This window comes from Amblyomma maculatum, chromosome 6 (assembly GCF_055883805.1).
Source record: "Amblyomma maculatum isolate TAMU_Amacu chromosome 6, ASM5588380v1, whole genome shotgun sequence".
NCBI classification, from domain to species: domain Eukaryota; kingdom Metazoa; phylum Arthropoda; class Arachnida; order Ixodida; family Ixodidae; genus Amblyomma; species Amblyomma maculatum.
Genome location: NC_139349.1, coordinates 49,788,703 through 49,911,480, shown reverse-complemented (window position 1 = coordinate 49,911,480; position 122,778 = coordinate 49,788,703). Strand labels below are relative to the sequence as shown.

General features: G+C 45.2%; 4 protein-coding genes across 5 annotated transcripts in view; 1 reads left to right on the top strand and 3 right to left on the bottom strand.

The window, feature by feature from the left end:
* eve (homeobox protein even-skipped) overlaps nucleotides 1-9,140 on the bottom strand; it is a 24,861-nt gene extending 15,721 nt beyond the window's left edge. Inside the window, exon 1 of the mRNA XM_084605574.1 lies at nucleotides 8,888-9,140. Coding sequence (XP_084461700.1) covers nucleotides 8,888-9,140 — 253 coding nt within the window. The remainder of the gene's footprint in view (nucleotides 1-8,887) is intronic.
* Nucleotides 9,141-59,436: 50,296 nt separating this feature from the next.
* LOC146185711 (nephronectin-like) lies at nucleotides 59,437-91,321 on the bottom strand. 2 transcript variants are annotated; one of them, XM_084606636.1, is made up of 6 exons: nucleotides 91,189-91,305; nucleotides 88,275-88,370; nucleotides 86,618-86,743; nucleotides 84,968-85,138; nucleotides 60,507-60,623; nucleotides 59,439-59,797 (listed from the first exon to the last, which is right to left on the bottom strand). In XM_084606636.1, exons 1-6 carry the CDS (start codon nucleotides 91,196-91,198, stop codon nucleotides 59,649-59,651), a joined length of 669 nt encoding a protein of 222 aa, XP_084462762.1. In that variant the 5' UTR covers nucleotides 91,199-91,305; the 3' UTR covers nucleotides 59,439-59,648. The 2 variants fall into 2 exon arrangements, with proteins under 2 accessions (XP_084462763.1, XP_084462762.1); XM_084606637.1 differs by lacking the exon at nucleotides 86,618-86,743 and having other exon boundaries at nucleotides 59,437-59,797; nucleotides 91,189-91,321.
* MetRS (methionyl-tRNA synthetase 1) lies at nucleotides 90,707-110,264 on the top strand. Its single transcript, XM_084606634.1, has 21 exons — nucleotides 90,707-90,895; nucleotides 91,448-91,538; nucleotides 91,608-91,689; nucleotides 91,784-91,921; nucleotides 92,227-92,299; nucleotides 92,397-92,512; nucleotides 94,117-94,218; nucleotides 94,295-94,401; nucleotides 95,488-95,604; nucleotides 95,704-95,907; nucleotides 96,113-96,202; nucleotides 98,477-98,663; nucleotides 99,367-99,537; nucleotides 100,409-100,622; nucleotides 101,160-101,293; nucleotides 103,183-103,394; nucleotides 105,827-105,931; nucleotides 106,431-106,608; nucleotides 106,714-106,800; nucleotides 107,075-107,179; nucleotides 110,028-110,264. Exons 1-21 carry the CDS (start codon nucleotides 90,793-90,795, stop codon nucleotides 110,190-110,192), a joined length of 2,781 nt encoding a protein of 926 aa, XP_084462760.1. The 5' UTR covers nucleotides 90,707-90,792; the 3' UTR covers nucleotides 110,193-110,264.
* LOC146185709 (uncharacterized) lies at nucleotides 110,206-121,825 on the bottom strand. The gene is made up of 10 exons (XM_084606635.1): nucleotides 121,367-121,825; nucleotides 121,194-121,295; nucleotides 121,053-121,118; nucleotides 120,703-120,926; nucleotides 119,850-120,165; nucleotides 118,426-118,587; nucleotides 116,695-116,799; nucleotides 115,669-115,846; nucleotides 115,010-115,115; nucleotides 110,206-113,669 (listed from the first exon to the last, which is right to left on the bottom strand). Exons 2-10 carry the CDS (start codon nucleotides 121,271-121,273, stop codon nucleotides 113,530-113,532), a joined length of 1,377 nt encoding a protein of 458 aa, XP_084462761.1. The 5' UTR covers nucleotides 121,274-121,295; nucleotides 121,367-121,825; the 3' UTR covers nucleotides 110,206-113,529.
* Nucleotides 121,826-122,778: the final 953 nt, after the last annotated feature.

Here is a 122,778-nt window from a genome sequence, read left to right as displayed (position 1 = left end):
TGGGTGGTTTATAAAACGAAACAAAAAACAATAATTTTAAAAATGGGGCAGGCAGAAAAAAGAGAAGACACGCCCGGAAGTATATATGGCACGAGCAATGCACACTCTGCCCGAACGACAGCAACTACACTTTCATGTTATTATTTTTGCTTTTCCGTGCCTCGAAAGTGTACGCAGTCGCTCATTTATTTCACCGCTCCTCAGACGTGTTGCGCGCTGTTTTATGTATCCACGCCCGCCTACCTGCAACGCGCGTGTACAAAGAGATGATATCATTCGAGGTCGCAGATTTATGATGGGTGACATACACGACGTTGCTGACAGCGGCGGATATTCTGATCTGGGACTGCGCGGAAAGGGGTTGGCTGCGGCCTCGTGCCTGTCGTGATTAAGGACGATGAAGCGAACGTAAATTTAGGCCCTTCAGACTGACACGCATGTGTGTACGCTCTTCAGAGAGCGTATATACACGAAGTGAATGTTGAAAGATGCGTATCACACAAGAGAGAGATTCAAGTCCTTTTCAGCGCCTGTCACACGGATCCTGGATGCTCTCTCCAGGCTTTTGTTGTTGTTCTACGGTGCACGGCCTGCTATCCGCACGTGTATGAGGCAATGAATGCGGACCGATGAACATCCGGCCATTGCAGGCGCTTTCGACTTCGACGAATTTCGAACGGCAGTATATGCACCTCTGCCGCGCAGGCGCTAAGAACCCAAAGTTAACGGCTCAAAGAGCCAGTTTTCCATTCGCAGCATGCGTTCATATGTGATAAATATAGCAAATTAGAATTCCCATACCACTTAGACGAATCAGTAAAACGTGTCAGCCGCATAACTCTCAACAAATATGTCGGTACCGGTATACCTTTTCAATGTCACGCTTATGCAAAAGAGTAAGCCTCGCGGCTAACCCTTTATTACTTCTTCCAGCATAACTTCAGGTATTGAATACGGCCAGTGTAAGGGATCGTCAGACGCGCGCGATCGTCAGTGTTATGCAATCGAGCCTGCTTGAGTCTGCCCTTCTTCTTACTGAAAAAATTCCCGGTCAATTTTATACTTTTTTTCATAGGGCCTCTTAATGCTGAATGATTCTAAAAAAACTGTTAATTGTTCGTGAAATTTAATTAAGATAGACTGGGGATGCATATTTCGCTCCCGCAGTGTTTTATACCCCAAAGGAAAAACATCTAGCACTGTTTTGCAAAGAACACATTCCTCTTGACCCAGCACTAGCATGCTTCTATAATGGAAATGTTTTCACTTTTATATAATATATGTATAGGTTAATAAAAGAAGCAAATGGCTTAAACAAAATATAAACTTAAGTAATATACCGTTCTCAAACACAACAGACTTTACATGCGGGAACATGTACTGGGGGCATAATGCGGTCTTGGGCGGGAGCATGTTCGAGTTTCAAAACTATCACGAAAGAATGTAAACCTTACGTCGTGCATTTAGCTTTCAAGGAAACAAGTTAGGTGCGGCATCCACTCCTAGAATACAAAAATAATCATAATAACAGGTTTAGGCAAAGAGTTGTGTAGCAATAGTCAGGAAAATAAAAAGAAATACGCCTACGGTAAAAAAAAAAAAAAATTCTGGCCCAATTGGTTTATAGAAATGTCGGCCACAATTTAAGAGCCGACACCATGCACTGCAAAAAGCCGAACGTGAAAAAGTAAACACGTTAAGGAGTCATTTGTCAGCGAATCCACTTATGCTGAAGCTTTATTAATTCATGAACAATTATGTATAGATTTTGTACCAGCTGTTTTCGGCGTTCGGTGGGAAATTTATGATAGTACAAATACATGGCAACGCTGTTTTGTATACACATGCACTGGTGTTATGTCCACCTGATAGAAGCTAGACGTGTTTGTGCACGCCGAATGCTTGGCAGTAAAACCTCGCTACAAGACACTTAGGGGACCCGAGAAAGCTGTCTCTTGTCCAAGGTCTCCTGTAACCAAAAATTATTCCCAACTCTCGTATGTGCGGCAATTTAGATTTCCTTATCTAAATTCTGTTCCATATCCATGTCCTGTTTTGTTGCAATATGTCAGGAACCGAGAAGGAGTGCCTCCACTAGAATGAGAAGTCAAAAAGTCCCTGTTGTTTCAGCCACTACATCACATTCCTGTGTGACTGAAACAACAGGGACATTTTTACTTCCCAGTCAAGAGGAAGTTCCTGACATAGTGCAACAAACAAAGGACACTAATATAGAACAGAATTTGGTTAAGGGAATCTGAACTGCCGCACATACGAGTTGGTAGAGTCAGCTGCGTTGCATGAGTGTACCTGGTTAATTGTGTCTCTTATAAATAGTGAAGAATGTACTTTAGGTACCTGCAAAAGTTGCCCTTAGTAACAGAGTGTCTCTTGTATGCAATGTTGTTAACATGACAAACATAGGAAAACCAACCAAACCATTTTCAAATGTTTTCCGGCCCTTGTATAACCATGTCTCTTATAACGAGGTCATATGCTCATGCATAAAAAAAAAAAAAAACTATAAAGATAGCACCAACGCCATAAGAGTCAAGGTCAATGAGGTGGATGAGATTAACTGGATTTCGAAAGGATACCTGTCTGTTTTCGGAAGTACGGAGTTTGGTGTTTGATGGAGGGAATCTTCAGTCAACGCTTCGAACATATCACTCAAGTGACACCTACACAGAAAACACAGGCTTTACAAGGTAAATAGTCCCAGACAATGATATGCACATATCGATGCACGTGCGTCAGATGAGTTTGCTCTGAGGTTAACTGAATATGAACGGAAGAGAATGCCATACACCAGATATCCTGACACCCGGCGTCGTAACTAAAGACTGACGAGTCTGTCTATATAATCAAGTCTCAAACAAACGTCATCATCAAATTATAAACCAAACAAATAAACGATCGACAGTGTCCACATCTCACAGCAACGACGCATGCCTCTCGCACGATTAAGGAATATGCAGCGCTCGCCTGTAGATGACTGAAATTTGTCTTTGGCTTCCTCGCTAGTAACACCAGACAACAAGACTAATTGTACGCATCTGTGCTTGCTATAGCGCACGGCGGCGAAGAGGGAGGCAGAGAGTGGCATACGCCGCCGCCATTTTTCGACGCTCTTGAGGAATGAGCCGCGTGTTCTCACAAATTAACCACGACAGCATCTAGTGGATTTTTATCCCGTTCCTATATGTCACTTGACAGGCACCACACCGCCGGGTACTTCCAGATCGCGGCCACGAAGTCCCGAATGTACAGGGTAGTAGGATATTGCGCAATTATTTCGAAGTGGTGGCGAAAATATCAACTCCAAATTGCTCAGCAACGATCCCGTCTCTCCATCTATATATTACAAAACTTTGTGGTGAGTTTCTGATCTGCAGTCAGCGAATTTAACATCACACTTTTGAGCTTATAGTTTGTGATACCTACTAGAAAAAACCAGCGAAAAAAGACAAAGGACGTGCGCACACACACACGCACCCACACCTCCGGGGTGGCGCAGTGGTTACTACGACGCACTGTTCACAAGGGTGCGGGATTGAATCCCGGCCTCGGAGGCCTCTTGTTGTGCTTTATACCGGCCTCGACCCCAGGTGGACGAAGTTTCCGCAGTCCTCCACTACGACGTCTGTCATAGCCTGACTCGCTTTGGGACGTTAACGCCTCCCCCCCCCCAACACACACACACACATCACTCGCCGGACTTACGACGACCGTGTGCTCGTATATATGCACGCGTCATTTTGCGTCATTTTTTTTTTTTTCCCCTAGAGATATGAACAATTTGGCCTTAAAGTAAGTTACCCTTCTGAATTTCTGGTGCATTGCAGATGAAAACTGGCCACTGCGTTTTTCATTAACACTTGAAGTGTGTGTTTTTGTCGAGAGATTCCGATTAAAATGCATTCAATGTTTATAGGTATACATGTTAAATTCTTAAGGCACTTCAGCGTAGTTTACGATGCATTTATGCTAGCGGGTTGGTAGGAAAAAAATATTTTGAGAGACTTCTTGCATTTTAACACTGCATGCATAAAAAGGCTGCGTATATAGTGCTCTATTAAACGCAACAAACATTCTCACTCTTAACTTCTTGTGAAACTTGGAACGGAAAAGGACAGTGATCCGACATTAAGCAAAGAGCATGACCCTCTGAGAGGAGCAAGTGCGACGATATCGAGAATCGGGCACTATACAGTGCATCTCGGTGCGGCTCCAGATCCGAACTTGTTTATGCCCCGCGGGACACGGGGCTATGCTTATTACAATTGAGAATTTAGAAAGTCGGTATGATGAGAACCGGTGATTAAATCATATTATTTCATTTTATCATTCATCATTATCATTATCATTCATTTTATTCAATATTCATTTTAGTACAAAGCGATACCGCAGACATGTTCATAGTCAAGGGATCAAACTATGAAGAAGAAAAATTCGGTAGAGTTTCCGGCAGCTTCCTTAATGTAACCACAAAAGATGCCTCACTTGGCTGCTGTCTGGCCCCTTGAAAGAGGACGAAATACTAAAAAGGAAAGCGTAATGGAAAGGAAAGGAAGAGCCCGAGGATACGCAGAGAACGTGCTTTATTACTACAGCTGAGACACTGCGATGACGCAGTGTTATTCCCTAATCGTGTTCGTTCTCTTATATGCATGGATTCAACCCACAGCATTCCTTCACAAGGCGCACGATCGTTAGAGAAATTGAGCTGACGGTAATGCCACGGCAAGTGAGAACTTTTTTTATATATATAGAAAACACATCGGTCCTCATAATTTTGTTTTCAACGAGGACAGATCCTAGCCTCCCCCCCCCCCCCCCCCCCCGCCTCCTTCTCTCTCTCTTAGGTCTTAGGCCTTTGTCGAGTGGCAACCACAGGGAGAAAGGAAACTATTAAAGGACTATAGGCACCTCATTTTTTGGGTTCGTGTTTTATCATTTGCAATTATGAGTATATTACTATATACACGGATCACCACTTCACATTCCCCTACTACTGCTGAATAATTTATAATCGAATGTCTTTTCTAACCTGTTTCGATTTCAAGAGCCGAGCGATGGCTGTGAAGTCACAGCCAAGTCTATAGGTCACGCGAAGGATGAAAATACAGCGATATAATCATTGCTGTATCATTTTAATTCACAACAATAATAAAGACAGCCTGCTTTAAAAACGGGAATCATTGCAAGTGAAGAATGAGCGATTATATAGCTGTTTTTTCATGCCGCGCATCAAGACATGATTGTGACGTCACAGCTATCGCTCAGATATGGAAACCGAAACTGGTGAGAAAAAAAAAATTCAGTTATAAGTTATTTAGCGGTCGCGAGAACTGCGTGCGGATCAATATACAGGAATGGCATGCACATCATTAACAAGAAGAAAATTGCCACTAAAATTTGGTGCCTATAGTCCTTTAAAGGGAAGGCAGGTATAATACCCGGTCATGTACCGAAAATAGCCTGTATCAATTCTTTAGCCCGAAGGGCATAAAAGATTGGAAAAATTTATAAAAATAAGTTAGCGCTGTCTTATCAGTTTGTCTCAGTGGAATAGCCCACATCGCGCATATATGTGGGATATATATATATATACTATGGGAAGTCAATAACTTTCGGGTATTGAGCTTTTTTGCTCTTCAGCAGCAGTAGGTGGCGAACATCGCACCATTTCATAATCGTGACCGTGCACCACAGTGTGCAGCGATGAAAACAAAACTGTCTCCCTATACTCCGTCTTTGTTCGCGTGCACTGCGTGTATTAGAGATATTGCTGCTACTTATACCCCAGCTGCAGAGAAGCCCTATACATAGGTGTAGGCGTTCTAATGCGATAGCGTATACCCTCCGCTGTGGTCGAAAAATTACGGGATGTGGCCATGACAGGTGACACGACCGGGCCCTGATTGGTCTGCGGTTGTGTGACGTCACGAGACCATGTGACATGACATCGAAAGGTGAGATGAAAATACAAAATCCCAGGATCCTTGGAAAATGAGCAAGTACCTATATATACTCCTGTAGGTGGCCTTTCCCGTAACTAGTATGCGAATGAATATGAGCGAGCTAATAGAGGCACACCTTTAGTGGTTAAGCAAGGAGATGGTAGTTTCCCATCCACAGTGTGTACAATTCGCTCAGGTCGAACCTTTTTATTCACGGATTTCTATAAGTATTAATACTTTGTACGCTCCAGCAGTCATCCGTTTTATGTTCCTTTACATCTCGACGATAAATGTCCAGTCAACAGAGCCATTCACGCCGCATCATGTGGCTGAATGGTTCGTTTATGTACAGTCAGGAACAAAAGTTTGCGGGACGTGAGTTCGTGAAAAAATATTTATATCTGTGCAGCAGGGGCAAGAATGGCGAACAAAGTGTGCTGAAGCTTGAGGGGACATGCACGCTCCATTCAGAGAAAAAAATATCACAGGAAAAACTAGCGATGTAACGAAGAAATAAATGTTTTTCCACATATCCGCATCCAGGAAGCTTTTGTCCCTGACTGAGCCTTGCTTTTTGTAATTAAGTTTTCATAAGATTTACTGCACTCATTTTTTTTATTTCGCTGAGGCGGCCGTCTTACTGATTGGTTTCGGATTGAGAAAGGAGTGAGACAAGGCTGCATACTGTCGCACTGCCTATTTAACCGATATGCTGAGTGCATCATGAGGAAGGGCGGTCTGGACAAGTCTTCAGCTGGAGTGAAGATTGCTGGAAAACGTTTCAACAACCTTAGATATGCGGATGATACCACTTTAATGGCAGAAAGTGAAGTGGAACTCAAGAGACTTATGATGCGCGTACAAGAAGAGAGTGAGAAGTTTGGGCTTAAACTGAACATTAAAAAGACAAAGATCATAGCGTCTTGCCCTATCAAGTCCTGGAGCATCGAGGGACAAGAAGTGGGAGCTGTGACAGATTTTCTCTTTTTGAGCTCCAAGATTACCCTGAAAGGAGACTGCAGCCATGAAATTAGGAGACGCCTGCTTCTGGGAAAGAGAGCCATGGCTAGCCTTGACCGCCTAGTAAAGAGCAAAGACATTAGACTGCCAACCAAGATCCGTATAACTCTTGCTATGGTCTTTTCAGTTGTGATTTATGGATGCGAGAGTTGGACTGTGAAGAAGGCTGACCGCCGAAGAATTGACGCGTTTGAATTGGGGTGCTGGCGGAGACTCTTGAGAGTTCCTTGGACGGCCAGAGGATCAAATCAGTCGATATTGCCGACCATAAACCCTGACTGCCCATTGGAGGGTCAAAATCTAAAGTTAAAGCTCAGCTACCTTGGTCATCTGATGAGAAGAGAGGAGTCGCTGGAGAAAGATTTGATGTTGGGAAAGGTTGAGGGTCACAGGAGAAGGGGTAGGCAGCGAACGCGATGGTTAGATGGCATCCTCGAGGCGCTGCAGATAAAGTTATGTGATGTTAGGAAGATAGTAAAAGACCGGAAAGTGTGGCGTGATATGATCCATAGGGTCACGAAGAGTCGGACACGACAGAACTGAACTGACGCGGCTGTGAAGCCTTCTTTGATAAATCGCTCGAAAAAGAGCGCAGGACCACTGCGCCGTACTACATATCGATGTAGGCGGGTTCGTCACGTTCTATAAGCTGGCAGTCTTTCACTGAGCGCCTCGGATGTCGTCTTCTTCATCCCCTATGAAATGTTGCCGTAAAGACATTGATCATGCCTCCTTCATGCTAATGAGAACCTATATATATATATATATATATATATATATATATATATATATATATATATATATATATATATATATATATATATATATATATATTTTACTGCATGTATTGTGCTAAATCATTGCTTATGTTTTCTTTTAATCTGTGTTCGCTGAAACAGCCAGATACTCCAAATTACCTCCTCGCCAGTGCTGTCCTGGATGCATAACCTTCATAACTAAGCCATTTCTAGTGAGCAAAATAATCCTGAAATGTGAGTTACGAAGCTACACGATTTGCTTTTCAGTCGTATATAGAGAGCAATGTGTGATGCTTCTATAACAGGTAAAGCATGCCAAGCATGTTTTTTTTTTTTTTTCACTATCGTTTAAAATGATGACGCGCCAATAAAGCCACGAGCTTCTCCTCACAGCGCCGGAGGAATGCGGAGAAGCTTGATAATGACGTCACGGACGGTAACATATCAAATTTCGACGTATTTCACCCTAATCTGAGCACACATAAAAAAAAAAAAATACTTTGCATACTATGTCTGCAAGTATCCCTTGAATCTTACAGAATCCTGAAACCTCTAAAATTTTCCCTAAACCTTTTTGGTATTCCGTTAAAACTTAAGTGCTCGTGTAGGACGGGGGGAGGGGGAGTCATGCAGAAGTTACTTTTTGCTGAGACGGTACAACAAATATAGGCATGAACTATAAAAATGCTTCGCTGCGTCTTTTTTCTTTTACAGGACATAAAACTCATCAACCAGCGAGAGCTATAGAGTTATCCACGCAGCCACGGTTTGTGCAGTTTCATGAACAGCTCCTGAAGAATGATAGCTGGACAACGCAGGCAGCGGTATTAACCTCTGTTGCTGTGTTATGAGCCGTCTATGGCAGCATTTAGTCGATCCACGTCATGCCTATAAGATACCGGCATCCCATGGCAGACTCGTATAATGTAAATTTCTATTTTAACCAAACTTCAAGACCGGTTCTTGTCGTCATTCATCGCTCGCTTAAGCACTGCCTCAGCCACTCGGTGCGTTGAATGAAAGAATGGAATGGAGCCGTAATGGAAATAATACTTTCAACATTCCAGCTACCCACCCGTCCAGAATGCACGTTAACCGTACGTTATTTCACCAGCGCTGTTCGTGCAAAGGAAACGATGAACCAACCTTTCTTGGATTTCTCTTTTGGGTCTGCGTTGAGAAGTATGCACTTGTCGGTGGCACTCTTGTAGGCACTAGACGTAGTGTCCGCGGCGCCCCTTACACCTCCTGCCTTCGCGTAACCGGAGCCGTCATTCTTGCCGTAGCCGTCAACGTAGCCGCCCGAGTGAAGCGTCGACTCATGAAGGAGTGCCTTGGAGCCGTAGCCCTTCATGGCTTCCTCGTGGTGGTGCTCCAACATTAGTCGATACGACTGCATAACGTCCTTGTGGTCCGCAGGATGAGTCCAAGGTGAGGGAAATAGAACCAATGGCCCGCGGAATCAAAACACACAGAGCACACACGCCCCCCCTCCGAGTGTGCGTATACTTCGCGAAAGAGAGAGAGCCGCCAGGCGAGGTACCCGCTGAAAACCGTTCGCTGCCTGGCTGCTCGTGAGTGGCGCGACTGACCGCGGGCACCTAGGCGGCACACTCACTCTGCGAGGCAACACGAGCTCATCAAAAAACATCAAAGACCGTCAGGCCAGCGCGCTCAGTGAGCCATGAACGAAAGGCGGTCCGCGCCGCCTCCTTCGTGCGATGCCCTGCGGGGAAGCCGAGGGAGGCGAGCGCGGAGAGGAAACACGCGCCGGCGCCATTGGTCCGTCCCGCCCCGTCGCGTCACCCGCGCGTCGGCCAATCACGACTCGAGCGCAGGCCAGCTCATGGAGGCTATCATTTTGGGCATAAGGAGGTTAAGGAGAGCCGCCGCCACCGCCTCCGTGCAGCGGGAGCCGCAAGGGCAAGAGAAGATATAACAGTGCCCGAAGCGTCGAGGAAACACAAGAGGAAAGAGACGCAGCGCCAATGCTCCCTTTGAATAGCGGGTGGGGAGGAAAATGGCCGCCGCTATTTGGCGTGTTAACTAATTGCTTTACAATCGGGAAAGGGAGATGCGCCACCCCACCCGCTCTCGGTCCCTGACTGAGCGCTCATCCGTACTCTGAGAATCATGCGGCTGCCGAAAACCTGGCGGTGCAAGGAAAAAGGCGGATGGGGGAAGTTGCCGGCAGTGCTTGTTAGGGGCGAGGCGGCGCTAATGCCTGCGTTTTATGGCGCCTCCAAGGTTTGCCTCGTCTCTTCCTCGTTATTTTTTTTCTCCCACTCTTGGTCTGCCGATGCCTCTTTGTGCAGTGTGGGCGACGCGTCTCTTCCGACCACTCTCTGCTGCCCTCTGCGGCCAACCTGCTGGTGCGAGTGCGTGTATCGGCGCCTTTGTTCTGGGCTCCCTCCTTCTATGGCGACGCTCTTCCGCTGCCGAGAACGACAAGCGGCGGCCGCTTTCATGTCGCACCAACAATGCAGACGTCAAAGCCGCAGCGCCAGCCCGCAAGGCAGCCGCAGACGACCTGCTCGTCTCCCTACAACTAGCCACTCACCCCACCAGTCTTTCCCACCCTCAGCCACCTCAAAGAGCATGCATGGGTTCCAATGGGCATCGTACTTGTAAGCAAGACACCCATTGCTTTGCAAACTGCCCGAACCATTTGTTTACTTAGCGGGCTGTGCACCGGCGCGTCATTAAAGAAAAGAGGTGATGAATTTCAATTGGTGCCATTAAACTCTGGGCCCATCATTCATACTTCTCGCCTCGTGAATTATTCATGATTAGGGCAGCGCACTTCGCAGGGGCCGTTTCCTGCGGATGCAGACATGCAGAAAATAAAATAATATTTTGTGGATGCTCCTATCGGTGACAATGCTCTGAAAATGCAGGCATTCGTACAGTACAGGTTAGGTACTATTTATTGCCTTCGCGCTAAAGTATGAAAAATGAAAAGAATATAAACCCCTCGAACGAGCTCATTGCTGCTAACTGCGTGCATTATGTTATCTTGTATTTGTGCGTGACAGTCACACGTTTCATCCTTGACTCATGAATAGTCCAATAGCCTAACCGACAGGCCTTTCGCAATCCTTACAGCGAAATTTACGTGTTGTATTATTGCTAGACAGATGTGGAATCTGTTATGCTTTAGGTAAGTGTAAGCTCTGGAGAAAATAAGGTTCGCTTTACACCTCAGCTTGTTTAATTCGAAGAGCGGCAAGCGTTTTCGTATGCAATTACCAGAAAAGAACGTTCCCTGGATGTCGTTGTAGCGTTGTACACAATGCATATACAAAACCTGAAGCTGTGTAGTGGTACCCATTTTTTTTAGTTAGCCGGCATGTTTTCAATTTATCAAACAAAATTTATTTTTATGTACAAAAAATAATGCATCTCGTGAAGGTGCCAAAGAACGGTGTCAATAACTCTAGCCTCTGTACAGTCTAATGAATCATTCAAGTTGCGAAGTAAGAGGCCAGTCTATTCTGCGGCCAATCCACTGACAATAAATGCTTTAGAATGAAATGTTTATTGTATAAGGAGAATCCGTTCATTCTAAAGCAATTAAAGGGAAACGTGAAGCCTTTTTAAGCCAAACTGTAATTTAAAATTATTTTTGCGTTATGCATGTACATACTGACATGAGCAGCACGTAAGACGACGCGCTGCAGAAGAACCATTTTCGCTGAGAATTTAAGACTATAATGTTTGTGGCAAACTACAGATAATTAAGGGAATGATTGCTCCGTGCTTTTGTTCGATGTCTTAATCCGGGCAAACATTTTCTAGCAGTAAACTGCCCATAAAGAGCCAATTCGAGGATATCAAGCTGAAATTTTGAAAAATGTTGTAATGCGTTCTACAATAACGTAGTGCGTCGCACAATTATATGCATCCCGTAGAATGCTTCTCCCAGCTAAACAACTTATTTCAGAGATCGAATTTTGACCAAAATTTAGATGGCATTTGGTCGGCAGTATATTACTGTACCAAATTTTTTCGAGGTGTCTTGTCTGATTCGATCACAAGAAGTCGGATATTCGCATTGTCTGCATCGAAGTCGAGACAAAACTAGCCGCCGCCTCTGCGATGACGGTGGTGACGCGATGTCGTTTTCTTTGTAGCGACACTGCCACACAGATTGGGCAAATTAATTTGGTACGCAAGTGGAGTTGTTTTGCGAAAGGTTTGAAGCGCTCTAAAGCATATTTACCCATGACTATCTCTAACGTTTAGTTTGACAAAAACTGCGCTTAATTTTAATGAGTTTGTTTGTTAATAGCAATAATTTCTTTTCCCCGTTTAGAAGGCGATGAGATAGCGCCGTTAACGGTGCCGCGTATCAGGGAAAGCGATTTGTTTTGCGTCGCCATCGCCGTATAGACGATGCAAAAATTTGACTTCTACTGACCAAGTCAGGCAAGCACCCCAAGGAATTCTTTATAAATAAATACGGAACACCAAATATCATCTCTTGGCGATATTTGAGCTCTACAACATCTAGCGCCACCACGAAGTTGCGCCGCGAACTTTCCCGTCGCTTCAGCTTGCGGCGGTTTGCCGGCTGCTGCGGCATGCCTTGAGGCATAGCGGCACGAAACGAGGATCGTGTGTTGTTTTGTTGATTTAATTCAGTGAACTGAAAACGTTGAGGAATATTTAGAAGATGCAGCATATTGCGCTGCAACAACCCTCGCACCGGGAATCGCAGCGTGAGAGAGGTTTTATGCGCATCACGAGCATGGACACGATGACGTAGGGTGCCTCGATACCGCGATGACGGCCAGCGCCGCGCACCCGTCCGTTCAAAATCGTCGACATCACCTGCCCTTTATCGTTTCCTAGCAAACTAAACAACTTTTTTTGTACATGATCACATATATTGCATTGTCTTGTACCTTTTCTGCTCATCCCACCCCTTATGTAATACCCCGCGAGAGGTCTTTAAGGTAATAAAATTAAATGAAATGAAAACTCGTACCACGTGACACCGCCAGTATTGCGCCGGCATGTTGGCACTTACAACCGCGGCTGGGAGGAGCAGATTGCATTCATGATTATTCGTGCGTTGGGGGATCGACAAACAGATATAACAAAACCGATTATATGTGCGAAGACGACAGTAAAACTCACGATACAATCCGACATCGTATACGCGACAGTCTTCACTTGGGCAGAACATTTCCCGAAAACGTCCATGCGTCCTGGTATGAACTTCGCGCACTTCGTATACACGCGTACAGCCCCGGTCATAATATTACGCAGCACGACTCTGCTACAAAAATTTCTGTCACGCGTTACTAAATTAATATTGATGCCTTATACATACATTTACATGCAGCTGGTGCGCTCGCAAATGCACCCAATTTATTACGCGTTCTGTAGAGGAGAGCGCATGCATACTTAAGTATGCGTTCTCCTCTACAGAACGCGTAAGAATTTTTCAAAAGCACCCGATACGTACTCCGTAATATTTCGGCCGTACATATACGTGATGAGCCTCATACAATTTCCGACTGCGCGCCAAGCAATGATTCTTAACATACGCCACAACGTGATCGATGGTTCGAAAGCCACAGAACAGCACACGCTGAGGAGTTTGCCGAACCACGTCTGCTTTTCTTATGCGCACTACACTGCCGTCTAACCACGCACCACTCGTTTCCATCACCTACCAATAGAGAGAGAAAGAGAGAAGAAATGGCAGAGCAGCCGAGCGCCGCAGAACCAAACCAGAACACAGAACCAGATCCAAACTTCGACAGGAGTTTCACGTGACATATATAGTGCTGGTGTGCCAAATTAAGTTAAAAAAAAAAACGCAAGAAAATGCGCCTTCCACCAGACGGCAATAGCAAGAAGCGGCTGTCTGTTACGTGCGTGTGCAGTACAAGACATGAACTAGCCGAAAAAAAAGTTTCTTCTAACAACGCTTGGTGCCAAGAAGCATGCATTTCAATTTCTAATTGTCACCTCTTTCAAACATCCGCTTAATTTTCGTAGCCTTCCCAGCAACACTTCTATAGCTATTGTCGCAACTGTAAATGCAACAATAAACTGTACCGTGCACCTTTCTTCGAGCGCGATTCGGAGCCACCCGAACGAGACATCATGATGACCAACAGGATGCATGCGCATTACGCGGGCCGCTTCGAAACGACGGAAAAGTTCCCCCGGGGGCTCTAAGCTGCAACCGATTGCAACCGTGTAATCAACTCTTTCTTCGACAAATAAGTGAAACTATCGGTATATCGGCGTAAGTGTAGAGACAAGTGCTTTGTCTATTTTCATCCACGGCCCGGGAACCACAGTGAATTCGGCAGAGGAACGTCAAATGTGAAAAGTAATAAGTAAGTGGTTTTATTGAATAAAATAAAATAATAATAAAGGAAGGAAAATATTTTTGCCTGCCCCGGTATCTGCTATCGAAATGAACTGAAGCACCTGAACTTGGGCGGCGGAAATAAAGGGAAAACAAGGAGACAGGTAGGAGAAATCAAAGAGGTGAGCGACAGGGAGAAAGGACAGTTTAGGGTAAAAGGTAAATGAGTATAAAAGAGGATAATCGTATTTTCTTCTGGAAATAATCAAGCCTCACGCAGCCTCAGCCAACGGGACCTTGAACTAGCTCCGCCATTCTCTCATATTCAATAAAGGTGTTTATTACTACTCGTATTAATAATTCTATTGCTATACTATATCTCAGCGGTGACGGCGGTTGACTTGACTCCATGTTCATACGGGCGCGTGCATTTTCCTCCGTTTTCTATAAGGGCTAAGGCGCTGGAATTTTTCACATCTTTACCACATACCATCGGATTTATAGATCAATATAATTTCGGACTTCCTTGTTTTACTTTTTTTTTTCAGCTCGGGTGCGTTTTCTTGCTTTCTTCAGATATAGCATGCACACTTTAAAGAAAGCATCATTTTCCTCTTCCTTCATTTTCCCCTTTCGCTTTCGTTAGTATAGCTTAGCCGAGTTAGTTGTCGGTAGGAGGCATGGGTGATTTATTTTCTTTGCGTTCTTTTGAATTTGGTGAGAACTCTAAATAAAGAAAACAAGAAAAAAAGTGTATAGCTTAGCCGGCGAATGGCATCGCTTGTGCTATTAACAACGAGTGAGAACCGGCAGCTATCAAATAGGAAAAAAATGAAGAGCAAACTGCTATAAATAGCAAAATTAGATCAATAGCGAAATGTGATCGATAACTGAAACAGGACGCGCTACTATTGAATTCATTTAAAGCAGTATAATGCCCGGCTTTTTATCCTATATGACGTAAGTTCGATTCCTTGGCAGTTGCGACGGCCGCATTTCGATGGAGGCGAAATGCAGTGCACAGGACTCGTGCATGCGCGATGTCAAGGCATGCCCCATTCTGTCGAAATTATAATCAACGGCGTCTCTCATATAAACATGTCTCTTTGGCACGTTAAAATACCATATATATTATACCATATATAAATTAAAGCGTTACACATTCCATACACTCGAAGTGATAGCGATTGCACAAGCTTCAATGTATAGATTCGATATAATTGAAATGTCATGTTACTAACTAAAACGTTCGTGTTGAGAAGTTTTGGACAATTTACGGAAATTACGCCGGTACGCTTTTGAAAAAAAAAATGCATGCATGTTCATTTATTTATCAAAAGAGAGAGAGAACTTCGCGCATTGTCAAGTATACATACTGAACTCTGCAGCAGTACCGTGTTCAAATGCTGCAGCTGTTCAAAGGGACTCGGTCGGGACCGTAGTGTGTGTAGATATATGCTGCCAATACAAATTGTTCAACAAATGGAAGAAGGAAACAGGTCATCGCGACCGTGACAAGAGGCATCTATAGTCCACATATGCGATTGTTTTGTGGATATGTCATGATGCATCCGGTTCTCCTTAAAGAGATAGAAAAGAAGATATGAGCGGAGAGACTGTAAGGGTGCAGATACTGTCCGATGACAACTTTCATGAATTGCGACTGTTCATCTAAATCAAACAGCAGGTAAAAGAAGAGTGTAAGCCTTTATAAGCCGGTGACGAAAAAAAAAAAAAAAAACGGAATAATGACAAACAAACCAGCAGTTTTTTTTTTTTTTTTTTTTTTTTTTTTTCAGACACAGGCCTTGCGTTGAAGGCCTCTGTTTTCTTGCATCACGTTGAGACGAGGACGAGGTAATTTTGAAGCGACCGAAGTTGCAAGCAAGTTTACTCACTGAAGCATGTATGCTAATGTGGAGTGATTCCCTGCAGCGACAGTTGCCTTTTAACGAAGGCTAAATTGAAAAAACATTCGTGCGCTGACGTCAGCATATACGTTAAAGATCTCCGGTGTCTTAAAATAATCAGGAGACCTCCACTGTCCTCACAGCCCATGCACGTGTCACTACTATTAATCTGCTACTAGTCTATGTGCTTTGTGCTAATATGAGCTACTAATTTTAGGCGAAAAAGATATTCGACTTGACGACCTGTCTCGGTGTACGAAGTTTGTCTGGCCGAACATTTCGCTGCTCACTGATGTATGTATAAAGTATACATACGGTGAAATTTGTCTGGTCGTGTAGCGTATCTGTAAAGTATGTATATATGCCTCCAGCGCGAAGGGGCTCCGTGGATTAATTCACCACTGGAGTTCCATCTCAAGAATTCTTTGAAATAACATCGTGCCTAATTGTAATTGTGAAGTGTGAATTAGCTTCCCGACGCGGAACATTCGCGAGACTAAATTTTGACTGCGTTCATTTCCGCGTCGTTGAAGCTTCCAGATGTGACGAGACTCTTCTGCGTTTGCTGTTTTCGAATATCACTGTCCACGATGAGCACGTACAACTGGAACGACCAGCTCTTCGGCCCCATCTTCTCACCGTCGCTGGCAACAACGCTTTCCGTAGGAAATCCTTCCGATGCCTCGGGCACCCTGCACGTCGCGCCTCCAGCTCGCGCGCAAATCACCGTGCCGCTTTGCTTTTCAACGAGGTCACCTGTATGGGGGGGGGGGGGGGGGGGGGGGGGGGTGATGGATCCGCGACGCGTCGAACAGCACGAGCCATATTCGCAGGACAGGTAGGCCATGTCTTCGTCGGGCCAGCTCAAGCATGGCTTCAGCGGCGCCACCCTGCGGCGCGGTCCGTGAAACGCTCGTTTCACAGGTCTATCCCGATGAGTCTGCTCGTTACACCTGATGGGCCGGTGACTCTTTTTCAATTCATTTTAGCTTTTTCTTGTTGCTGCTGTTTGTATGCGCATCTCTGCATGGCCGTCGAAGTGTGCGGTGTGGTCAACGCGAGAGGTCATATACCTCGACGCAGCCGCCTATCTCGCAGTCACGCGAAGCCATCTTTTTTCGTCTTCTTTCTCTTTCTCTCTTCCAAGAAAAATTTCGCGCCTGGGTATGAGAAGAAAAGGCAACGAGCGTGGCGAGTCGCGCCGTTTGAATGCTTGTTAGCGAGCGCGAGGTTTTTTCGCGCGCTCCCCTCCGAGCTGCGATGCTTGCAACGTGCCCGTGCGAAATAGCCAGGCTGCATGTTCCGCTTCTTGGTTGGATACCAGAGAAGTCGTACCACTTCTGAAGCTGTAAATCTGTGCAAAATAAAGACGAGGTATTGTCCTCACTTCTTAACAATTTGTGATCATCTGCATGGGAATCGATGCTAGCTTTACAAAATAAGCGAAAAGCAACCATGCAGCCTGGTTACTTTTGGCAAAGCCGGTACGTGTTAAACGATTCCAGGTGATCGATACTTATCTCAAGCCCACCACAGTACAGCACTATCACTCTCTCTCCTTCCACCACTTCCTTCCCACAAGACGCAATTGGGTGATCACAAAGACGATTGCTACGTCTTTCTTCTTCATAACCATGGAACCTTGTTACATAACGCGGTCGAAAGGGCCGCGACTATGTTATTGCGGGAAACTGCTCAATGCCAGCGGGAGTGCCTGCCACGATGCATTAAGGCCCGTTCACATACGACTAGCAGAGGTTTTCCGATCGTTTGATCGCAAACAAACTGCCGCAAATGGTCGCATTGGTCGAAAAGCAATATTTAAAGGCCGATCGAGTACTGTTCGATGTTACAGCCTTGCGTCACAAACCAGTAACATGCATGCAAGCATTCAGGGGCGCAGCTGCAGTGAACGGAACAGTCGAGATGGACAATTTTCGCTCCCAATCAGACCATTTCGGGAAAGTAATAAACAGGTCGTCTTTGCAAGTACAACATCGGCCGAGCTGAGCGGTTCCCATTGGTCGCATGAGACAGCCGATTGCAAGCCTTTCTCGACTCGCAAGTGTGAATAGGCCAGTTAAGAAATCCGATGTCCAGCAGGACCGCCAATGTGTATCGCCGGATCCTGCAACACGCACACTTAGCTTCCACCAAGTGGCCCCTATTATACGCACACCAAAGGAATATGCGATCTTTACTAACGCCCGCCAAAAAAATATATTTCCCTAAACGTTTCCAATACCAATTTCTAGGTTCAAATGTGTGAGCCTAAAAAAAAAATTGGACTTAGAGAAGTTCCGTTGTTGATGACAAGAGATGACCTATTCAGAATATTTAGCACCCCCCCCCCCTTTTTTTTTTTTTTTTTTAATGATAAAGATGCATGCTGAAGCCTATTCGAAACGTTATGAAGGAGGCCGCGCGCGGTTGAGACTACGAATGACCTTGCCGCAAACAAGTTCTTCCCATGACAAAAATATCTTGCTGAGTATTCGTATGGCCGGAACAAAAAGTCGCGCGCAAAGGGTTTCTCTGGGTTATAAGGATAGCAGCAACTTGTTACGCTGATGCTTTTGAGCCCGGTACAATGCTGAAGAGTGTGAATTTTTGCTGTTGTTTGACAGGAAAGTGATTCAGGATGAATTGTTTATTACTTTCGCCCACTTTCTGTCCCGCGCACTCGCCATGCAGTTTCTTCTGAACATTTTCGCGTAATGAGCGCGGACATAACATTTCAGATTGTTTTTATTAGGGGGGGTGATCATATTTCTTGTTCGAATAAATGCCGCTTATAGTTTAGGAGCCTGGGCTCGAAATGACTTCCTAGTCGTTCTCAGATATCGAGTGGAACTACGCTTTACTATCTTACTGTAGAAGAGGTCACCGGGGGAACGAATCACATTCAGGTTTTCATAACCACGAGTACCATAAGAATACAGAAATAGGCAATGGTCTTTCTTATTTAGGCTGAGGGCTGTCACCCGTTTATCATAGCCGATATCGCTCCCAAATGCGCCGCCACTTGTCGAATCACTGGCGACACCGATGACCCAGGAAGAGCACATGATGCGGGCGGTATATGTACCACATCCTTCTGGATGAAAGATGCACAGACAATCGTATTCACAGCAAGGAGCGTGACAGAAAAGGTGGCGAAGCACAACACCTGATAGTCCTTAAAATGTTTCAAAAGGCATGCATAGGCTAATTCATCGCTTCCACATCGCTGTTTTCCCCAGGAACGTTCTGCTTTGCCTGCATAGCTGGATCGCATTTTCCCACGCTCTGTCAGCAGTTCTGATTGGCTCGACAGAAACTAAAAGACGCCGACTCTGGAGCATCCTTCCTTTTCTTTTTAGCGCCTTCGACTGACGTGGTTAAACGCCGCGAGGCAAACAAACAACATGTCGGGAGAGCGATATACAATGGGACAAAGTGGAAAGGAAAAACGCTGGGATGTGGAATTGCTGCTTTGGAAACGAAAGAAGCTAGGTTAGAAAAAAAAAAAAAAAAGGGGGGGGGGGGAGGCCTAGAGGAGGAGGAGGAAGGCCTAGGCAAAGGAAAGCCGCGACCGCAACCACAGGATGGTCCCAGAAAAAAAGCGAAGCAACAAACAGCGGTGAAGGCCTATACAGATGTCTTGCATGTATAGAGCCCCGTTGCAGGCTGAACTATGCATGGACACAATACATACACAAAAAGGATAGGGACCAGACTGACCCGGCGCCCTACTCCTACTCCTGAACGCCCTTTTTTTTGTCTAAACATGCGCGCATCTTCCGGTTTTCTTTTTCTTTTTCTTTTTTTTTTCTTTTTTGTTAGTTTCCCTCGTTATCTGCGCCTGTGCGACTTGTGGCTGTCTGATCACCGTCCGGCAAACCCAAGTGAATGCCGCTAACGACGTTTGGGCTGGGGTGCTAGCGCTGGGGCTTCGCGAGGCTCGCCGTGGGCAAAGAAGAACGAAGAGAGAGAGAGGGAGAGAGAGCTTGACGGAAACGCGCTGCTCCGCGCTCCGATCGGCTTGGCGCCTTTGGACGCTAAAAACAAGCCGCCTCCGGCGGACTGGGAAAAAACGGCACGCCCCGTTCTTCGGCGTCTATACTACGCGCGTACTCTGCCTGTCACAAAGCGGGCCAGAAAAACACCAGGCCCAGTGCATGGGACGAAAAATGGGGAGAGGTTGCAACAGCGCTCTGCTAGCGCGAAATCTTCGAAATGTGGCCCGGGATGTGATCACTGGCTAAGCGAGAGTTCAAGCCAGTCCTTCATAGCCAGCAACGTAAGAACAGCAGCAACTTTCGACGGCGATGCAATGTATGAAATCATAAATTATTGTATATTCGGTATAGTTCTGTGGGAAAGTGCTGGTTGACAAAGAACCGGAGCAGAAGTCGGATTTCAAGCCCCACTGAGAGATCTCTAAATTATGACTAGATTTTCTATCGCGGGGATTAATATATGCTTTCTTTTTATAAGGCGGTGAACTCGAAGAAATCTGACCCCGTGAAATTTTTCTTCCTCTTTTACACGCATTCGGCATTTTTGTCCCGCTTTTACAATGTTCATTTACCATGCAATTACTAACTGCGCTGACACTTCAAATCTTCTGTCCTTAAATTCGATCCTGCCGTCGAAATGGCGACGGTAACGACGATGATGAAGCCTGATGATGACGATGATGAAGATGATGATCTTGCATTCGTATTGGTCAAGTCATCGCAATGCAAGTCAGAATGGGCAGGATGTTTATGACCACTTTCCCAAGCATTTCACCCCAGAAGAGCCGAGCATCAGGCCGGGGGAAACATTGAAAGCCGATGGGTATACCCGGCAACACCGGGGATCGAACCTGGTACCTCCCGAATGCGAGGCGAATGTTCTACCACAAGACCACCGCTTCGGTAATGTCGTGTACGTAATGCCATGTACATTTTGCTTGCAGCAGGAAGAGGAGGAGGTATCCATGCGCGGAATTTGGGCAGGAGCGGCGTTAACCCTGAGGTCTACTCGAGTCCTGAGTGATACTATGTGGCTTGTAATGCATTCACAGGTTTCCATACTTGCTGAAGGCAAGAAGATTTTTCGTCCTACCCTCTCCAACGGCTAGGAGTTCCACGATTATTATAGAAGTCATATTATACGGCTTAAAAGCAAACCCTCTGGGCTGTAAATTTTTGATAAAGGCTGTACATCCTAGAGAGCTGGGCCAGTAGTGCGTTTTCGGCACTCGCCAACTCAACCGTCGTTCTTATTTTAATGTTGAGGCATATTTTGAACATAATTGATTGGTATGCAATAGAAAATTGTATTAGGACAAGCACTTGTAGGGAGTTCGCGAAGTTTAAAGTGCGCCGATGCCTTGATGCCTTCGAACGTTTTCGGGAAATGTGCTGCCCAGATGAAAGCGTCGTTTACGACTGTCAGGTTCGAGGTGAGTTTTATTCACTGTCGACTCGTTTCTGCACCATATGTGTTATATTCTTTTGTTATACGCACGCATATAGTATAGTCAGCAAGGCCACGAAAAATCAGTAATGCAAGCTAGGTATAGTTATTATGTAGGCACACCTATTCTCCTAACAGCATTAACGTAAAGCAGCAAAGCCAACCTTACAAGAAACGTTAATGTGCTGCGGCGAAGCTAAGCAATATATGTGGAAAAGCCCGCTTTAGAGGTTTCTTAATGTCGGACATTGCGAAAGGATGGTACTGGATCCTCACTGTTTTAAACTACGCAACTATTCTAAAAGAAGTCGTTCTAAAACGACAACGAAGAGTAATACACACAAACGCGCTAATGATTTGACCAGTTGCGGGCTGCTCAGGACAACCGTTAACTGGCACTCTTCGTTCATAATGCGCAGAGCTGGAAGGATGGGTTTCGCTCCGTTTATGACACAAACCTGAAACAATGAAGTGATCCATACACGCTCTAGATAGATAGATGTATTTATTGAAAGGAAAAGGCAGAGAGGTTGGCCGGAATAATTCAAATCTGGCCTGCTACTCTGCACTGGGAAGGGGAAGGAGAGAAGAAAGAAGGTCATGACTCATGATGGGTGACGATGTGGGAGAAGTCATATGAAATACATATACAGACACAGTAGCTTGTTTTACAAGCGCGAATCAAGTCCGCTGGCGCACAAAAAAACGGCAAAGAGCACGCACTGCCTGGACACCCTTCCCCTTGTCCATGCCAAGCGCCCAGCAGCAGTTCCTCCGACAGAGGCCTCTTGTCTAAACGCTTCAAGGAAGCGGCTAGCACACTTCTTTCGCGCGAATACGCTGGGCACACCAATAATATATGGTCCACAGTCTCTGGGATGCCACAAGTTGAACATTCTGGAGAGTCCATCTGTCCAATTAAATGTAAGTACTTGTGCGTGTTAAAGCCATGTTTAAACGAAGTCTATGTAGTAAGCATGCTTGATGACGCGGAATATCACGCGGAACATAAAATTTTAATGTTTGATCGAGCCTTTTTAGACGAGTGTGTCGGGTGTCTGGCTGGGCCCAGTAAGCTGCAGTAGCATTATCCATACAACTGGTAAGAAGGTACGTCGTGTCACCTCTTGAAAAAGGCACAGCTGTTTGGAGGCCATTGATGAGTGCGCTTTTCGCTTCAACATCGGCCTGTTCATTCCCATGGAGCCCGTAGTGGGCAGGGATCCATTGAAACATTATCCTGTGGCCTTGCAGCTGGGAAGATGTGAGGAGCTCCATAATGTTTAGTGCCAGGGACTGATAGGCAGTGTGGCGTAAGAAGTTTTCCAAAATTTGTAATGCAGTTTTTGAGTCAGTGAATATACACCATTTTTGAGGTGGTTCCCCACATATGTATATATATAGAGGCGAATAGCTTCCCGAATGGCTACAAGTTTAGCAGCGGTTGATGTAGAGGTATGTCCCAAAAGGAAATGCAGAGTCGTTTTCTGAGTTGGTATGACCCCAGCTGCAGCGGATGCCTGTGCTGACACAGATCCATCGGTGTATACGTGAATATAATGAGGATATTCTGACCAGATGTGTGCCAGAGTAAGTTGTTTGAGTCCGCTAATTGGCACCACTGATTTCTTTAGTATTCCGGGAACACGAAGGTGCACCAAAGATTTATCCATCGTCCAAGGTGGTTGGACACGCTCTGCCAGCTAGTGTGCTCGACAGCTTTTTAAGTAAAACATCTTACACTGATATGAAGCGTCGTTAATTCTAATTTATGATGTATATTACTGGTGAAACTACCATTTTATATCATTTTTGTCTCACTAGAGGTAAGTTAACAGATTATTTATGGCTTCAGTATGATAGTGAACGAAGAACTGACCGAAAACTGCATGCATATGGATGCAGAATGAAAATAAAGAAAAAATGTGCAAGCTAGAAATATCAATAATTTAGCGCAGGAGGCGGGGGAAAAGATTCTAAATGGCCTATGGGCATTTTGTACATTTGTGGAAGCCAGAAGCTGCTGTTTTCATGTGAATACAGCTGAGTGGAGGCTTTGTATTAGTGTTGCCGATTGATTGCTGCTGTGTATAACCTTATAACTTACTCTTGTTTAAGAGCACGGATTAATTCCACGTTCCATGCTAGCCTGTGCGTAACTCTACTGACTTCTTTATTTTTAATTCAACTTCGGAGTTTGAAAAACATGCTATGAATCTTGCTGAAAATCTGAAACGATCTGAACTGAACTGAAATCTGAACTGAAAATTTCGAAACGATAAAAAAGAAATTGTCCGACCATCACTGACAAGAAAACAGAATAATGATTGCCTGTTTCGATAATGCCACCCCTACATTTTCACGAGGGTGGCCTCATGCACACCTCGCGTCGATATTGGAGGGGTTCTCAGAACAGAACCTCTGATCCCTGATCATAAGCCCTGGATGTGCGGTAGCTATGATGGATACACAGCAAACTGCCAATATCGTTGGCTACTGCCGCTCGCGCCTCCTGAATATATATATATATATATATATATATATATATATATATATATATATATATATATATATATATATATATATATATATATATATATATATATATATATATATATATATATATATATATATATATATATATATATATATATATATATATTCGAGGTGAGCGGCGACTTAAACGTAGGTCAAGTTGCAATAAAAATTAAATATATTCCTTACTGTCGTTTACACAACGCTTCTAAAAGAAGCCGTCCTCAAAGACAAAATAAGGAGCAAGCAACACAACCTCCAAGTTGGTTAATAGTTTCGGCAATTTCCTCGCTGTTAAGAAAAGGAGCTTACTAAATTTGGCTCTTGATTAAAATGCTGTAAATATAGATTTTCGCAGTTTTGCTGTTCATTCTTTATTTTGTAGTTTTGTTCCAAGACTTTACTAAAAAAAAAAAAAAAAATTGCGATAATAGGGCGGGGCTCCTATGACGTTTGAGAGCTGTGTCAAGCGATAAGCCGGCATTATCCCTAGTTCGCTATACCGGGTTTTATGCCTTCGACAACTATGTAAACTACAATTTAGATTGGGAACAGTTGTAATAATGTGCCCAGCCACGTATATATCTCTCCAACAGCAGCCTCAAAACTGTCGCATAGCGCCCCCAATCAAGAATCATGGGTACGCCACATGCCTGGACTTTACGGAAAGAGCCGCGGTTAAAGGGAAATGAAAACGGAACAGTCCTTCCTGACTGTAATTTTCTACATAATGCTTTCAAAGGAAGCTTTTCTGACACTCAAAGACTACTAAGAGACAAAACCATCTTGTTAGTTGATAATTTCCACCATTTGCAGGCTGTTAAGAAAATGCTGTTCTATATTTTCCCTTTGATTATATCACATTTAATATATATATTTTTTTAACTTTCTTGATCGTCCTTTCCTCGCTTCTTTTTTTTCGTTCCAGCCCTTGCTTCATAATTAGAAACAAGAGCAAGTACCACGGCCGCTCGATGGAAGCGCACTAGGTGCGGCCATCGAGCGGCCGTGCAAGTACTAGCGCGGAGCTTTCCTGATGCGCGCTGGTAAAAACGGATTCTACGCAAACGTAGCCAGTTGTCAACAATTTTATTTACAGTTCCAGACAGGCTAGAAATTGCGATATATAGCGCCCCCTTAATATACGTAAAACGAAAAACTCGGGTTTTTTTTAGGGCTGTCTCTCGAGGCTTGACGACGAAATTTAGATAATGTTTCGTCGCTTCCGTCGCTTATTTATACTATGCACTTACAAAGCAGTTTATTTTTGCTGCATTGCTTTTTTTTTGTTGTTGTTGTTGGTGCTTGCAAGTTGGATTTGCTGATGTATTGCCTCGCGCCTCCCCAAGTATCTATAATCCCCTACAATAATGCCTCCCAGGCGATGTAGGTATACTAAATAAATAAATAAATAAATAAATAAATAAATAAATAAATAAATAAATAAATAAATAAATAAATAAATAAATAAATAAATAAATAAATAAATAAATAAATAAATAAATAAATAAATAAATAAATAAATAAATAAAAAGGAAGCATTCTTTACTCGCGCAAGAATTTAAAGAAAAATATTTAAAATGTTCGCCCTTTCTGGACTGCAATGTATTCGACATTACTTAAGCATATCATTTTAAGCTATAGAGCAGGCCTTCTTTGAACCTTTTCTTTCTTTTTTGCTTGTCTAACCCCTGTCCCTCTTGCTCAGTTATTATGCCTTGAGCGGAATAAGTCGCGCATATCTCTCCTGACGCGCTGCATTTCTTGCGCTCCGTTAAGCGACAAAAAGCCGCGGCACGTTGTTAATTATCAAACAGCTTCATTATTGTGTTCAGCCAGGCCAGATACTTCACCAGTTGTGATGTCGAAATTACCGTAAAGCGCTCAGTTCGGGCACGAACAAATTCGGTACACCAAATTCGACGTGAAAGTTTCTGCTCATGGTCGCGGTTTTACACGCGAGTAGCGGCCGGAGCGTACAGTAAAACTGCGATACAAATTATAGATTGTTTCGTCATTGTCATCGCGGCTACATAACGCTTCCAAAGGAAGTTTCTCTAACACGCGAAACATGCAATAGAAGCCTAAGCCTCTTTTTATCTTTAAATTTACCCACTAGCGTGTTGATAAGAATAGGCGCTCATTTACGCTTTTAAGAACAGCACTTAGAACCTGCTTTCTTTAAAACGTGTGGCAAATGTTTTTCTGCTTTTTTTTTTTTTTTTGTTCTTCCGATTTACTCATACTTCGCAGTGAATGAAAAAATTAACGTAGGCTAACTCCGATGCGGTATAGAATGTTTTCTCTGCAAAAAAACGTCACGGTGACAATAACGGCGAGTACTGAGCGACCGCCAGCTGAAAATTGGCCCCAACCTTATAGGACACAAGCATCTAAGTCTGTAGCATCTCAGTCCAAGTACCGCATTCTGAAAACTTATTGCAAGGGGGACTCACAACTCAAAAAGAAATCAAAAAGAAATAACTTCACGGAACTGAAGAAATCGGGCTGCCGCTGCATTACCTGCGGTTCATTACCTGTTGTTCGGTGTAGAACCGTGCTGTTCTATATGCTATACTTGTCTTCAATTATCGACATGAACCTTCGCAGTCTTTCGAAGTCATGCCTTATGTGCGGTCAGCTAACATGGGCTACGTGTAGAAAGGCCAGTCGAAGGGCATTGCTAGCTACATGCATAGTTTTGATTGTTCTTAATGCGGCTGCGCATTTTCAGCAATTAATGAGTCAAAATATACCTTTGGAGAGTCTCACAATATATGCGGTGTCAGGGTATACCGCATACTGCTCATGGCCGCATTGGGACATCGTAGCCATTTTTGCGTGACGGAGGAGCGCTGCGTGGCAGTTGTTCCGCCATTTGTAAAATTTGAGTTGGGGGAGGGGGCAGCAACAAAGCAAAAAGGAAACCAACAGCTGAGTACTTTTAAAAAGTCCATCTCTGCGCGTTATAGGCGAAGAGTGCCTGTTAACGCGTGTCCGAGAGTCTGCATTTGGCCAAATTATTAAACTATCAAGACGTTGTAATTTTAGAAAACTTTCTTTTGAAATAGTTGTGCAGCTTAAAGCAGTGAAGATGCAGTACCATCCTTTTGCAATCTTCGATATTGACTAAACCTCTAAAACGAACTATTCGGCTTAGCTTCGCCGCAGCACATTCAGTCGCCTGTAAGGTTGGCTTTTTTACAGCACAAAAGTGTTGTCAGGTGCCTAGGGTGCCTTGATGATTTTGCCTCCAGCGAGGCACATTAGGTACGCCTACTTAATAACTGCCGCAAGGTGCAAACACGTGGCAGCAGCACTGGCGGTGTTTTTTACCAACCACATGGCGCTGGTCGTGCACGCACCTGGTTTGTGCATGGTCACCATCGTGTCCAACGCTGAACATGGACGAAAAAGGAAAGAAAGCTATAAAAGAGGTTTTCTTAAATGTAACGGATGTTGGTATTCGATTACACTGGCAAAAGATACGCCTATAGCTTAGGCGAAGCGTGATTTTTTAGAGCGCAGCTCTTTGGCGGCCGTTCCTGGGTTTCGCGTCGTCGTCGGCGTCGGCCGTGCAGGCCTCGTAACCAGCTCCGCTCCCCTTTCATCCCCCCGCTTCGGCAGCCGGAGCCACGCAGGAAGAGGGGGGAGGGGGTACACTCAGGGGCAAACAATGGGGGCACGAGCGCGTGCAGCAACCGGAAACACAAGGAAAAGAAGGGGGGGGGGGGAGGGGGTCGCCAGAGGCAGCGCTAGCAGCGACTGACTGATGCCGCTGCCGCCGCTAGCGAGTCAAGACAAGACAACGTGACTGCGTAGATTAAAGATTTATTTATAGGAAGGGAAAGGCGCGGTAACTGTCTCACTTGTTTTCTGTGGACACCGCAACCGCGCCTTAAGGGAAGGGAGTAAGGTGGGAGTGAAAGTGGAAAGAGAGAAAGAGGAGCCGTAGTGGAGGGCTACGGAGTAATTTCGACCACCTGGGGATCTTTAACGTGCGCTGACATCGCACAGCGCATGACTGCGTAGATCTGATTTATTTATAGGAAGGGAAAGGCGCGGTAACTGTCTCACTTGTTTTCTGTGGACACCGCAACCGCGCCGTAAGGGAAGAGAGGAAGGTGGGAGTGAAAGTGGAAAGAGAGTAAGAGGAGCCGTAGTGGAGGGCTACGGATAATTTCGACCACCTGGGGATCTTAACGTGCGCTGACATCGCACAGCACACGGACGCCTCTTCGTTTCGCCTCCATCGAAACGCAGCCGCCGAGGTCGGGTTCGACTGCGTAGAACACCGTCCTCGGCGGCTGCGTTTCGATGGAGGCGAAATGAAGAGGCGTCCGTGTGCTGTGCGATGTCAGCGCACGTTAAAGATCCCCAGGTACCGCCACGCAGAAAGAGGAGGAGCGGGTCCCCCCCTCTTCCTGCGTGGTGGCGAGGGTGCTCTCCGGTTGCCGAACGCCGGCTCGCTATCAGCGAATCACGGTGCTTGTCCCGATCTCACTCGATTCCATGCTTTCGCTAGCGGCGTCAGCGGCATCAGTCAGTCGCTGCTATGTGTTCGTCGCACAACGTTCCTATGGGCCCACGCCCTGCTTCCCGCAACCTCCCGATAACTTAATTGCTCTCTTCATTTCTCCGACCACAAAGCTTCTTTCACGACAGCCAAGAACTGTTAGTGGAGTGTTTCTTGAAGGAATACGCGTGAAAAATTAAAAGAAGTTGCCTGTAATTGTATGCATACGTGTCTTGCTCGAAACCTTTGCCTCAATCTATCGAAAAGGTGAAACAGTTGATGAGCTGCGCTCAAATTTCGCATTAAGTAACGTAATCATCGGTAATTTGTTTTACGTTCTCAATTCCACCGGGCGACACAGCCATGCATTCGTCTGTATTATCTTCACTGCACTGCAGCACGTCTTAACACTCAACTATTGGAAATTGGACATGAACATCAGGCGACACCAGGCGACCTGGCCGAACAATATTGCAGTATGTTATTAGATGTGTATGTACCTTATCGGAAATCATTTATTGTGTTTACCTGGGAAAATTAACGTTCTTAATCTATATTTTTTCTTCCTATGCAGAGTTGGGCGCTACGGGGCTTGAGCCATATGCGTATACGAAGACCTTCGCAAGACGTACACACGCTGTTAATCCACACTCTTCAATTGCGTAATGCATTTTCCAACAATGTCGGAGACTAGTGCTACAAAACTTGCCGCCTCGAAAGAAGCTACACATTACTTAAATTATTTTTAATCGAATTCGCTGAAAATCAAAAAAGAGGACTCTGGAAATTTCGTTCATCTGAGGTTAAAGAACCCCAGGTGGTCGAAATTTCCGGAATCCTCCACTATACAGCGTCTCTCATAGTCTCAGTCTCTTTGGGACGTTAGAACCCCACAAACCAATCAAAAAGGAACACGCAGTTAGTTTCACGTCTCTATGCCGCCAATGTAACACACATGAGGTGGCAAGTGGTGCGGGAAGATCGGAGCAACGTGGACAGTTCGTGTGGCATGGCCTTGTGGAGGCGCTATTTGTTCCAGATCAGTGGCGCCATCATTCCAAGCACCTTGCGTACTTCTGTCTGAGTGCTGTCGATGTGGGCAGCTTCAATAGCGCGCTGGCTCCATACAATCGAGAGATCTGTTATATTCCCGACTCAGCCATGGGCATTGCTTTCAATGTGACAGCATTAGAGGCCCGGGCCCGTTCACCAGAAAATGCGGCGTCGGCGTTATGAGTGGAAAATCATGAACATGGCTTTGGCATGCAGGCGCCAACTCGCCGCTAGCATAGCCGGCGACTGATATGTTTTGAGGTTGGGCCCCGTCATGCGAGCATGTGGCATGGATGATTTGGCAAGAGCGGCCAACTCGGAATTCTCACTTCATATTGGAGGTGCGGCCAGCGCTCATGTACTTTTGCGAAAGTATATATATGCGCCAGTTTATTGAAGTGCTGAAATCCCGAACATGTGCCCCGGACTGGCTAACAAGGTTGGAGTTCCTATACCCATAAACCACGCTGGCACGGATATGAAGCTTAGACGAGGTTTATATCTGTCGGGCGCAAGGTCGTCTGCTATTTTTTTTTTTAACTGACAGATTGCGCAAACTAAGAGATCAGTAGTCAAGCGAGGGAAAAATGTACCTGTAGGGGAAAGAGTATCCGCAAGAAAAACCGTCATACCCTCATACCCTCATACCCTCAAAGGCAGAGCTCAAGTGTCCTCTCAATTTTCTTGACTTGTTTGTCAGAGTAGAACGAGGCACAGAAGATGCACGTGTTCGCAATTAGAGTTAAAGTAAACAGAACAGATGTTGAGAAAGGACCTCCGTCTGATAGCCAACGTTCCGACACGCGGACTCATTTTCGTCGTGATCAGACGTTTGTCGAAACGTTGGATATAGCGGAGGTGAGGCTCCCCCTCTAGCCTTGTTCGAATTCCTTTGCGTATCTCGTACTATCACGTATGGAACAGTATGGAAATCCTACTCTTATTCGCGATATTCAGGCTCTGATGGGCGCCGACTAACGGTACCTCCCCCTCGACACTCATAACTACTTAGTTCCTACATGGTTGTGGGCGTACTGGTCGAATGAATTGAGATTGGGGGTATAGATGTTCTATAGACTTTTGTTCGTGAGAAAGCGTCGCCTGAATATAGAATACAGGGTGTTAGAGGAAGATCCACCCTCTGTCAAGAGTTCCTTCCCCGTGTCCTCTCCAATAAAAGCTCTCCTTCTAGCTACTGAAGACAAGCAGCGTGCTTTCTAAAAGCTGTCGTATTTTTTCTTCTAATTTCTCCCCCTTTTTTTCTTGTCAGTGCTTTCTGCATGTATACCCAGCCCCTCTGTTGCTTTCTTTCGTTTTTCTTGACGAGGAAGACAATCAACTCGTCGGCTCCTTTGATGTAGGGGGTCGTCCCTCTCAGGTCGTACATGAGCAGAGCTGTTTGACTTTGTGCCTCGTGTAGATGGCATGGGGGCCCAAAACAGAACCCCCGCGAGAGGACGCGTGAAGGATTCCGCGTACATAGGCCAGCGCGTAAAAAAACTGTGGGAAAACTTGTCCCTATCTTTTGAGCGCGGACATGCCCTCCGGCGATGGTTGGCTCTCGTTCAGTCAAGCCGTGTAGCTAAGTACAGTGATCTTGTGCTAGATAGTGGTCTATCGTGCCTTGTAGGCTGACTTTAGACAAGAACAAATTGCCATAGCCTCCTCTGGCATCCCCTATCGAGCAATCCACACGCGAGAGGACAGGAATTCAATTACGCAGTGCATGCATCTATCTGCCGTCGATAACGACGAGATTACATTTTTTTTTTTGCAACGCTGTTTTGTTTATATCTTGGAGCAAAAAGAAATTTGCCAACACGAGATAACGTTCAGCCTTTCACCATGCCCGTAGCTTCCCGTGTTTCGTAAGAAGTCGCGAGCAGTCGATAACGGAGGTGATTTGGCGCTTCGTTTAGGTAGGAAATGGTATGTAGAAAAAGCATAACCGATTTCAATACACTCGTGCCAGTTAATTTTTCATGTCTCGACACAGTATTAAAGAGTTCGTGGACGTTCCTTTCCCGCGCAACTAATCTCATTCTTGCTGCATGCACTATAAAAAACAACGCACGAGGGGGGGGCGGGGGGGGGGGGGGGGAACGAGTGCATACATATAACTTTTGGTTGCGAGTTGTTTGCTTTGTTGGTGTGTAAGCACGAGCTATTTGCCTGCCCGTACGACCGCTAAATAATTTTAATCAAATTTCTTTTCTCGCCTGTTTCAGTTTGAACAGCGGCGATGGCTTTAACGTCAAAATGGAGACTAGGTCACGTGAGGGATGCAAAAAGAGTTATATAAGGGCTCCTTCGCCGCTTTAATTCACCACGACGCTAAAGCCAGCCTGCTTCGAGACAGGAATCACAACATGCATGGAAGAAACGGTGATTGCATCGCATGCAGTTTTTTCTTGTCCCTCACACGACCTCCTGTTTCACGTCATAGAATTATCGTTCGGCTGTTGAAAACAAAACCGATACTGATGATAAAATAAGACTAGAAAGCGGACGATGGTCCATGTAATCTCGTATCACAAGGAGAATAAATGGAACCAAAAACGGTGTCTGTGCTTCTTTAACATGCAACTCTGATATTATGCACAGAACTGTGGTTAAGCGCAATGCGCGCGCAAAAAAAAAAATAAATAAAAAATAAATCTTGTCACATTTTTTGCAATATTCCAGTGCTCATAGAACTTAATTCGCGCTATCGTCTGGAACAGCAAAATGTGCTTGTTGAGATATGTTTCGTCTATGCACGCAAAGCGGCCTGTTCCCGGGTCGACAGCGCATCTACCAAGCGCAGTGACTGCTCCCCGTCTCCCTTATCGCATGCCATTTTCTCCGCGATGCTATATAGACGCCCTCATTCACTCACGTATCGACCGAACGTAGAGGGGAAGTGGTAAAGGGGAAGTGGCTTGCAGATGGGCTATCGGCAAGGAGAAAGTCCTTCCCACCATGTACGCCCGAACGCGTTAGCGTCTCGAGCTCAAACAGCTCATGGAAAGAGCAGTTGCGCCATCACAGAGTTGAGAGTGAGAGAGCCAATCACGCTTCGCACGGCGTTTCGTCATGGCTGCAACCCTATTAGGCCCCACCCTCCTCCTGGAGCCATTGTCTTTGACTCGCTTTTCTTGGAGAGCGAGCCCCGTTTATTAACGACCGTAGCGAAACAGCGCGCGGAGGGGCCATCCGAGGTCGAGATTATGATCTCGCAGTATGGGGAAAGCGGACGAGCCGGGACAGCGAGGTGCATTTCCCGAAACTGCGCTTCGCCATTTTGTCGGAGGACACAAATCAAAGGCCGATAAAGCTCGTTGCGATACAAGCGGGGCTGACCTCGTGCGCTGTATATATAAACGAGGCGCGCCAGTAGATCAAGGAGCCGATAAGGGTCTCACCCTCGTCCGTGTATGTGTGCGCACACGTCAAATGGCTCGAGACTAAAGAGGCCGATTTGCATGTGTCCCTGTCTCTCACGACGCAACTTCGACGAGGGTTACAAGCAAGGGCTGGCCGTGTAACTCTACACGCCGTGCGAAATGGGGCCCATCCTTTCTTCTTTGTCCGACGCGTGTGCCTCCTATATATGCGCTGTCCGGTTCCTCCGAAACCAGTGAACTTTCTGCTCGCGTGAACTAAAGAAGATTCGCGCCGGTCGTTTTCGTTGTTCTCGTGGGCACAAAGTGATCTCCGTCCATTCGAACGGGCCTCTCGCGCTTGTATAGATAGATATGACGTGCGCACGCCTCTGTTTTCCGGGCGAGCGCCGAGCCTCTGTGCAGTATATATGTATACGACTCGGAAAAAATGGCCCTGACTCTTCCCTGTCCCTGCGCTCATCTGACACATCTTTATGAGCAGGCATCGATTGTTATCAAAGGTTCATGTTTCGTTTTAACAGACGATTATTTCATTTTATTTTTCCTCCTGATCGTCGTATGTGCTTATAAAAGAGCTACGTCACTGTCTTCCGTTCCCATTTGTACCGCACGCATAACCACGCCTATAGTGTTCTGTGTTCGTGAGCACGGCATGATGCTTTATGATCGTATATATACGAAATGCGTCACTACAGGCGACTGTCTGTTGCTATAACACCGTTTGCGTCCATTTCTCTCAACAGTTCTCGTTAAGTTGGCTGCTAATCGTAAGAAATATGAGCAAACTGCATAGAAATAGTCGCAGGAACAATTCTGACGAGTTCGACCGTACAAAACACTGTAGACTGTACCAATATCTTCTGTTTTAAAACTTCGCCGTTAGGGGGGAACGCAACAATTTGATGAAGATGCTTCACCAAATCGACAGTGATAAAGGGGAAGGTATACTGCAAAATGTGCTGCTTCGCTTTGTGAAGCAGCTCTTAATGTAGTTTCTTCTGACTTGCAGTCGAATAACATTAGATTAGTTGTAGTGTGATAAGCGCATTGTGGGCGATGATAGCTTAGTTAAAATACTTTTGTTGTTGCATTGAACAAAAAAAAAAAAAAAAAAAAAAGCTCACACAGTGACGAAAACAGCTTGATTCCTGCAGAAAGCACAAATTCCAGTACAGCCCACTGTCTACAGCTAAAATTCAAGACCTTCCTCAACAGGGATACTTCCAAAGGCAAGGCAAGTTATTTGAGATTGTAAGAGTATATATAGAAACGACATGAAACAGATAGACATGAAATTGAGGAACACGTTTTAATACGCACTTTAGCATATTTCTTTTCACGGCATACATGCGTCTGCGAAATATTACAAAGATGACTTGCATAATTAATAAACACCCATTCTCGAGCAGGCTGCATTCATGCCATAAAATGCGCTGGTCTGCTCGTGCGCGCTCATCGCTGATGAGATACGCGTACAGACACACAACAACACCGTTTCGAACTGGAGTGTTCGGAAAAGTGTGTTCAAAACATACCTGCTCAATGCTAATAAAAAAAAAATTCTGAAAATTTCTTCTTACAGTTTAGCCAGCTCGAATCAGTCTCGCTGTCGGCACAATATATGCAGTGAACAAGGGAGACGCTATAGGAGCCCGTATGAAACTACAACATGAAGTTTCGGATAGAAGACCAAAAAAAAAAATCAATAAGTGTAATGAAGGTCAGTAAAAGAAGTCGACTTAACGACAGCTGAATACTATGGGGGAAACCTGTGAAAGAAAAATGGAAGAGAACAGCTCACCTCACACGATGTTAGCATTATTTTTGAGTCAAGCAGCCAACAGCTGGTTGGAGCAAAGTACGACCCGCTGGAATGAAGCAGGTAGAACTGCGGAACTTAAGTCAAATTGTTTGCCAAAACCAGAAGCACGAGCTATGTAACGTTTGTTGAACCACTGCGACGAGTGTTTGATGAATCAAATGGTTAAGCTTATCGCACTTCTCGGCATTCGCAGCTATACTTGCTGAGGAGACCAGCGCTGTGGTTCGGTCTCCACTGGCAACCAGCGTGGCGACATCCACTTGCCGAAATGCTCGTCAAGCCCAGACTTCGGGTGGCAAAGCGAGGCAGCAAACGAAGAATAAACGAGGGCCAAGACGAAGCTGCTCCTGCAACACCCTGAGCTTTGCTAGGAAAGCCAACCTATGTACGCAAGCGCCTTGGGGAGAGTCGCTAAGCTCTGCGCGGCGGCGGCAGAGAAGGAAACGGGAGAGCGAAAAAGAAAGAGCAAGGAAGAAGAAAACAGCAGGGAGGCGAAAATGGAGCGACAGCACAGGGAACGTATAAACGGCGTCAGAAGAAGGGGTGGAAGGGCGTATTCATAGCAGAAGCAGCAGCGGCGGCGCTTCGATCGAAGGTGTCTTTCTCCCCACGGTGGTTCTCCCCTATGTTGTCAGCCCGTGTAGCCGGGCCCCCCGCGCAGGCAATATGCCGTGATAGAACAGCCAATAAAGGCGGCGCTGATTCGCAGCCGAGCGCAAATTGCACCTGCTCACTGCCGCGGCCTCCGTGACGGGCGTAACGAGAGCGTAATGAGAAAGGACGCCCCGGCATTATAGGAGGACCGCCTCCCCTTTCCCTCTTGCGCTCAGCCGAAAGAGGGATCCGCTCCGAGCACCCAGGGCTTCAGCGGAGTCGATGAGAAGCCGGCAAAGCTTTGTGTGCATGCTCCGTGCGGCGTGGCAGCTAAGTGGAGCACGCGGAAAGTCTGCCCAAAACGCTCTTGGTCGGAAGGTGTCAAACAAATACTCCGATGCTTTCCCCCTCGCCTATAAGAATGCAGTTTGGGTGAGCTAAAGAAGTAGGCACTCCTCGAGTGTGTGCTCTATGTAAGAGATGTGCAATTAATAGGAGCGCAGCTCATAAGAAGAGCACGAAAACTGCGTCAGGAAATATCTGCATTCTAATTTCGTAATTTGTCTTCATGTTTTATCTGTATTTTATGGCCCATAAGCCGCGACTATAAAAATACGAACATACTGCGGTCACCTCCAACCAATTTTTATTCGCAGCTGAAGTCAAATTTTCTGGCTCTTTCCCAATGTTGATGTAAGATTCATTGCGAATGGAGAAAATTGGCTATAAAAAGTTATTTTCTTCTTTTTATTCCTGGTGATCGGAGTATCTATATAGGTCAGAAACAGATTTTGTGACCATCGCGGGGATGTGCACACAGTATATTATAGCCTGTAGTGTCCAAGATCCGTTCCAAAACTAAAACTATTTGGCATCAGTGTATCTTAACGTGCCCGTGGGCGGCGCATTGCCGCTTGCCGCTTATAAAAATGTTTTCTTCGTTGAAATGCGCTCTTTTTTAATCAGAAAGTGATTATATTGGAAACAACGGAGCAAGCAATCAGAATGCCTTTTCTCTGCTTTTTTTCTTCTTCTTTTTTTCGCCCCATAAGTTATTCTTGAAATCAGGTATGCTCAGAACTGTCACACTTCCCCATTCTAATGGTGCAGGCCAACTTCAACTTGATCATCAACGTCCCTTTTACATTTTTTTTTTTAAGACTGCGAACATATATCGACTGCATCCAGATTTTTCCGAGAAAAGTTTTTCTACTGGCTTGTGCAAAAGTTTCGTTAATGGGCCTGAAATGTTTTTGATCTCTCGTGAGAAAGCCTTAAAGTAACCTAGCAGTACAGAAAAGAAAACCATTTAAAAGCCTGCACTTAGATTAGACCCCTCTCTGTGTCCGCCGAATTCGTTTTAAGCGAGCAATAAAATAAAAGGCTGGTTCCAAATGTGGTAACGAGAGCTCGAGTTCATACAATTTTTGTATGTGCGTTAGCACAAAGTAAGCCATTGGTACACATTGTACTCTACGTAGACATTGTACAAATGTTCAATCAAGCGCCATAGCGTGTTGATGCCGGCATAGAAGAAATCTGCGTCAGATCCCACTAGTCGCAATCATGCATTTCGATATTATCCACACAGCACACTCAGAGTCATATACATGCTTTCTCGGTTAGGTTAAAGGATGCTAAAGTCGAGTGTAGTGATAGGCCTAAATGAGACACGTAAACAGCAAATTATTGCCGGTGATGAGCGTGCTTTGCCGACCAGTGACAGCTGCTTATTTTGATACAAGTCAGTAAACCCATACTTGTTTCCCTTACATGACTTCGCACCGTGTTCCCTAAAAAGTCAGAATATTTATTTATTTTCCCAGGGCACACTTTAAATGCAGAAAGCTGACAACATTACGCCCTTACACACCTGACTATGCTCCCACGAGTGCATTTACCTGCGATTGCCTATATATACGGCTGCGGACGGAAATTACGTCGATAGCTGGAATACGATGGATAAAGTCCGTCTTGTCTTACTTTCTGAACTGCCCTTGTAACGAGAGAACAAAACCTTTTCCGAACCCGAAATTTACCCGAAATGATAGGAGAGAGTGTTGGAAAACTGACGGAGCCAAGCGGACGTAGCCGCTCCGAAAGAGCGTTTAGCCCCTTTTCACGAGACGCGTGCAAAACCTGGCTCCCTCCCTTTCTCCATCACAGCCTCAGCATCTATCATAGGGAAAGAGAGGTGGCAAGCAGCGGCCCTGACACTTTTCATTAGGGCAGCGCGTCGACCGACGGGCCGCTCATGCTGACATTAATATAGGCGCCAACAAAAGGGCCGCTCCGCCCGGCCAGGATTTGGTGCGGCCCGGTTTCACGCTAGCGCCGCCTTGGCCGCTGGTGAGCCGGCAGCCAATATAAACGTCGCGTGCGCGCACAACGCCGCGCCCGACACCTTGAGCCCTCAGCCTTCGCGCTTGTTTCTTTCTTTTCAAAGCGAAACCTCGTCTCTCCCGGTTCACTTTATCGTTTTCCTCTTATTTTGAGCTGGCTTCACCTGTTTACGGGTAAGCTCTGCAAAGAAACAAACCAACGCTCACGTCTACGTGGCAACTACCTACGGCCGACCAGAAAAACAAAAAAGAAAATAGACTTCTTCTTTTCTTTTAAGAAACCAGCAAAAGGCTGCTTTTTACTACTTTCCGTGCCTGCCAGGGGCTGTAAAGGAGGCCTTCGCAGAGAGTTCAAACCGAAATTGGGTTCAGGCGCGGGCGAGTGTCCTGTCCTTTGTGGCCCCTGAAGGTTTTGGGGATATATTGGTTGCAAGGTCCCCTCGGGGATTCCGACGCTTCTCGTCGCTGAGAAAGACGTCCGAACGCAAGGCCAATCAGTTACTCGCTGCGGCGAGCGAGGAGATTGACGTCATCGATGGTCGTTGCGACGTTACGCCGCCGACGAAGACGTCTGCACGCAGAGTTCTCTTCTGTATAGTCTTGGAGCTGTTTTATTTAATGGCAGCTCATCGCAGCCGGTTATCGGAGTCAACTGTGTAGTCAATTTTGTTGTCTGTCCTCGGCCAGTTGCAAGCATGCCGGGATTATGCATACCGGCCGTTGGCGCAGGAGTTCTTGGAATCGTTCAAGATGGATTTGTAACAACAAAAACTCTCTAGTACATGTACCCCAATTTCTGCTGAAATAAATTTAATTTAATTTCAAACCACTACACATTCTGTCCAAGCTTCTAAAAAAATGCGGAGAGCACTGTGGAATCTGCAGAAATGCGAAAGCCTAAGCGTTGCTGGTGCACACAGTGCATCACGTTTGCTCTCAATATTATCATTATCACCTAAATGCACCGTCATTATCATTACTAATGTCATCATTGTCATTATCACTAACTGCAACGCCACTGTCATCGCTACTATCATCTTCACGGTAGACAAGGAGAAATTATGACGTGCGTTGCACGATGTTGCGTTCCTCGATGTTCTCCGCACCAAGGCTTCAATCGGCCTCTGGTCGAGGTACTGTTCAGGCCACCAGCAGTTATGATATACCGTACTGTTCTGCCCCGTCCCCCAAATGGTAAAGTGGTCGCTGACTCCGTTTTAAGGCGAAAGCCTTTAATGCCTCATCGTTGTCAGCAGGAGCTGTCGGCAGAGGGTGTTCCACTTTCGACAGCGCACCATAAAAATAAATAAACCTTGACTCAACCGGGAATCGAATCTCAATCCCTTGAATCCCCAGCCAAGCGCTTTAACCAACTGTGCCCCGCCAAGGATTTTTTTTTTTCTTTATTGCCTGGCTTTGGCATACGACATAACACGAAACTCCGATCAAAACATGAAAAAGACACACAAGGCAATATACATGAATGAATGTCATGCTCAGTCAGCTAGCGTTAGACTAGCCTCGTCACAAGGCTCTAGTAGACCCTTCAGAGCCATTAGTGAAGCGCTGATCATAATTCTCCTTGTCTACCGTGAGGATGATAGTGGGATTCCGCGAGTGACAGATACTGCGCCTTTCCTTTCCTGCAAACGAATTATAGAACGCCGGTGAACTTTGATGCGTTTTACAACAAGTATCATTGGCGTTTCAAATTGATTTACAAGAAAGAAAAGGCGCCGTATCTGTCACAATTCTCCGCGGGCACATGTACCACGCCGTAAAGAAAGGGAGAAAGATGAGAGTGAAACAAGAGAGGGAGACAGAGGTGCTGTAGTGGATGGCTACGATCCATCGCGCTATAATGGCTTATATCGCCTTATCGCACAATTTAGGTCTCCCCTGATGGGGCTGGGGCAGGTAGCTCACCGCCGCTTGCGGCGGGGGCTACATAATAATAATAATAATAATAATAATAATAATAATAATAATAATAATAATAATAATAATAATAATAATAATAATAATAATAATAATAAACTGGTTCACAGGAAGGGAAAGGCGCAGTATCTGCCACACTTGTGTCTGTGGACACCTGAACCGCGCCGTAAGGGAAGGGAGAAAGGTGGGAGTTAAAGTGGAAAGAGAGAAAGAGGAGCCGTAGTGGAGGGCTACGGAGTAATTTCGACCACCTGGGGATCTTTAGCGTGCGCTGACATCGCACAGCACACGGACGCCTCTTCGTTTCGCCTCCATCGAAACGCAGCCGCCGAGGTCGGGTTCGAACCCGAGTATTCCGGGCTACATGCCTGCCACCGATTTTTTATCTGTTGTAGGCCGTAATTGCACCCGCCACCGCTTCGGTGGTGGACGCGTCGGCTGTTGTTGCGGCGCGCGTCTTCCTCTCCCTCTTCCTTTTCTTTCTTCTCTATTTTCTCTTCTGTCTGCACGACTCTCTTTCCACTTACACTCCCACCTTCCTCTCTTCCCTTATGGCGCGGTTGCGGTGTCCACAGAAAATAAGTGAGACAGTTACCGTGCCTTTCCCTTCCTATAAATAAAATCAGTTTTAGTTTAGGCACCGAAGGTGCCCAGCCGGGGTGGTGCAGTGGTAAGACGCCCGACTACTGTGCTGGAGCACCCGGGTTCGAACCCGACCTCGGCGGCTGCGTTTCGATGGAGGCGAAACGAAGAGGCGTCCGTGTGCAGTGCGAGGTCAGTACACGTTAAAGATCCCCAGGTGGTCGAAATTACTCCGTAGCCCTCCACTACGGCTCCTCTTTCTCTCTTTCCACTTTCACTCCCATCTTCCTCCCTTCCCTTACGGCGCGGTTGAAGTGTCCACAGAAAACAAGTGAGACAGTTACCGCGCCTTTCCCTTCCTATAAATCAATAAAAAAAATGGCAGCGGAGGTGGCTCAGCTACAGAGCCAGTAGCAGGCCCGTGCATTTTAACGCGGTATCGTTAAGGAGCTCGTGTCGCAGTAAAGCCGGTGTCGTCGGCGGCGTTGGCCGTGAGCGATAAATCCCGGCATGCACTTCATAAATAAACATGCACTTCATAAATAAAAAGCAACTTGCAAGATGGGCTGGGTGGGAATCGAACCAGGGTCTCCGGAGTGTGAGACGAAGACGCTACCACTCAGCCACGAGCTTTTTTTTTTATTTCTTTTTTTGCCGACTTGGACATTCAAAACAGCCCCGCCGGGATGGTGCAGTGGTAAGACGCCCGACTACTGTGCCGGAGTTCCCGGGTTCGAACCCGACCTCGGCGGCTGCGTTTCGATGGAGGCGAAACGAAGAGGCGTCGTGTGCTGTGCGATGTCAGCGCACGTTAAAGATCCCCAGGTGGTCGAAATTACTCCGTAGCCCTCCACTACGGCTCCTCTTTCTCTCTTTCCACTTTCATTCCCACCTTCCTCCCTTCCCTTACGGCGCGGTTCGGGTGTCCACAGAGCAAGTGTGACAGTTACTGCGCCTTTCCCTTCCTGTGAACCAATTTAATTTACATTCAAAACAAGACGATGAACAATAAAACGTGCCAGCACACTTTCTCGTGACACGGCGGGTTAAAACTTTTTCAGTTTTACCAAACTGTCAAGCACATGAATGCATTGTGGCTGCTCGGGGAGTGTCATATGCACTTCCCTGAACCGCACAACACTGTGTATGAAATGTTCTCGTACAGGATTGACTTGTATATCTGCATTGTTAAACTGCATTCTGGTTTTCCACAAGCTGTGGAGGCCCAGGAGCATTATTGTATCAAAGGGAAACTCCTCTGTATTAGGAAAAGGTAAAAATCGTATGCCATATGCATCTAGAGGTAGCTCTTTTTTTAAAGTTCTCTGAAGCACATCCCAGAAAAAAATGGCATCCCAACAGTCCAAAATAGAGAAAGTATTTGTGAGGTGACGAATGTAGTACAGAAATTTTGCAGCTGCACAGGTGCCCAGATAAACTGGGAAAAAAGCTGCGGTTTCTGGCATGGTAGCTGGGAGGTCACACCTGAACACTATTCTCGGATGCGCTGGTCAACCACTCCAGCATTTTATCTAGGAGTGCCCCTTGATTCTTACCGGGACCCAGATCCGTTCTGGCATGACCAAGCATCGAGGGCCAAGGAAAAAAGTGATGCGTGGCAAGGAAGGCAGTTGTCCATGTTCTCGCGTGCCACTATATGTAATTTGTTCCTTACTGCTAAAGTGTGGTACGTGATGAATGTGCTCAGTGCTTCGAGGACAAACATACAAAAACTTCACCGTGTTTTTGCCGTTTTCATTTGGGCGTCGACCTGGGAAAGGACGAGCCGAACAAATTTGTTACTTTCCGTACAAAAAGGAGGGCTTGGTCTGGCGCATTTATTTTTGCGACAAGTTGTCTCGCGTTTCATGTACCTTCGTGACCAAAATGATGTCTTCCTCAGAACAGTAATCCAAGTTCGGCTTGGTCGACTCCTTCCTAATTTTCTTGTCAGTTCGTGTCTCAATGTAGGTGGTACAGTAAGAGTGTAGTGGTGCTCGCGTACAGATTGCTGCATGTGCGCTTTTCCATGGAGTATTTGTGCAATGTTAAGCGGAAAAAATTGTATGCGGACCTAGTGGACACAATGCTTCCTGTACCGGTATGCCGTTTGTCGCACTGTCCAGGCCCAGGAGATGATGTACTCAAGAGAGTTAAGAAGATGCCAATATCACCACCAGTCAAATCATTTTTCTTTAAACTCCACACTAGCACATTATCAGTCAAAACATGGATGCACGCTAAAGGCCTGTTCGTCCCTTGGTCAACAAATTGTGTAAAAGACCAGAGACGATAGAGCACGTGTTTTTGCACTCAGCCACGAGTTCGATGCTTGAAAGCGGTACTAAAGCGCTTCTAGTGAATGCGGTGTTGCCTTACAAACGTGCCGTAGAACGTTATACTGCGGTGTATATAGGTAATTATGAGCATGTTACTTACAGAAGTCGCAGTTACATGAGTAGCGAAGTACGTTTCGGCTACATTTTTTCTGCGCTCTGCGCACATGCAGAGCCATCTTGCGGCAAACACAGAACCCCTCCTCGCAATGTGCGGCGCTGCCCCGACACGTGGCGCGCCACTCGCCCCTGACGTTTCGCCGTGCACCCTCACAGGTTGTAGAATCAAGCGTCTTTCCTTTCTTTAGATCACTATCTTCGCTCACCCGCTTCTCCCCTTATTCGGGCCGCGCGGGTACCGGTGCGAGGATGCCCCAATACCCTTGCGTTTAATAAGTTTTCTCGACGAGGTGCAATAACGCTGTCGCGTTCCACTCTTGAAGGCGAAGCTTAAGCGTCCTCCAAATTTTTCTTTTCCTTCTTCCTACAGCCCCAACAAACAACTTTAGTGGTCCAAAGTTTCGATGGAGGCGAAACGAAGTGGCGTCCATGTGCTGTGCGATGTCAGCGCACGTTAAAGATCCCCAGGTGGTCGAAATTACTCCGTAGCCCTCCACTACGGCTCCTCTTTCTCTCTTTCCACTTTCACTCCCACCTTCCTCCCTTCCCTTACGGTGCCGTTGAGGTGTCCACAGAAAACAATTGAGACAGTTACCGCGCCTTTCCCTTCCTATAACCGAATCAGTTTTTTTTTAGTGGTCCAAAGTGCTCTCTAGATTTTTTTTTTGCATGCGAACCTTGCTGGGCGCCCGTACCTGGCACTTCGGAATGTTGTGGACCTCAAGGAAATTAGTTTAATTGGCCAATTTGGCCATTGGCAGTTTCAATAATTGGCAGTTTCGATGGAGCCGAAACGAAGAGGCGTCTGTGTGCTGTGCGATGTCAGCGCTCATTAATAATAATAATAATAATAATAATAATAATAATAATAATAATAATAATAATAATAATAATAATAATAATAATAATAATAATGATAATAATAATAATAATAATAATAATAATAATAATAATAATAATAATAATAATAATAATAATAATAATAATAATAAAAATAATAATAATAATAATAATAAAGGTCGAAATTGCTCCACAGCTCTCCACTACGGCTCCTCTTTCTCTTTTTCCACTTTCACTCCCACCTTCCTCCCTTCCCTTACTGCGCGGTTAAGGTGTCCACATAAACAAGTATGACAGATACTGCGCCTTTCCCTTCCTGTGAACAAATTAATCCTCCTCTGACCTCGATTACTGTTCTTATCTGGACATCCCCCCCCCCCCCCCAGACACACACATACACACACATATATATACCGGGTGTCCCAGCTTACTGGAGCCAAGGGTTAAAAATATATTTGTGGTAGGCCAGGGAAATCTCTTGCGTACACCTGCCAACTGCCTTATGCACCACAGGCAATGTTTTGTTTTGCAATTAATTAATGAGCTAATTATGTTAATTTTAATTTATAAATTGACTTTAGACCATAAATGTTAATTCGAAAGTTGGATCGATAGTAACTTCAGAAACCCCTATTCCGTTAATTGCGATAAAGAAAGCGTCACGTGTATCTTTTTTCCCCAAGCTTCTTAAAAAGAAAGCCCATGCACGAAATGCTATTACACAGCATTTTGTTGGAAAGCACCTTCAGAAACTCCAGTTTCATTAATTGCGATAAAGAAAGCGTCACGTGTACCTTTTTTTTTTTTTTTTCACTCTAAGAAGAAAGCCCACAAACTACAAATAAAATCCCGTGACAAGACATCCGCGCGCCGCGAATGTGGTGCTCTCAATAGTGATTTGAGTGACCGAAATCAGTCGCGGCGTGTCAAGCCGATATGCCTGCGATGGTTCTTCGCCCGCGTTAGCCAGCCGACACACGTGGCGGTGCGAAGCAGCGAGCGCGGCGAGCTCGCTCCAACTATCGCCAACATGTCAGCCTGCCGCTGCAACGGGACCGTCGAGTCACGGTCGCATATCATACACATCACACCTTTAAATGGTGCATGCTACAATTTTCATTCTGTGCAAGGAACAAGGCATAGCAACTTTCTTTGTTTAAGATCGCACTGATATTTTTTTATTTATTAATCATCACTGATACTAGCCCCATATTTCGATGCAGTTCATTCCTAGATCTTAAGATAGAGAGCGAGGGTTCAGACTAAATAGATTTCGGGTATGGCATCTCTCCTCCACGCTCTCACATTGTACAGCACCAATAATTTCTGCCCAGCATTTATCAGCAGGACAATCGCAGCTACTTAACTATTTACACTGCTAGCAGTGTAAGCCCTTTAGATGCACTCTTCACGGCGGATCTCGGTGTTACTCGCTTGCAATTGCTAGTCGTTCGCTAGTCGTTACAAGCAAGCAAGTGTCGAAACGTGGCTGCAGATTTTTGTTTCGCTGCAGATGTGTTCAACGGCTTCGCCCTTAAAGATTATAATTCGCGACACAAGAGGCACCATTTTAGTCGACAAATTTTCGCATCATGAAGCTAGTTGACCCATTACTATTCCTCAAAAGGATAGTAGGTAAGTACTGCACACGTTCAACTCCTGCCGAACGCAGATATAGCAGGGAGGTCGTTCAATTTTGCTGTGATATATTTACCTTGCACTAGCAATGCCTCATCGCAGGTGAATCTTATTTGCAAGAAAGTGTGCGCGTAACTCACGCACAGAGATGCTCAACTTATCAAGCGCCCCACAGACAAAAAAAAAACAAAGAAAAACTTAACTCACGGCAACCGCTTCAAGCCTGCGCGTAGCGACAAGGTAGCGACGTTAGCTTCGATAATGCAGCAGCGGCGCGGCGCTTAGCCAAGTTGGCAGGCCGCTAAGGGGGTCAGGTTGCGCCTTTAAGCCAATCCAAAAAGGAAACTCCAAGTTCATCAGAATATTAAATCTGGGCGCAGCCACGGCACGACGAGCGGCGTGCTCCGTCCTACTATACGCTTACTCATTTTGAAACCAGGCGGCGCTTGGTGTCTGATTTCAAGAGCGCCCCCTGGGCAGCGCAAGTAAAGAGATGAAGAGTTACTGTTTATTTCTCTGGCGGTGTACAAGATACAGTTGCTAGTAGTTAATTGTCGGAAATCAGTTCTTCTGGCTGGCGATTTTAATTCGCATCATGTGTCGTGGGGCTACAAGACAAATAGTTGCGGCAAGCGTCTTTGGGATTGGGTAACACATAACTTTTTCTGTAGAAATTCGTGTTCGGCCACTTTCATACGAGAACACATTCAATCTGTGTTGGATTTAACTTTTACCTCTCCCAGCTTTTTTGTTAATAATTGGTCGACACTTGATTGTGGCACCTCTGGTGACCACATACCGATTGCTTTTGATGTTAATAGAGGCTTTACAAAAGTTAGCGCCATCTAGTGAAAGAAACAAACTGTGCGCGGCGGCCATGTTTTGCTCAGTCCGCCCGCGCTTCCCATCGAGTACGCTGTCAACGTGCGCCTTTGTGGAACCCGTGCATGCACCGAAAGGTGCATTGGAATGCTCACAAGCGATTGTTTCATTTTTTAACAACGCAGCAGTCGCTGTTAGCTACAAGCTATATTCGGAATGATGCCAGCATGTTGTTACGTGCCCTTCTGCAGGCAGCGCACCGTCGTAGACGCGCACGGAATCAAGGTATACGCGTGTATGCGACCGTTCGTTTGCAGTCCTAATCGGCTTTACAAGGGTCATGTAAAGCATTACTACACGCCCCTCTGACTGGGAGCTAGCTCACAGAATGTGCTATCACCTAAAACAGCAAGGTTGTTTTGCGCGCTATGGAGCCTTGTGAACTTGAAGGATAAGCTTATGCTGCGATGGAGGACACGGGAGAAGGAGCAATCCACGTATAACGAACGCTATTGTGCAAATACGTTCTTTGAAACATTTTGCACGTAGGTGGCATTTACCATTGTGTATTGGATTTAAGACACGGGCATGATTACCGAAACTACTTTTCACAGTCGTACGAAATGGTAGTGCTTGGTGCAGAGATCAATACGGTTGTCTAGTGTGCCCGAGGTGCGTGTTTCACGCTGCAAAAGCAAGCGGCTGCAAAACCCGCGGCGTCTAGAAAAGCAGGAAAAGATGGCATCCCACTAGTGTGTTGTAATATGCTCACGGGCAGCCCGTTTCGATCGGTCCACGTCCAGAGCGCGCAGCTCAGGTTTTGTACCTGCCAGCGCGGCCGATAAAGTAACAAAGCGTGCGCTTCACTTTTGTGTATTTTTTCGAGTCACCCGATGGTTCGCTAATTCACAGCTACCTGAAATTCACTGAAATTTTTAAATATGTCGATTTCTTGTTTATTCCTTCTGTCGGAAAGTAAACATTTGAAGCCGTAATCTCATATGAAAGCGCTGACATTGGAAGCTTCGAGGAACTCGGAGGAGGAGGAACTCGGCTGAAACGAAAAGAAATTTGAAAAGTCAACTCACATTACTGCGAAGTGTTTGTGTCTTGTGCAACTGGCTGTGTTCATAAAATCAGATTTATAATATATCATATCGTTATAGAAAAATTAGGAGTCACAAGCTCCGCCGTTAAAGGTATAACGCGATAGTGTCTCTCTCTCATACACACACACGCACGATGTTTTCTTCGTTCACGTGTAATATTTTAGCTCTCTTATTTATTTATTTATTTTATTTACCAAATACTGCAGGTCCTAACTGGGCCCTAGCAGGAGGGGCGAAAAGAATACAATGCAGTGAAATATGAATTCATCAAAAGTAACATACTACACACAAGTGTAGTATGTTATATGTTGTTATGTATGCTATATTTCTATCAGACATGGCAGTAATTGAATTACAGTAATAAAATTACTGTAATTTAATTACTTTTCTCGGTAATTTGCAATGTAATGAATTACTTTTTCAGTTTGGTAATTTAGTAATGTAGTGAATTACTTTTTGGTAGTAATTTTGCAGCAAAGTAATTAATTCCTCTCAAAATTACTTTTACTAAAGTGCGCCATCACTCCTTCAATAGACAACAAAGTAGAGTGCGCGAAAGCAGGAACGACGTGCTGCAATCCGAAGCCAGCGTAACGGATTGGCAAAAGGAGACAGAATTGAGCAGAACTAGAATACTCTGGAGAACAAGTTGTTTTGTTTAATAGCTTTACTTAGTTTTTGCATTTATGTAAACTAGAAAGTAATTTCAAAGTAATTGAATTACTCAGTAGAAGTAATTGTAATGTAATTTTATTACTTTTGGGGCAGCAGTAATGAGTAATGTATTTTAATTACTTTTCTGCGATTTTCAGCAAAGTAATTAGAAATGTAATTAAATTCCTTTTCAAAAGTAATTTTGCCATGTATGATTTCTATGTTATGTATGCTACGTTATATTTCTATCATTTCTTTCTTTATTTTTATTTTATTTGACGTTTTATATTTTTATACACCAATACGCATGTGTCAGCAACAATCGGCTTTCCATTCTGAGCAATTTGACACTTTTGAACACATTCTTCAATTATTTCAATTAATAAATTACACATTCTAAATTTTCTTCCTTAGCATCACCAAGCACTGATTTTTCATTCTGTCACCTTTAAACCCTTACTTTCCAATTTTTCCTTTTTTTAGTTTTTTTATTTCATCAATTAATCAATTATTTACAAAGATTTTATTAACTCGTCATCGCCTATCGCACACCAATCAATATTCAATCACTGGAAGCATAAATTACCATGGCACTTTCTTTTTTTTTTTTTTTTTGCGCAGACCCCGATTATTTCCGAGACTAATGCCAACTACTGCGTCGACGGCATGGGAAGGAAAGTGCTAAGCGCCAGTCCAACTTACGTCAAATTACGCACGATCCTTTTATCATAAAATAAAATGCATCCTCGCTCATTTCACCAACCAAGTATCTTCCAGTGGGATGAGCGACGGTGATTGCGCAAACCAAGCAAACATACTCGCGATGCTCTCTCATAGGCGTTTAAGTAAACAGCAAAGGCGCACAGATAAAACAAAATCCACATTACAGAACTCTGGTTACTGTACCTGGATAGGGATGACGCTGCGGACTGCCGAGGGGCTCATACACGACTCATAGAGCAATTTGTGACTGCGCTCGGCAGCGCGGCCGGTGGGCCCCGCCACCTCTCGGCTGTAAAAATACGTTTCTAGGCGTAGCTGACAGAAACCGCCAGGGACCGAAGAGAGGTCCAAGCACAGCACACTAGGTTAAAACGTGAAAAGCGCGAACAGAACGGCGAGCGCTGACGGACGGACACGAAACGAACGGATGAAGCGAACAAAATATGGCGGCCAGAGCGGGATCAGCGTGCCGCTCATGGTTGCCAGACGTACTTTTGTAAACCCTCTATTGCCCTGTAACTCCAGCGACTTCTCAGTTGAAGTCATTTATTAACTATAATAATTTTCAGTTAACGTTACGCTTTAATCTTGAGTCAGTGACTAACACGGGTGAAAAACAAAAATCAAAACGCTTATGTTCGGTGATTGAGGATTGCCGTAAGAAGTCTGAGATCTTGGTACGGAGTTCAAAGGGGAATACTTCAGCTGTGTGGTGGAATTCTGATTGTTCCCGAGATTACAGACGTAGAAGGCGGCATGGAAAAAGCTTCTCCACAATGCCTGAAAAACTGGCATGATTATAACGCCGCGGAGACCGGCGAACATCTGCGGGTCGCGCTGACGGCTGCTGACAGTCCAAGTGGCAAGGGGAGCTGGAGTCGAGTTGGTAAAAGCCGAAGTAGCGGAGTGGCCCTCGTTCATTGCAGCTACTTTTAAACGTACAGTTGCAAAAGCGAAGGACGAGTATGATGTTAGATTTTTCGATTTCCTTTGTAAATCTGGCAACCAAACTGCTCTTTTTGGTTCTTTACGCTCGCGGAAAAAGATTCCGCAATCACAAAATCTACGTTCTTTTATTTTGACTCCCCATGAAGCAATAGACACAATTGCAACAATTGCCAAAGAACTGGAGAAGCGTTTCTCGTTTACACTTCTTTCATGCTCGATATCTGTAATGCCAATTGATCCAGTTAATTATGATCCTCAAATTTCCGTTTCTGAGCTTTCTCCTATAGTTATGAGATTGCCAGCCGCTGCTCCCGGTCCTGATAACGTAACTTCAAAAATTATAAAGATCCTTTTTGAGGAGTCACCTGACACGTTATTAGAGCTAGTAAATTATTCCATCAAACATGCTTGGATACACCCAGAATGGAAACTTGCCAAAGTAATTCCTTTACTTAAGAACAAAGGCGGTGCTTTTTCCATAAATAATATTAGACCAATTTATTAACATCAAACATTGTAAAATTAATTGAAAGAGTCATACGTATTTCGGACTTCGTGAACCAAGAAAATATCCTCAGCCCATGTCAAATTAATTTCTGTCAAAAGTGTTCCATCTTGAATGCGCATGCTGACCTCGAGAGTCGAGTTCTTTCAGTGCGGCGCCAAAAAATGCATGCTGCCTTGATAGCGCTAGATATAGCCAAAGCCTATGATAGTTTGGAACATACCATTCTAGCAAAAATTAAAAGGTCTTCAGTTTCCACATAATTTAGTAGCCTGGATATCTGCATTCCTTGAAACCGAGAGTTTTACTGTGCATTAAATGGCATTCATTCTGGCAGGTGCAAGCAAGCAAGGGGAGTTCGGCAAGGAGCAGCCCTCTCACTTGTTCTTTTCAACTTACTACTGAGCTCAATTCCAGTTAATCATGACGTTCGCACTTACGTATATGCAGATGATATCGCCCTTTTTTTTTTCTTTTTTTTTCTTTTTTTTTTTTGCGGCTGCGTCGGATATTCAATCCCTTTATCTCCGCCTGCAAACGTACCTAAACTCTACTAAGATTTGGTTGTGTGGCTTGCGTCTCACATTAAATGTGAACAAAAGCGCGGTCCTTGTATTCAACATAAAAAATCCTGTAAGTCTGTCTGTAATGTATCAGCAATAAATAATACGTTAGATCATTAAAGTATTTAGGGGTCACTTATGATGATAATCTTTCATGGCAGCCCTACATTAACCATATTGCTACGAAAGCGGTTCGGGACGTGGGCATGTTGCGCCGAATTAGTCGTCCCCGGTATGGAATGCGGAGAGATGTGCTTTTAATGGTTTATGCTATGTATGTGCGTCCAATTTTATAGTTCGGTTAAGTGTTGTTTCCTGGTTCAGCAGCTAATAAAATTCGGTCGCTTGTTCTCTTGGAGCGATCGAGAAGCGCTTCGGTTGTGTCTTGGACTTCCAAATTTGTCGCCAACAATGTGCTCTACCTTGAAGCCCGGATTCCTCCTTTAAAATGTAGATTACCAATTCTAACTATTCAGAGGTACACAAGGATATATGAATCAGAGTTTCACCGATCTATGTCTATTTTTTGCTGTCAACCGACGTCCTTTTTCGGTGTCCATTGGCCTAAATTTTACATCCCGCAGGTAGATATGGTCCAAAATTTGCTAGACCTTTTAAATGTTTCCCTCCCTAGTATTCTACCCATGCAAACTAGCGGGTCACCGCGTCACCGCACGACAGCCCCCGAGCCTGGCCCTCACCTCGAACACAAAAGCTCCCCCAGCACCCCATCGGGGTGGTTACCGGAGGTTGAAAGCTAAACATTTCGACAGATTTGCCTGTCTGGTTGGGTTGATAACTAAATAAAACTTGAAATTTCTCCAACCAACACTTTTATTTTATAAAACCCGACGTTTCGGAGCCGGCTCGGCTCCTTCTTCAGGGGTGCATGACGCGGGGCTGCGTGAGCCCCGCGTCATGCACCCCTGAAGAAGGAGCCGAGCCGGCTCCGCCCCGCGTCATGCACCCCTGAAGAAGGAGCCGAGCCGGCTCCGAAACGTCGGGTTTTATAAAATAAAAGTGTTGGTTGGAGAAATTTCAAGTTTTATTTATTTGGTTACCGGAGGTGTACGGATGATGATGGGTCGATGAGTTATGTGTGACTCCGGGACAAAGTGATTCGGGTACCAAGTCCTCTTTCTCTCTTGCTCATCGTCGTCGAGCTGCATGCCTCTCTTTTTTTGTTTCACAAGGTTTAAGGGGAAAGCCTTCCTTGGCTCATGGTCAAAATCTCGAGTGCGCGAGTTCTGTTCGCGGGATTCCGCGAGATGTGTTCTTCTTTTCTAGCCTTCCTGCCATCTCCATGGTAAAGTAGGGGGCACAACACTTGGAATTGACGTAGTAAATTTCGCAACCGTCGTTCCGCCCAACCAGGGGTTGGCGCGAACTGGTTCGTTCTCCAGGCAGGGACCCGTTGCACCACCAGCGGTGCTGCTCCGTCAGGGACGGGTATCTTAACACAAGACTGAAGGTTCTTGACAGATGAACTTGATTATGAGCTTTATGTAGTACATCTATTTACATATGTACACTTTTACAAGATTGCAAAGACATATGGCAACAACTGGAACCTGTTGGTCGGTCTTCCCGGGAGAGACTCCCAAATTCGGCAGAGCCGATGGTGCAGAGCACCTACCTAAGACCCGATCCAACCAAGAACCCCTAACGAACCTTCGGCAACTTCAGTTTACACCTCGGGTTCACACCCCTTGGCCCGAGCTATCCAATCACTGGCCATAAGCGGCGTGATTGGGCCAAGAAAATTCACCCTTGCCCCGTGCCTGGTCACCGCTGTCTCCAGCGCTCTTTCCACACTGAAACAGTACAGGCAGGTGACCCATGGAGCTTCTTTTTTTTTTTTTTCTTTTTTAGTTCAGGGGGAGTTGACCCTGTGAGCACTCGCGAAGATGTTCGTTCCCACGCATCTGGCACGCACCTGTCTGACCATCCGCGGACGACACCTGTCTCCTTCGCTTCTACACAAGAGACGCTGCCGACGCTTTGCGGCGCATTCCTTCGAATGAGATAGGGAGCGGCTCCCGCTTCCCATTCAGGAACTCGAAGGGGATTAACTAAGCAATGCGCCACCACCTGCGCGCTAGGCGCCGGTTTACTCCCCAGCCTCTTTTTTTCGACTTCCAGTCTACAGGGCAATGTACGCCCCCGCGCGCACCTTGACGATCCCTTACAGGCCCTCCCCAAGATTTTACAAGGGGCCTAAATGGCACCTTTAAAATTAAAATAATCAAGGGATCGGCCTACGTGACGACATCGTCTCGATCGCGGGTGCACAGTAACAAAACACTAAAAATTGGCCCCAACAATCCAAAACAAAAACAAAATGCACACACTCAAATGCACAATGTTGCATGAGCGGCTCGCTTCTTGAATGAAGTCCGAGTTCGCGTATTGTGTTCAGTTCACGCACAAGCACGTCCAGCTCGCGAACACACCACACACACATGACCGGAACGTTCATTTGCACTCATCTGAGAGCAACGTGAGCCTCCTCAGTCGCACCAACAGCCCCTGTGTGCGTTTGAGCCACCGTGCTAGCCTGAATAGACAGACTTAACGCTTTGCGATTACTCGCTAGGCCGCCGCCACAACGGGTGAACACTCGATGGCTGGTGCCCTCCCGGATCGAAAACACACGGGCCACCCGTTGGTTCTAACAACGAATCACGCAGTTGACCCGAGGAAAGGTCCTCCTCGTGCGGCGAGAATGAGTCAAGTAGCGCGCATGTAGCACAACCCTTGCACCTCCTGTTCGTACTAGTGCGGCTGGATTTTATCCATTTGCGCCTTTCATTATGAACAGCGCTGTTCCGCAATCCAGCCTTTCCTGTGCGAGCAGTACACCTGTCTCCTGGCATTCTGTCTGGTTTAGAGCATAAAGCCCCTTTTCTGACGGAACAACCCTTCAGATTGCCGCGCACTGCTTTACCTTCGCCTCCCGGCTCGATTGCATCACCTGAGTATGGGCTTAGCTTGTAGTTGCCTGATGACTGGCGTTTGTCTGGTAGCACTCTCCTGTTCATGCTAGCGTCACGTGCGTCGAAACGCACATTTTCACGCCCTTTCGGAGGTTCGTTCTGCTGACGTGTGCAGCTCAGGTCCAAAGACGATGCACTGCCCTCGCGTCCGGCCTCTACCATCACACCGCTAACCTGAACCACTGGATAGACAGGGTGAGCAATATCTGTCTCAAATACACTAGCGGTGTATTCCACTGAGATGTTTTCTTTTCGCTCCCCTGACAAACTGGAGGCCTCAACCGTGTCCTCGGCAAAAGAGCATACAGGCATGTTACTGCCGCCCTGACTGTTTTCAGCTTCCTTAGTTTCAATGGCCTTCTGTTCCTCGCGACTGGGTAGCTCGTTTCCGCCGCCTGCCTCTAGGGGTGATGCTAAACTTTTGCAGGATTTGCACACTGCAGGACCCTTGCCTTTGCTATCTATCACTTCCGCGGAGTCCGCCTCTAAGACTTGCGCCAATTCGGCGCCCACCACACCAGCGTTACTTAGGACATCTCCGCATTCCGCGACACTCTTCTCAAAGGCTCCTGCTACTGGGCAGGTGTTGTTGCCCCCTGGCGCGCTGCTTACACCTAAGTGAGCTATGTTCCGTTGCGCATTTCTCTGTCCCAGCAGAACGTTGTTTTCCAGCGTCGGTAATCTATCCTCGGAACGTTTCGTCCGTGCTACCTCGCTGACTACTCTTAACTGTTTGAGCATAGCTACCTTCACCTGTAGCTCTTGGCGTTTTGCTACTGTTTTTCTGAGTTCTAACTCTAAGTCCTGAGGCGTTTCCTCGTAGAGAAGCGCCTTCCCTCCATTCACTTTGGCGAGCTGAGCCAAAAGCTCATTTAAGCGCGCCTTCTCTGTTTCCAGCTGGCTCGCCATATTGCCTAGCATATGACCACCCTGCCGGCTCGAACACACACAGAGGCGCGAACAATGCGACTGAAGAAACTCACGGTTTCGATGCGCCGGTCCACATTGTTTGCTCCATGATGTTGGCGTCCGCCCCCACCTTCACCGCACTTTACGATGAGCTGCCGCACGCCGCTGGTCCTGTGTTCGTTGTCGCCGCTTTGTTGTGGCTCGCCAGAGACCGGTGAGCTTTTCTTCCCGGAGCGCTGCTTTTCCTGCAGCCTCGCGTTGCTGGTTCACTGCCGTGGTTCTTGTTGCTGTCTCTGCTTCCGATGACTGGAGCTTGCTTGCCGTCACCTTCAGTCTTCTCCACTGCCTGTGTCTCTACTTGGCCCGTAGAAACATCCTGTCGACTGCGCCAGTAAATTTCGCAACCGTCGTTCCGCCCAACCAGGGGTTGGCGCGAACTGGTTCGTTCTCCAGGCAGGGACCCGTTGCACCACCAGCGGTGCTGCTCCGTCAGGGACGGGTATCTTAACACAAGACTGAAGGTTCTTGACAGATGAACTTGATTATGAGCTTTATGTAGTACATCTATTTACATATGTACACTTTTACAAGATTGCAAAGACATATGGCAACAACTGGAACCTGTTGGTCGGTCTTCCCGGGAGAGACTCCCAAATTCGGCAGAGCCGATGGTGCAGAGCACCTACCTAAGACCCGATCCAACCAAGAACCCCTAACGAACCTTCGGCAACTTCAGTTTACACCTCGGGTTCACACCCCTTGGCCCGAGCTATCCAATCACTGGCCATAAGCGGCGTGATTGGGCCAAGAAAATTCACCCTTGCCCCGTGCCTGGTCACCGCTGTCTCCAGCGCTCTTTCCACACTGAAACAGTACAGGCAGGTGACCCATGGAGCTTCTTTTTTTTTTTTTTCTTTTTTAGTTCAGGGGGAGTTGACCCTGTGAGCACTCGCGAAGATGTTCGTTCCCACGCATCTGGCACGCACCTGTCTGACCATCCGCGGACGACACCTGTCTCCTTCGCTTCTACACAAGAGACGCTGCCGACGCTTTGCGGCGCATTCCTTCGAATGAGATAGGGAGCGGCTCCCGCTTCCCATTCAGGAACTCGAAGGGGATTAACTAAGCAATGCGCCACCACCTGCGCGCTAGGCGCCGGTTTACTCCCCAGCCTCTTTTTTTCGACTTCCAGTCTACAGGGCAATGTACGCCCCCGCGCGCACCTTGACGATCCCTTACAGACGTGCTCCGAGGATGGTCACGCGACTGAAGCGACGGTGTACTGTCGCATGCCAAGGAAAGACAATTTCCACTGTGCGGCACCAACCATGGCCTTGCTAGCAAAAGTTATAGGGGCGCACGATGTACTACAGCCACCTAAATTTTATGTGATTCTGGGCGTTGCAGAGGAGCTAGCCAGTGAAAAATCCAAATATAAAGAATGGCTCACCAAAATCTCGCTTAATATTGATCATCCAGCAAGTTTTATTTGCCCTAGGCGCAGGAGCACATAAAATGCGGCCAGATGGAGCACGTCATTTAAAGATTTGGGCGGCTATACCGTTCGTACGCTCCGGCTGTACGCTCAGGCTTTCGCATTCCAGCAGTGCAGCAGTGCAGATTCTGCAGTGCTCTCGCAATTTTTCTACCGTCCACTTTACAAACCACTCTACATGGTAAGTGGTAAGTGTTGCGAAGAAGATCGGCTGTGGTGCGAGAGGAGCCCTCACGATAGGCCAGTCATTAAATCATCCTTCACCCTGTCGCCATATTGTGCCGTCTTCTTGCCTGTCGCCACATAACAATATCAATAGAATAGGATCAGTGGCCCTCTAACAGAGGGCTACCGCTCCACCCAGTCTGCAAGCTTGGCCTGTGTGTTCTTGTCCCGTAGGAAGTGTTCTTCTGTTGATTTGCGACCGCATTGTAAGCAATTGGGATCGATGAGCTGTTTGGTAATTTTCGATCGATCAACTGGGGTCATGACTGTCCCGGTTCGGGCTCTACCTAGGTTTCTGGCCTATTTTCTGGTAAGGCCCAGTTGAGGTGGAGGGTAAAGTTTCGGCGCTTCACGAAGACTGTTATTGGCCTTTTCCAATTGTATGTTAAAGTTTCGTTTACAGGAGACTCCAAGAAAGTCCTTGCGATCCCTTCCGGTTTGGTAGGCTCGGGCATATCTGTTCGCCTTCTCGTTTCCCCCTTTCCCTCGTGTGCCGGGAACCAAATAATTTCTACTCGGCTTACTCTATGGCTGTTTTTTTATTAGTCCTGTGGCTGCATAGCAAATAAGACATTTGTTGTAATTGTGGATTTCAATCTTAGAGTCGCTAATTACTGTGCCTACGCCCCGAGATCTAATGCAAAGGCTACTTTTTCGGCCTCGATGGATCAAGACGAGTTCTCCACTTAGGTATTTCCGCGCGCTGCCCAAGGATGGCACTGTGCTGCCGCGCACTGGCACACAGAGAACCGCCTAATGCCAGTGGTCGGTTCAAAGAGGATTGAGGCATTTGGAATCAATTCCGTCACTGCGTCGGGGTATCAGATCATGGTGTTTCTCTATTTAGCAAGTAGTTGTATATGTATATGCACGGGGAGCACTTAAACGCGCTGCTTCTACATTTCAGTCAAGTCAGCGTCTCTTCGTGGCTGCATACACCCTTCAGCATCCTTCTGAACTTCAGTCACCGTCAAAATTGATGAAGCCAATGAAGCCTCATGAAAGGAGGGGTAGGCAGTGTCTTGCGTAAAGCGATCACTTTACGAGTTAAATGTCAAAGACGAAGACAGCTTTCCACTGTCGACAACACGCCATGCATGCCCGTAACGGTTCATTTACAATACTGCTACCCCAACAACCCCAACAAAGGGGCTGATGCATGAAGGGTGGGAAAGGACAATAACACTGACATAGAGAGAGAGAGAGAGAGAGAGAGAGAGAGAGAGAGAGAGAGAGAGAGAGAGAGAGAGAGAGAGAGAGAGAGAGAGAGAGAGAGAGAGAGAGAGAGAGAGAGAGAGAAATACAGAAGGTCATTCAGACAGACATGATAGAAAGAATTGATACTACAAATGTGAACAAAAGTCAAACAGTCATCGCGCATTATTACACAGGCTGCACAAAATACACAAACTAATCGAAATAGTGACAAGCGATTACAGGTTCGGAAGAGCCATTAGGAAAGCACTGTGCAAACGTTCATACATCAATCAGATAGAAATTTATCGATGTCACTTTCTTTAACATATAGTTATCCAGTTTGTTCCACTACTGTGCGACGAACGAAATAATATTCGAATGTTGTTATTGGCGTGAAAAGGAAGCAGAGTGAGGGCAGGGCATGGTGACTTCTTGTAGCGTAATCATCACGCTAATGGTTATGGAAGAGGCAGTAATTTTTCTCTAAAGAGAAATCGAACATTTCTGCTGGATTATTTCTAATGCCGCGGTATTGTGCTTTGTGTATTTATATGCGTGCACTTCTTAAAGAAGAGAGTTATATAAGAGTTGTAAAATTTACCGCTTTGTTAAAATCAGAACAGCACCTCATCTATGTGTTGATTCCGGAAGTTTAGTATGTGGTAGATGAATGCTCGGAGGGCTGAAGTCTGCGCAGATGGGTAATGTAATGCCTAATAGACACCGCTGTAAAACCCCAGAGCACTTACCGCATTAGGCATACATAGCTTCCCTTATGACCAGGACACAGCATTGGAAAGCAAATATTAAATTCATTATAGCTGTTCATCAGCACAAGCTGCGCGATCAGATTCGGGCTCATGTCCTCGTTAAAAAAGCAGCGCTTACACTCTCAAGCTTACACAGGGGATTCCCTGTCGTGATGACAGCAGGTGCTTGCGACTGTACTAGGCTCCGAATCGCCAAGACGACGGAAGCGAAACCGACGAATTGTTGGACAACAAGGTGGTACGAATTCCCCTGACGTAGACTGTACGAGAACATACACGAGGCGCGGTACCCCTCTTTGCACTCATTTGCTGCATTTTTAGCGCTTTTCTTACGCAGGTGCTGCACAGCTCGGAGCGACCGACGTGACATGGCCCGTCAGAGTAAACCGGCACGGGGACGCATTTCCCGGAGCAGTAAAAGTGAGGATATGTCTGTTTGCACGGCATAGGAGGACTCAGCGGGCGCCCCACCAGCTGCGTATATAGTGAGAGGAGTAATTTGCAATCGGAATGCTCTCAAGACCGCGGATTGTTCAGTGTACTCCAAACCGATGAGATGATGCAGATCTTGTGGCGTGCAAATTGCTTATCGTTTGTGGAAATTGCATTTATCGCTTGTTACGTTCTTAGGCATATATGAAAACATTTACTTCCTCCTGCTGCAACTACAGTTGTCCATGCGCGTAAGAAATGTTTACCGAACATTTTGAATAAAATTATTTTAGTCACAGAAGAACAGAAATCTGAGCTATAGTTGGTGCATTGCAAAATTGTCCGTTATTCTCTTCCTCTGTCTCAAGTCGCGGCGCTGTTTTTTTTATTTTGTTTATTATAGTCATCTCTCGTATATAGTGTGTCTTAATTTCTTTATTTTAATTTGTCAATTGTTTGCGCTATTCTTACGAAAAGTGCTGCATGAGCACGGAAATAATTTTATCAACTCTGAATCACAAGGTGCAGAACTGTCCATCGTTATAGCTTTCCACCTGTATATACCTTTTCAATAATTGCTCGCCGGGTGCCGCCATAATGCTCACTGGAGTGGATTTTAGCTAGCACGATGGAAGCTACAGCTAAACCGGATTTTCTGGAGTCCAGAGAGGAGGCGTTTCGAAATCTCCCTCACCTGACGAAAAGGTGTATACGCATTAAAAATTTCTATTCTTATTAGAAGCGCCACGAGGTTAATTAAATTAATGAGTACAAGAATATATATACAAGGGTGCATCTTTAAAACTCAAGCGATCATTACTGGCAAGACCTATTTTTGCGCACCAGCCTTAGCCGCCGTCAGTATTTCTGGCGCTAAATGCAAGGATTGCATGCACTTATATGGTTTGTCACTTACCCATTGTACAAGATGTCAATGCAACTGAGGAATGCTCTTTAAAACGAACGTCGACCACGGTGCCTCCTTTGCTTGTCGTTTATTCGAGAAACGGAGAACTGATTGGCTCACACCATGAAAATTACCATAACCGAAAAACAAGTGCGAGTTTTTCTTTTTGTTTTTTCGCCCTCCATATTTTTCTGCCACTGCAGCTTCTTGTGCAAACAGCCGTTACTGTTAGCTCGGGATAAGTCATGTGCTCGTAGCCATTTATTTCCAGGGTGGCTTGTTGTTGGCGAGGGCCGGCACCCGGTATCCCGGCCGGAGGTCTCTGAGGCTCCGCAGGCATCGGAAACCTCGACGGGTGCTCACGCAGAAGGTGCCGCGAGGACAGGTCCCCAGTGAGCACTCGGGAACGGCTGTGATTAATTAATTAATTAATTCATTCATTCATTCATTGATGATTGATTGATTGATTGATTGATTGAATGATTGAGTGATTGATTGATTGATTGATTGATTGATTGATTGAACTCTCTTGACATTTGGACGTACTCATTTTACACATACAGCATGACCGCAGTATGATTGATGGAACAGCAGATGTAATGATCTATCATGTGCATTTTGATATGATTAAATAAGCCCTTTGAGAAAAAGAACAAAAAGTTTAACAGTTCGCTTTCCAAGAGAAGAATGTGACGCCATATTTTTTATGGCATGGTTTAACCTCGAAGAGCCCGACATACGACACGTAGGAGATACGGCGGACACGAGATTTCCGCAGCCGCTGCACCGGAAGAAATATCAGAAACACAATAAACCAGAACATTACAAAGACATATTCGCTGCTGCCAGATGTACTGCTGTTATTCAGATTCAGCGTCAAAAGCATTTATCGAAGTGCTTCTTTTGAGAGGCATAATCCACACAGCAATTGGACATCACCGTCCTTGATTGCGTGTTCGAGTTCGAGGCGCGACACTCATATTGAAGTCAGTAGGTGCTTACGTATACCCATCGTGACATCATAGGTTGTGGTACAATGCAGCCACTGCAGCGACACTGACAGCGCAGCAGAAAATCAAAGAAGCGTGAGGAAAGAGAGCAGGTGCTTGTGCAGGGTACCTATTTCGCAGAGCCGCCCTCTGAAGCCGATCTTGCAGTAGCAGACGTCAGTGAGGTCTTCGCGAGTGACGCAGGTGCCACCGTTCAGGCAGGGTCCTTCCTCGCACGACACCACGCCTGCAAACGAAGGCGCGCGAACACAGTGCATCGGATCACTCTGTAAAGGAAGCGACTTGTGCGTTGTTTTCAAGCAAAGTAAAAATTTCCGTATTTTCCAATTACGGCAGGAAATCGCGACGGGCGCTGTACTGGCGGGTGCTGCTGGCAGCCTGTGCAACGGTACGTACTGGACCTCTTCTTCAAGGCAAATCTCTGATCACCAGTACGAAGATTTATCCTGACTGTGCTCACATAGAAGTGGAGAGGAGCTGAAGAAAAGCTTAAAATTGGGTAAAGGACAGTGGGATGAGACATGTAAAGAAAAATGGTATACGATAAATAGTTAAGAGGCAAAAAGATAACACTACGAATCAGAGAGCCAATGTTAATAGAGAATGCACAGGTGACCAAACGATTAGACGCGACATATCTGCGTATGAAGCATCGGTTCTAAATTCGCTTCTGTATTCAGGGTTCGCACTGCGCCTTTGAATTTGATTTCACCGCCACTATTCACTATTGCTGCTGCGTGGGTTTCTGGTGGAAGGAATTGTGGTGGACCGGCGGTAGATGGAGGCTTCCGAAAGGCGAAGATCGGTAAGCGTGCGGACGGGTTACGGTGGAGGTGAAGGCGGCACTTTACGTATACTTGGTCCTGAGGGCGCACATTTCAGGCTCGCAAATGATGGTAATGATAGCTTTTCCTTCGTAGCCGTGTGACTAGCTACCCTGCCCAGAGACATACTTTTTATTGGTGCAATGTACCAGAGTGGCACGGTTATAATGTAAACCCACGTAAAAGGCTCAAATAAATCTATTGGCGTCGCTGAACAGAAAGTGTTTCGAGTGGCGTTCCAGGGTAAACGGGAAACCTCATCGCATTTTATGAGAGAAGCATGACTTCTTAGAGGAACGAATTGAGAGCACTGTGAAATCTACACTGCAGAAATGCGAAAGCTGGAGTTTTGGTGCTGCATACGGTGCATTACGTTTGCTCTCATCATTATTATCAACTAAATGCACCGCCATTATCAATGCTACTGTCATACAACTGTATAACGTCACAACACCTGCTCCTGGCGGAGAGAGCGGGAACTAGGCCGCCGTTCATGCGCACCGCCGTCTCTCACGGACGAGTTGGTCGCCCAGCTTTGAGGCGTAACGTCATAACACCTGTGGCGCTCCTGACGGAGAGAGCGGGAGTTAGGCCGCTGTTCATGCGCACCGCCGTCTCTCACGGACGGCGCGAGTTGGTCGCCCAGCTTTGAGGCGTGACGTCATAACACCTGTGGCGCTCCTGGCGGAGAGAGCGGGAGTTAGGCCGCTGTTCATGCGCACCGCCGTTATGGTGGCTAGAAAGGTTAGGTGACGCGAGCTGGCCGCGAGCGCCGCTCCTACATTTCATGCCTCTCGTAGGTGGCGCTGCTCTCAGCACTTCGATGCATGCTCGGCTCGCGCTGGGGCACGGCCGGTCTCGAGGGAGAGCGCGCGCTCCCCCTCGAGACGGGCCGTGGCTGGGGTAAACTTTGGTGCGATTGCAGCGCAGTCATACCAACAAAATGTTAAAATTATTGTTACCACTTGAAATATTTTAACCAGGTAAGCAAAATAGGTAAGTCAGGAGTGACGTCGACTGCTAATATGCTCTTTGGCACCGTGAAAGCGGGCGATGCGGCTGTGCCGGTTGTTTTGCTTGTCGTGCTACTAAATGCTGCTTAAATGAAGAAGTTTTGGTCTGAAGATGCATTACATCATTTCCCGATGGGCACAGTGGTCGAAGTTATAAAGCTAAATATTTTGGTTTGGTGTCGTGAGTTTTGAAAAAGTCAAAGCGACTCGGGCTGAGGGGCGTTGCAGTCGAAGATTACAGAGAATGCAGATGACAAGCGATTATTTAACGTGCGGTTACGTCGCACAGTACGCAGGCATCAGGCTAATTTCTATTCTTTGTTGTCTGCGAATTTCCGGTGCGGCTAAAGTGGGAAAGTGCAATTTTTAGCCAGATGATAGCCAGAACGTGCAACATGCGATGTGAAACGGTATTATAAGTACAGAAGGAACAAATTGCAGTTTTATTCACAAAAACCTCTCATGGATAAGCAAAGTTTTGTTTATTGCACATAAGGGCAAGAATGCTGGAAAGAAAAGTGAAATATCACAATGTTGAGGTTGCTGTTGATGGCCTCAAATATACATGTAATACAGGTAGAATAAACACAATTTCCAGACACAACTGCTCACAACCAAATAGCAAATTAAACAACCCACCTCAGTTTCAACAGTTTCATTCTCCCTTGCCTTTCTTTTGAAAATGAATTCTGCGTCTTCAGGTGTAGTCTGCTAAGAACATAGAACTTGATCACTTTGTCACAAATTTAATATGTCCGTGACAACCAACCAGCTGCAGTTTGGTCATTTGGAGAATGGATACCAAGTCAATAAGGCTGTCTCTTCGGATTTCACGCGCACTAAAACAGCGAGTAAAGGTGTTTTCATGGGATGTCACAGGGGCGTTTAGATTGGTTGATGGAAACATAAGACCGCCTATGTCAACTGCACTGGTAATTAACTAGAATAGCAGCTTGGGCATATGTTGGTTATGCATCTTGAGGTAACAGCGCGGAACGTGGACGGGAGCACAAGATTAGAAGACGACACAACGAGCGCTGACTTTCAACTGGTAATTAAGACACGCTCAGTTCCGTTCTTGAGACTGAGGAGTTGTCTGCATCAGTCTTCACATTTGGTGCCAGCGATGCATTTCTTCGCCACATATCCAGCGATATAAAATATCAGCCTTGAATAACTGGCCTGAGTGATGACAGATGTGTGTTCGATGCCACAGTCTTTGAGAACTTCATTTGCCTCACTCAGGTCTCGCACATATAAGAAGCTGGTCATGGATGATGCTGTCACTAATCTTTTTTTTAGCAATTGACTGGCCTTTTGCCTGACATCAATGCTTCATTATTTTTTTTAGTTATTGATTGGCATTTTGCGTGACAACCGTGCTTTCATTATTATGTTTTAGCAATTGACTGGCCTTTTGCCTGACAACAATGCTTTCATTAATTTTTTTAGCAATTGACTGGCCTTTGCCTGACAACGATGCTTTCATTAATTTTTTTTAACAATTGACTGGCCTTTTGCCTGACAACAATGCTTTCATTAATTTTTTTTTAGCAATTCACTGGCCTTTTGCCTGACAACGATGCTCTCATTATTTTTTTTTAACAATTGACTGGCCTTTTGCCTGACAACAATGCTTTCATTAATTTTTTTTTAGCAATTCACTGGCCTTTTGCCTGACAACGATGCTCTCATTAATTTTTTTTAACAATTGACTGGCCTTTTGCCTGACAACAATGTTTTCATTATTTTTTTAGCAATTCACTGGCCTTTTGCCTGACAACGATGCTCTCATTATGTTTTTTTAACAATTGACTGGCCTTTTGCCTGACAACAATGCTCTCACTAATTTTTTTTTAGCAATTGACTGGCCTTTAGCCTGACAACGATGCTTTCATTAATTCTTTTTGTTTAGCAATTGAAGGTAATTTTGCCTGACAGCGATTCTTTCATTTTTTTTTTTTTTTAGCGGGGGGTTTCTAAACGCAAGAGAAACAGAAAAGTATGCACATGTACTACATACTCCCACTAGCACCTCGGCAAGAAAAACTACATAGGCACCAAACAAAACAGGATAACCTGAGCTAGGGCAAAGCCGATTGAAAAATAGCACCACAGCTCAAGCAGCATCTACAGGCAAACAAGAACGAACGAACCAGCGTGCGCCGGAGAGAATGCATCGAAGAGCTGACAGCAGCGCCACAGCGGCGACCAGTGGCGGCGGCATGAACCGAAGGCGCGTTTTCTCCAAGCGGCGGAATGCGCGGTCGCGCCACCTCTCCCTTCTAGCCACCATACCGCCGTCTCTCACGGACGGCGCGAGTTGGTCGCCCAGCTTTGAGGTGTGACGTAACACAGAGGTCATGCGAAAGGTCATTTCATGTGCACCGCCGTAGCACCGCAAAGGCTTGAAAGTGAAAGTGGTATTGCTTTCGCAATAAAAATGGCTGTAGTTTAGCTTTAGTTAACACTGTTTGATAGCGAAAGCTTCACTGCCTTATAGGCCCACTGTCGAGCAGTGGCCGAGCTGCGGTTTCGCAATAATATTTGCACGTAGTGATCGGGGCGGTACGGTCAATGCTCCGTCGAGGACATTGAGAGCGACGTGATGCGTCGAAGTTCTCGTACCAGGTATGGCTTATTTCGTCAAGAGCTTGATGAGCTTGGATCGGAGGTCGATGATTGCCCGATGTTCGTTCAGAAAATCCATGCCCATAATCACATCGCGGGCACACTGCTGTAGGACGACAAGGCTGGTAGGGTATATGTACGTCCATTTACCGTAACCCTTGCTGTGCATCGTCCCGACGGTGTAATAAGGTTACCACCAGCGGTGCAGATTAGCGGGCCATCCCATCTAGTTGCCACTTTCTTGAGCTGGCCGGCGAAAGCTTCACTGATGACAGAGTAGTCAGCTCCGGTGTCTACTATAGGGCGATAACCGTGCGTCCGTCGACAGCAACGGCGAGGTCACTTCTTCGTGCCCTCGTATTGCATGTTGGCTTCGGTGTTCGATCTCTACTCCGTCGTTTGCTCAGGTCGCGGCCAGGGCACGCTGTTGTGAATTCACTGGGCGTCGGTGTTAGTTTAACGTGTGGTCGCGTGGTCGTCAATGTCCTCGTCGTGCGTGGCGGCGGGTATTGGTTGATACATCGTCACTCGTCGTCGGTGGTGGAGGATCTTCATTAGTTCGCCGTTTAGCAATCTCACCTCCAAAGGTTGCTGCCTTTAGTTCCCCTACGGGGGCTAAGGGACCTTCCTTGCATGTAAAAGCGGCCCGGCGATGCAAATTGGGCATTGTGCAGCGATGGGGAGCGTGACAGACGTCTTGGCGACGCGTGCTCTCCCCTGCGCAGGAAGTCGTCGGTTTCCTGTGGTCGCTCGACAGGACGGGGTCGTGGGGCGTCGACAGCGAAACCACGGAGGCCAATCCGCCTGTACGGGCAGTGACGAAGGATGTGCCCTGCCTCACCACAATGGAAGTAGAGCGGTCGGTTGTTAGACGTCCTCCAGGCACCGCATTTCCTGCGGCTTGGAGATTGTTGGCACTGACTTGGCGGGCGGGGGCTAAGGAGCGGCTTTCGGGAACGGGGTGGTAGCGATGAGGGCTTGGGAGGTCGCGTCGGGTTGCAGGACGACGTAATGCAGCAGCATAGTTCATCGCTGTTGCTTCTTGCACTGGAGCAGCCGGAGCCGTCGCTTGAGGAACGCCTATTGCCAGCTGGACTTCTTGACGGACGACGTCCGCGAACGTCGCCACCTGGGGTTGTTGGGATGATGGAGCAATCGGCGGAGCTCCTCTCGCACGATCTCCCGGATGAGGTCCCGAAGGCTCTGTCCGCTCGCAAGAGCGCTGCTGTAAAGGTTTGCGTAGACCAGTTCGAGTGGTCGTTCGTAGTGGCGCATCCAGGTGTCCAACGTCATCTCGATGGTAGATGCTTCGATTTCAAATTGCGCCACGGTTTTTGGCGGATTCCTGACAAACCTTGCAAAAAGTGACTCTTTAACCCTTCGCATTAAAAAATTCACCCTCTCACATTCGGTCATGTTGGGGTCGACGCAGTGAAAAAGGCGCTTCATCTCCTCAACGTAAACCAGGACAGGCTCATTTTGGGAGTTGAAGTCTTGAATGAAGTAGGGCCTGGGCTCGTTCTTTGCGGATGACACTTGCAAAAGCCATCAAAATTCAGTCTTGAAAATCTGCCAATCTTTCAAAGCTACCTCGTGATTCTCAAACCATATACGTGCAGATCCTTCAAGAGCAAAATATACCTGCTTCAGCTTCGCTTCGTCGTCCCAGGCGTTGAACGTTGCGCCACGCGTTCGAACAGGTCGAGCCAGTCTTCTGCATCCTTGTCCGGTCGTACTTGGCAGCAGGGGACTCACGGGGTTGGAAGAAAACCAAGGGTGCTTTCTGGTCGACGGGTGCATGCATCTTCGCCCGTCATGGTGTCGGGATTCAGCCTCTCCACTAGATGTCACGTAGTGGTGACAAGGCCGTAGACACCAAAGAAGACACAGGATTGATAGTACTGAAATTAACTCTTTATTGAGCTGACTTGCGCCCGCAAAAGAACTAAGCAACGCGGCGGTAGCGATAGCAACAAACGCGATTGTCGATCGTCGAACAAAGAATCTTCTGTCGCACACATCAACGCTTAACATACAAAAAATACAAAATTGATATGCGTGCCAGAATCACAGTGATAAGGCCGCATGCCGGCGGCTGCTAAAAAACAACAAATACAGTTTTGAAGATTTTGCGTCAATATACAAACATGTTTACAAGGAATACCTGCGCCGCACGTCTCCGTTGCCTGTATATATGCGTTAAACACGTGATCCTTGACGTCACAATCTTTAGTGCGTAGCACTTCTGCCCGCAATCACGGATTTCGCTGGTGGCGGTCCGACGCCTGCTCTCTCGGTATCTTTCTCTCTCCGTGAAGTTGAGGCATGAAGGGGATGGTGGCGAGGCGAAAGCGTTCTTGCTATGATGCTGTCCCTGTCGCTGTTTATGTACTGAATGTATGGATTATGAATTTTTTATTAATCTTTATACTGTACCTATTCAAGTACATGCGCATCATCTTCGCCCCGCTGCCGCAGAGCCGAACCACAAGTCATGCGTGGCAGCAGCAGCCGCCTATCTCTCCCCCGCCATCGGGCCGCTGCGCCGACGGCCTCCTCGCCTTCCTTCCTGCCGTGCACTTGCAGAAGTGAGGCGACTAGCCTCCCTGGCGCAGCGACGGGCCTAGACTCCCAGCAGGGCTCAACCCTAGTCCAGCGCAGCCTTCCACAGTGCTACCGCGTACTCCAGGCAACGGCGGCAATGTATCCTTTCAGAACTGCGGAACCCTCTCTTGTGGTTTGACCTCTAGCTGATTTCAAGGTGAAAACCGCATGGTCGCCTGCGGCTGCCCGAGGTAGTGTAGTGACGTTTTCGCTTCAAAAACTTCAAGTTGATGTGCACCAGCTGCCCACGGCGCGCCTTAGACGTCTTCCCTGTGCTCCATGAGTCACAACAGACATGGCGCCGTCCATCCGTACATATGCAAAGCTTGGTATCGCACGAGCTGCCCCCGTTGCTACAGCTCCCAAGTTCAGATTGCTCGCATTCTTGAAACACACACCCCTCTCTCCATTCTGGACGTATGGTAGCTCGTGCTCGCCCCATCCAGAAACATTAAGCAAATAACGAGTCGGTCCGCTGCTGTGATGCTGCTCTCTTTCTGAATCACTCTGCAGCTTATGGGGGTTACTCTTGAAATAACGCACGAAGGGAGGGATGGCTAGACGCGGTGTCGCTTTCTATCCCCAGTGCGCCAGCCAAAACAGACAGAGCTGTCACCCACAACCAGCGATGCGAGAAGTCGCCACTGCGGCGGGTTCGGGCCAGAGGGAACAAACACCGAGTTACGTACTAGAACAGGCTTTATTCTGCCCGAGTACACGGCAAAATGCAGCACTCAAATACAACCACCGTAGCAAGCGAACGCCCCGCTCGCGTACGGGGTTGAATTAAACCACCGAATGGGAAAGCACACGCAAGGAGGTGAGAGAAGCGTTCTGCTCGCCTGAAGTGGCTTCACGCTCACGGCCCGTAGTGGTAAGTGCGTTTACAATGACCAGGCGACGAAAGTGATGGCGGCAATCTCCCCGGCGGAAAATCAGAACCACGCACGTGCGTGATCAACCGCCGAAAAACACGAGAGAGTCTCGAGAGACGCCCTCGTCTTGGACTATGTAGAGTTCCTATATATGCTCCCGCAGGGATCTCCCTGCGGAGGTAACCTGCAACGCGGAGCTAACGCGGAGGTAACCTGCAGGTTAGGTGGGCGGCGGGTTCGCTCCGCGAGCTCGCCTTTTTTGTGGGCTAGATGACTCTGTCGACAAGAATGCTCGTCATCTCGGCTCATTCGTGCTGCTGCTACAAAAAATATAGAATTCCACCTAAATTATCCTGCTGCAAAGCGTTTCAATTGCTTGTGATTGTAATTATGTGCACATTGAAAAAATTGTCTTCAAGAACAGATTATTGTCAGTTTTTGCGTAAAACAGAAATGAAATAATATAATTAATAACTGGATTGAATAACACAGCACTTCGCAACAAACAATGTACAGGATAGAGCAAATGTTCAACCGTCACTTGCGTTCTCCCATGACTATTGTCAGAAATAACGAATTTACTCCACTTTAGACAATCACCAACGCTGCCAATAAGCAGAAAACGACTTTATAAGCATTTAGAAGGCTTTCAATATTGCATAAATTAATATGCAACTAAATTCAGCAAATACTAAATGGAACTTTTAACGCCTGCTCCTTAAAAGGGCAGCACTTCTATAGAATGAAAACATGCGTTAAGTTTTATGTTTATTTTTATATTTTAATTTACATAATGCAGTACATTTTAGTACCTAATATTTATAAAGTACTTAAGATTGTTTTTAGGAGAAATCGACAAATATCGAAGATGTAGTTTTTTAAATTCGAGTGGAAGTTGTCCATTTTTTATATTTTTGAACTTTGGCTGATTTCAAAGTATAATGCAGAAAGAATAAACAAGTCTAGAGCTTACATTTTTTGCATAAATAGAGAACTAGGCCTGAATAATATACGAAAATGTATCAGTGGCAACACTTATTGAGTCGTGCCAGAATTTTCAGCTGAATATCGACAATTTTCAATAGCGCTCACTCTTATAAGTATTTTTATAATTTTAAAGAATATAATGCAAAACTTTTTCAAGTAGTAATATTTCTTAGGTACTGAGTATTCTTGAGAGGGATGTTCATAAAAAATCGAAAATGTTGTGATTTCTTTTTTAAATGGAGTCAAATTTGCGCCTTTTTTGCTGTTTTCGAATCTTGGGCAAATTCAATGCGTTGTGGAGAACACACCTAGCGGTTTAGAGCTCCCCACTTCGCCTGACATTAAGGAAATGATCTTAATAATAAACAGAAAAAGATTTAATGCCAACACCATAGATTTAGTGATTAAAAAATATTGGACGACAAAATTTTAGTGCGCAAGCAGCAGAACTCCAAACTTGCTACTTCTTGAAATGGCGAAAACGGCGTTTGCCACATGTAGTGATATACGACTTCTTTCTTTCTTTCTTTTTTTTTTTTTGAGAAAGCTACGCAGTAACTCGCAAAACCAAGCTTCATTCCTTTGCGTCGAGACATTCGCCCACCACATATAAAAATTTCGCTTATGGCTACATTTAAGTAAAATTGAACAAAACCAATTGCGCATTATCGAGAACAAGAAGTCACGATTGCTCGAGAAGATGCGAAATGAAGCTAGCTCCCCCTACACAACGGAAAGAAGACAGTCGCATGAACAAGCGTACATTGCACTTTTTAATTACAGCCTATCACACTACAGTCACAGGAATGAATTTAGCTATTTTTCCCCCCTGGTTTTTATTATTTTTTATTCCTACTGCGGTTCACTTACACCCTTGTCAGGCGGGCTCGGGTGAAGTTCACTTTAATAGAATTTTGTCATGAGATGAGTCGGTATTTAGCAGGCTGCTGCTGCCCGAGGACATTTACTGACAGGCGCTGCAAGCGTTTTCCCCCTGAAATGAATTCTGCATGTGAGGTCACCTAACCCGGTCGCCATACATGCTTGCTGTGTCGATAACAATTATTAGCAACATTAAAACATTGCACAATGACGCTGGAGTACTACTAACGCGGTATTGTTAAATTATACTGTTAAAAAAACGAGTATTAAAATCACGATAACCGCAGTAAGCGAACAGCTTGTTACAGGGCCACATCCTTTTTATTTCTTTCTCTTTTTTTTTTTTTTTTTTTTGTCCTCGAGGTGCTGACCGTCCTTAAATCTGCGCCCTGGTAACACGTCAGTGACCCAACGCAATCTTTACCGAGTGACCTCGTGCGAAGGAATTTGGACTTATCCTTCGCCAGTCCTCCGCGCGCTTGCCTGCTGCGCAGGATAGAGACGAAGCTGTATAAAAATAAAACCAAAATAGGGTCATGCCTTGTCAGTCTGTACTCCAAGTTTTATCGCTACAGCGGTGCGATCCTCCACGGACGCCTCTGATGTCGCAGACAGAGGACTCATCCGTCGGCGTACATTTTCTAGCCTCGCCTGGTGATAAGATGACTACTATCGGACAAAAGTGGCCAAGGTCGGTACGAAATGCTGCGAATCCATAGAGGAGTCGCTGTTTGTGTCACTTTGCTAGGGCTTTCTTGTAAGTATCGAAGCGTGTTATCCCTATTACCATGCAAAAAAAAAAAAAAAAATTACACGGTCTCTTAAGATATCTCTTAAGAGGTGAGCGGCGAAAGCCTACTCTTCCTCCACTTATTCGCCTATTTCTCCTTCCTTTTTTCTTTTAGCCTCTCATTTTAATCACTACTAGTCATTGCTAACCAATATTAGTCGCTACAAATTGTCGTTAGATGTATTGGTCATTAAAAGTCATTAGGGATTACAAATCAATACTAGTCATTACTCAGCATTTTAGTCATTCTAATCGATTGTTATCGCTACAAGTCGTCGTTAGACATATTGGTCATTACAAGTCATTAGTAGTCATTTCAGTTATTACTGCTAGTTACTAAGCATTTTAGTCATTCTAATCAATTGTAGTCGTTACAATTCGTCGTTTGATATTAAATGTCATTTGTAGTCATTATAACTTCTACCAATATCTATTGTAACCTCTAGTAATCACTGTCTATCAGTGGATAATGTTTCCTTTTTCAATCTGACTTTAATTTGTCTTCATATGGCGGACATTTCCTGATGACGCGTCCGGCGGTCACGTTCAGCTGAAGCACCATGAGCCTTGATAAAAACGCCTCTGCTATGAAGAAGCCGCATTCTCATAATGAGCGTCCGATGCTTAACCACCGAAGCGGCACACGGGATTTTTTTTTTTTTTTTTTTTTCACTGTTGATGAATAGGGACGTTCATCAACTAACAAACTCCCGCCATTAAGTCATTTGGGTTTCGTCAGTGCCACAGGAAGATAAATAACTATAAAATTTTATTAGAAAACTGCGCTCTCACTCCACCAGTGTGGTAATACGACTTGTGGGACACCCTTCATAACTGTACATATAAGCATAAGCCCGTTCGAAGGTATGGGCATAGGGTAGTTGCGATGTACTGCTTATAGAGTCACCCCGGTGAACTTTTATTGTTAAGAAAAGTTGACTGAAGCTGTACGATCGCACAGCTAGCGGATCTGGTCCTGCAATGCTACATGGCATTTAGCGAAAGTTGCGTATGAAATGAAGAAAACATTACTCCAAAATTTATAATGTTTTAGACACGCTAGAAAAAATAAGGTACCGAGAGCCTTGTGTTAACGTTCGACCAAATAAAAATATATCTTTTCGTGCTGCGTGGGTATATAGCAGTAAATGCAGTGATTGGCGTTGCTCTGGCTAGGATACGATATTCAGCAGTCCGCACGGCGGTGGTGCCTCCTCATTGAGTCATATAGGAGTGCGCATCCTGTGCCACGCGCGTGGCATCGCCGCAGCGTATGATCAGCACCGGGGAATTGCGACATATATTCCTCTCAGCCAACCACGCTGGTGCGATGTGTATCGCTCAAGTGCAATTTCTCTCTTGAAAGTGGAGCCTCTCCGACCTAAGTGTGAGCTCCGTAATCAATAAAAAGCAAATGACACTGTCCCCTTGCGCCGGCGAGTTTCATCATCCAGTTGCAAGCCGTTGCCCAGCTTTCCACCCCGATCCACTTCGAACAGTTTAAAGCAGGCGTTCATGTATCCCGACGCAAGCGGTCTACTGTCAGGTGCAATATATCATGGAAAGAGAAGTGCTCCCTCCTCTTCAAGCTGCACGAGACACACCCACCTGCAGTCAGGCCGAATTAAACCGTTGGTTGAAAGTCAGTCACTTGAGTCCTCCAGCTCCAACGTACCAAGACATGGGACAACCTTCTGTCACATACGCTGTCATATTGATACATATGCGCTGTTTCTGTCGTCTATCTCTGTCTCGTCGCGGTTGATAGTGAGTTTAGGCTATTGAGGCTTTGTGTTGGCGTACGAAACAGTGACACCGCAAGCTCCGCGGAATGATATCATGGTATATACCAAATGATACATGACGTGATACGTGCGGTGATACAGCACGCATGAATCTCGGCCAATCGGGGAAAACAACCAAGAATTAAACCGCCTTTACTTCCAAGCAAGGCACGTATGCAAGTACACCCCCACCCCCCTCCTCCCCCGCTTCTTCCTCGAAATCAGGCTCACTCCCACTCTCCTTTAGAGCAATAGCGTTAAAAACAACTCCGGAGGTTTTTCGACATTCGAATATTCTGGTAACATTTTTACGGTAGGTATTCCACTCGCTTTGATGCATTGTACCGAATTCGGGCGCCGCGAGATAATTCATTCGCGCAATACTATTTTAAAATGTGTAGTTTTCATGGCTTCATTTAAGCCGATTTGTGCGGGCAACACTGCTTTTGTGACGTCACAAACATTGTATCCTCGTTACTGCCCACTCACCGCGTGATCATGAAATCTAAGGCCAGTATTTGGCTATCTTAGACATTTTATGTACTGCATCATGATTCCCGTACTTCATTTTCATCATCTCGTGCAAATGTTTTTCCAAAACTGTATGTGACGTCACCATTTTGTCAACTGGAGCGTCGTTTCTGGCCACGAAAAGTCTCGGTATCAATTTGCTGTTCTTTTTTTTTTTAATAGTTCTTGCAATTTTGAAAAACGGTTTTGTGCGTTAGAGTCAGGGCCCACCGATTAATGTAATGTAATAAAAAACTCAGGATGATAAAACACCTCCGAAGTTGCGCTTTAAAGGCCCCGTTCACCAGAAAATCTGGCTTTGGCGAAAAGTCTCGAACATTCCTCTAGTAGATGGGAGCTCGCAAGTGACATGGCTGGGCGCTGATTAGTCGGTGGGTTGTACGTTACACAGCTATATGACATGGCTGTTTGTATCAGCTGCCTACTTATAGTCCACAGATACACATTCGTACGGCTTCATTACTGCTGGGAATTATATTTACGTCGGATTGACGGTCTTTCATACTATGGTAGCTTACGACGCACTGTAGGCTAATGAGTGCGTGTGAGCCACTATAGAGGCAGCAATTAAGGGAGTTAGTGATTAAGCGAGTACTAAAATACATGCACGCGAAAAAGAATCCGCAAGAGTAGCCGCATGCGGTAGCCATGAACGCTGTCACGTCATGCCATTTTTTGAAGCGAAAGCTTCACTATGCCATGTAAAGCCAAGGTCGCCATGCGGATCCGAAGCCACTACTGCGCATGTGCCGAGCAACAGGTGCGCCGCGCGTGACATAAGAGTTTCGCTGCCGGCGACGACGCCACAGCCTCGCTGCGCCGAACAGTGCACCGCCGACTCCATGCACAGCGGCTGCGCGCGTTGCATGGTAGTTACAGATGCGACGTTCGTGACGTCAGATTTCCGCCACCGCCGACTCCACAGGCTCACTGTTCGCGTCGCACATGCGCAATAGCTACAGATGGTGCAATTACTCGGTCACTTATAAAGAGAGGATGAGAAGGATTCGCTTTTCAGATGAACGATGGATGAAGCAGTGGAAAGTCCGCGCGTATGCTGCAACCGGCGACTGCAGGAGGCCACGTCGACGGATCCTGAATTTGCGGTGTGGTGTAAGACGATCGTTGACAACGAGACTGAGAAGACAGATCTGGGGTAATCGCTGCATACATCTTAGCTAAGTGGGCGACCAAGAGAAGATAAACAAGCTGCTACAATAAAGAGCACATGTAAACGAATTCTGTTCAATCTCCTATTTATATCAATTCGGAAGGTGAGTTCTGACCTTGTTCTGTCAGAACTCACCTTCCGAAGCTGAGTTGATCTGAGCTTCGCCAACTGCAGGATCGACTGAAATTCAGGCAGCACGCGGTTGTGATCGCTATTCTTACTGTTGGCCCGCTCTTCGTCGATGGTAACCCTTTTCGAGGCGGAGTTGAGGCCCGGGGAAAGGAAGACATAGTCAGTGGTTGTGGCCCTACCACGAGCGAACCACATGAACTGTCCCTCATCGTGGATGCAGGTTTTCAAGCTCAAGCTGTAGATCCTCAGCCAGTTGTATGAGGAGCTTGCCATAGCCGTAGCCATCTAACTCGCTTAGCTGTCCATTGAAGTCGCCTATTACAAACAAAGAGAGAGACAGAGAACCTTTATTCGTCCAACAGAATGACTATCCCGCTCTTCGGGGGTTAGACCCGGAAAGTGGGACAGTCGCCTTAGTTACAGGCCGGTAGTTCTTGGACTCCGGCGGCATCTTCGGCCACTCGAACAATTTCTCTTTGGGCTCTTGGGTCTTAGCTTCGCAGAAGGGTCTCCCAGGTGTCTTTAGTTATATTTTTAGCCCTGCCTGGTGGCTTCGCACATTCTCATATTATGTGATCTCGAGATCCCCTTTCCTTACATAATGAACATAGGTCTGACTATTTCTGGTCATATATGGTTGACAAGAACTGGGTTCGGGTATGTATTTGTCTGTAGCTTTCTCCATGTTACTGCTTCCTCTTTGCCTAACGTGAGGTCTGGTGGTGGTAGGACCCTCCTGCTCAGTCTGTAGTGCATTGTTATTTCGCTATAGTTAATCAGGTCATTTTGTTTGCCTTGCTCCGGTGGCACTCCTCCAGCCCGATGTGTGAGATCTCGGGCTAGTTTGTGTGCCGCCTTGTTTTCGGACACTCCTGCGTGGGCTGGCGTCCAAACAAGGGTGACGTCTCTTTCTATTCGCTTTTGATCGAGGATTCTACCCGCGATCTTTGCTGTTACTCCAGCGGTTTAGCTCCTGATTGCGATATTGCTGTCACTGACTATGTATTTTGCCCCGGTCTGAGCAAGAGCCAGTGCAGCCTCTTCCGCTGTGTTTATCGGTTTTGTTTTAAGTTTTCCTTCTGCCCACGTGCATGCGTATTGACAGATACATTCCACAAGCTTCACATTTGCGTAACGGTTCGGGTAGACCGAAAGGTAAACCACGCCATATTGCACTAGGCATACCCAATAAGTCACCCGAAATCAACAAATGGTCGTTGTATGCATGCCTGCCAACTCAAACACTGTCTCCAGAGGACGCCGGCTCCCCAACATTTGCGCATGTTGTCCGTTCTATTATTTCCCGCCCACACACAGCCGGGATGCATGGAGGCTCTTCCATGTCGCGCAGGGGAGTCTCCAGTCTCGACACATGCGAAAATCGGCAGATCCACGTTTCGAGTGCCTTGTATACTTCTGCACATTTCTGAGCATTCCGGGCTCCATCCAAGCTCAGAAAACGCAACTTGCACAGCTTGCAGCTGGGCCGCTTCTTCCGCTGCCGACGTCAGTGGGTCTGACGTGTCCAGGGGTCCTCTTCACTAGTGATAGGGGTCTTGTCTCGGGGAGCGGGCACTTGAAATTCATGTTCATCAATGCCCTCTTCCCATCCTCACAGACCGATGATGCTGCTGTGCTGGGTGTCGGCCTCCTCCACATGTCGATCTGGGTAGCCGTGACTAGTCAGCAGATTGCCCGTGTGCACAGACACCTCTATGATGTATGCTAGATCGCCTTTTGCAAGTGTTAGCCCAATGATTATTCCGTTTCCTCGAGAGTTTCCATCGTCCTTTCTCGGATCACTGTCAGGCACACTCTCATCCCTCCTGCATGTTGCCCGAGTTGTGGTTTTGTGTGCGGGCGAGCATACGTTTCTTCTACGATGGCCACAGTGGTTCCTCTCTGTGTGGTAAGGCTATTCCTAAAAAGAACAATGGGCAGCCACTCCACCGAATCTGCTGACTTGATGGGCGTGTTCAGCCCTGTAGGTAATGACGTCTTTACGGAAATTCTCTGTCCCGCCCGTTCTGTTCAGAATGAGGAAGCGGTTCCCGGTCTTTCTGCACTATTTCTTTAGCTTGGCGTTGAGCAGTATCGCTGCTGCTCTGACTTCACCTCTGGGATAGAGCAGACGACCAGAGTTTCACGTAACCCCTTGTGAAATCGCGCACAATTAATGCTTCGAAATTCCACTGCATAGCCGATGGCTCTCATGCCGGGGGGGGGGGGGGGGGGGGTCTCACACCGGCCACGATAGTTGCCACCCTTCCCCCTGAATTAAGCTCACATTTTCACTACCTACCACCACCACTTCTTTCGGAGTGCTCAGAGGGGGGGGGGGGGGGGGGGGTCACAACTGCTTTCTTGATGATGACCTTTACGCTGGCCCCTGGCCCCTCTTGTTCTGCTTCACTTTACCTACGAAGTATGGGGCCCGTAGAAGCTCGCTTCGGATGTCCGAAGAGTTGCTGAGTATAGTGCCCGTTTATCTACGGAAGCTTCAGCTGTTGGGGGTGGTGCTCAGAGTGTAGGTCCAGCAGGCCATCCTGCGTATTCTCTTCTTGAGGCCTTGGGCGGTCAGTTTGGCGCTGTTTGAGATTTCGATGTGTCAATGCTACCTGTTTCGGGTAGGAACTGATTTCCTTTCGTCGACGGTCGGTTCGCATCTGCACTGGTCACCCCGGCCAGGTCGGCATCCTTAGGCCAATCCGCGTGCCGGCGCTGAGATGCGGAGGGAATTACCTCACCTGCTGTTGCGTCACCATGCATGGCATCCACTATGTGATAATGTCATAAACATGGTGGTAAGCCACTTTGGCTTACATGGGTGGTGATGTCACGAATGCGTCCGGCTGACCTGGTGGCCACTTGTGACTGACGTCGCATCTATGGTGGCGCGCCGTCTTGACCCCCATGGAGGACACTCCTTGGCTACCACTTCAGCTTACATGAGGATGGTAACGTGATTGCAATGATGCAACACTCGATTGCAATGCTATAACATATGGTCACATACTCGGCCCCCATTTTGAATCGAGGACGGACACGAAATGTACAAATGCAAGTAGTAGGACCAAACGCTGTTAAAAATCACGAGCATGGCACTGGCATCTGATATAGCCGCGCACTGATTGGACGTGTAGGGCTGACTTATGCTACGTTTGGCAGGAGCTGCCCACTCGGGCCTCTCCTTTCATACCGCGATATCAAAATCGGCCTGCCAGGACCCTTGCATTCATAGCCACACAGGCTTGGTTAAAGCGGAGCTTTATATGTCGTGTGGTAGCATACGCTATCGCGTCATGTCCTTAAAGGCGGAGCTTAAGTGCACTCCATAATTTTCCTTGAATAATACTGGTAAACTGCCATTCATTACTTCAGTTCATACCAAATGCATGCACCCCACCCTATATTCTCATCGTCATAATCATACGCAGCCTTCCGGATTTTTAACAATATTGCACGAACGTAGACTGTCCCGTACTGCTGCGCCGGGAGGAGAGGAGAGAATGCGAGGACGAGGGTACGGCCGCATCTAGAGTCGCTGAGAGAGCGTCATATGGTAGGCTGTTCGAATTAATGTCAGGCATCCTGTTACTATAGGCTGTTACAAAAGCTGCGATAAAGATTTTTTTTTTTCGATGAACATAGCTCGGGTGATGATCAAGCATGCCCTCTTGAGGCTTTGCAACGATTACAAGTTATTTCTTAATAACTTGTAATCGTTACGAAGGAATAACTGTTTAGTACCCTCGGCATTAATGCATTAGTTTGTTATAAGGAAAGAAAGGAGCTAACATCTTATTTAATAAGAAAGGGGATGCTAAGGACCTGACAAATTGGAAACCAGTTAGCTAATTATCCATTACATACAATGTATTTACCAAGGTAATCGCTATCAGAATCAGGACAACCTTAGATTTCAGTCAACCAAAGGATCAAGCAGGTTTTCGGAAAGTGTACTCTACCATCTATCATGTCTACACTATCAACCAGATGACAGAAAAATGTTTGGAATATAACCAACACCTAGACATAACATTCATTGATTACGAAAAATGATTTGACTCAGTCGAAACCTCGACAGTCATGCAGGTATTGTGAAATCAGAGGGCAGATGAGCCCTATGCTCAAGTGCTTGAATATATCTATATATTGGCTGCCCCAGCAACCATGCATAGTTATACATAAAGAAAACAATAAAATTCCCATAAGGAGATACGATCTCTTCAGTACTATTCATTGCTTGCTTAGAAGTATTCAGAGACTTCGGAATGGGAGCAATTAGGGATAAGGGTTGATGGAGAATAACACAGAAATCTGCGATTCGCTGATGGCATTGCCTTGCTAAGTAACTCAAGGGACGAATTGCAAAGAGTGATTGATGACCTAGACAGGAAAAGCAGAAAGGTAAGCCTAAGAATTAAAATGCAGAAGACTAAGCAATGTTCAACAGCCTCGGAAAGGAACAACAGAATACAATAGGTAACGAAGCACTAGAACTTGTGTGGTAACCGCAGAAACGGACCAAGAAAGGAAAATAACTAGTATAAGGTAAGGATAGGGCGCATTTGGCAAGTACTCGCAAATTATGATTAGCCTACCGGCATCACTCAAGAGGAAAGTATGTAACAGTCGCATCTTACCGGTACTCCCCTATGGGGCTGAAATGTGGAGACCAACGAAAAGGGTCTACATAAGTTGAGGACAGCGAGAGAGCTATGGAACTGAAAATGGTAAGTGTAACGGTAAGGGATACGCGTGCAGAGTGGGTCACAGAAATAACTCGTCTGGAGGAAATCAAGAAGAAGAAATACATGACCTTGGCGGGGCACCTAATGCGAAGACATGATAACCGATCGTCGCTATGGGTAACGAATTGGATTCCAAGAGAAGGAAACGAAGAAGAAGGTGGCAGAAATCTAGGAGGGCAGACGAAGTTAAGAAGCTTGCCGGGCGCATGCAAGTGAATGCTGCTAGCAAAGGACCTGGTTAATTGGAGGAATGTGGGAGAGGAATTCGCTCTGCATGCAGTGAGTATAATCCGGCTGCTGCTGCTGATGATGATGACGACAATGGAAGCGATTACTTATAACACCCATGACATGCGGCTTCAAAATAAAGCTGCATGACTTTAACAGAAACCTCGTATATAGTTGGAGAAAATGTAGCCCTGGTATGGCTTTCTAATCGGGGACCATCGCAAATCGGGGGTAGTCGAGCTATTTACTGAGCTACTGAGTTCTGAGTGGATTGCCCGTTTTCCAACTGCTGCCGTTGGTAGGAGCCAGGTGAAGAGAATCATTTCCGCTTGTACCAGAGGCGATGGAGAATTACTTAGCGAAAATCAATAAAAGAAGTGATCAAGGATGGCCGGAACACGAATATAATCAGACGAAGATGACAATGAATTTTTGTGGCGCAAGGACAGCTTTTGCTAAAAACATCATGACACAAGGAGAAGGGGATGAAAAGAACCAGAAAGAATTAGAATAGATCAGTGAGTGAAAGATAATGGAATAAGAATTAAAGGAGTCAAAGAAGCCATCACATTACCTTCCTTCGCAACAATCCAATCTATCGCCCCAATTTTATATTACCCAGTCCCCCTCCGTAGTTTCTTCGCCGTGTGCGCCGTGTGCGCATGTTTAACCTTGGACCGAGGGGAAGCCACGTGGCAGCTATGACGTCACTCAGCCGCCGCGCGCCGCCGCTGAAACCGAGGTAACCGTGCGCTCACCTCTGCTTGCCAAGTCGCGTGTCAGCCATGACGTCACTCAACCACAGCCACGATGCAGGAGCCGTTGCGTAACCTTGGACCGAGGAGAAGCCACGTGGCAGCTATGACGTCACTCAGCCGCCGCGCGCCGCCGCTGAAACCGAGGTAACCGAGGTAACCGTGCGCTCACCTCTGCTTGCCAAGTCGCGTGTCAGCCATGACGTCACTCAACCACAGCCACGATGCAGGAGTATACTATTTGTTCTAGTTTCGTCATCCTATCAGCGATGCCGCTTAGCGCTACAAGGATTTGGTCTATCGACCCCTTTATGTCGCCCAAGGCGTTAAACCTGTTATTAATTTCTTGCATTTGTGCATCTATTCGAACCGAAATAAGAAAGAGAACGCTACCATATGGCAATGGAATTGCCGGGGGTACCGACGTAAAAGGGCACTACTGCAGCAGCACCTAGAAAATCTAGACGACAAACCGATTGCTATAGCACTGCAGGAGACTGGAGGTTATCAAGTCAAATTGACCGGATACCAAAGTTTTTGCAGCAATCTGGGAGAAAAATGCAGGGTGGCCACGCTGGTCAAGAGAAACATAGCAACCTTAGAGCACGATGTTAGCACTGGAAGCATAGAAGCAGTCTTGGTAGAAATGATAACAGGGCGGAAGAAAGCAAAAAGTATCTTTTTGCTTAACATTTATAGCAGCCCAAGACAAAAGAAAACCAAATTCGGAACGATATTCAAGAAAGCCATCAAATTGGCCGGGTTGAACCCGCTGGTGATAGTGGGAGACTTTAATGCGGCGCATCAGGAGTGGGGGTATGTAAGGCAGGACCTAAAAGATAGACTTGTCCTGGAAGAGTCCCAAACTCTTGGCTTAACCTTACACACAGACCCGTGTGCGCCCACTAGAGTCGGCGGCAGTGTAACCAGAGACACGGCGCCAGACCTCACTTTCAGTAAAAATGCTAGTAAAGTCGAGTGGATCAACACCATGGAGAACCTGGGCAGTGATCACTACATAATAGCCACCAAAGTGGGAGAAGGGGTGAAACTGAGGAAGATCAAAAAGACCAAAATAACGGAGTGGGATAAATTTCGAGCAATTCGGGGAGACCACGGAATTGAAGAAATTGAGGATATAAATACCTAGGCTAAACAGCTTAGAGAGGATGCTAAGAGCGCGGAAATGGCTGCCGAAGGGGAAGACACGCGCGAAATAATGGACAGCAAACTAATGAGTATGTGGAAGGAGAAGGAGAGACTTGGAAAAAAACTGAAATCCCAAAAATGGAACAGAAACCTAAGAAGAACGCTAGCCAGGCATATGAAAGACATGGAAACCTACGCGATAAAACTTAACGAGCAAAACTGGTGCAGCACGTGTGACGAAATGGATAGGAATATGAGCTTAGCCAAAACGTGGAACCTACTGAGGCACCTCCTAGACCCGAACAAATCAAAACAGACAGCTAGCATCAACCAAGTGAAGGCGAGACACGCTTTCCATGGGACGGATAAGCAACTAATGGAGAGACTCAAAGAAATATACATAGGAGAAACAACAGAAATTAAACAAGCGGAATATGGGGGTCCAGAGAATGGCAAACTAGATGCAGATATCACGATAGCAGAAGTCAGAGCAGCTATTGCGGGGTTAAGAACTCGCTCGGCCTCTGGACCAGATAAGATATCAAATGTCATGCTTAGAAATCTAGATGAAGGATCGGTGGAAGCAATCACACGATACATAAACAAAGTATGGAAAGAAAGTAAATTACCGGACGAATGGAAAAAGGCAGAAGTGATTCTCATTCCTAAGCCGGGGAAAGAACCAAAGTTAGAAAACCTAAGACCAATCTCTCTGACATCGTGTGTGGGGAAGCTCATGGAACACGTAGTGCAAGCGAGATTAACAAAATACATGGAGGATGAAAACCTATGGCCGCATGAGATGGTAGGGTTCAGACCTAAGCTTAGCACGCAGGACATAATGCTCAGACTAAGACATGATATCATAGACAAGAAAGGGCTAAACACTAAGGTGATCCTAGGCCTAGACCTCACGAAGGCCTTCGATAATATCAGACATGACGCGGTACTAAAAGGTCTTGAGGAGGTAAACGTAGGCAAAAGAACATACAATTACATTAAGAACTTTCTTCAGGGCAGAAGGGCGGTGATTAAATTTCAGGACGCAGAGTCTCCCAGCATAAGGCTAGGCAGCAAAGGAACCCCTCAAGGTGCCGTGTTATCTCCATTTCTATTCAACATAGCAATGAGAGGCCTCCCAGCTAAGCTGAATGAGATCTCTGGAATAAAGTTCAGTATGTATGCTGACGATATAAACATCTGGATGAACAATGGAAGTGATGCAGAAATTGAGTGGAGCCTGCAGAGAGCTGCAGACGCCGTGGTGAAGTATGCAGCCGACAGAGGACTAACATGCTCACCGCAGAAGTCGGAGCTCTTTAGGTACAACACCAACAGCAGAGACAAAAAGCCAATAAACATCAAAGTGGTAGTAGAGGGCCTAGAGGTGCCGCAGGTCGAAGAGATGAGGGTCCTGGGTATGGTTATCAATCATAAAGGCAACAATACCAATACCATAAAGAAATTAGCAACATATGCGGATCAAGTGCCAGGCATATTCAGAAGGATAGCAGTAAAAGGGAGAGGCCTAAAAGAGAGAAGCCTCCTAAGAATATCACAGGCGTACATAACAAGCAGAATCTGCTATGCAACGCCGTACTTAAATATGAACAAAGAGAACATAGATAAACTAGACAGGATACTGAGGAAATGTGCCAAGAGGGCTCTGGGACTTCCCATATCCACATCAACGGAACGTCTTGAGAAAATGGGTATCCACAACAGATGGGCCGAGCTAGCTGAGGGAGTTAGAATAGCTCAGCTAGAGCGACTTAGCCAATCTGAAACAGGAAGAAAAATACTAGAATGGATAGACATCAAACCGGGATACACTGCCCATAAGACAGTGGATATCCCGGAAGAGATAAGAGCCAGGATACGTGTCCCGCCTATGCCAAAAAATATGCACCCCGAATATAACAAAGAGAGGCGCGGGCATAGAGCCAGAGCCTACGAGAAAAGAATGGGAGAACAACCAGCAGAACAAGTGGCCTACGTAGATGCTGCATGTGGACGGCAAGGAGCAGCCGTATCCGCAGTAGTCGACGGAACAGGAGCACCTGTAGTATCGGCTTCAAGCCGCACGAGAGACGCCAACGCGGCGGAGGAATTGGCAGTAGCGCTTGCTTGTGTCGGTACCAAGGCTAAATTCATACTATGCGATAGCAAAAATGCGGTCAGAAATTTTGGGAAGGGAAGAATATCAGAAGCTAAACGAGTCCTCGAATCGAGGCCGCTTGAGCGCAACGTGGAAATTATATGGATACCAGCACATGAATCCATTGCAGGGAATGAGGCTGCTCACGAGTTTGCCCGAGCTCTCTATCACCGGGCGGCTGCCGAGCAGCCCTCTTGCATGGATGTAAAAGATAGCCTAATCTCGTATAAAGAGGTTACAGAGCACTATAAACTAAGCAGAAGGGTCTATCCGCCGCCAGACCGTTCCCTCGGAAACGGGGAGGCAATTGCATGGAGGAGGCTACAAGGGGGCAATCATATTAGTCCCTTTTGGGTATATGCAACAATTTCAAAAGATGAAAAGGATCCACATTGCATAACATGTGGGAGATGGGGCACTCTAGATCATATTATTTGGGAATGTAACAACAGCCCAGGAGCTAAAGAAAATATAGATAGAGACGCCTGGGAGACCCTGCTGCGAAGCGAGGACCCCGTTCAGCAGCAGCAAGCCATCCGCCTGGCGGCTGAGGCCGTGAAGCAACAATGTATATTCACCAGACCTTAGTTCGCGAGGCTCCTGAGTAAGGCTCCATCAGGCCTGCGTGCCGGGGAGTCCGAAACGGAGCTTCTTCTCGGTGGAAATAAAGGTTTTTACAACAACAACAACGATGCAGGAGCCGTTGCGTGGCGCTCGCTGTCTAGGTCTAGTAACGTTGGTCCAGGTATCCTTCGCTGCCTCTTGGCACCCTCTTAGCCGGTGCCAATGGATCGCAACAGCTCTCAACGATTTAACGGCAGCAGTCGCCATGGATGATCCAGGCGAGACGCCTCGTGAACTGTCTGCGCCTCAGAGGTTGCGAAGACGATAGGCCTAATCCGATCATCCAGTGGAAGTAGCTGGCCAAGAGACTGCCGCACAGAGAAGAGAGGCGGATCGAGCAAAATGTGGCGCTGCTTTCGCTTTGATTAGCAGCGTTAAACATTTGCCTTTTTTTTTTTTTTACCATGACTTCATACTAGACATCCGAGGCATAAAAGCGCCTCGAGAAAATGTTGCCTTCTAGTCATAAATCGGAGAAGCCAGTCGGCCTCTCAGATTCAAAAGTGAGAAATGGAGGGGTGTTGGGTTCTCAAAGGCCGCGTTTTGGTCGACCGATTGTCGTCGTCGGAGGCCATATATCTTGTCTACCCTCTCATCGTCCACGTGTTCTTTTTTTTTTTTTTTTTTCGGTGAGCTAGAACTGTGTTTCACTATGCAATCGTCGTGCAAGCGACTCACGGACGCAGAGGTGAGCCTGTAGCTGGAAACCTGGCATGCAGTCGCAGCGGAAGGAGCCGTACAGGTTGGTGCACACGCTGAAGCGTCCGCAGGGCCTCCCCAGGCACTCGTTCACGTCTTCCAGGCACGCGGGTCCCGAGAAGGCGGGGGTACACAGGCACTCCACGGTGCCTGCATTTGTCCTCTGCTTTTGCATACTGGGATTTGCACACACACACACACACACACACACACACACACACACACACACACACACACACACACACACACACACACACACACACACACACACACACACACACACACACACACACACACACACACACACACACACACACACACACACACACACACACACACACACACACACACACACACACACACACACACACACACACACACACACACACACACACACACACACACACACACACACACACACACACACACACACACACACACACACACACACACACACACACACACACACACACACACACACACACACACACACACACACACACACACACACACACACACACACACACACACACACACACACACACACACACACACACACACACACACACACCACTGGCGTGATGAAGCTTTTTAATGTGCGTATTATCTTTTCAATCCGACAGAACGGTTGCGTAAATGGTATCTGAATTAGTGATAATAGCAGCTGTTTTTCAATACGATCTATGACTTCTGCATTAGCATTTCTTGGTAAGTAAATGAAAGCTAGCTAATCAGTTCTGATTAATAATCTTTGGAAAACTAAAGATACACAGCAGACTAATTACGCGATGATATATATTAGAACGTTAGGACAAACTTGGCTGTTCATTTTCATAGTTTATTTTTCCAACAAGCAGCGCAGGAGGAACAGAGAAGGTGAAGTGGCGCTTCGTTATTGACTGAAGGCGCTGAGGCGGTGCACACAGTGCGTTTTTTAAAAGCGCGCGTCATTGTTGAGCCATAATGTCGAAAGTATTTGCGCTTTCGCAAATCTCAAAACTGCTATGGCTATAATACGAGTAGCCGGCTTATTTAATCAGTTTATTAATAGTTCGCATTATACTCTTGTTTTATGATGTCCGCCAGAGCTGGCACATTTGCCCTGCGGAAGCCGGCTTCATATATCAAAAAGCTCCTTGTTAAACATTATTAAAATAAAATAGATAAATTGATATTTGGGAAAAGGAAGACGAAGCATCTGTCACGTTTCTCTATGGACACCTGAAGCGCGCCCTAAAGGAAATGATGAAGGTGGGGCGGGCCGCTGTGGTCGCGTTTCAATGGGGCGAATTATTCACCGACTCCTTGGAACATCTGATATACTCGCATGAGGGGTTACTACATTCACGGGTATCTTCGTTTCTATCCGCGTAACAATTGTGATCCCTTCATCCTGCAAATTCTCTCTGCCCCAGCCGATTGTAGCCATGCGGCTAACTGCAGTAGTTAAAAAATAATTATCACAATACTGATATGTTGCACACCCATTACCCCCCCCCCCCTCCCACCTAAAAAAAGATAATAAAAGATAATAAAAATGAGCGGCGGGCGAGCGTTTATTGGCCTGTGACTCCCCTTATGTCTGAAAACGACATGAGCAGAATTAACATGAGGTGTACGGGCGTTTACCGTTTTCCCCGTGTATGCAAGTGCCGCCGTTGGCACAGCAGTCAGCTGGAGTGGCCCAGGTGTTCATGTAAGGTACAACAAATCGCATCGCTTCCAGAGGAATGTCTCCCTCCCGCACTGGAATACCTGCACGGAAGTGTTCAACGTTAACACATGTATGCGTGCGTGAGTATGCAGTGAATGATGACTTCAGGCCATCCTGTGACGATACGTACTCATTTAAATTTATCCATACTTCCACCACAAATGCTCTAACAAGACTATAAATAACAACGTTTTCAGTACCTACATTGATGACAAAACGGGATCCCTCTCCGCTTTTTCACTGCCCCCATGACCCGCATCCATCGCGATTTGGGGGTTGTCGTACCTTTGCTTTCCTCAATGCCATTTTTTTAAGGCGATAGCCTTAAATATTTATTTTTCAAGGTGGTGTCGTGGGGTACAGAAAAACGGAGCGGGCAGCGCCGGAGAGTGAGCGAAGGGAAAGAGAAACAAACGCCGAAGAAGGCTCTGAGAAAGACAGACGGAGCCTATTTACTAAATCTTTAAAACGCGCGCAAGAGAAATAGGTATCCCATCGTCTCCGAGAGGATAATTTTTCAGTTAGATTCATTAGCACCTAATATATCGGCGAACTAAAATTATGCTCCTCCCTCCCCCTCAATAAAGGGCAGCCAGCGCGCAAGAAAAATGAAAAAGAAAAAAGTCGTGACGGCGGTCCACCACTCTTCGCCCTGCCAGCGTCACTTGGGAGCGTCCAGTGAGAGGTCGCACCAATCAAGGCTCGACATTCCAGCCTCGACGACGTCATTGGGATAAGAGCGCGTGTGCTCGTGTCGCCCTAATCTGTTGCGAGAGGTTGCCAAGATAATTTTCTTTAATTATTTGTAAATTATGGGCTCTATACGCAAAGTGTTTAAATTTTACTCGAATATTTACGAAGACGGTACCTTTATGTATTTCTTGCATTAGGCTCAAATGGAGTCGGCGAATCCCCAACTTACACACACACATAAAAAGAACGCCCCGTGCAAAGCGACGGCCACGCCGCTGATGGCGGAGTGGATAAGTAAATCCGGGAGTGGAGCCGGCCGCGTCGTCTGCTAGCCGTGTATTTCAAAAAAAAAGTATCATGGTTATTCCAGGTTCTACAGTGATTGATGATCGGTTGGTGTGATAGGCAAGTTAAAGAAATCATTGCATTTAATTGATGAAATGATGAATTAAAGAAATGAAAATGCAGGAATTGGAAAAGAGAAATCGAAAGTGTCAAAATGCTCAGAATGAAATGCAGATGCTTTATGACGCTAATTAGGAAAATTTAAAGCTGTAATTCAATAAAATACTTTAAATAATTAAAATTGTTCAAATGTGTCAAACTGAAAAGCCATTGTTTGCTGATGCCAAGTTCAGTGTATAAAAATTAAAATATAGAAATAACAAAATAAAAATAACAAAAATAAGAGTAATAAAAAGTAAAAAAAAAACATCGTCCTTGTGTGTGAAACCACAGTTCTTGTGAAACGCTAGCTATCGCGTCATGCCCTCAAGTGTCCCTATAACTTTTTTTTTTTCCGCGAGGGCGGTGTACTCGCAGCGCATTAGGGAAAGAAGCAAATAATGCAATGTATGCATATTAAAATGTGCATCTCACCTAATGTTTTTGCAGGAGCCCCCGTTCTCTTGCTTGTAGCCTCATTCGAATCTATCTTGTATGGAAACGTGAGGACTCCGAGAAGCAGCAGACTGACTGAAATAAATAGGACGATGGCAACGAATAAATGTTATGGCTATTACAAAGTAATGCATCAATGGAGCGACTGATGTGGACAATGACAAGACTCAAGGGAAGTTGGGTGCTTTAATTTAGGAACAGCGCTCAGGATATAACAGCCGACTGGAAAATTGAGACGCTTCAGAGTTCCAGTATATATCCTCAGACTGTCAGAAGAAAAAATAACGCCGACCGAAAGGTTGTTGTAAAGACTGCGACACACTTACGCTTCATCATTTTTTTTTTCTCAGTGAACAAGGCTTCCGTACGAAGCCGAAACGCCATTAACATCTTTTTTTTTTTTTTTTTTCCCTATTGTAGTGCGCGTGATCCTGATTTGACCGGGATGCCTCTGCCTTTCGCAGTGCTGCAAACATCTTCTGAGACGAAGTATAGATTTTATCGTCGGGCTGTTTACAGCGCCAGAGTACAGGTGCGCACCAGCCGAAATTCAGAGCTCGAGCCTGCTCGGTTCTGTTGCGAGCTGCCCGGCCCGATAGTAAAAGGGCCAGAGCCCAACCCAGCCATGTGCTCATATTTAAGGCCCGGGTCCGCCCAACCTGCTATATTGCAGTTGAAGCGATGATAACGAAACAACTTCAGAATAATGAGTTCATTTAAGATCCTGAAATGTTGCGTCATCACGTTTAAGATGATGACAAATAGAATCATTTTTCTAATGTATTATGCAAAAACGATAGGTTCTGTATTGGTGAAGTCATGAGATATTTTTGGCAATCCTGGATCATGAATCCGACGCGCTCAAGTCTGTTTCGCTGCTTTAACTTGCGGCTGGAATGGCTAACACGTCCTTCTCAAGCAATCAAGATTTGAGTGCATGGCTTCCTTGCTCCTCCAAAAATGGAAAATAAAAGCATATTAATTGGCTTTCTAGGCAAGGAGTTGATTCTGTGAACAAGTACGCGGTGAGCTCGTCTCGCTCACCGTGTGCTTTTCATGGGACCAGCAAGGCTCTGTCGATGCATCGCCTGCGCTGGGAAACGCGGAAACAAGGTATGCTTTCACTATAGTGCTTCCACCGAGGCTATATGGCTATTTGTTTAACCTACACCAGCTACACCAGTGTAGGAAATCTCCATACCTACAATGGATTTTTGATGCACTGACAGAAGAGATGCGTGAAGGCGACAGCATGACGCGAATCCAGGAAGGATATCTAAACATCAGCGCCGTTTTTACCGAAGAGAAAGACCAGAAAATCGAAACTTTGTATTTCTGTCTGTCTGGCCGTTCACGGCTACCATCCGTTCACGGCGAGGGCGCTGGGTAGAAAGGCGGATCGGCGTCCGGAGAGAACTCGAACGCTATCGTTATGGTGGCTAGCTATCGTGCGGGATCTAGGCACTATAGTGCGGGTTATTCGCAACTTTCGAAAAATAGCGTGTATAGTGCATACTGCTCCTTTCCTTTTCATGAACTTATAATAATAATAATAATAATAATAATAATAATAATAATAATAATAATAATAATAATAATAATAATAATAATAATAATAAATTTGTCGTAGCCTGGGCCCGGCCCGATCGAGCCTGAGGCAAAGAACTTTCGAGCGGCCCGAGGCCGAGGGTCAAGGCGGATACGGGCTTTCGGGCCGGCCCGAGCCCATGCACACGGACGGCCGCTCGATGGGAGCCATCGAGTGGCCGTACGTGCCTCTTCACCAGAGTGCACGCTCTAGTACAGGGTGCCGTGTGCTACGAAAACTCTTCAAAAGACGCAAGGCCTGCCGGTGGAGCTAGCTAGGCACTATAGTGGAGCCAAAGGGTGGAGCACAAGCGCGCCGCCGACGCCACTCGAGTCCGATTCCTCCTTGCCGGCAATGACAGGAGTTGCCTGCGTCACGCTGACGCCCCTGCCGATGTTTCGTCATCCACGACCGCGTCTACCAACGTTACTAGATCTAGTAACGTTGGCGTCTACGTCACAGAAGGCGTGGCAGGAGGAAATGCCGCCACCTGACGTCGCTACTCTATGAACCTTCACACCGTCAGTTGCGGAACTCCAAAAAAAAAATCAAACGTAAAAAAAAAAAACTAAACTAAGGACTAACAAGTTGTAGCGCCACCTATGAACTAAAATACAAATTGTTAAATGCGTTTCACAAAATTTATGTCTGAAAACAACAGTTTATTTAGCGAATGCAGATGACGCGACAATAGAGTATAAAAATTTTGGTTGAATTGATATGCTACATTTGGGCGCACAGAGTGATGGAGAGTTTTACGACTAACATCTCCGTAACCTTTTGTAACCTTGCAACAGCTACAACTCCATAAGTGGGGATCAGAGGGCGCTACGTGTAATTTCAGTCATTGTTCTTGGCTGTCGTTCGCTGTGTGCGTGGAGGTAGTGGAGGTAGATCCTCCTTAGCACAATGAAGTTATACGATTGTGGAAGCAACTTTTACGGCATAAAAACAGCGATATTCGTCGAGATTACCGGTGAAGACGTGCCGACTGTGACTGTCAGTTCCAAAGGTAAAATTGCCGTTACGTATCGCTTGTCTATATCGCCCGCCAAAGCACGGTGACCTGGATATTCGTAACACCTTGTTCGGCGCTTACACATCATTTCCAGAATAGATCATGCTCTAATCTTTCCAGATGTCTACGCGAAATGGGTTTTACAGTAAAGTGACAGGAGTTACGTTTTGAGAGCGCATGATGCAATTCGTCTCTGTCCATTCATTCGTGTTTCCTTGACACGTGCACTAACCCATGGATTAACTCTGCAGATGTTGTTTGTTGCTGCTTGCTTTAAATGTACTCACGTGAGTTCATTAATGAGTTCGACCGTACTGTATGCCCAGAGTTGCGTGGACGCTTGAAATCCTGAACGCGGAAAAATGGTCACTTCACTGTTCCCCTAAACTGATATGCGTAGAATTCCCCGGCGCTTGTCACGCGACGCAAATCGCCTAGAAGAGAACGATGCGCAGCACGTAATGCACGCGCTATTTGCTGTTGCGAGGATAACAACAACAACAACACTATTTTGGTTATGATCTGAAATAATCGTCTTGTTTTCAGACAAGGTTGTGCCGTACCTGAGCCGTCCGAAGCTCCCTGTGCTCAAGCTTGAAGATGGTACGACTATATTTAACGCTAATGCAATATGCAGGTAAACGATTTTTAAACGTCAGTATCGGTGAGAGTTGTTCAGTCATACTTTATTTGTGTGTGCCTGCAGGTTTCTGTGGGAAAAATCGGGAAAAAATGCAGTCCTGATTGAAGATGAAGAATGGTGTGAGTGGGAAGCTGTCAAACTGCAGGTAACTGCAAGCATGGCATTCAAATAGAGGCACCTTAAAGCCTATCAAACTGCATTCCTAACGTTTCCTAACATTGTTTTCTGTGTTTTTGCAGCCTACGATAGCAGCCGCTCTTTTAGAGCACATACAACATGGAAAAGTTGACAACGGTTTAAAAACTGTACTGAAGGTACATTTCAAACATCTTGATGGCTTCATATCTCAACATTCCACATTAGCTAAGAAACCACAGGTAAATATTGTTATGCAGAAATATTGCGTGCTGAAAATAACGGCTTGAGGGGCTGTTGTGTTGTGTGTTGTCTCTTCTCTTGTGATTGTGTTTGTTGCGCCACATTTCTGAATACTATTGCGTGCTGTCTTGTGCAGTGGTAACTTTTCAATACAACGTCTAGGTGGCTTTGTTTTTTGATACATTTCTGAGCAGCCAGCTTCTTACGTTAAAATATGGAGTGCCATGTCACAATGCTATCTGTATTGTTCAGTGCTGATGGGGTACTGTTCTGAGCAAAATCTTTGCTGTTTCATTTCATGCAGGGTTTCGGCTTTGCTGATGTCATATTGTGGTCGTCCATTTTGCCCCTTAAAACTGTGGATAGCCTATTTTCAGGTAATTCTCGTGTATTCAAAGCAGAATGTTTTAATAATTTTTTTTGCATTACAGCTGTCTTGTTTATGGTGCGTTTAATGTGTCTATTTTTATGCAGAACTGATCGGTGCTTGCAAGTCATTAGGTAGATGGCTTGATCAAATTGAAGCCGGTGCAAACCTTCAAGAAACACTTCGGCTAGTTCTCCCTAAGGAAGGCTGCAGTGGTTTCAAGGTAAGTTGAACACTAGACTTTTTGTTACTTGTTACTTTTTGAGCTTAGCTTCTCACTAAATCCCAGCGTATGTTAAAGCTCTTGAAAAGTAATTTTTTTTGCAGATGAAAAACATTCCATGTAATTTGTATCTGATATGGTGGTGAAAAACCTGAAAGGTTTTTGTTTTCTGTCTTGATTCTTTTTTTCTTTGTCAGGTGGAATGCTTAAGTAAAATAATGGCTGTGGCATCATTTAACGTCTAGCCTATGCTTCGTGAGCCACTTAGAAAAACATCATAATTGCCCCCAAAATATGCTTGATGTTTAGTGCATTAAATAAATGTCGCATAATGCTTTAGAGGTTTGTTGCAGTAGAAATGGGTTTGTGGCTGTACGAAAGTGCCAAAATGATTTTGGTGTTATTTTATTGTCCATGAGCAAGGATGGGGATGTTTGGTATTTTATTTCTCATGTGGAGAGAGAACACTGTGTTTGTTTTAAAGAGGAATTTTTGTTAGAGGAGTTCAAGTGGTACCTACAAACAACGCTCTCATAATACCATTCTTTTCTCTGGTATTGGGGATGGTGCCTGCCTATGATGATTGCACCGATAAGATTTCCTTTATTTCTGACATCTTGACCCTTAAACTGCCAACCCTGAGCAGTACTTGTCATAAGCCTATATCAGTATCACCAAGGACGAGTCACACTCGCCCGGTCTGCTGTCACAGTGCTCACGCTGCCAAAGACAAGTCGCAGTTGGCAGTTGGTTAGGTCAAGAGTTTGAACAATACAGGGCAGTAGTTGTCCACAAAAAGACTCGTTTTGCACCTTTAGTGCTTGTTTTAAGTCTGTCAACAGTCATTTCATAATGGTATCACACATGCCTAACATTATGCCTATGGCAGTGAGGCCTCGAGAAGAAGAGCGGCTTAAATAGAGCAGCTGCAGCATTGGTGACATTCTAAAAATTGTTTTATGACAACGACTCTGACTTCATTTGCAACACGCATGCAATGAGAAAAAGCTGACGGTTTAGAGTGACAAGGAGCACTGAAGGAAAGTCACTCCAAGATTTGCATTTTCATTCTTAATTTTTGCTTTAATTCTAAACAGAAAGGAATAGAGTAATATATTTCAGACTCAGAATTAAGCTGAAAAAAAATTATGATGATGTAAAAAAAAATTGTCGATCCTAGTATATTTTTGGAAGTTAATTTGGCTAGTTGGTTGCTGGTTCCTCACATTGTCCCTAACACACACACACAGGCAGACAAAGAAGAGACAATAGGTTTCTCCTCTGTGTGCATTCGTGCACATGTGCTTGGGTAATGTTAAGTTTCGCTGCCAATGCTGATATCCTAGTGCAGCTGTAACAATGCTGATTCTATGGTGAAATTGCTTTATTGAACAGTTGTGGATCCCATCACTGTGTCACACTAGGTTATTTTTAGACTGTTGTGGGGCATATAATGTACTAGCAGAGCTGCAGCGATACTCATTGTACGACATTGTTATTTTATTGAGCAGCTGTAGATACTTTGATTTTGTTTATGTTTGCAACCGTACCATTTGTTTTTTCTGCGTCTTTGCCGAGAGTTTACTTTTTTTTTTCGTCCTTAGGAATCTCTGTCGGCCTTTTTCTCAGGATGTGTGCCAACTGTGCCACCTAGAACACCTGATGCAGTCTCCCAGAGGTCGAGTGTCAGTTGGTCAACATCAGGGGTCAGTATTGAAATGACAGTGCGTAAATCTTTCTTGCTTCTTGGTGCTGAATGGTTTTTTGGTGCATATTTTGCAGGAAGAAAAGGAGCAAGCACTAAGCACTGAAGAAATAGACAAGGCCTTTTGTGCGTGGACTGATACAAAAAACCAGGCTAAAGAGCTGCCAAGTCGGACTGTGCCAGTGTATGCTGAGTATTTATGGCTTGCAGTTTTCGCATGGACGTGCATATCTTTGTATTGCTCGCTGTGGTGTCCGATGTCGATCCTTTTTCGTTCTGTATTTATTGCTAAAAACAAAAAAAAAAACAAAAAAACTTGATGTCCTTTCTTTATGTATGTAAACAGCTGTGTGTCAACAGAAAAGTGAATATCCTTTGGCATTCTTGCCCATAACTAATTCTTATATTTCTGCTTTTTTCACTGCTGCTTAATTGGTTATGTTTCTCCTTACCAGCACAACACTGGAAGTATGTTTGTGTGCATAAAGTTTTGTATATGTAGTTGAATGATTGCATTATATTGAATGTTGAATTTGTTTTCAGATTAAAAGCATATTAATCTGATGTAGAGGCTTAGTATAAATGGAAAAGGCTTGAAACTTGGGATAAGTACATCATGATGATCTCTGCGAAGAAAAGTGATAGTAAGAGTTCATTAAAAGACAGGGAGAGAGCAGTGTGAGTTTGGGGACCAACACTAGTTCTGCGTGAAATGAGAAATTGGTCGTGAACCAGGGAACTGATTGTTCACGCGGAACTTATTGTTCACGAGCTCCGTCGTAGTCACTATGTTGAATGCTGAGCTTAGACCACAGGTTTTATCTCGGCCATGTTCATGTGGAGGCAAAATGCAAAGTGCCCACGTGCTGTGCATTGTTGATGCATGTTACAGAACCCCAGGTGACCAGGATTTACCTGGAGCCCTCCACTATGGCATCCTTTATTTCCCATATTGCTTGTGGACATTAAACGTCATATTCAATACAATATATTACTAAACAATGGTTCTAGAAGGTTAATGCCATGGGAAGGAAACAGGTAGTGCAGGACATCAGATTGTCAGGAGAGCAGACAGAATTAGGAAGTTGCAAGGACAGGATGTCTACACCTGACTCAACCCATGGCTGGTTAAAAATTCTGGGGGGATCTTTTTCCTGTAGTTGACTTAACCAGGCTGACAATAACAGAAATAGTAATAGTTGCCATTTACTTTGCTTTCACAGATGGAAATCAGCATTTCTTGATTAATTTTTACGCTCCTCTGTTCCAGCCTTCCCAAAAAGGGTGAAAAAAACATACTCATCACAAGTGCATTACCATATGTCAACAACGTACCGCATCTTGGTAACATTGTTGGGTCAGTGCTGAGCGCAGATGTCTTTGCAAGGTAAGCATGTGAACAGATTCTGCAATGATTTCTGGTGCACCGGTATTCAAATGTGCCTGATTTAATATGAGAACATTTTTTTTTTTCTTCGTATCTCAGGTACTGCCGGCTACGAAATTGGAACACGCTGTATGTATGTGGCACTGATGAATATGGTACAGCTACGGAAACCAAGGCTTTGGAGTTGGGCATCACACCTCGAGAAATTTGCGATAGGTTTAACAAGATCCATGGGGACATTTACCAGTGGTTCAACATCTCCTTTGATCACTTTGGGAGGACCACAACAGAGCAGCAGACAAAGTAAGAGCGTTTGATTTTCTTTTTCATTTTACTCTTATGGTTTATCGCAATAGTTCTGGTGTAGGAGCTAGTGAAAGTGAGGATTAATGTTGAAAAAATTTTGCACGGAAATTAGTTGTGGGCTGCCTAAAATAATCAATTTTCTATCCTGCATGTCTTGGTTTTTGTATTAAAATGCCGCAATTACCCATTTTTGGTGTTTCAGAATCGCACAACAGATATTCCTAGAGCTTCACCAGAATGGGTATTTGTGTGAAGAAGTGGTTGAGCAACTGTACTGCAGCCATTGTGACAGGTAAGCCTTCGGAAGGTCTGTATAATATTAACATAATTGAGCCTGTAGTTTTAACTGGCCATGAGCATTTGCCATTGCACATTCTTGTCAAAAGAATATTCACATATATTGTGCATGAAGCTAATGCATGATGGCTGTACTGCCGTCACTCTCGTCAGCATGTCATGTGCGAACACGCGGCCTCAGACGAAAGTACAGGCACAAAAGCGAACCTGCCACTGCTGGTTTGCTGAACCATCGCACAGTTCTCACAGTCCTTTTGGTAAAGTACTGTAGAACCTCGGTGGGACAAATCTCATGGGATCGCGAAAAAATTCGTATCGTCAAAACGAAGGAAAACAAGTGTGCACAAGCATGGGAAAGACAGTTGCGCAGATTGTTTACGTCCTAGAATGTTTATTATGGTCGCGCGGTCACAGCTCGCCACTCGCAGCGTGCGCAGCACGTTAGGTGATCACGACCTCGGCGACGTGCGGGCCGCATGCCTCCGCGCACTTTTCGCGGCACATACAGCATGACAGAATATGGCGACGTGCCGGCCACGTGGCGCCGCACACTGCTTGCGATGCATACAGCACAGCTAGCAGTTGCGAAGTCTACGATGTGCGGCCGGTGAGCGCCCGCCGTGTGTGCGGCCGACTATTACTCACGGCCACGTGCCGCTGCAAACTTCTTGTGGCATGGAAACCGATCATGATGCCGGCGATGTGCGGTCCAGCCCGCCTCTGCCAACTCCTCACGGCTCGTACTGCACGACAGGAGATGGCAACATGCAGGCCGCACGGCGCCGCTGACCGCTCATGGAGCCAGCGATGTGCTGTCAGTGCACGCCTGCCGCGTACGCTACCGCCAGCTGCTGCCGTTGCAACGTTACTGGTTTGTGGGCCACGCGCCGCTGAAAGCTTTGCGGCTGGCGATCGCGGAGTCAACAATGTGCGTAGTGCTCAAGCTTACGGTCGCAGTTCGTGCATTTGTATCGTCCGTAGTGGCGCGGGATAGTGTTCTGAACATCCGAAATATTACACATTGTACTTAATGCACTCTGGCTAGGGAATTTTTTTAATTCATATCATCCCGAAATTCGTACCAACCGGATTCGTATCACCGAGATTTTACTGTATCTTTAAAACGTGGCGGGGCTGTCTGTAAAGTAGTACCTACTGCGTCACATTGCAAAAAAGGTCACGGGAGCACTCATGATTTTGGAGCGATTCTTCTCGACAGTGTGCACAAAGCAAGGCACTTCACGAAGCTGCGGAAAGTCGTCACCACTTAGGTTTTGTTTCAAATGCATAGACAACCATACTCCAGGTTTTCATTGGATAAAATTGCTGTGATGCAAATCATTTTTGGCAGCTTTTTAGGGCCATTCACTCATCTGATACATAGCTTCATTCTAAAGAAAGACGACAGACCTCTCCGTGAAAGCTGCGGAGGTGAACTAACAATAAACCACGTCCTACTCTCATGCACTGAACTAGAGGAGTTAAGGAAAAAAACTTTTTTTCCGTTTTTAAGGATGTGTCTGAAATTTATATCATAATTTCTATGCTGCACAATGAAAAATACTGTGCAAAAGTCAGAATATCTAGGCATATCCGAAAAATTGAGGGTCTGAATTTTTGGTTGGCAACTGTACACCTCCAAGCTGTTGTGTGGTTCTGAATTGGGCCTTCTAGCTTTTTTTTGTTTGCCTAGGGATCTACTGCTACTATGCAATACAGGCAGGCCATTCATTTCATTTCATTTCATTTATTAATACTGTCAGCCACCATAAGGGGCTGTAACAGGAGTGGAAAATACAAAACGAAAAAATGAGCAATATAGAACACAATGAAAATCAATAGTCAATCAAAAATTGTCTCTGAATGCACAGACAAACAAAACAAAAATGAATTACACAGAAATCGGAACAACAACCATCCTACACAACAGCAATAGAACCTCATCACCCTGTGGTAGTGCCATAGATGAAATTTTCTAAATGGCGTACAAATTCAGATAATGACGATGATCGAACAGCAGAATCTGGAAGAGAGTTCTAGTCCTTACAAGTTCACGGAAAATAACTAAACTTGAAGCAATTATTTTTTATAGCCGGCAATGGAATGAACCTACTATGACGATGCCTTGATGTCTCATTAGTTTTGATCTCAAAGTAGTCTGATTTATTAATTTTTAGATAATTATTGGTAATGAGGTAAAGAGTTTTTAGTCTTTCATACCTGGTTCTGCTTTCTAACAAGGGCACCTGTCATGGTTGCCTGCTTTCAGGTTCCTTGCAGACAGATTTGTGGAAGGCACCTGCCCATTTTGTGGCTATGAAGATGCACGAGGGGACCAATGCGACCTTTGTTCAAAGCTGATCAACCCTACAGAACTCAAGGAGGCACGCTGCAAGCTATGCAAAGAACACCCTGTACTTAAGACCTCAGGCCACCTTTTCATTGACCTTCCCAAGGTATGAAGATGGAGAAAATGACTGTCACTCACATTGTTGCAATAAGCAACAGTTCCTGCAGTGGAAAGCAATTTGAGCGGAGTTCCACCTTTTTTTTTTTTTTTTAATAGCCTAGTTCACAGATTCTGCTGCATTTTAATGTTTTCACCTGACTGGGTAGGAAAATGAGCAGTTCATTACAGCCTCGTACAGTGGTACTTGTGTATGTTGCGACTGTTGCACTTATTTTTACCTTGGCAGTGTGAAGTGTGGGGCTTCAGCCTTTTTTGCTCACTACACGAAAATGACTGAACAGCTAGAGTATTCTTTTTTTTTTAATGGTACTGCTATTGCAGATTTTCTGTAGGTGACGTTTATGTAACAAAACCATATTTTGTCACTGAGGCCGCTGTTGTGGTTTGTTTTTTCACTCATAGGGTTTTTCTGTTCTTGACACCCTTAATCTCTCTGGGCTAATAGCATTTTGAAGAAAACCTCGAGGTAAGAGTGTGTGGACATGAGCATTGATTTTCTTTGTTATTATAGTTGTGTGATTACAGTTTGTAATTCAGCAGTTTCAAATCTTTCATCACCATTCTCAAAATTGTTTTCAAAGCAATTAATGCCAATGTAGCAGTGCGAATGTTGTCAGCAGTCAATGACGAAGGTTTCATGCAGCAAAATGTGTTCTTGGTTTCTTTTTTTTTTCCTTTGATACGAATAGTTAGAGCCTACCTTCGTAGAGTGGTTCAAGAAAAAAACTTCAGGAGATCAGTGGACCCAGACAGCTAAGGTTATAACGAGTTCTTGGCTCAGAGATGGCTTGAAGCCACGATGCATCACCAGAGATCTCAAGTGGGGTACCCCAGTCCCATTGCAAAACTACAAGGACAAGGTAAGCACTGTTGTGGCATTTCAACATGTGTGCTTTAGCCCAGTAGCTCTCAGCCATGTATATATGTCGGAGACCTTTTGTGGACCAGTGAAAGTGGTGAGGGACACCTTGACATGGGGTTCGTGCGGCGATCTTGTGCGGACTGGTATCGCAGTCCCGGGAGCAGGTCGCGGAATTGGGATTGAGTGAAGGCTAAACTGGCCTCTGAAATTTAAGTGCGCAATTGATAAGCTAGCGCGCCATATCCTGCAGAGGGCGTGAGAAAGACACGACACATCAGTGGCGGTATGCATGCCGCTAGAAGGGAATCTACTCGACCCAACACCGCGCTCCTCGCTCGTCAGACCCAAGATTATTTGCATCGCAACCCTCTCCAGCAATGCCGCATCAGCAAGCACCCCAGACGCTTTCTTCCTCTCTTTCATGCACGAGCGTTCTCTGTTTCTGCACTCCTCTCACGCTTCTTTCGCTTTGAAAAACTAGTTGGCCTTGAACCTCCGTGCTTTTAACCTTGCAAAACTTGTCTAGCCAGACTAGAGTTGTCGCACAACCTTTTTTTCTTTTCTTGTGGGTGTGGGTTTGGCAGACCCTGGATATCTCTTCGCAGACACCCATTTGCGAAGCGCTGCTTTAAGCCATGATTTTAGTCCTCAAGTCCTGATTTTAGTCCAAGGCATCTAATGGCAAGATTTAACAGCTTCCATGTGCGCACTTGTTCGTTCTTAACCTGTTCCTTCTTAATTTTTGTCATTCATCCTCTGTGGTTGCTGCCTTCACTTGACATTGTTTTGTCCTGGGCCAGCCTGTTCCTCCTTCACATTTCTAGCAGCTCCTTCACAAGCGCAACCCCTGTGTGTCTCCCATCTGACAGGTTTTCTACGTCTGGTTTGATGCCCCAATTGGCTACCTCTCCATTACTGCAAACTATACGAAAGACTGGGAGCTTTGGTGGAAGCAGCCCGACCAAGTGAAGCTATACCAATTTATGGCCAAGGACAATGTGCCATTCCACGGCATTGTGTTTCCAATGACACAGCTTGGCACACACCAGAGCTACACATCTGTCGACCATCTCATAGCCGTTGGTGAGAGCATACTTCCTTGATTATCTGTTGGTTGCCTAATTGAATGTGTTTTCTTCTTTTGAGCATGTACAGTATTGTATTATACTCCTTTACCTTTTAATCTAAACTGTTGTTTCTCTCTGTCGCTCTCCTCTTTGATTTCTCCTACCTGTCTCCTTGCTACCACTTTATTTCCGCCGCCCCAGTTCAGGTGCTTCAGCTCATTTCGAAAGCAAATACCAAGGCAGGCAAAAAATATTTTTCCTTCCTTTATTATTTTTATTTTATTCTATAATAAAACCACTTAACTACTACTACTTTGAGATGTTTATGAGCTGTGACAGCGTACGCTTTAATAGAAAAATGAGGGGGTTTTGTCTGCCATTTTGGTTCACAAAATTTGTGCTTCTCTAATTTATAATGTTGTGGCCAGCCATCATGTTCTGCAGCATTGTGTTCTTGGCTCTTTGTTTCCTTTTCAAATGTGGATTCCTAAAATGATGGCTTAGTTGCAGTATCTGAAGTATAATTTATTATTATTATTATTATTTTTTCAAGAGTACCTCAACTATGAAGATGCAAAGTTCTCCAAAAGTAGAGGAGTTGGTGTGTTTGGGAATGATGCTCAGGACACCGGTATCCCAGCTGATGTCTGGAGGTTTTACCTGATGTACCAGCGTCCAGAAAACCAGGTACTGTACTTTGATGCATGTAAGTTCTGCATTTTCTTTTAAGCATTGGATGTGTCTAGAAGCCCCTTTCTTATGACATCATGACAGCATCTGGTCGCCTTTAGCGGGAGTAGCATACGCCTCTATAGTATGATATAGTATAGTATGCATACGCCTGCAAAGTATGCCTGTATACCATTGCAGTAACATATCGCTGATTTGAATAACTCAGACTGCTGTCTTTGCAAATGTTCATGTAAGTCCATTGTATCAGAAATTCATCTATTTGAGTACCTCAGGGCTGGCATTGATTAATTCAGACGTGCTCCTGAAGTGGAAGCATTTTGAGATATTATCTGCTTGGTTAGCAGTCGTCTAGGTATTCCTCCTTAGACCTGAGGTGTATACCCATTATCAGCTAGGCTACACCCAATGCAGGGCGAAGGCCTCTCCCATTTTTTCTCCAATTAACTCCAGTCCTGTGCTAGCTGCATCCACTTGACCTCTGCGAATTCCTTAATCTCATCCACCTACCTATCTTCTATCTTCTGCCGCCCCCTGCTACGCTCGGATACCTTCGATCTCTCACCTATCGTCCCTTTGTGCCCATTTCCTTTTTTTGTTAAGTTAAAAATTTTTTTTTGTTCACATCTTGAGGTAGTACCTCTTTAGCGTGAATGCAATTTGGCTGCTAATACAACTGATTTTGGTTTCATGCAAACACCAAAACTTTGCATGAACACTACGTCATATTCCACTGTTTCTATTACAGTAGAACCCCTTTATAGTAAAGTCATTGGGACCAGCAAAAATCTTTACTGTATCAAGTTCCTTACTATATCAGCTGTTGGTGATGACATTCTCCTGAAGGTGCTGTCTTCTAATTAAATGGCTGTTTACTGAACACGTCTGGTTGCTTAATGGAAAGAAAAAAAAAAAAAAACACTGAAATACTTTCCATCTCTCTCTTATCACCTCTTCGTGCCATTTTTTGTTATAAAATTTTTTATTTACATCTTGTGGAAGTACCTCTTAAGCATGAGGTCAATGTGGCAATGAATACAGCCAACTTTAATTTTAGGTGAAAACCAAGGCCTCGCATGAACACGACTCATTTTCCACCCTTTTCTGCTTGTAAACGGCAATAGATGATAAATGCACGTGGCAGTCAAGTGCTGCAAGATCGCACACACTGCATTCCACTTCTTGCTGCACGGTGTTGCGAATGTTCGTCCATTTCTTCCCCTACCCTATTTCTCGTTACACTTTTACTCTCCTTTACTTTCTGAACGGACCGCGCCGCCTTCTTTCCATGTTTCTACATAGCCTCGCTTACATTTTTTTTTCCCTATGCGCTGCATGCTTTTTCTCATGGCTTCATTTTCCACGTAAAGTTGGCTTCTCCTCAGAGCTGGTGAGCCTGGTGCTAAAGCCACACACACAAAAAAAAAAAAAAAAAAAACACCAAGCTTTTTTTTTTTAAGTTTGTCTCACGATCCTAAGCGTGCAATAATGTCATTTCGTGAAAAGTGTGTCGCAGGGGCCAGACGCACTTTATTATAGCCCATTTTTATCAAAAATGTCTTTACTATAAAGGGGGAAAAATGCACGAACTAGGACTTCAGTTTCGCTTTGCCATACCCGAGTTTACTATAGCGGGGTTCTACTGTTGTGACGATGACGGTACCATACATATGAAAGAGCTTAAAAATTTGTGCATAGAATCACCTTAGAATTCGAAATGTCATTGCTGAACCAATCAATACCCGCAAAGTTCTTTGTTCATTACCACATGCCTGTTGATAGTTAGAATATTTCAAGACAAAAAAAGAAATGTCTGGCTTGGTTTATTCTCCTGGCATGTCTTACCAAGTGTCATATAAATGGTATGTGGTTCTTACTTGTTGCAGGACACCAGTTTTTGTTGGAGTGACTTGCAGCTGAAGAACAACTCTGAGCTGCTCAACAACCTTGGGAACTTTGTGAACAGGGCGCTCACTTTTCTGTTCAATAATTTTGGTGGTGTGATACCAGAGATCAATATTGTCGAAGACGACAAAGTGGTCATAGCTAAGATCTCAGCGCAACTGGAGCACTACATCAGCTTCATGGACAAAGTCAGGTGCGTCGTTTACACCAGCTTTTTCTTTGCAGTTCTTTGTTGTACTGAGTGTACATGCCATTTTGGCACTGGTTTTAAAGGAACAGAAACACTGGAATTTAGGTCTCAAATGTTTTTTTTTGGCGTAATGGAAAGATTAGTGTCATTTTAGACATCAACCTTTCCATTGCACCGAAAAAAAAAATAGATTCCATAATGGAAACGGTGTAAAAAAATTTTTACCGAGAAATTTTTTTGTCAGTGCATGTGCCCGTTTTTATGTAGTCCAATGCGAGAAACCATGAGCAGCGACCACAATGACGATTGGTGGTCGACAAAAAAAACATACCGAAAACAATATAAATTCCGCTCGCCAGACAGTAATCGGACATTTTGTGCGTAGAGTAACGTCCTTTTCAGTTTCACACTCAATACTGTTACGGCACAATAATGCACACCTTGTCGACGAAAGTTCAGTCGGCACTATCACCGCTTCCTTCATGAAATTCCATTGTGGAGCCACATGGTGGCCAACGTGAAAGCATACCTCTCGCGGTGCGAAAGGAGGGGTGGTTTTTATTTATGGACGCACTGGAGAGAGCACAAAATGTAATAAGTTATGACAAGCACTCCTAGAAGAAATAAGAACAGTGTGCAGTTATGGAAATCAGCAATATTTTGCCGACATGTAGTCACGTGGGTACTACAGTGAAAGTAATAGTGTTTCTCCGCTAGATAGGGCCTCAGTTGTTTTTATGAAATTTTCAGTCGCCTTTTTTCTTTGATATTGTAGTGCTCGATCTGTACTATATGAGGCAAGATCTTTTCATCTCCATCATAATCTCATAACATATTTTGGCCAGTGTTCTGTCTCTTTAACTGTGAGTTTATTGGGTCAGGCTTTACAATGGTGGCAGCTCAACTAGTGTGGTCAGATAATGCATAGAAGTTAGTTGTGTCTGTCTCTTTGCTTTATTTGTCCCTGTTCATAAGTTGAGCTGAATTATTGGTGACGTTGCAGATGCCACCTCGCTGTACTGCTTTACAGTGTGGCAGTATTTTTACAGCTTGAATTTGGTGTTCGTTGATCAGTGTCAGGCAAAGCAGATTTCAACGCCCCAGCCACTCTTGACTGCCGGTGAACACTGAACCGACGCTAAATCCGCGCATGCTGATAGGTGGCATGAATCTTGTTGCAACTGCTGACTCTGTTTCATTGCTGCTGTGACAAAAGTGCAAGACTGAAACTATACCATGGCAGCGTAAAACAGCGATACTTAAGCACCAGCGTTGTACGAGGTGCAGTTGCATTGTGTAATTTTGAGACTTTTGTTTCCGACATGTTCTTAACTCGGAAGACATCAGTAGACGATTGCGCAGGTTTAAGATGGCCTCCGCAGAAAAACACACGCGTGTGTCTCAGCTTTGCGTGCTCTGTGCCAATTCCCTCCTCGTTGCTGCCTTTGTGACTGCTAGCTGCTCAGACTGAAAGCTATCGCAGGGCATTGTTATGGGGGGAAAAAGAATTAAGTGGGGGATGAGGTAGCCTTTGTCATAAGTTTAGAGCGGGAGGGTTTGCTTCCGAGCCACATTGTAAGGCTCATAATGCATTCCCAGTGTTCCAAGTCACCTGAAGGTAAGGTTTTTGTTTTACCCTCTCCAGTGGCAATGACTTCCACGAATGCGAAAGGAGTGCCATGAGGAGTGCACATGACTTGGAAGTAGCTCTGAACTTTTGACAAAGAATTTACATTCTTTTCACACACTGTGTTTGGCTACTATGTTTCCTGTCTGCTTTTCTTTATCTTGGCTTTAAGAAAAACACAACAGTAGGCCACACGGTGCTTGTGGGTAACATTATTGAAAGCGTACAGTTTCAGTAGGAGGCACTCTTTAGGCAGAATATGGTAGAGCAGTAATGTACTGGTTTGTTGTAGCCAATGGCTAATTATAATTTAATATGCTTCTACCTCTGAAGGTTGCTGTGGCTAATGAGCAGAGTCTGCCGAAATAGGGAAGATCATGCACTTGCAGCTACTTTTTCTTTCCCCCCACATTTTAACATTTACTACTGAGCTGCTGTGGCAACAGGACTGTATAGCAAGAAGACCTGATAAATTGCAGAGGCGTAGACATTTCTCTCAAATTTCTGGCATTAAATTATCACTGCTGCCAATGTGCCTGTATGTCGCAAGTTTTTATAGTAGTATGATACCACTTAACCAAATATAATTTGGTGAAGTTGATGATGATCAAAATTATATTCGGTTAAATATAATTTGGCTCATCATAGTTTAAGTTATGCTTTGGTTAAATTTTACTACATCGCACAGAACAGGCAGCTGTTTTTTTTTTTTTTCCTTTATTGCCTGCTTATATATTGAAATAGCAGCTGTGGCAAGTTGTTTGCATCACAAGAGATCAGTGTTCACCTTGGTTTTCTCTTCTTTTAGGCTTCGAGATTCAATCCGGTGCATATTGAATGTCAGCCGAATAGGCAACCAGTACATTCAGTTCCACAAGCCTTGGGAGCTCGTGAAGGGCTCGCCAGAGCAGAAGTAAGTGCTCCTTTTTGTCCTGTTGCATTGTCATTTTGGAAACTGTCTGTATGAAAGGAAGCCTGTACATCCCAGACTTGTTGTGACAGTTGGTGGTTTGGTGTCTACTGCACGTGAAGCCTTGGGCAGTGAGTAAAACACACAGCTCCTGTTTCACGCTGGCACGTGGACATGCAGTTTTGTGCATATCTTGTGCATAACTTTGTGCATATCTATGTCAGATGGTCTTTCATGTAGTACATAATTGGGTAGGTTGCAACTCTGCGTTAACGGATACATACGAGATAAAAGGCACATATCTGGGGATTAATCTTCAAGAAGAGTTGCAGATGGGAACCACAACAGCACCACGTTATGTGCCCTTATGTGCAGTGCTTAAGTGTCCCCCTAAATTTTGATTTTTTGTCTTTGTCCTGCTGAAATTTCTTGCATGAATTGATTGGAAACCGTGCAAGTAAACTGTGGTGAGTTGAGATGTCCCGTGTTGTGTGTATTGCAGGCAGAGATCTGCAAGCATCATGGCACTGTGCGCCAACATTGCCTGTCTGTTGGCTGGCATGCTGCACCCGTTTATGCCAGAGACTAGCGAAACCCTGAGACAGCAGCTGAATGTGCCCGTGTTCCAACTGGGATCTCACTTTGCACCATTCTTGAGGGCAGGCCACAAGATGAACAAGGTGGGGGGACAGCGAGCTTTGTTCTGCTTGTGCTGAAAGGGGTTTTGCTTTCCATAACTGGTAGCTCACCTCCTTTTCATTTTTTGTTTTTCTTTTTTCCTTTAGCCTCTTCCTCTCTTCAAAAAGATTGAGCAGGAGACGATAGACACGCTAAAGAAGCGGTTTGAGGGCAAAGCACCAACACCTGAAAAGGTAAGACTTCTCTTGGTTTGATTTTTAAATATACTTAGTCATGGATAGTACACAATTCCAAAGCTAGCACTTTTTTTTTATGTGCTACATGCCCTGTGCTTATGCTGATAGGCTAGCCGCTTTTCTTGCAAACCACTAGCAGCTTTTTTTCTTTTTTTTCTTTCCTGTTTCACTGATGGAGACTCAGTGCCTTCATCCAAAGGCTCATTAAAGGTTACTAAAAAATATTTTCAACTTGTTGGTGATACTACTCCTGCAACGCTGTTGTCTTTAGGTTGTGAACGGCCACAAGGATGCTGATATAAACTCTAAAAACACACATGCCTCTGGCGACACAACCGTGAACGCAGAGGAACTGTCCCACCAAGTTCAAGTTCAGGTAAGCCACAGATTGAAATCTGCAAAAAAAGAAAAAAAAAAAAAGTATTTAATCTACAAAAAAAGATTGTTGCAAGATGCACTAGTGAATTTACCTTGATTTGGGCAGCCCTGCCTTTGGCAGCGTGTGTTTCAATAGCTGGCAGACTGTTGAATAAAGTCGGTTGTGTATATATAAGTGCAGTTTCATTCACATAATGGATTTACTTTCGTTGCGGTGATCTGTAAGCGCACCGAGACTCAATTAAATGCTTCTTTAGCGGTACTTATGCTGGTGTCACCCGACTGTAGTTCACGCCCAAAATATTCAAGGCATCGTACATTCCCATTAAATGTTCAGCCATGAATGAAGCCTATCACACACATAGAAGGTATGAATATGCAAGCATACGAATTTCAATTGATTTTTGTATAGTATCACAATGCAACGTCTTATAGCGACCAGTGTAGAGAAAAATTGATGTTGGCTTATCAGTACATGTAATTTAAAGCAGCATTTGTCATTAAATAGCCTTTTAATACTAACTAGTTAGTGTACAATCGGTGACGAAACTTTCAGAATCTTTAGGGACTGTGAAAACATCCGAAAAATCAATTTTTGCAGAAAAAAATAACTTTACATAAACCTCTGGTTGCCGCTATGTTAGTGAAAGGATTAGCAGTTTTGTACCCATTCTGATAGTTGACTGTCTCACCACGCAGTTTTTGCGCCACGAAGTGCCACAGAGGCACTCACGATTTTGAATAATTTTTTCAGCATGCGCTCGATGATGCTGCGAAAAATGGTTGTCTCACAGTTTAATCTCAACTGTGCCATAGACAATATTCCAAGCATTATTTGCATAAAATCACTGTAATGCAAAGGGCCTTTCTAGGGCCAGTCAGTACTGGTCGCTCCTAGTCGCTCAAAAGCCGAATTAACGAGATTTTTCTGTATTTGGCAAGAAGGGACTCTGCACAGGAGAGTTGCATGATCTTTGACTATTGCAAGTTTTAGCAGTGGAGTACATCTGAGAACAGCGTGAGCTCCCAACCATATGTGACGCTAAGCAAAGCCATGAAGAGTACTATAACCCTAATCCTTATTAGGCTCCTTTGTAGCTTGGATTTGGGGTTACTTGATAATAGACATCTTTAGCAGTTCGTGTTGCGTGTTGCTGTCTGCTTTGCTGAAGTTGCGGCATCCCTCCCACTGGAAGTGCTCCTGCACTGATTAGTCCCAACTCAGTGGGCATGCGCTAAGCTGATGAACAACTAGCACCATTTGACGCTCTCAAAGCGAGCTGCCATGCATCGGGACCAATGAAGAGTGTGCCGATTGCCGGTGGGAGGGGTTCCGCAACTGCAGTAACGCAGACGGCCACACGCAACACGTTCTGCTAATGGTGTCCAATGTGTCTGGACCCTTGAAATCTGAATTTATGATGTTCCACTATACATATACAAGCCGCTGTATAATATGTATCGTATACAGAGACTTTGCCACCGTGGCGAATGCCAATGGGTCCAGAAAATCAAGCAGTCAGTCACAATGAGTTCGAAACATTAGGCGCTCAATGCATTATGTCTTTGGAGAATGTCACGGTGGCACGAAACAGTGCGAATAATCGAGCATATCCAAAAGATTGAGAGGTCCAAATTTTAAGTTGCCCACTGGCCCTTTTTGCTAGCAAACTGCATCATCCAAGTGAAAATGGGCATTTTCAGTCTAAGTTGTAATGTTCAGAAATCTACTCTGTTGATTCATCAGGTGCAAATGCAGTCGAGTTGCAAATTGCCTTTTGAAGCCCTCATTTAGTCATTCACTGGTCGGAGACCATGGATGGAAGGGTGGAGGAGTTACCCAGGAAGTGGTTAACATTCTTCTGTGTCTGCAGAGCATGGCTCTGTGTCCAGCACAGGAGCTGCCCCGAAGTCAATCTTATGGTCGTATTTTGCATTGTGTGGCTACCATGCTGATCCCGGTGCATTTGTTTGATGTCTGCTTTGTGGCTGCTTAATTCCTTCAGGAAGTTCTTGGTCTCGCCAAAGTACCGCACTTCGAGCCTTTTCTTTGTGGCGATAGTCTTTTGGGCAAGAGAGGAGGCATCCGATGGTAGAAGTCAGTGGGCACGTTCGATTTTCAGCTCCGGGCTATCCCAGACTGCTTTCCGAAGTGCAGGTCTGAAAGCGTCGCAAGTGAACCACTTTGTGCTGAAGCAGCTAACGGCCCTAAATGCTTTTACAAACGTTTCGTCTACTTTCGAGTGCAGTGAGCTGTGCCTTTGGAGATACTTCGCGAGCAGCGACGGCAAGCAAACCCTGCCGAACTGAGTTCTGTGAAATGCTTCCCATTCAGGCTTGTCACGCTCCGTTCGTGAAAGCACGATTTGCACCAATGGATAAATGTGTGCGCGGCGCCAGTGCAAAAGAACTGAGTAGTGGTGACTGATAGTTGGCATCGTCTACTAAAAGTAAACAATGCAGGGGGCTTGCAAGGTCATGTGACCATCATGCTACTTCCTGTCAGAGCAGAAGCCAAGATGTATATCAGCAAGTAGTCCGGGACTGGATATTTGAATGCACCTAGCCTATGTGTCGTTAGTGTCCCTTCTTTTCCGACAATACGGGCCAGCTTAAATTTGTTTTCCAGTCGGGCAGACCTTGAATGTCTTTTTCTGTCTTGATGTCATGAATTTGAACCGCATGATGGGAAAGACATTAAAAACCAATAAGTGTGTCACTTTATGCCATAGCCAGAAAGTTGTGCAGAATCAATTTTAGCAAAGATAAAAAAATTAGCGTGGGATTGTACTAGGGCTTTTGTTCCCGTTAATGCCTCACTCATTCTCTTTCCTTTCTCCCGCTAGGGTAACAAAGTCAGGGAACTCAAGGCTGCCAAGGCGGACAAGGCAACCATCGACAAGGAAGTGGCCTGTCTTCTGGAACTCAAAAAGCAGCTGGCATCAGCCTTGGGCCAGGAAATGCCGGCTCCCTCGAGTCAGAAGCGTGGAGGCCAAAAAAAGAAAAAATGATCGGATGGCGAACTAAGATATAAGCCACTTATTTATTTCGTAAATAAAGCAGGAGCACGCACACAGCAATAATGTGCAATATGTTTTTGTGGGTTTTCACGTCAGCTGAAGAACAGGCTGGAAATTGGTTTGCATAAGAGCTGCAAGTAGAGAAATGAAATTTCGGCACAGAGAGTAGTAAACGGGTACACGTGCTGTTTGTAACAGCTTCCTTTTAGTATAAAACACTCCTACACAACGCAACTTACATGCCGTTTTCTTGTATTCAAGATTATGCTAAAACAGTACAAGTGGTTCATACAATAGTGGGGCAAGAGACAGTTGATACTTCTGATGTGGCTATAAACGCCCTTGGGAAAAAACACCGGGATTTCATATTGCTAAACTGCCTCTCACACACTAAGCAGAAGCTGCAAGCCGCCATTCAGATGGTGCAGCCTCAAAGCGCAAGTACATTTCCAAGGCAAGAACAGAAATGGCACTACTGCCTACCACAACCTGTTCAAATTTGCGACGAGCGAAGCACTGCAGTATAGCTGCTCTCAGACACATCAGTGTAAAGAGTTTTAATAGGCACTGAAAATTGAAATTTTTGCTGATGTTTAACTGAAAGACAATGTATTCTGCCAATTGCTTCCTCACTGATTCTTGTAAAAACGAGTTTCTGTATGCCTCCAAATAGTATATGTACAGCCAGTATATGTACAGCTGACTCCCTTTAAGACTAACGAAGGAACCAGGAAATTTGTTCTAACAGATATGACCATAAAAAAAAAATACGGGCATTCTTGATGCGTGTCCAAATATATGTTGCATGAAGGTGTTCATCTTTCCGAGAGAGGATAACTGCAAATAGAACATTATTGCCTTACACTGCAGTGTGCTAATATCGTGAAACCAGCTCATATCCTGCTTGAAAACTGCACTTGTCTTTTTTTCTCCTCTTGCTTTATCCCACAGCATTTTTCTTTTTTTGCTTCCCATTCTGCTCGGAGCACTTCAAGGAACCCAGCAGAGTAGCTGTTTGTCGCTTCTCTCCTCCATGCACGTTTCCATACGCCAGAGGCAATGCACGTCATGTGCCTTCGCAAGTGGTGCACACGCAAAAATCAAGATGTCAGATCTCTGTCAGTGCAAACTTGATGGCGCCCTTCCCTGCTATATCCAAACCCGCAAGGCAGCTTCTGCATGATACTCCGCAAAGGTGTACAGAAGCCATCTACTGGTGACGTATTTTGTGCAGAAGCATTTCATATAAATCCCTCTCTCTGAAAGTGCTGTGCGGGCACCCTGTGAGTGCCTTTGAATGGGGCCGCCGCAGTTAAGTTTTTTATCTCAAGGGTTTTTTACATTTTTTTTTTTCTTACTGATTTCTACAGGAAACCAACTAATAGCCTCACTCTGTTCACCTTATCGAAGAATTCATCTTAACCAATGTCGTTTAGGGATTTTACTGTATTTTGTATACTTGCAGACAGCTTTCTGTGGTTCTGCAGCCAAGGCTAGGCTGGCAAGAGAAGGAGATTGGCTTTTGTGCCCATCGTGTAGCGTGGAACATTCAGAGTAGGGGAGCAGTGGGATGAGGAGGGTTGTTAAAGAAACTGTGCGGAATCTAGGAGGAAGGGGATGGGGACAAAAACCTACTGCTTTCCCTTTTCTGCTTAACCTTCATTGCGGAGCAACACAAAGTTGTCCGGGAGTACAGTAGTCCACAACAGGCTGCCAAATAGGCTGGAAGCTTTTCTGCATATGCACCAATGTACTCATGGCCTCAATACCCAGTTTTAATGCGAGCATGCAAACTCCTTTCAAATGCATTACTCTTCCTACACATTACCTTTGAACAAAAAAAATTAAAAAATGAGCCTTTTGAAGTAAACCGCTAAAGACAAGATCAGGAAAATTGCAGGGCGTGTAGCAGCATGCACAAGGCAAACATACACTCAAATGGAACCAAACATTCCTGAGCCAATGCATAAAAGCAGAAAAAAAAGAAACTGAGCATTAGCTATCACAACCACTAACCTGTAAACACTTGTGACCAAGTAAAACTGACTTGGGTAATTCTCATCACAGCAATGGCATGCAACGAGATAAGTTCGGGATCTAAGGGCAGATATTCAATGCGCTGCTTACTAAAACAAATTTTTTAAAAGTGGCTGCAGAGAGAATGTAACTGCATTACATTAGCAGTTGTTTCATACCAGTCCCCTCCTGCATCTCAAAATGCGAGATATGACTGCAACTTGCCATTTGATCAGCTTCCATCTAAAACCTGCATGCAATGGATCACTTCAAGCAACTTCCAAGAAATTCTCTACATGGCTGAGCAGACAAATAACCTGTCAATGCAGCCAAATGGTCTTGTGGCAGCAAAAGCTGTATTTATGCTAACTATTTATCAGACAGTACTGAATGAAACAGGTACATTGGCAAAATATAAAGGAAAACAGATGTATTAGTTATATCACGTAGGTGAGTGCACACTACAAAAATTAAATGTTTACCGTTTCTTGTACATAGAATGTGCTGTAACAAAATACCTCCACACTTCGTACGCTTCTTGCATGTGCAAAAAAATAAAACTAAGTTGACAGAAAGCAACTCGGATGAGCAACTGGAGCAACGTGAAACGCAAGTTGTGACAATGAATGAAATAATGCAGACAAAACACATAGTATCACTGTTTCTGTAAGCATCTTTCTCTGCCCAAGCAAACCATTATGCTCCATTAGATTTATTTGTACGTCTCCCATTCTTTCCATGAAATGGGTAATAATCTCGTGTCATAATGCTTCCTTATAAAGCTTGCTGTATGTGTAGCACAACTCATCGGCATATAATTTCAAAGTGAGCTCACACATGTGACATTTGTAGTTAAGACAAACCATGGATATGATAACCAAGAAAAAGGAGCAATTATGCAATGAGCAATTAATAATACATCATATTAACAGTGGCACCAAAAAAAAATGTATTTCATATTTACCTTCCTTCACAACTGCATCAGGTCGCAGCTACTACAGATTAACCAACTCGAGTAACAATATTATTACAGAGCCGTATACTAACTCTCTAAGGAAGCTATCAGGTTCTCAAGGAAGCAGAGAATAGGCTTTTCATTTTTCTCATGAAAAGTGCATTGCAATGATCTGAATTATACTTTTTTTTTTATTTTAAAGAGATGCTGCAATACACTTTCGTTATGCTGTGCCCTGCACCTGCTATGTGCAGCCCATGATTATATTACATGCAATAATTCAGAGAGGGCTAGATTTCAGGATTGTGGCAAGTTATAATTTATATCATCAAAAAGTTGTAAAAGGAAAGTGAATCATCAGGGAAATGCTCTCAGGACATTTCCCACAGCCTCAAAGAAGTCCTCTAAGATGCTACTGGATCCACAGTGACTTTCATCAGAGTCGGCAAGTTTATCGGTTTTGCATCTTTCTTCAAAAGCTGTACTCTTAATCATCCCTGAAAGGTTAGAAAGTAACACAAACAAATGTTGAGACATAGCATTTAAATGTGCACTTAGTATCTGTCTAGCTGTTGGAATGACTTTCTTCAACAGCTGCACGTGCCCCTGTCATGTGGCTTTTAACTAAATACCTCTCTTAAATTCTCAACATCAAATGCATACTTTCCAATCCAGTCCTTCAGAATGGTGTCAGAATGGCCCCATGTAAGTAGGGAAAATTACCTTTGCAAACCATGTGACTGGGACAACAAATAAAAGAAATATATCACATACCACCCTGTTGAGAAAGGCTGTTGCCAAGACTGAACGAGTATCTAAACACACAAAGCAAAACAAACAACGCTCAATAATAAATAAGTATACTCGCGTAAATTTAAGAGAGAGAGAGAGAGAATAAAATGAGATGTGTGCACAAAAAATGCTGCAGACACAAATACGCCATGCGCAGCACGACATACTTTGCTCTTGTAACACTTTGGCATGAAAAACTGCAACAACCTGCAGTAAGTAGGTTTAGGGTAAGTAACTTGTTTGTTTATGAAGCTCGTTTGTAAATATAGCAAGTTTGATCATCCTGAAATGCATTGTTAAAAATAAATAGTCGCACTTAACACCACTTCCACAGCAGATCATCCATCAATAAAGGGTGAGAGATTGCAATGCATGTCGCACACACAATAAGATGAAGATAGGAAGGGCACACTCAAAAGGGAATGTGCTCCATTTAAGGTCAGGCTGCGGTCCCCACAGCTGCAATTAAAAGTGCGCTTAGAACTGAGGCCCAAACCTGTCGACACAGGGAATACGACAAGTTTTGTTCATAAGCCCCACGAAGAAAAATTGCAAAGAAGATTTGATTCACCTTTCCTATTCAAAGGTATTCAAGTGTTACAATAACGCCTCCATTGACCTCATAAATTCATTGGCACATCATTTAGGTCCTCAAATCACATACTTCAACTCTATCTGTTCTAATATGCAACTGATTTAGCTTTCCTGACGCCAAGCTTTAGTACCAAAGGCCACAAGTCAGCCTCCACAACATAATGACTAATCCCAATTCATACGCAAATGATAAATTCAATCCCCAACTTCCCTGCCACAGCAGAGCAGATCACACACACATCGGACATAGTATAGCAGACACACAACCACCACCTTTGACCTCTTAGCCACGTAAGTAAATATAAACAAGTCGTGATAGCTACCAGAAATGTGCAGCTTTCTCTGTAAGATCTGACCATATTAAAAGAGGTGCAGAGCTATAATTTACACTGATGCTGAAGGCATGGAAATGCGATATTAGCAGCAAGACAGCCGCAGTGGCGATCCTAACCATCCATCTCCTCCATCCTGCAGTGAATGGCAGTCTCCACAACCTCCAGACTGGCGTAGTCCAACTCTTTGATGAGGCACAGCACGGCTGAGAGTATGTTTGCATTCTGCAAATCGATGCCAAAACAGAAAAAGCAAGAAGCGAGTTAACATAGGAGAAGGACAAAATTTGTCTATAAACCCTCGGTGCACAACAAAGAGGAAGTGAAACTAGCTTATAGTATATCATCTTCGCACACGTGGGCTGAACAGTACAAACCGAGACTGCTAAATCCTATCAGTTCTTCCTTTTGAAAATTCTTTTCACAACTCATTCTGCTACCTCGAAAACAAGCTATACAACCTGAGGAGCTTTCAAAACTAGTCTTAACCCAAACTGCAACTTTTTAAAGGTAAGTTGCAGCCAAAATAAGTATTCTCCTCATGAAGTGCAAGGTATATTTACAGGTGGGCACAACTTTAGCTCTCTACATACACCACTGCACAAGCTCCAGTCAATATTTGTTTATTTGCTTGTGTTTCTATGTCCACATTTCTTCAGTTCTGGCTGCCTGCGGATCCGTCGTGGCCCGATGAAACATGGCACAAAGCAACGTTTGCGAAGTCTGACTATGCACAGTTGTACAAAGGAAAGAAAAAGGAAACTGCTAGCCCACTGACCCTGTTTTTGCCACCCTTGGGCAACAGGCGAGTCGGAGAGCCCTTCTCAGCTTTGTGTGGCCTGTGCACCTCGGCATACATGGCAGCACAGCCCCTCGCATTGCCGTCACCCGGCGGTGGGGACATTAGCGCATCAGATTCAAGGGAATGTGTGTGCAGGTACTCCACGGAAGAAAACCTAGAGAGAATTATTTTGCATTTAAATTTTGTGTGGAACCACCTCACGTGCGTCCCCACAATTTCCAGCAAGGCAGTTAAAACGCAAATATTTCCTAAATTTCAATACACTGGTAACAATCGCGCCACATGTGTAGCCTTTTGTACTGGCCCCTTTTGCACAGTTTTACATTCCCTGACGTAAATTAATGATCACATAAGCACGTTCTACTGAGGTCAGTTGACCACATTGCTGAAAGAAAACATGAATGCAAAATAGGTAGTGGCATGGCAGTGCATAGCATTTTAAAAACAATTTAAGTTGCAATGCCAGTATTTATTACAGCTAGACGCCAGCTACAAGTTACTGCGTCTACAATCCCCTTTAGAACTCAGCCACATTGCAACATATCAGGATTCCCCTTGCTCAAGCCACCTGCTTGACTATGGCACTTGAAACCTTCCTTGGCGCTGCCATGAGACAGCCTGGCCCAGTGCTTCTAAGCATTTTATGCTCAAAAGTGTCATTTCAAGCAAAGCCAATACAGTTCTTAATTCTCAGACAGTACACGCCCAGCATACTGCATCTACTCGCAAAATACTTTTTTTTTCGTAAAAATAAAATGGGAATATGAAGATGCATTCGTCACTTAGTGCAATATATTAGCGAAAATTCACATACTGACAATCTGAGTAGCGAATGAGTTTAATACAAGAGGACATTTACAACATGAGGAAGAAGAGTATTCGATACCCTAGCGCAAATGAGGTGAGACTGTTTCACAATGCTTCAAGAAGTGAAAACCCCATCTGATCTGAGTGAAGACGATAGGAATGACCACCTCCTACAGCGAGAAAAGAAGGCCTTACCGTCGAGTGTCACCTAGTTGAGCACTGCCCTGTCTTGCAGCTACCGGTTCATCCCCTTCAAAAAGGGCCACTGGATCACACGTGATTTCTGCACTCTTGCGCAACCTGCACAGAGATATATTGTTCAGCAGTCACTCACAACCTGCATACCACACATACGGCACAAGAGAAGGCATAAAAATGATGCAGTGGCAGAAAGAAATGACAAAGAACTGACTTCCTTCGTCCCTATTTTCTGTGCTACACTTAATGCAACAGCATTAAAGGCCCCGCTCCCTAGAAAATTCAGTGTCAATGTTGCAAGCAAAAAATCACAGGAAGGTATATCATCATAATACTACGTCATACACAATAAGAGTACAGCTGTTATGAACTTCCAGGATGGTTTCAGTAAATGTAATCGTTTAATGCTGCACCAGTACCACCAAGACAGAGCTGTGTAATATGATGAAGCAGAAGCACACTGCCACTGTTTGCAGGATTTAGCTGTGAAAGACTCTACAATGTTTCAGTTTCACAAAAACAAAACTTCTATGTTTAAAGGCAGAGATAACCAACACCAGCTGTGCTATAACAAAGCATTACTGACTACTGTTGCAACAGTGGTGCAAGTTTCTTTGCTAACCAATTTCAGTAGCGATGGACCAGATCAAGAAACACTAACTTCCACACTCATGAAAGACTGGCCATGAGATATTCTGACTCAAATAAATTAATGTTTGGAGTTGCCTACTTTGCAATACATCAACCCAAAATATCAGACATGTTGAACATGTTCGATACTACACACTGCTCAAAGTCTCACTGCCGACTTATGTTAGCTGGTGAAAGGAATCAAAGATTAAGCCTGAAGGGTATTGTAAAAAGCACTGATTAGCATCTCCTCAGAGTCCTGTAGAAGTACTACATGTATCCAATTACACTGTGCATTTTTTTACGTTACAATCAAAGAAAAAAGGCATACATCGGAGTCAGAAGCCTTTAATGTCAGGCTGTTGCAATGCTGACAACTACTACAGAGTGGCACCGGAGATGTGGCACCAGATGAGGCTCTTTTCAGAACTCAGAAAACATTAAACATATGGCAGTTCACTGGCAGCTAAAGTTAAATCAAGAAATTTAAATCATAGTAACTAGAAAACATTTCAGGGCTAAACTTGCTTACACATTAAATTAAATTAAGTGTCTACTTTAGGAAATTCCCATTAGGTGCTGCCAATATTCTGCAGGATTACAAAGATGCGTACAAAATGACTGCATCTTTAAGGGAGTTCGAACCGAGAAGCTCATTATCATGCATGTTGAAAATTACTTGCCACATCAGTCAACAAAGTTGTTAGAATACGTAGCAAATCGTCGGCATGTTTATGATTACCCATGATGCTTTGTACGTCACTAACATAAGCTTTAATTTACATCCACCTGAAACAGAAATGGTAGGTGGCTTATTCAAAAATATGGAACAAAAATAACAGAAAAAGAAAGCTTCAACCTTTATATTTTCTACAAAAGGCTCTATTTTTCCAAACTGAACTGAACAAAATCTGCTACCTTACGAGTTGCCATTGTTCTGTAATCAAATGCAGCGCATGCAAATTTTCTGTTTCTATGTTTTGAGTGCCGCAGCTTTTAAACACACATACTTTGTGGGCCTATGTGAGCTTGAGCTCCTTTTACAAGCAAGAACTGCATCAAGCTTGCGCACACAGCTACACAGTAAGACTGACTGACCTTCTGCCCGAGTGATCCATAAGTGTTTGAACCCGTGCATGAAATGCGTGCTGTTCAGCCGGTGACATGCCCTGGCACGACGCATGGCTGTCCTGAGGCATGTTGGGGAGCACAGGGGAGCAGGCTGCTTCAGCCAGCCGCGGAGGCTCTTTACACAAAGTGCTGCGTAAACACCACGCGTGCATTTAGTGGGGGGTGGTCACACAGACACACACTAACCAAATCACTTGGCCTTAAAAAATGAGGATTTCCACAAAAGGTGGCGTCAATTATATTCCTAAGGATAAAATGCACAAACTGCATAAAAGCGACGCTGCAGTTTCAGTAGAAAAGAAGGTGACTGAATAGCAAGACGGTGTTACGAGCAAAAGGGAGGACTGCGAATGCGGGCTACATCTCAAAGAACAAAGTCAGCAAAAGCGGTTAGGCAACCGGTGTAGTAGAAGTTCCAAGGTGCTGTCTGCAAGGTGAGGAAGAACCTGCACGCTACATATCCGACACCAAAAATTGAAACGTTCCCACAAATTAGAAACGAAACATACAAACTAACCACCATGGTGCTGTACCAGTTGCAAAAGAGACACAGAAATCGCTCTACTTCCCTCTTCCTCACAAAAGGGCAGTACACATCACAGTGAACCAGTGTCAAAGCAACAAAGAGCAGCAAGCACTTGAGTACCTATTGCAGAAGCGACGCCCCTAAAGAGAAGATAATGGTGAGCCAAGGGAGGGAGAAAAGGATTGATAACGAACGGCTCAATAATCAACTTTACTTGTGCTGAAAGACAAGGAAGCGACAAATGGACCACACTGAAAAACTGCTGCAGACAACTTTTACATTTTTTGCCTGCAATTAGCTAATGAACTTATTGGCCTAATTATTCTTTCAGCAATAACACTACGTCACCCTCTATTGACACCACTCATTAACCTCTACCACTTCTCAATTACTTACAACTGCTGCGGACACAATTTTGTGGACGCGATCTGCGGACAGAAATCTGTAAACATAGCGAAGTAATGCTCTCGCATTAATAAGTGCCCTGCTGACTGCAGAAATGTGAAACACAAGCAAAGAAAAAATTTTCAATGTTTCATTTTAACTGCCCACAAAAAATGCAAAGTGAAGCATCAATTGCAAGTTTTCCTTCCACGCGCTGCCACCGACTGCTTCGGTTACAATGAAAGAAAATGCCACAAATGAAGGTACAAATGCACAGCTGCCGCTCGAAAGGACACAATATTTGCTGGCCAAAAGAAGTAAAGTATAATACGTCAATAAAACGCAAGAAGACCTAAAGGAGATGACACAAGAACTCGCTAAACTCGGCTTCTACAGGAACACAAATTCAGGGCATGTCATCCAGTTCTAAAAGCAGGAGCAAGACACCTGAAGGGCGCAGAAGTCGTAACCATCTCCTTGCCTGTTTACAGCGGGGCTCTGGAAGGGAGCCGGTCTGTTTGAAAGATTGGCTTCTACAGCAGGGACTTCCACGTCCAAGTCCCTGGGGCGTGACACATTGCTGTACTTGTGGTGAACATCCTCAGAGCCATTCTGGCGGGCTTGTGGTGGACTCAGTCTAGATGGTGGCTGGCTGCTTGAATGCTGACGGTTGTTGTGATTGCCAGCAGGGGCCACTGGCAGCGACTCTTCTTCGGTAGCACCAGTAGTGCCCAAAGTTGGAAGAATCAACACAGCACCTTGCACTTGTGCTCTCTCAACCTCATGACTTTGAACAGCTGGTAGGAAATACAAAAACAGAAAAAAAGGGACAACTTCTTACAAGCACATTACAAGCACACTTCTGTATCATACGAGATCACGCAACACAATAACTTGTCGGTCTTGGTAAAAGAAGTACCAAGGCATTGCTTATACCAAGTGTTACAGCCACTATTAGACCCAACAAATTTAAATGAGATGCATGGATTGAAACAATAATGAACATCATTTGCTCTAACAGGTAGCATTTAAAGTTATTAATATATTTTATCATCACTTCAACCAAATGAACACAACTGATTTATGTTAAGGAGCACTGGGTCAATTAATTGATGCTTTCTTTTCTGGTAGCTAGCAAAAGGTAACGACTAGAAGAAGAGGCTGTCTGTCAGCTCTGTAGTAATTTGGAACACTGCTTTGTCTGTTAGCATGTTGGCCTCATGCTTCTCGGTAAGCATTACATAAGCGCAACGAAAACATTCTCCAATAAAAGTCACTGACAACAATCACAAGCATGGCAAGCAGTCTGGGAATCATACGCACGCAAGACTCACTTTGATTGTCCAATTTCTGCAGACTTGGAAGATATCTCAAAACTGTCATCCTGTAGTTTTCATTTTCCGCACAAGGATTATCAGCCAGCCAAAGGTTCTTTAGCTTAGGCAGATCTTTTAAGTACAGAACTTCGTTCAAGTCTTGTATATTGTTCTTCCGAATGTAAAGCTCTTGGAGATTCTTGCAATGCGCGAAGTCGGCTAAGGTGCTGATATTGTTGACGCTAAAATAATATAAAAACACACACACACACATCCGAAATTAGAACACGGAAATCAAGTTTAAAGTGGGGCACCAGCCCGCAACAGCTTCTTGCTTGCTTGTTTTATTTGTTTCAAGAAAGGCGTACCTCAGTGACAGGACCTCGACATGAGACATCTTTCGCACAATACTGACGTCCTCCAACTCACTACCCCTGCAGGAAAAAAAAAGATGGCATAAGAATACCGAACGGCCACTCATTACTGGTTGATATAGAAACCGAATTTACCAGCAGTTTAGTTTTCGGACGCTCTTCAGGTCCTGCGCTCGTGTACGTGACAGGACGCAGTTTTCCGTAAGCACACTCATTTCCGATCTTCTAATAGATGCTCTGCAGTGTAATCAACAAAAAGCGCATGAACATAGACCGTGAAATCGACGAGACGACGCCAATTTCCTTACCTTCTTAAAGCACCAGAGCAGATTTCGATTCTTTGAGCACGTTCAGACTGTTAACCATCACCAATTCCAGAGCGTCGCTACACGAGTAGGTGCCAATGCAGGTCCGCCGGTCCCACGGCGCGGCAATTTTCGATAAAGGGCCTTGTGTATACCATGTTAGGCAATGAACACGAACACGCTGGACAACCGGCAGTCATCACACGATGGGCGAGAAGGACGTACGCCGACAATTTCACAACCACGCACTTATCGCTGTAAAAATGCTTAGGTATTCAGCTTCGTCGATCGAACGCAGATAAACAACGAATAATTTTGGTATACATTGCCTTGACAACAAGACCACGCCGCGGAACGTCCACTGCGTCCACTACATTGGCACCGTGATTGGCACAGAACACGTAAACATCGCTTCGCCATTTACGGCGCACTCTACCGGTTGGAGACCATGCAATGGAAAGCATTGGACTGCGTGCACCCGCATTGTCATAATGCACGTACCGGGCCCACGTCAAAACTGCACACTTTTTTTTTTTTTTTAGCTTTCCACTGCATATATTGTTGTGTTGTTGCTTGTACCAATACTAGTAAAAAAATATGTGCTTCGAATCATTTGGAATTTCAGACACGCGAACTCTCAAAATGCATAATTCGTCCGTCGGCGGTGAAAACTTTTGTGATCGAAATTTAGCTGTACTTTCCTGCGCTGCCTGAGCGCTGCTTGTTCGCGTAGTTGCTTTGTCATTGATTGTACTAAAAAGCAGGAGTGATGTGGTCAACAGTCTTGAAAGCACAAGGAAATAGTACATAAGTACGTTCCTTTCTTAAAAGACAGATTCGTCATTTTATATCAACCTTTTGTTGATCTTGCCACCTAGACTTATTTTGTTAGAATTCAAAATGCGATCATAGCAGTAACAAAGCTCTCAAAAATGGATCACTCCACATTTAACCTGAGAATGTTCGCTTCTCTCAGCTAAACTGCTGAATCCTCGCAGCTCAAATTTCACACAGAAATGTCAGTATATTTTAATACCGGCTACTGCGAAGCAAGACAAGCCGTTACCCCAATGCTGGCATCGGAGCATAGAGGAAGTTTTTTTCTTCCACCATGCATCGGATGCACCATCTTTTTTAGCAGCTCTGCCACATCAAAAGAAGAGGCGATGGAAGGTTGTTGCAAACAGCGCAGTATAGCGCCATCATGCCAATGCTGGGGCCTGCTGGAGCAGCGGCTTCTCTTGCTGCTTCTGACTGAATCATCCAAGTACCCCAAACAAATTTCTGTGAAAAAATTAGTTGTGGGGAAGCTTCTTTTGCCTGCTACATTATTCCCCTATCACGTCCTAAGGTGCTACATATTATTGGGGACACTTAAGCTCATCATTTAAGAGTATAACGCGAGAGCGTAAGTT

Excerpts from the sequence above, each read along its gene's own strand:
- MetRS (XM_084606634.1), top strand. The coding sequence starts at position 90,793 with ATGAAGTTATACGATTGTGGAAGCAACTTTTACGGCATAAAAACAGCG. Across the intron at positions 91,922-92,226 it reads CATTAGCTAAGAAACCACAG|GGTTTCGGCTTTGCTGATGT; the intron begins GTAAATATTGTT and ends CATTTCATGCAG. Across the intron at positions 99,538-100,408 it reads TGCAAAACTACAAGGACAAG|GTTTTCTACGTCTGGTTTGA; the intron begins GTAAGCACTGTT and ends CCCATCTGACAG.
- LOC146185711 (XM_084606636.1), bottom strand. Across the intron at positions 86,744-88,274 it reads GGCTCCTGCAAAAACATTAG|GTATTCCAGTGCGGGAGGGA; the intron begins GTGAGATGCACA and ends ACTTCCGTGCAG. Across the intron at positions 60,624-84,967 it reads ACAGGCTCACCTCTGCGTCC|GCGTGGTGTCGTGCGAGGAA; the intron begins GTGAGTCGCTTG and ends CTTCGTTTGCAG.
- LOC146185709 (XM_084606635.1), bottom strand. The coding sequence starts at position 121,273 with ATGAGTGTGCTTACGGAAAACTGCGTCCTGTCACGTACACGAGCGCAG. Across the intron at positions 116,800-118,425 it reads ATGGATCACTCGGGCAGAAG|GTTGCGCAAGAGTGCAGAAA; the intron begins GTCAGTCAGTCT and ends ATCTCTGTGCAG. Across the intron at positions 115,847-116,694 it reads CAACTAGGTGACACTCGACG|GTTTTCTTCCGTGGAGTACC; the intron begins GTAAGGCCTTCT and ends AATTCTCTCTAG.